The sequence below is a fragment of the Genypterus blacodes genome, unplaced genomic scaffold (genome assembly GCF_046128005.1).
Source record: "Genypterus blacodes isolate CSIRO-AG114 ecotype Tasmania unplaced genomic scaffold, CSIRO-AGI_Gbla_v1 ptg000032l_1, whole genome shotgun sequence".
NCBI classification, from domain to species: domain Eukaryota; kingdom Metazoa; phylum Chordata; class Actinopteri; order Ophidiiformes; family Ophidiidae; genus Genypterus; species Genypterus blacodes.
This window is the reverse complement of record NW_027466845.1, coordinates 5,559,432-5,666,880: the sequence shown is the minus strand read 5'-3', so window position 1 is coordinate 5,666,880 and position 107,449 is coordinate 5,559,432. Positions and strand designations below refer to the sequence as shown.

The 107,449-nt window shown below is 44.3% G+C and overlaps 7 protein-coding genes and 2 non-coding genes across 17 annotated transcripts; 2 read left to right on the top strand and 7 right to left on the bottom strand.

The window, feature by feature from the left end:
• Positions 1-1,005: 1,005 nt before the first annotated feature.
• c18h3orf33 (c18h3orf33 homolog (H. sapiens)) lies at positions 1,006-3,846 on the bottom strand. Of its 2 annotated transcripts, none has more exons than XM_076146501.1 (5): positions 3,656-3,846; positions 3,285-3,344; positions 2,931-3,090; positions 2,081-2,241; positions 1,006-1,594 (listed from the first exon to the last, which is right to left on the bottom strand). In XM_076146501.1, the coding sequence occupies exons 1-5, from the start codon at positions 3,791-3,793 to the stop codon at positions 1,340-1,342; spliced, it is 774 nt and encodes a 257-aa protein (XP_076002616.1). In that variant the 5' UTR covers positions 3,794-3,846; the 3' UTR covers positions 1,006-1,339. The 2 variants fall into 2 exon arrangements, with proteins under 2 accessions (XP_076002616.1, XP_076002615.1); XM_076146500.1 differs by having other exon boundaries at positions 1,006-1,597; positions 3,656-3,844.
• Positions 3,847-4,940: 1,094 nt separating this feature from the next.
• On the top strand, positions 4,941-20,871 carry LOC142995426 (mediator of RNA polymerase II transcription subunit 13-like). The gene is made up of 30 exons (XM_076146476.1): positions 4,941-5,772; positions 6,482-6,716; positions 7,471-7,639; positions 9,917-10,062; positions 10,154-10,351; positions 10,432-10,626; positions 10,744-10,903; positions 10,990-11,097; positions 11,191-11,898; positions 12,025-12,241; positions 12,728-12,758; positions 12,883-13,001; positions 13,096-13,186; positions 13,293-13,495; positions 13,581-13,780; positions 14,122-15,014; positions 15,122-15,289; positions 15,488-15,711; positions 15,959-16,154; positions 16,246-16,615; positions 16,865-17,081; positions 17,574-17,765; positions 17,867-18,090; positions 18,182-18,324; positions 18,514-18,672; positions 18,783-18,965; positions 19,077-19,222; positions 19,376-19,540; positions 19,748-19,848; positions 20,006-20,871. The coding sequence occupies exons 1-30, from the start codon at positions 5,707-5,709 to the stop codon at positions 20,136-20,138; spliced, it is 6,360 nt and encodes a 2,119-aa protein (XP_076002591.1). The 5' UTR covers positions 4,941-5,706; the 3' UTR covers positions 20,139-20,871.
• An 8,236-nt stretch (positions 20,872-29,107) lies between these two features.
• Positions 29,108-32,440, bottom strand: LOC142995432 (histone H4 transcription factor). The gene is made up of 9 exons (XM_076146497.1): positions 31,774-32,440; positions 31,415-31,641; positions 31,222-31,333; positions 30,965-31,117; positions 30,795-30,869; positions 30,578-30,698; positions 30,353-30,491; positions 30,127-30,251; positions 29,108-29,943 (listed from the first exon to the last, which is right to left on the bottom strand). Exons 1-9 carry the CDS (start codon positions 31,922-31,924, stop codon positions 29,517-29,519), a joined length of 1,530 nt encoding a protein of 509 aa, XP_076002612.1. The 5' UTR covers positions 31,925-32,440; the 3' UTR covers positions 29,108-29,516.
• Positions 32,441-34,184: 1,744 nt separating this feature from the next.
• Positions 34,185-40,400, bottom strand: map6b (microtubule-associated protein 6b). The gene is made up of 4 exons (XM_076146266.1): positions 39,628-40,400; positions 38,607-38,820; positions 35,923-36,120; positions 34,185-34,217 (listed from the first exon to the last, which is right to left on the bottom strand). The coding sequence occupies exons 1-4, from the start codon at positions 40,398-40,400 to the stop codon at positions 34,185-34,187; spliced, it is 1,218 nt and encodes a 405-aa protein (XP_076002381.1).
• Positions 40,401-40,414: 14 nt separating this feature from the next.
• thap12b (THAP domain containing 12b) lies at positions 40,415-46,511 on the bottom strand. Of its 3 annotated transcripts, none has more exons than XM_076146480.1 (7): positions 46,190-46,511; positions 45,529-45,649; positions 45,319-45,426; positions 44,930-44,966; positions 41,705-44,714; positions 40,935-41,437; positions 40,415-40,783 (listed from the first exon to the last, which is right to left on the bottom strand). In XM_076146480.1, the coding sequence occupies exons 1-5, from the start codon at positions 46,276-46,278 to the stop codon at positions 42,730-42,732; spliced, it is 2,340 nt and encodes a 779-aa protein (XP_076002595.1). In that variant the 5' UTR covers positions 46,279-46,511; the 3' UTR covers positions 40,415-40,783; positions 40,935-41,437; positions 41,705-42,729. The 3 variants fall into 3 exon arrangements, with proteins under 3 accessions (XP_076002595.1, XP_076002596.1, XP_076002594.1); XM_076146481.1 differs by having other exon boundaries at positions 40,415-41,116; positions 41,387-41,437; XM_076146479.1 differs by having other exon boundaries at positions 40,415-41,437.
• Positions 46,512-47,072: 561 nt separating this feature from the next.
• trnap-agg (transfer RNA proline (anticodon AGG)) lies at positions 47,073-47,144 on the top strand. Its single transcript has one exon. It is a non-coding gene; the product is annotated as a tRNA-Pro (tRNA).
• Positions 47,145-47,385: 241 nt separating this feature from the next.
• trnap-cgg (transfer RNA proline (anticodon CGG)) lies at positions 47,386-47,457 on the bottom strand. The gene has a single exon. It is a non-coding gene; the product is annotated as a tRNA-Pro (tRNA).
• A 944-nt stretch (positions 47,458-48,401) lies between these two features.
• Positions 48,402-59,205, bottom strand: dyrk1ab (dual-specificity tyrosine-(Y)-phosphorylation regulated kinase 1A, b). 5 transcript variants are annotated; one of them, XM_076146484.1, is made up of 12 exons: positions 58,836-59,205; positions 58,361-58,439; positions 54,829-55,025; positions 54,447-54,539; positions 54,139-54,327; positions 53,812-53,959; positions 53,420-53,706; positions 53,114-53,260; positions 52,714-52,854; positions 52,255-52,558; positions 51,751-51,875; positions 48,402-51,268 (listed from the first exon to the last, which is right to left on the bottom strand). In XM_076146484.1, exons 3-12 carry the CDS (start codon positions 54,946-54,948, stop codon positions 50,681-50,683), a joined length of 2,142 nt encoding a protein of 713 aa, XP_076002599.1. In that variant the 5' UTR covers positions 54,949-55,025; positions 58,361-58,439; positions 58,836-59,205; the 3' UTR covers positions 48,402-50,680. The 5 variants fall into 5 exon arrangements, with proteins under 5 accessions (XP_076002599.1, XP_076002598.1, XP_076002602.1 ...); XM_076146483.1 differs by having other exon boundaries at positions 58,361-59,205; XM_076146487.1 differs by lacking the exon at positions 58,361-58,439 and having other exon boundaries at positions 58,836-58,855.
• Positions 59,206-66,492: 7,287 nt separating this feature from the next.
• LOC142995431 (CD166 antigen homolog) lies at positions 66,493-100,503 on the bottom strand. Of its 2 annotated transcripts, XM_076146495.1 has the most exons (16): positions 100,209-100,501; positions 77,012-77,118; positions 76,587-76,797; positions 75,795-75,859; positions 75,278-75,365; positions 74,859-75,032; positions 73,325-73,452; positions 73,029-73,161; positions 72,550-72,662; positions 72,333-72,459; positions 72,100-72,221; positions 70,191-70,323; positions 69,409-69,438; positions 68,867-68,978; positions 68,104-68,240; positions 66,493-67,999 (listed from the first exon to the last, which is right to left on the bottom strand). In XM_076146495.1, the coding sequence occupies exons 1-15, from the start codon at positions 100,267-100,269 to the stop codon at positions 68,138-68,140; spliced, it is 1,707 nt and encodes a 568-aa protein (XP_076002610.1). In that variant the 5' UTR covers positions 100,270-100,501; the 3' UTR covers positions 66,493-67,999; positions 68,104-68,137. The 2 variants fall into 2 exon arrangements, with proteins under 2 accessions (XP_076002610.1, XP_076002611.1); XM_076146496.1 differs by lacking the exon at positions 69,409-69,438 and having other exon boundaries at positions 100,209-100,503.
• Positions 100,504-107,449: the final 6,946 nt, after the last annotated feature.

Below are 107,449 nucleotides of genomic sequence, written 5' to 3'. Positions count from 1 at the left end.
CCCTTACACTGTGACTCCTCCTCTCTCTTTGTGCATGGATCCAAAATCCCCTTCTACCCCGCTGACCCTCCCCTCTCTCTCTCCACTCTAATCTCCTTGTGCCCACTGGAGTGATTACCTCAGGACCCCCCTCACCCCGTCACACACATACATCACTCAGTCTGACCTCATTCCCCAGACTTCCTCCTTTGATTTGCTTGGATGAAGCACTGATAATAACCACAGCACGCGGAAGTAAAAGGTGAATTCCTAGCAATAGATTTCTATTGCAAACGGAGTTCATTTTTGCACCCTTGCATAATCTTGCATTTCATCTATTTATTGTATTTTCTCTTATTTATTGTCTTATTGTATGTTGTGTTTTTTTTGTAGTGTCGTATATCCTGCACATCTTACATATCTTTCTACAGTATTTTATTGTTTGTTGTTGGAAAAAGAGTTTTACAGGATGCACAACAATCATTAACTACCAAAACAAATAACACACAGTCATAAAAAGTTTTGTGTTTTGTTCTGTCAGTTGATTTCTTTCTCATTTTCTCATTTCAGCATTTCCATAGTGTTACAAAACTACAATCTGATCCATTTGAAAGGTTGTGTGTCCGCTCCCTTGTGTATTGCTGGTTAAGTACTCTAATGTCTTGGTCACATTATGTCTAAAAGGATCCTCTTTACGGGTCCTTAAAGACTCCTACACACACACACACACACACATACACACAGGGGCTCCCATGGGGTCTGAGGGGGGCCAATATAGAGTTTAGCCCGTGATGCGCTTTGTCTTTCACATTTGGTGTTTCTATAGCAACAGTGATCTCAGAGAGGGACAAGTGGACCCCCCTCCGTTTTGAACACCAATAACATACCCCACCCCCTTCTTATGTTTGTGGGGCGTCCCACACACACCAATCAGAGGAGGCGGTGCTTGAGACAGAGGGATTTAGGGTTTTGGTTTAATGGGGGAAGAGAAAGCCAAAGGATTAGTATCAGGATTTGAGACGGTGGTTTGTCAAACCATTTTTATCAATTCAAACTACAGGAGAAATAACAGCAATTGACATTTGACATAGATGTGACAGGGAATGTAAAGTCTTGTGTACATAGTCAGTTAATATCAGACTAATTAGTGTCTTCATAGCACATCTGTCACCAGTAACATCAAGACCCATCAATGATAGATGATCAAGTGTCCTTCTTCAAAGTAGTTGTGTTGATGCATCAGTTGACATTGGATGTGGTTGGTCTGTGTTCTTTATGGTTTAGTGTGACATCATGTTTTGATTAAATCAGAGCTCAAAGGCAACAAAATCCTGTCTGGCCTCTGCCTTGAATCCATCAGTCACGTCCTCTTAAAGAGCCTCTTCACCAGTCTGAAAAATGGGTTCTCCCTGACCGTCCTGGAGAGCCTCTCCCATAGGCTGTCCTCCTTCCAGATTCCCCGCCCCTTTCTCTCAGCCTTGACCTCCGCCCTGTGAAGCCGTTTGTGGAGACGCCAGTAAAGGCGAGAGTTGGGCAGGACTCCGGCTACAGGCGCAGTGCGAGCCAGACCCAGCTTCAGGACCTCATCATTCATACAGTAGCTCCACATTGACCCCTGCTGGAGATGGGAGAGAGAGGAAACGTTTCACTCTGACGTCTCTCCTGGCATACAATATTTAAAAATGTCTTACTTATCATATCACATGGGACATTATAAGATACAAAAGGGAAAGGTTAATTGTTTTCGGACATTGGCTTGACATTTTTCGTTGATCATAACCGGTCTAAACATTACTGATTAAGTGTTTGGGTTATCAAATGTCACAGTGTCAAATTCCCAGAGCCTAGGTGATGTGGATAAATGTCTTGTTTTGTCTTATCAACAGTTAATAAATATAAAGGGGACATTTTGAATGGCAGAGAAAAGCAGCAACACATTTCTCAATATTGTGTGGAGACAGACTCCTGCTGTGACCTTGCATGGATCAGCAGGTATACAGACTGGATGGATGAAAATGAAATTACTATCGATTCAATTTCTTTTAGTTCACTTATCGATTAATAATATATAACATAAAATCTAATCTGTCACGTTCCTCACCCTGCTGTGAGACACCAGACAGTGGAGTATGTTGTCTTCTCGGCTGATCAGTTTAAACCAGACTCTTTGTTCAGGGACCAAGTGTCTCTCCAGCCACACCCGCCCCTCTGGAGTCAACTCCACCCCTGCTAGATGCACCACCAACGGAGACACGCACACACCTGAGAAAGACAAGGAAGTACATTTTCAGGTTATAGTTGACGTATGGAGTGTTATCTTACCCTGGGCTTGTGCAAACTGTAGAATACATTGGGTTTGGCTTGAGTCTGACAAAGCAAACCTTTGACATAGAAACCTGTTGATTAGCTTTGTGTGACAGCTGCAATCACAAATGATGAATATCTAAAGTCAAACAGGGCAAAGGTAATATTTGAAATAGGTTGTGTTCCTGTGAGTTCTTACACAAGTTGCTGATGGGGCATTCTGTATAAAGCCTTAGCTGACAGCTTATATTATTAAGTGAGTACTGTGATCTCATAAGACAACTGGTTGGTTGTAACGAACAAGCTGACAAGTCAAAACCACTCTGGGCAAGGTCAGAAATGACATCTTGAGTCACACTGACATTGTGTGTATAGGTATAACCTCGGGAAACCCTAATTGGATTTCAGAAACAGGGCCTTTTGTACATTGTACATTATCATGCTGTTGAGCTGGTAATGGAAACAACATGAGGGGTTTATGTCATCAATAAAGATTATAAGTGGTGAATAGAACATCTTGCTTTTTTATTTAAGGTCAAGATAATGTAGGGAGCTTCCTATGTGACACACTTAAGTCAACAGATAACTGTATTAAGTGTTTTGAATCAGGTGCATGCCTTCATAATTCCAAAGGATCCCCTCTTTACCCTTTTGCCTTGAAAGTAATGGAGAAAGGCCCGGTACATAAATTGGGACATGCTCCAATTCCAGTCCTTTTTCGGTGACGGTACAAACTTTCCCTCTGAGGCTGACGTTCCTCTCGATAAAACGAGCCGGGATCTCAGATGCTGCATGAAATTGTGTGATCTGTAAAAAAACGGAATGAAAGTCCCGGTGTGAAATATCCGAAAATGCAGCTTGTAAATAACAACAACATTTAATTTGGGATTCAGGTGAAGAAGCAAAACCAAAGAGGGTTGACCCCAATGTTTTTAGCTTTAATGATGTGATGTAATGTGTGCAGGTGCATTCACTGACACAACAAGGCCTTTCTCTCTTACCAGTCTGATACTCCTTGACATTACAATAACGCCAGCAATTGCCAGCCCAGTGCTTATGTTCTGTGTGTGGGAGACAAGAGAGTGACAGACAGTTTAGATGTGACAGAATGACAGATGATACCAGTAACTCTGAGGACAGACTGATGCTGTAGTGGCACAGGGGCATCAGTTCAGTCACTGGATCTTGAGAAGTCCAGAAGCTATTTGGGGGCGATTACTGATTAGGGGAAGCCGGTCTAGTATGATTCAATGGTGTCTGTTTACATCACCTGTCCAAGAAGTGCAAAAAAATGACATTTGGATCTCTGCTTTTACGTGTAGCACAACCAAGTCAAATTCTGATCAGATAGGAACACAAAGCAGCTTCCTACCCGCACAAACGTTAAATTATCATCAGCGAATTGAGAGACTACAGACACGATGTTGTGAGAAGGCTGGTCCCGTCCATCGCTCTGCCCCATGTCTCTCACGCTCCTCTCACTTTCTGTTTCCTGAGCAGATTCCGGCATGTTGTTGACTTCTCGCCGGATCGGTCGCTCCGCCCATTTGGGGAGGATCTCTCGGGTAAACTTCCGCGGAAATTCCGCCCCCTGGAGGTATAATCATGCTATGATAGTCTGTTATGACGGCGGGGGAAGCGTGCCTGGATGTTTTATCTAATACCCCGAATGATAAGAAATATGCAATGCAAGGAGAAAAGAACGGTTCTTATTAGATAATGTCAGTTCCGATTGACAAAAGTATTTATTTCAAAAGTTCCAGGACACGTGCACATTGCAGTAGAGTGTTATTATGAAGCCATTAGTGTGATAAATACCATAGGGATCAGTGCTGCCCTCATCCTGCCTGCACCACTTGGCCTAGATACTTTATGCAACCACTATAATTCAATGCACAAGCGAAAGGCTCGGTTAGATAACACGATTCAACGCGTATTCATATATCACTGTGTTAATATATCATTTACAAAACTACAAGACACAAGACGCTACTTTCTGCATTGATACATGATCCATAAACAATATAAGGCCAAACACAAAGCTCATTAAATATAAACTTTCTCCTTCTACTTTCACCCATCACTTGATTTGAAAGCTTGCAATATTTTATAATTAGTATAATAATTAGATATAATAATAGTATCTGTTCCTGCTGTGTGTTTGGATGTTACTGTTTTGAATCTGAACTCTTCCTTCCTGTTACATTTTATTGATTTAATAGCTTTAAGGTGAACTTGATATGTGTTTGTGGTAACTGTGTCTAATTCGAGATTATCGTGACATTTGTGATTGTAATTTTTATAATAAAATGAAATGAAAAGAATTTTAGTTAGTTAACAACAAAGAATTTGAAGGAATGAAGCATTTGTAAGGAAGCAGCCTGCATTATTATTTAATTATAGTATTGTAAAATAAAAAATAATTAATTATATATACTTTTTTAATTTGTACTTATATTTATTATCATTCATATTTATTATTTTTTGTTATTTTTGTTATTATCATTATTACTCCTATTACTTATCCACTTTAATTGACAGGTGTATGTATATGTGAATGTGTATTCTTCTGGTAAAGTGTGAAGTCATGGGGCTCGCAGCCGACTGACGCCCCCTGAACGCAGCGCAGCCAATGGGAGCCGGGAGGCAGAGTTCTCCTCCTGGCCGCCATTAAAGAATTCAATCCATGAACTGAAATAATGGAAATCTGCAGGAGCCATGGATCAAGCAGATAAGAGGAGCCGATGACTAATCAGGCGAATCTGGCGTCTCGTCCTCTCTAAGCGCAGGTTTACTCTGTGGGAGCACCGTGATGGAGGGCGGTGCAGCTAACTGTTGTATCTAGACAAGTAGGGAGCGTTGGAGCTGTGGTATGTTAGCCTGCGTGCTAAGCAGCTAGCAGCGTCAGGGGGAGGGGAGAGTTCCTTTGCTTTGAAATTGTTTCAGATCAGCTAGCTGCTAGTAGCATTAGCACGCCAGGGACTGAGCTCCTTCAGGTGAACTTTGTAGCTCTGCGCTCTCTTATTTTCACTGCGCATAGAACTTTTCTGGTGTTCGGTTAAAGCTTAGTCTGCTTCTGTCATGTTAATCACGGCCATTTGATGTTGCGGTTATGTAGCGGCTGGCTTGCGGCTAAACCAGAGCAGACAATACATTCAGACAGGATTGATGTGTCGGGTAGCTGGATGCTCTCAGTTGTCGGTATCTAACGTTAGCCTAGCTACCGAGCTAGCGGCGGCTAGCGCCGGTGAGAAGTTGTCTATCTGCCTAGCGGCGGCTAGCTGGAGCTAGCGAGCCGCTCAGCGCTTTGACGGGAGAATTACAAGCGAGCATCGTCCTGCCAGCGAGTGAACTAAACCAGTTATCGCTCCTGCGGCCGGATTGAGACAATGGACTCTAACGTCACGGCCCCGCAGTGAAAGGATGAGTTCGTGCTTTGTACCAAACGGGGCCAGCTTGGAGGACTGCCACTCCAACCTCTTCTGCCTGGTAAGACTCTGCTAGCTCGCGTTAGCTGCCACACTCAGAGGCCAGAAAGCCATTTTGGCTAATCAGGCAACAAGCTTTGTAACGTCAGTAGCAGCCCGGTGAAGGCATCAGGCCCGCAGCTGGCAAAGCGACATTCTATATTTAATAACAGAGACGCTTTCAGCTGGACACACACACATATACACACTCATGACGGCATGTTTACACGCAGCGCTTACACAATTGTTCGGCTAACATTTGTTCCATGACCTGATGATTCAGAACCTGTTCAACACATCGCGCTGTGTTTAAAGAGACACCCCGGCGCTCACACTCTCTCACACACACACACACACATGTATCTGGACATGAGCCACTCTGGTTTCCTGTGTGTGTTGTACATTACACGCTTTTACATTAACTCCCCTGGGTGCGTCACCGGGTCTTAATAGCTGCACAGAGCTGCTGATTACTGTTGACAGTTGTGTTTCCAGGCCTGACTGTGGGATCACATGTGGACAAAGTGTTGCTAAACTTTCCATGGAAGTGCTCACATTTTTAACTTTTCACATAGTTTCTGTGTCAAAGTGTAGAGTTAGTCACTGTGTGTGTGCAGAGGCAGGATCCACACTTACTAAAGTATTCAGTGACCAGCAGATGTGCTCGATGCTCTGCATGTTCTCTCGTTCTCCCCTCACACTGTTTCTCTCTCTCTCCTTCTCTCTCTCAGGCCGATCTGACCGGAATTAAATGGCGGCGTTTTGTGTGGCAAGGACCCACATCTTCACCCATCCTGTTCCCCGTGACAGAGGAGGACCCCATCCTGTGTAGCTTCAGCCGGTGCCTGGCAGCAGATGTGCTGAGCGTGTGGAGGAGGCACCCCACCCCGGGGCGCAGAGAGCTCTGGCTCTTCTGGTGGGGGGACGACCCCAGTTTTGCGGAGCTTATTCATAATGAGCTGTCGAGTAAGTCCACCTTACATCTGCACATGGTTTCTGACGGGTTAGAGGGAGGATGTGTGAGTCCTGCAAAGTCTCTGTTGGAGACACTGATAATTGTGTGTAAGTCAGCAGTAGTCGGAGTCTGAGTTGTGTGTCAACCATAGAACCTGGGAGAACCCAACAGAAGCTTTATCCTGTCAACTACAGAAGCTTCACATATTTCATGACAATTCTCAACTGTGGCTCAAACTTCTGCTGTTTTGATGAAACAAAATCTAATAGAAATGACTTAAAATAGTTTAAATCAAACTTATTCACCACAAACACTAAAGTCTTTATTCCAGCTGTATTATGAAAGTCCGTGAACAGGAACTCTTCTCACACTGACCATCCATCATGTAGCGTCCCCGAAACGTTACTTGTTGACAACACACACTTTTCTTTTTTTTTTTGTAGAATTGCCACAAGTAACATCCGGACAAAACGATCAAAAATAATATCAAGTATGATTTAGAAGTATAGAGATTTTAGATCCAGTCTGATAACTCTTTGATCTTGACACCTGAGTGACTGTAATCTGCATGTGTGTAACTAATAAACTGAATACTTTGATGGAGTCATTGTCATAAACCTAAAGGTCGTCTAATCAGCTGCACACAGAACTGAAGCCATGCGAGTGTCAAACTTTTGTTGCCTGTCCTTTTATTGTCAGTGGGGTTTTGTGTGATAGAAGCATCCGGGTTAATGTGTCCCCCCCCCTTTCCCCCCTGTGTTGCAGGTGAGGAGGATGGCGAGTGGGAGAGCGGCCTGTCCTACGAGTGTCGGACGCTCCTGTTCAAAGCCATCCACAACCTGCTGGAGCGCTGCCTCATGAACCGCGGCTTTGTGCGCATCGGCAAGTGGTTTGTCAAACCCTACCAGAAGGAAGAGAAGCCCATCAATAAAAGGTACAACCCGATCTTTAATCCTTATAACTTAAAGCATGCAGTGTGCTGGACCTTCGTAGCTGCGAGGCTCCGACTACACAGCGATGTCACCGTGTTTCAGCTTCAGCCAGTGGAGGTCCTGCATACGTAATTGTCAAATAATCTTTAATATAGGCAATAAGAAGAGTTGCATCATGGTTTGGAGTCTTACTGAAGACTTTGAAGGCATCGCAGCTGTTCTTTAAATGAGTTGGACGTCGGTGTACAATTTGGTTTGTGACGTTGATGTTTTGATCATACGTGCACGCAGCGTTTGAGAGAGTAAGAACATGTTTATGAAGTGTTAGAGTTGGCACACGCTGCAGCGGGGACGGCCGCGCCAAGCAGATGTCCTTATTGTTCTGAGAGTCGGTGTCGTTCCTGAGCTTTAACGTTCCCACGGCCACTTCTCGTCCCGTCAGCCCGTTAGGTTCTAAGTACGCCGGTCTGGATTCAGCTGCTGGAACGAACGCCGGCTGCAGCTGCGATGTTTAAAGGCAACAGGTTTGCTTTCTGCGTCTGAAACATCTTTTACCTATTAAGATATATGGTTGAAACGGAACATGTGTCCGGCTTTCCTACAGCAGCGGCGTAACAATGACAGGAAGTGACTGTGACACTGTGCCCCCCCCCCCTGATTGGAACGAGTCGCTCTCATACCCGATAAGAACTCTGAGGTCAGACTGAACTCCACTCACAGGAGAGCGTTTACAAGTGAAGCGTCTCGGGCCCTGGTGCTTCTGGTGTCCTCCTGGAATTCTAGATTATAGTTTGGCTTCTGGATTCCTGGAATTTAATCAGATTCCTCTTGACCTGATGCAATAATACAGGATTATTACCTAATGCTTCCTCAGGCTGACATATTTTCCAGATTGGCTCGCGTCTGAAATCTGACATAATGCTCGTCCAGCGCGTCTCTCCTTTAGTTTGTTTGTCCGTGTGAACACCCTGCAGTGTTTGTCAGCTCACACAGGGCGTTCTGCCGTGTTTCCTTCCCTCCCGTGCGTCTGGGAGGTGACACACTTTTTCTTCGTCTCTCCCTCGCTGCCGTTGGAGCGACGGAACCGGGGAATCCAGGAGTTCCCTGCGAAGCTAATTTGAGTCTGGCAGTTTTTGGCAGCGGAAAGCATCCGAGCTGACACCGAGCCGCGTCGTGATGCACGGCCCTCTGGCTCCGTCGCCCCCGGCAGCTCTGTGGACGCTCCCGGAGAATGTTAGTGTCGCCGGGAGAGTTGTTGCGATGAGCCCGTAGCGCCGGCTCAGTGATGTCTACGGACAAAGATGTCTACAAGTGTGTGTTTGTGTTTCGAGGCGGCAGCGCGGCACCTCCAACACACAAGCGTCTGGCAGTCTCGCTCGTCGCCCCGGCCTCTGTGGCTGGTAAACAGGGCAGTCTTTGGAAAATGCTGAGTCTGCACTGTGGTTTTTGCAGCAACCGTGTCAACAAGTCCTATTTTAGTGCCGTTTACCCGCCAAGCCTCTCACAACCAGTTAGAAAATCAAGATGGATATTATTTTGCCAGGCTATAATAATCTGCCGTATGTATTTATGATTCATATTTGCGTGGGCTCGCTGGGTTTGTTGCGCGGTTTCGGCCCTGTGTTGTGTGTGTGTGTGTGTGTGTGTGTGTGTGTGTGTGTGTGTGTGTGTGTGTGTGTGTGTGTGTGTGTGTGTGTGTGTGTGTGTGTGTGTGTGTGTGTGTGTGTGTGTGTGTGTGTGTGTGTGTGTGTGTGTGTGTGTGTGTGTGTGTGTGTGTGTGTGTGTGTGTGTGTGTGTGTGTGTGTGTGTGTGTGTGTGTGTGTGTGTGTGGTGTGCTCCCATCTGCCTGAAGGGCTCTGTGACAGCTTCCCTTTGCCATTTGCTGCTGCTGCGTGTCTGTTTGGGCAACAGTTGTCACCTGGAAGCTCTCTTTAATGACGCGGATCAAAGTGTCCGGCCAGATATGCCTGGAATTGCACCTCTTACATCCTCCCCTCCCCCCTCCTCTTCCTCTCCCTTCCTCCCTCCCACCCCCCCAACCTCCCGCGCTGCTCATTCCTTTAGAGTGAGCGTCGTCTGTGGTTGAGAGTCTGCTCTTAACCTGCGACGCCTCCGGGGGCTGCAGGAACTCTCCGGAGCCAAACAAGAGAGCTGAAGCGCAGAGAGGAAATTATTGATTGATGAGCTGGTTTTGTCAAAAGCTGATTTGAATGTGACGGATGTTCTCCCCCCGTCGTGTTTCTACCCGCTTGACTCTCGTTTCCTTTTCGTCTCGGCAGCGAGCACCTGTCGTGCGCGTTCACCTTCTTCGTGCACGGCGACAGCAACGTGTGTACGAGCGTGGAGATTGCGCAACACCAGCCTCTCCAGCGGCTGAGCGAGGAGCACCTCAGCCTCGCGCAGCAGAGCTCCAATCCCCTGCAAGGTAGGAACTCCATCGCTTTGCACTTCTCCTTCAAGCAGTTCTATCTTTATTCGTGGCTTTATAAGTGTTGTGACTCTTCTCCGCCCTCCAGTCATCCTGAGTCCCTACGGCTTGAACGGGACCATCACAGGCCAGGCCTTTAAGATGTCCGACCACCCCACCCAGAAGCTCATCGAGGAGTGGAGGCAGTTTTACCCCATCAGCCCATTTCCCAAGGAGGTCCAGGAAGACAAGATGGAGGACACGGACTGGGAGGACGACTCCCTGGCCGCCGTCGAGGTCCTCGTCGGTAAGTCGGCAACGACGTCGGCAAAGAGTCGCCGCGATGCGTTTTGCAGAAAGTTATAATAAATGAATTGTGCTCCCCAGCGGGGGTGAGGATGGTTTACCCGTCCTGCCTGGTGCTCATCCCCCTATCGGACGTCCCCGCCGCCGCCCCGCAGGGCGCCGCCAACTCTTCAGGAAGCCTGTGCGGCGCTCAGCAGGGCCAGGTCGCTCATCGAGACCCCGCCATGTCCTCCGTCACGCTGACTCCTCCCACGTCGCCGGAGGAGGCTCAGACCGGTGAGGCGTCAAAGCAGCGCGACTGTGAAACAAACGCGGATGGTTTCCACATTAATCAGCTGTTATTTCCTGAGGATCTAACCGTGTGGCCCCGCCTGCTTTTGTTTCCCCCGGTAGATTATCAGCACGCACAGCGGTGGCTCAAACTCTCCTCCGCCTCTGACGGGTACAGTTCTCATACCGGCAGTCTCCACGGGGGCAAGATCCCTCGCAGGCTGGCCGGCCAGATGGTGGAGTCGGTGTGGCAGGAGTACAACATCAACCGTGCGGGGAGCAAGTATGTGTGCAGTTTTTCCATCCTCAGAAGTCATTAGAGCGGTGAAAGGTCAGCATCGAATGACAAAACCTTCCTGTGTTCTCCAGGAGGAAGTTCACTACCTTGACCAACGGGACCTGTGAGGACGACGCAGACAAGAACGGCCTTTGGGATTTTGTGGAGTCGACTCACAGGGAACATTGCAACTGCTCCAGGTATGGAAGTTACATTTACAAGAGACAGATTCATTTGTTTTAAGTTTAAGTTAAAGGAAGATATGAAGTGTATGTGTTGTTGTTCTCACTCAGACATAAGAATCAGAAGCAGCGATCCAACAGCACCTCAGGTCACCCGCCCTCCTCAGGCCAGCCCGCCCAGCCGCCCCCCAAGCACAAGCTGGGAGAGAAGCTGGAAAAGGGGGAGAAGCAGCAGAAACGGCCCCAAACGCCTTTCCACCACCGCAACTCTGTGAGCGAGGAGCAGTCGCTAGAGCCGCAGACCCAGAGGCTTTGTTTAAGAGCCACGGACGACGGCTCGTACCCCAGCCTGCACCACGTGGACACGGCGCCCTCCAAAGCCCCCACGTTGCACACGCACGGACCCACCGCCGACCTCGTGGGCTCCCCGCCGCCCCCGCCCCTGAGCCCCCACCCCTGCAACCACGGCGAGCGCGAGGCGGGCGGCATGAAGAACTCTTCCACGCCCAATCACCAGCCCTTCTACCCGCCGCCGGCGGAGCCCTGCCTGCTGCCCCAGAAGGCCTCGTCTGAGGAGCCGCCGCTGGACCCCATGCCGCTGCCTCTGCCCTTCCCCCCGACCTACAATGAAAATCTGGAGCCCACCGTCTTTGTGGGTTCAGCCATAAATCCCAACGAAGATTCCACCCACAACCCCTGGAAGTATTTCAAGCTGCCCAAGAAGAAGGTCTCCAATTTGACGACGCCTCAACTACCTGTGGATAAAATACGAGACGATCCTGGATTCGGAGGACTAGAAAGTGTGGTTTCTGTTACTGAGTGAGTGTTTCAGAATCGGCTCTGGGTTCTTTGCTCTCTTCATCACATTATAGAAACAGTGGCAACTGCAAAGATAAACAACGTGTCTGAGTTTCCGTCTGTGCAATTTCTCTCTCTCTCTCTCAGGTTGATGTCGGACTCCGTGCGGCCCCTGAAGGTGTCCCAGGAACTGGTGAAGACGTACGCCCAGAGGAGAAACAGTCATCTGGCCACCGCCACGGGGGACGGAGAGCACGGCGAGGAGGCCGACCCTTACGCCTTCGAGGAGGGAGACGAAGAGTTCAGCTTCACGGAGAAGAAGGACAAGCAAGGAGCCGAGAGGGAACCCGGCAAGAAACACAAGGTGACCATCGTGTGCGTGTGTGTGTGCGCGTGTGTGCACGTGTGTGTGTGCAGCAACTTTATTGTACAAGCAAAGAGGGAAGTAAGTTGTTTAAATCCTCCTCTGCTAAGGGAGTAACAAGATGTTTTAGTCTTTTTATTCTAAATGAGCCAGAAGGGAACGCCTCCTTTTTAATGACGTGTCTGCCGTGTTGTAGCTGCACCTCCCAACTGGTGTTTTACAAGTCTGCAGCTGACACGTGTTTATGGTTATTCCTGGCTCTAAGTTCCTTTACTCCAGGTCAGGACGCAGCAGCACAGTGGCAACATGCCTGTGGTTTGGTTGCTCTAATGCAGCTTTTTGTAAATGGCCATTGATGTCCTACTCACAGTGAGTTACTGAGGCAGATTCACTCATGCAGATCGTGTTGCATCAAACACTCGGCCTGTCGATAATGTTCCTAAAACATGAAGATAATTTTGTGATCTTTCCTTTTTTTAATCCCAGAATGAAGATGGCACCGGGACTTCAGCCGACGGTGAGCATGAACTTTTTTTTGCCCTCGGCGTCGCTCAGCTTTGACGTTGAATGAAACGTGCTCTGTGATTTAGTGCTTTGTGTCGTGTTCTCAAACGTCTCTCTTCTGATGCGTGCCTGTGCAGAAGGTCAGGGACCCTCGGGCAGCAAACCTGCGGCCTCCACCAGCCTCATCCACGAGTACGACCTGGCCGTCTCCTTCAGCGATCTGGATAAGATCTTCAATTCTGATGACGAGCTGGCGGTCAGTGCTTTAAAGCAAATCTCATCCCGCCACAATGTGAAAGTCTTTGTTGTTGTTAAGGCAGATGTAGTGATGTTCCCTCCTGTCTGTACAGCCCGGATCCAAAAGAGCTGGAGTCGGAACAGAGGACAAGTTTGGCTGTAAGGAAGCTAAACCGGCTTCACTGGACTCCCTGTCCAACCTCAGTAAGGAGCCGTTTGAAGTATCCGTATCTCTGACGAATGACGGTACACCAGCCTCCTGGAGGAAGAGCAATAACTCTTCTCCTTTCTCTTTGCCGCTTTCCTCCAGGCTCAGCAGATCTGCACCAGATGTTCCCCACCCCTCCCTCCCTGGAGCAGCAGGGTTACTCTCCCATGAACACCGGGAGCAAGGAGTACGGCAGCCTGGAGGCAGGCGCCGGCCTCACGCCGCTGGATGGCAGCCAGATCAACAACCACTTCAAGATGGAGGTGGAAGAGGGTTTCTGCAGCCCCAAGCCCTCTGAAATCAAGGTAGCGCACGTTCGTCCCGAGTATCTCTGCTTTACGTCGCTGTTCCCCACCGGCCTCGACGAGTAAACGCCGTCTCTGCTTTCAGGACTTCTCCTTCGTGTACAAGTCGGAGGCGTGTCAGTCGTTCATCGGCTGCTCCATGTACGCCCCTCTGAAGGCGCTGCCCAGCCAGTGCCTGCTGCCCATCAAGCTGCCGGAGGACTGTGTGTACACGCCCAGCTGGACCCTGGGCAAAATAGACCTCATACCCCCAGTGACCAACGTGAATCTGCTCACCAAAGACAGGTGAGTGCAGTCAGCAGGGCCGGCAGCTCGGAGAAGATTTACTCAGCAGACCGCAGTCTTCCTCACTGTGTGCCAGCTTGTATCAGCACATTATTGACCCCTTTAGTTCACCGAGCACAGAAGCTCCCATTCCCCAGAAGAAGCTTTTATTCAGGCACTTAAACAACAGTATTGACAGAACGGAAACATTAACTGACTCCTTCATTTCCAGTTTATCATGGAAACAGCTGTCACCATCCCTGGTTGTTTATTTGGGTGTTTAGGATGTTTGAGTGACTGTGATGGATTGTTGATGTGTGGAACTCCTGAATGTATCTGAACTCATGCTTCTCTTCTTACAGTAACGTCCCGAGCGTGGAGCCGGACTACAGCCAGACCTACACCCCTCAGACCCACACGCCCTTCATGTCCAGCAGCGCCCCGCCCAGCAACAGCGGCACCGGCATCCTGCCGTCCCCGGCCACGCCGCGGTTCTCCGTGCCGACCCCGCGCACGCCCAGGACCCCGCGGACTCCGCGAGGCCCGTCGAGCGTCCAGGGCTCGCTCAAATACGACAACTCGGACCTTTATTCGCCCGCCTCCACGCCCTCCACCTGCCGGCCCCTCAGCTCGGTGGAGCCGGCCACCGTCCCCTCCATCCCCGAGGCCCACAGCCTCTACGTCACGCTCATCCTGTCTGAGTCGGTGATGAACCTGTTCAAAGACTGCAACTTTGACAGCTGCTGCGTGTGCGTCTGCAACATGAACATCCGGGGCGCGGACGTCGGCGTGTATCTCAAAGACAACGGCGAGGCCCAGTATCCCTGCACCTGTGGCTTCAGCGCCGTCTCCAATCGGCGCTTCGGGCAACTAGCAGGGCTTTTCCTGGAGGACGAGCTGGACGTGGTGGGACGGGGATCGGACGCCAGCCGGGACACCGAGCGCTGCTTCGAAGAAGTGCGAGCTTCCTCCACACACAAGGCCGGCAGCCTGAAGGAGAACCCTCCGGACGAGCTCATCCTCCTGCTGCAGGATCAGTGCACCAACCCGTTTGCCCCCATGGCGGGCGTGGAATACCCCAAGCTGAGCTCAGGCTCCTCCAGCTCTTTCCTGCGGGTGAATGAGAGAGACTGTTATAACGACTGCTACATGGCGCTGGAGCACGGCAGGCAGTTCATGGACAACATGTCAGGAGGGAAAGTAGATGAAACACTAGTGAAGAGCACCTGCCTTCATCTATGGCCAAAACGAAAATGTAAGTATCTATTTATCATGTGACCGCCTGATTGTCTCACTCTTCTTGTACTACATGAAGTTTCAAGTCGAACCTTCTCTTTCTTTTCTCTCTTTGCGTCTCCACAGCAGCGGACATGAGCAAGCTCTTCTCTCAGGATGTCCTGCGGGTGTTGTTGTCCCTCCAGCCGGTGCTGCAGGACACCATTCAGAAGAAGAGGAGTGTGCGCTCGTGGGGCGTTCAGGGACCGCTCACCTGGCAACAGTTCCACAAGATGGCAGGGAGAGGATCCTACGGTATGTGGCAAGCAACAAACCTAATGAGTCGTGTGCCTAAGAGATTAATCAGTAGTTAAGAGGGCTTTGTTTTGATGGTTCAGTCTTTATTTTCCTCCCTCATGACCTCACACACACAGACACACACACACACACATCCATCTTCTTACTAAATTGCTATGAGAGCGACAGTTTAACCTGGATTCCCTCCCGCCTCAGGCACAGACGAGTCTCCGGAGCCTCTGCCCATCCCCACCTTTCTGGTCGGTTACGAGTACGACTTTGTGGTGCTGTCGCCCTTTGGGCTGCCCTACTGGGAGAAGCTTCTCCTGGATCCCTTTGGCTCCCAGAGGGATGTGGGATATGTCGTCATCTGCCCAGAGAACGACTCTCTGCTCCACCGTGCCAAGATCTTCTTCAAAGACCTGAGCACTATGTATGAGGTATGTCCTGGTGGTTTATTAAATATCTCCCTCTTGCTCTGACACGTCCACAAAAGCAGCTCCGTGTTCAAAGGCTGTGCTCCTCAACCACATCAAGTTAGGCCAAACTGGTTTAGCTAATCAGGTGTGTGTGTGTGTGGAAAATATGCAGCGCCGCCGGCAGGACGAGGCTGGGGCGTCTCTGTTTAAAGGAAATGCTTCTACAAATGATTTCACTTTCATATTCCCTGTTTGTGTGTGTGTGTAGGCGTGCCAGCTGGGCCAGCACAGGCCCATCTGTAAGACTCACTCAGAAGGCGTGCTGAAGGTCGGTGCCACTGAGGGCCGCAGCATGGCGGAGCAGCCTCTGAGTGACTGGTTCCTTAAGATGGCTGCCAGAGACGCCAACAATGAAGCCTTTAATAAGCTCAAACTCTTTGCCCAAGTTTGCCGCTATGATCTAGGTAACACACTTTCCTCCTGCATGTTAGAAACCTCCTTCTCACCATGTATGAAGCCACAGACTGATCTCTTTCTCTCCGTCCCCTCTTTCAGCTCCCTATCTCTCTGAGCAGTCTCTGGACGGCTCCCTGTTGTCCCAGCGCAGCCCCACTGTGGCCTCCTCCTCCTCCCAGACCCCCAGCTCTTGTAGCACCTCCTCAGGACCCCAGAGCACCAACATTACAAACTCCAGCACCAGCTCTGCCCAGCCTGCCCAGGTCAACAGCACGCCGCCATCCTCCTCCTCAGGCTCCCAGACTATTGGGGGGATGGCTTCGGCCAAGCCAAGCTCCTTCTCCCCCTTTGGGACAGCGGGGTTGCAAGGCAACACGCAAAACGGCCCCCAGTCAAACCCCCAGAGCACCGGAGCGGAAAATGGACCCTCTACCAACCAGCCTCAGGGGCCCACTGAAGCACCGGAGAGGTGAGGAAGCATTACATCACCAGCTGCTCTTCAGCTCTGAGACTTAAACACTTACAAAAATGTGCAAGTTTGTAAAATGTCCCTCAACAGAGTCGATCCCTCACAGAGCGATGGGATGCAAAGAATTGTGGGAAGAAATGAGCAGAATACTTAGATCATGTTTCAGTTCTGTGCTTGTTGTCATCATTCATATTATAAATGCACACTTGATGAACCCTCTGAAGTTGAGATCTCACTTTTTCCCGTCAGCACAATGGAGAGGGACAAAGTCGGCAAGCCCACGGACGGAGAATCCCACGCCATCTCCTTCCCCCCGGCCATCGTGGTTTACATCGTGGACCCCTTCAGCTACGAGGACGCCGACAGAGAGATCCACTCCAGCACCTTCACCCTGGGCCTGCTGCGCTGCTACATGGAGATGCTTCACTTCCTGCCTGCTCGCATCCGGAATGCCGTCTCAGTGCAGGTAGGAGGAGCCAGAAGCCGAGAGAGAGAGATGAAAAACAAATGGCGCGAGAGAGAGAGAGAGAGAGAGAGAGAGAGGGGGGACGGATCAGTTGGCGCCGGCCTCTTACAGTGCAGCTTCACAGGCGGCACAGAGGGCGAGCAGGAGCAGGGGACCCATTAGTGAGAGACTAAGAGAGGAGGAAAGTGCCACACGTGTGATTTACACTGATCACACAATTGCATCAACATTCCAAAGGGGATTCAAAGCGCCAGAAGGAGGGAAATGCTTTGAAGTAACAGGTTTCAGAGTTAAAAGATAAAACTGTCTGAGCTGTTTGTTTCACTGCAGATTGTAGTTTGTGTCATTAATGTTAATGTTGTACTTGTGTATAATCACAAGGTTTATTCTTCCCTCTTAAATGTCTTGTTTATTTATATAGCTATTACAACAATACACACAATCCCAGTCCTGAAGTTGTTGACCCTGCATGTGGCTGCTCTTCCTCTTCAGATCGTTCCCTGCCAGTACCTCCTGCAGCCGGTGCACAGTGGAGAGCGACACCTCTACACGCAGCACCTCAAGTCCCTGGCCTTCTCCGTGTTCACTCAGTGTCGCCGCCCGCTGCCCAACTCCACCAACTTCAAGGCTCTGACGGGCTTCGGCCCCGGTCTCGCCATCGACATGGCGCTGAAGAACCCCGAGGTAAATTTGCCATCCCGGGCGTGTGTCTCTTTGAGTTACAGTACGTTAAAAGGTTAAAGGAAGTTGTCTAACACTGTAACCGTGTTCTTCTCTCTGCACAGAGGCCCGAGTGTCTGCGTCTGTACACGCCCCCCTTCATCCTGGCACCGGTCAAAGACAAGCAGACGGAGCTCGGGGAGACGTTTGGAGAAGCGTCGCAGAAGTACAACGTCCTGTTTGTGGGCTACTGCCTTTCTCATGACCAGCGCTGGCTGCTGGCCTCCTGCACCGACCAGCATGGAGAGCTGCTGGAGACCTGCATCATTAGTATCGACGTGCCCAACAGGTACTTCCTCTCTCCCACGTGCAGGTTGTGGCTCCGCCCTGAGCTGAGGCCGGGTGAGTGATGGATGTGTTGTGTTGTGTTGTGTGCACAGGGCTCGCAGGAAAAAAGGCTCAGCCAGACGCTTGGGGCTGCAGAAGCTGTGGGATTGGTGTCTGGGCCTGGTGCAGGTGACATCACTGCCATGGAGGGTGGTGATTGGACGGCTCGGTAGAATGGGTCACGGCGAGCTGAGAGGTACACACACACACACACACACACACAGATTACTGTTCAGATTAGATTACTCATGATGTGAAGACGCGACAGTATTCTCTGTTTTCTATTTCCTGCTGTAATTGTGACGCGACGCTGAGTAGTGGAATGGAGTTATAGAAATAAACTGATCCTCGTTGTTCTGTTCTCCTGTCCTCTTCCCTGATCCAGACTGGAGTATTCTCCTGAGCAGGAGGAACCTGCAGTCCCTCAGTAAGCGTCTGAAGGAAACGTGTAGGATGTGTGGCATCTCTGCTGCCGACACTCCCAGCATCCTTAGCGCCTGTCTGGTTGCCATGGAGCCCCAAGGCTCCTTTCTCATCATGCCAGGTAAAAGCAGATGGAGACGAAACACTATACTCTCAGTGAGGCACGACGAGCGTTTATCATTTCGCGTTGAATGGAAGTGTAAAGGACTTTTCTCTCTGTTTGTTTCTCAGATTCTGTGTCGACGGGATCGGTGTTTGGTCGCAGCACCACGCTCAACATGCAAACCTCCCAGCTGAGTACGCCTCAGGACACATCCTGCACACACATCCTGGTGTTCCCCACCTCAGCCATGGTGCAGGTCAACACAAACACCGCAGAGCCTATCGACATAAACTTCAACCCCATTAACCCCGGTATGTTCAGATGATCCACACACTCCACACACACTCTGCTCCCCCTCACACAGCACGTACGCCTGCTCTGTTCAGACCCTCCATGAGACAAACCCTTCTTCTCCTCTGTAGATGGCTCTGATGGAATGGGCATCTTCGACCTGTTTGACAATGACATGGTGGACCCGGACCTCATAAACATCCTGCCCAACTCGCCCACCACCTCCCCCGTCCACTCCCCTGGCTCCCACTACCACCAGGGGGGAGATGGAAGCAAGGTCAGTCAGTTTATAAAGCTCCTTTCCACCAAAACACAGCTCTGATTATGACCGCCAGGCTGCTAAGACCGACTGAGACGCAGTTCCAGGTTGTTGATTCCGTCTTGGTAATGTCTGAGTCTCTTCCTAACGGTCGTCCGCGTTGTCTTGCAGGGTCAGAGTGCCGACCGCATGGAGTCCCACGAGGAGGCCCTGAACATCCTGCAGCAGCCGATGGCGCTGGGCTACTTTATCTCCACAGCCAAAGCCGGACCACTCCCCGACTGGTTCTGGTCCGCCTGCCCTCAAGCCCAGAACCAGTGCCCACTTTTCCTTAAGGTAGGCCACCCCAAACCCTGCCGTTGAGAAGCAGAACAGTCTTGCTCGGTTACAGACGAGTAATTAACTGAGAGTCCTTGTTTCTGTGCTGTATCTAATTTGAAGTGACTTTTCTGAAAAATTCTTTAAATGGAGCTAATACATCTAAAACATGAACGCATGCTGCATTTTTAAAAAGACATGTGTTTCCATCTTCCTCTCTCCCAGGCCTCTCTGCACCTGCATGTGTCTTCTGTCCAATCAGACGAGCTTCTGCACAGTAAACACTCCCACCCTCTGGACTCAAACCACACGTCTGATGTGCTCAGGTAAGCTTCTATTCAGACGTTACAGGGTTAAATGTCATAGGAAAACACTTTGTCAACGCAACAGTGAACATATTTGCATGTAACTAAAGGTGATCCTTTGTGTAGAGCCTGAACATCACCGCTAACGCTGCCGCCCTTTCCCTCCTCCCCTTGACAGATTTGTGCTGGAGCAATACAACGCCCTCTCCTGGCTGACGTGTGACCCTGCCACCCAGGACCGGCGCTCCTGTCTGCCCGTTCACTTCGTGGTGCTCAACCAAATGTACAACTTTATCATGAACATGCTCTGAACTCTTTAACGGGATCTAAATGCTGAGATTTGATTTGGCGGATCGTCACACTCCGATCAGGACAAACGCGGAGGATGAGTTCCTCCTCCTCCCCTGGTTTATCTCACTCAACACTGACTGGAAGTTTCCAATCAATCAATCAGATGCCAAGAATCCATTTTAGCATTTTGGATGTTCAAGGGACGTTTCATAAAGGCAAATAAATGGTCTTTTTAATGACTGTAGATTGCAATCTATGAAAATTTTATCCTAATGAAATGCCTGCATATATTATTTATTGTAAGTTTTTAAATGTGGAATTTTTAATGCTTAATATCTTTTATATATTACAAATCCTAGAGGGCGTGTACATCTCACTGTAAAGGAATTGGTCTAAAAGTGTAATTTTCCTCAACCACAGTACAGAGAAGCTGTTGAAGTGAATTTGCTGTAGATTGCTTTTAGAATTATTTTTTCAAAGGGTACAGAACCTTTTTATTGCCACGCTGTACAAATGAAGAAAGCTGGCCTGGGCATTTGCGTCCCACACAGTGAGTGGATGAGACTTACCTCCGTCTGCTCCGGCGCCAGAGTCTCTCGCACAGTAACTCAATGAGCTCTGAAGAGGAATTAAAGGTACATTGTCAGATTATATATTTTATATAACAGATTTAGGTAATTGTGAGTGTATATGTGTACATATAATTGTGTGCCGCTACTGATGGTGCAGCTTCTGTTTTAGGAATAAAGTGCGTCTACCTATTGTCTTTGTGTGCGCCGCCTTTTTTCAGGCTGTATCCAGAGTCCTTGTTTATGTTTTACATATTCAACCAATCCTTTGTGATGTTTCTTCAGAAGGGACATTGTTGGGTGAACTTGTTTGTCTCGGCCAGGAATCAACCTGGCCTGCAGAGGTGACTTATGGTAGTGCGTCTTGTCATCAGATGCATTCAGATGTTTTTGAGACGTAGCCTTGAAGTGGCGTTGATATAACTTGAGTGAATATGGGTGAATCAAAGCAAAAAGCAGCAAAGTCACTAGATATGCATTTCCTGAAGAATACGGCCTGTTATTGCAAATGCTGAAAGTTTTTGCCATATGCTAAAAAGTGCCTGCTTTGATCGACTTTGAAGGCCTAAAAAATATTTCAATACTTTCTGTACCTGAAGGTGTGAAGTTAAAAGAGCAACAATAAGAAAGAGAAAAAGACAGATCGTGAAACAGGATTTATGGGATTAAAAGAGGACAAAAAAGTGACATGTAACAATGACAAGAGTCAAAGAAAGATTGACCGAAGCAGAAAATGAGAAAAGGGGTATAAGAACATTTTCATTGTCTCACACTTTTCTAGTTTTCACCTTCAGATGTTATTTTGTCTTCTCTCACTTTCTTGTTCTATCGTTCTTTTTCTTCAGCTCTTCTCTTTCTCACACTGTTGTTTTTGTTCACATTTTTTCCTCATTTCACCAATATTTTCTTATTTTACCAACCGTGCCTCAGACCGGCCTGCAGGCTGCTCTTCATCCTGTTGTTATTTTTCTTTTCTTTTTTTTCCTCATATCCTCATTCTGTCGTTCCTTTTCCTTACCTCTTTTTTGTAATTTAGTGGTTCTGTCATTGTTTTTCTTCCCTTTTTTCTCATTTTCTCATTCGGACGTTTTCACTTATTGAATAGAAATATTTAATCATGTTTATATAAGGATAATTTCAAACTAAAATTGCCTGAAAATCGTATTTACTGTAAATGACATCTCGCTGCCCACCTACAGTACCTTCATGGCCCACCTGAGGGCAGCGGCTCACATTCAACATTGGCATTTCAGATAATGTAACCACATATCAAATTATAAGATAATGTAACCACAACATTTATAATTTGGATCTGTTAAATTTCAAGATCCAGCGCCATGGATGGTTCATTCATCAACATTGAGAGAGAGAGAGGGAGGAAGAGGGGGGAGAGAGGTGAGAGAGAAAAAGTTAGAGAGGGAGGGAGAGGGAGAGAGGTCTAGGTCTCTGTTAAATATTGTATTGTATTTATAATTTATTTTATCCCACCCGCGACCTCAAAACTAGGTCGCTATTTAATTTACTTCTATTTTATTCTATTTTTATTCTTTTTATTTTATTTATTTATTTATTTTACGTTATATATATATATATATATTTTTTAAAGTTTTTTTTTTTTTTTTTTTTAAATGTCTTTATTGTTTTAAACCGCTGTGACCTGAAACCTAGGTCTCTATTTTATTTTATTTTATTTTTTGTTCTTTCATTATTTTTATTTATTTTTTTTTTTTTTTCATTTACAGTGAATTCATCACAGGTCATTGTAGTCTACCGACATTATCAGCTGTTCTGCCCTGTCACTCTGGGGGTCCAAATAGCCCAGTAATGATGTACCCTCGTACTTCCCCGAATTCGACGATGGCTGGCAGCCCCCCGCCCCTCCACACCCGCAGCGGCAGCCTGTAGAGGTAGAAGAACAGTCAGTGACACATCCGTTGTTTGCACGTTGCCTCCTAGTGTGCAGCACTTCTATAGGCCTTTGTCAGGACGTATCTGCTCTGGCACACTCTGGTGAGTTACTTGGGTATTTGTTTTGTTTTGTTTTTTGGCTTTTATTTTTCTTTCCAACTTGCTGCAGCCCCTCTGGCGCCTCCACTTTGAAAACGTGTGCATTAGAATAAGCCCAAATTGCTTGATTAGCCTTGGCACGTAGTGAATGCGGGGTTATGAGGGGTAATGCTCAGGCTGGAGTCTCTCTGCACTGCCTGTTCACTCTGAAAGGATTTGGATGGTGAGCGAGATGTCATGTGACATGTCATCCCATCGCCTCATCCACTCACAGTCTTATGTTCTGCATAATGGGATCCCAGGCGAAGGGAAACCCAATTTGTCTGGGACTCTTCAGGACAGAGAGCTCACACCAGAAGACACAACTCGAACAATATGTACTGGATTTAACCAGGAAACCCAAAGTTGGTTTATCATGCATTGTTTGTCTTAGATAATATGGTTTCCTTTGTTTAGCTATTTTTTGTAAAGGAGTTCAAAGGTTTCATCCTGGTTGTCACCTAAGGATGGAGTTGAAAAACTGTCAAAATCAAGTGTAAGATGAAGTGTAAAATGCCCATCTTCTATAGAGCACGTCATATTTTTCATGTGTACATGTTTCATTACTTACACCACTTGTTGTGTTCCTGCATGGATCCCTTGGCAGAGCTTTCCCCACTGGGACCATCCTGAGGAGAACAACAGCCGACACACAGTGTGTTAACACAACATAACACAGTACAGGAATATCAATGTGGCGTTTGACTTATTTGAGTATATTTATGTTAATTTCCCATTTTAAAATCCCTCACACAATCCCATCAGAAGGTTTTAGGGGGTAATGGGATTAGAGTAAGCCATTAGGAGCGGTTAATGGTCTTTTCTTGTGCTGTAAGTAAAGGTGACTAATTGGCCGAGAGGCATCAGACAAGACGGCACTGGTGTACAGCAACAGGTGGCCTAGAGAGAGAGAGAGAGAGAGAGAGAGAGAGAGCGAGTAAGAGAGAGGGAGAGAGAGAGAGGGAGAGGGAGAGAGACAGAGGGAAAGAGAGAGAAGAGAGAGAGAGCGAGTGAGAGAGGGAGGGAGAGCGAGTGAACGAGAGACAGAGGGAGAGAGAGAGAGTGCGAGCGAGTGAGAGAGCTTCTCACTTCATACTGCGCGTCAAAGGAACTGGATGTTGTTTTTCACTGGATAACAACAAACATCAGGATCACTTCTTCTTCTTCTTCACAGGTAAGCACGTTACTTTCACAGCTTTGTGTGTAGATCAGATGTTAGATGGCGATATGTAAACAATAACTCTCATATCATATATTTGACCTACATGTCGTATTTTGCTTATAATGTGACAAAGAGCGAAAGAGGACAAATTCAAATGCTGATTAATGTTTAATGACATCAGTGCTTTAATATAATAGAAGGGCTGGTATAGTGTGTGAGTTTGTTTGAACAGACTTGATGACTGATAATTGTAAGACTGAGCCTGAACATTTTGATTAGAAGCTCCGTGCCTGTTGTGAGTTGTGACCGTGTGCACTCAGAAGACCCTGCAGCTTTCAGGCCTCATTCACCGCTCGACCTCCTAAACGGCTCTTTCAATGAGATTAAGAGATTTCTGTGCCACGCTGCCATGGACGAGTTTTTGAGAACACGGAGGCGTTTAACCTCCGGCTAATCTCGTCTGTAGGAGAAAGGAGAGATCAGAATGTGGGATTGTTTAAGAGCAGAAAAGTTACAGTGGCTCTGAAACTCTCAATCCTCTGTGCAGATGTGAGGTGTCATCTGTTAGATCAGTCATTTCTGTAACTCTTTCTATCTAATGCTCCTAACAGACATAACTGCATATCAGATCCCTCCATACTCACTAACAGCATTACTGACCATTTGTCCTTGGAAGGGACAGATCCCAAATTAATTAAATGGATTGACACACAGAAGGTCATTCAACTGGATTACTGCCTGTAATGCAACCTAACAAGATATATAATCATTTTTACACGTCACAAACTGCACAAAGGTAATACGTCAGAGTCTCTCTTATTTGAAAATTAGATTTCCCAAATCTTGCCATGATTTTTCAAATTGCACAAAACCAAACTATGGATTGCAACTTCAATCCCAAACCTGTACACCTTCACCCAGTAAGTCCTGTGTCTATACAACTTTGTCTTGGCCATGATTTATATTTTTTTGCAGGGTTTTTATCAGTGATTTGAGTTTCACATTCCTTGACTTTTCGAGGATGTCCCGTCAAATTGGCACAGAGGCAAAATCTTTCTGTTGAGACTGAAATGTGTGTTCCAAATTCAAATGGGATTGGAAAAAGTGAACAAAAACAAACACTATCTATTTATTTCAAGGGGAATTGTTAACCGAAACTGGTAACATGAAATGATTACGTGTATATTTGGGTTCGCTGATTTGATTTGCTCTGTTTCTGCCTCTGAAGGCCTCTGTGTTGGCATCTCCTTTAATCGGCCTCCCTAATGCCAGGAGCAAACCCGCCCACTTTAGTCCCTGGAGTCCCAAAAAGTATGTCACAGTTTGGTAAGTTTTGATTTAATTTGTTACTATTTTTAAGTAGATCAACCATTTCATCAGTTCAATTATCTTAAAACTTCAAACTGTGTGTCTCCAGAGAACAACATGCTGCATATTGGGAAATCGAGATCGCGGCTGCATGCGGGTCCGCACTCGTCCCCGTATGTCCACCCCCTGGTTCACCAGTGCAGCATCATGCATCGCCATGCCAACCAGCCCCCCTTCAGTCCCCATCCTCAATGCTCCTCTGCTCTCATCAGCACTCAGAACAGCAATGTAAGAAGATCAGGCGCACACACAACCAAATCTTTGACTTGACACTTTTTAGGGGTATTAATTTTCTTAACATTAAACGACCAAGAATCTCAAGTCTCTTTTATTTCACGCTACAGTTTATCCAGCCTTCATCACGGCCGGCCTCCTTCATGCCTGTCACCGCCTTCCACAGAACCTCACAAGAGACAGTTCAGTCATGGGTACGTTCATAACACATCAATCCTAAAGTGGAGCCGTTAACACAAACTTCACAAGCAATTTTGCATTTTTGCAAGTGATAAAATGTTTCTGTCTGATATTTTGTTGTGAATTGTCTGCTCGCCTCAGAAACAAGGGAGATGGGGAACAATGCATGTGAGCATCGCATGGAAGATTTATTACCATGAGCAAGTCAAGGTAATAATGATATCATGACATATTTACTTGTAAATACAACTGAAGCTGACCACAACTTAAAGAAATGTTGTGAACTTTTTGGGGGGTAATTTGCTCCAAAACTATGTTGTGCTTTACACCCTGTCTGATGCATCATTTCATAGAAAATTCAAATGAAATCTAATGAGGTGCAGCGAGAAGCGACGCCAGATCATCCATCTGCACTCCGCCTACCTGATTTGGCAAAACATGACGGAGCAGAGCATCCCTCCTTCATCAGCACACATCCAGGTGAGAAATAGAGGCAATATTACATTATTGACCAAAGTTAAAGTGGGAAAGACGCTGACCAAATGGATCCAATTACAATAACTCAACGCTGGAGGGCAGCAGAAGTTACCTAATGCTACTTCCAAATTTGAAAAGGGTTTTTGAGGATAAAAACTGTACTTATGCAAGAGTTGAGTGTGAAAGCAAAATGAATACTGACAAACTTTTTGACATTTATATGAATTTGTAAGCTTAACCGGTATTCTCCAAAGTAATGTTTTTATTTTTTTTTAAGTTTCAATAAAGGTTGTGGAGAAAAAGTATGTATTTATTGTAAATATCAATACTACCCTTAAAGGAATTGGAATTTGGACCAAAGAGTCCTGCTGCAACGGGGATGTTGTGTATGAATTTCTGGCTTTTTGTGCGTTTCCTAGGCCAAGATATGGCCAGTCCAAAACATGTCAAATGTGATAAGGGTCCCCCCTTACCTCTTTCCAAAATTTCCCCAAAATTTAAAATTTCTTCAAACTCATGCAAATGGGTCCTCGTGCCCCACAGAGGCTCTGTGTGGAATTTTAGCTCTCTAGCGTCTTCCTGGTCCAAGATATGGGCTTTTAAAATAATTGGAATTTGGTCAAAATTGTCAAAATTGCTCCAAACTTGCACCAAATAATACTAGTGCCACGGGGATGTTGTGTAGGAATTTCTGGCTTTTTGTGTATTTCCTAGGCCAAGATATGGCCCGTCCAAAAAATGTCAAATGTGATAAGGGTCCCCCCTTACCTTTTTTGAAAATATGACCAAAATTTAAACTTTCTCCAAATTCATGATAATTGGATCCTCGTGCCTCCCAGTGGCTGTGTGTGGATTTTTAGCTCTCTAGCTTCTTCCTTGTGGAAGATATGGGCTTTTAAGTATGAATTCTCCCTTAACATACTTAACTTCTTTAATTAAGTTTGTTTTTGTTTTTTTAATTTTTTGCACTCAATGTCTTCTCACTTTTTAGAGCCTCCAGTGTATGAAAACACCCCTGACAGAAGAGAAACACTTTGCCACATACACACAACCCGGAGGCCGAACCTTGACTGGGAGAACGATCAGGTGAGGGCTCGTGAACTCGACGGCAGACACAATGGCGTCCACGGGTCAGACTCACGTTGCTGGGAGCTCGAGCGTGAAAGCTTTGTCAAAGTGAGGGGGATGAGGCAGGAAAGCGAAGATGAAACCAGCATAAATGAGGACTTTCCTGTGCTCTACACTGACAAGAGCAGATATGAGCCTCCTGCCAGGCTTGTGCATCCATACTCAGCTGTTTCGTGGGAGTCAACGTTGGATACGCAAAGCTGCCTTAGATACTGCAAAGTGATGCCTGACAGAGTTTTCCACAGCCTCCCACCAGCACCACCACCTCACCCTCACTTCCCTCTTGTGCAGCGGGAGGCAGTTTATTTCAGAGGAGGAGAGTTCCTGCGCTCCTCCTCTCTCCCCTGCAGACGTCAGAGCTGCTGCTCTGTCACCCCGGGAGGCCTCCTTCATTCCGGCCTTCCAGCAGCGCCGACCTGCCCAGGGGTCTGCATGTCCCGGGTCAGTCTGGGCAGAGAGATGGGAGCTAAGGCGAGGATCCCTCATCTGTGTCCCTAACTACTGGACATGAAGAGAACTCTGTTGAACTGCTTTTACCCCAATTTTTGGAGACTTTGTACTGTTTGTTTCAGCTATAATCCAGATGTAAATCCAGCTTTACTGCAGACTTATCAGACTGTGGTTTCTAGATACTCTCTTCCTTTTTTGCATTATGTTAATGTTGTTCGGCTTCTTAGAGATGTTTGGGCTGTTAGAGAGCCTGTCACACACTTTCAGACGTTGCATGTAACAGCGGGCAAGTATTTTCAAAGTAATTTATTTATATTTATTATGATAAATAATACTTAACGCAATTGCAATTTCAAGCTGTTTCAAACTTTATTCAAAATCCAAGGACTTCTTAAACCTTGAAAACACTTGAGAACGAAAGCATTTTCAAGGATTTCCCCATTCGAACCCTGATCCTTTGTAGGAGGGATTCATATATTAAAATACATCAGCAGCTGTACATGCTTCCCCAATGTGGCCATGGTGGCTTCAGCCTTTTTTTGCAGTCAATTTTTTGTTACTAATAAATGGCAGCTTGCTTTTCGGGTGGAACTGTTATAAGGCTTTGTCTTTTGAGTATGTTTTTGAATTGTCGTGTTTTTTTTTACATTACTGAGTTTGGCGTAGAAATCAGCCTTACAATACAGCCAGTATGCCTGTGTGTCATCCACAATAAACTGCTTTAACCAGCCATTGCCATTGCAGCCTGGATGCTGTGTCTGAAATTTTAGCTCTCTCATTTCTTCCAAGTCCAAGAAATATGGGCTTTTCATGTTTTCTCTAGTTTTACAAAACGATGACCCATTTGGTCCATGGTTACTATGAAGTACCATATAGATGATAGTCAACTTTTTCAGAATTTTGTCAATATTCCCCAATTTACCCCAAATTCACACAAATTGATGCCATTGTAGCCTTGAGTCTGTGTCTGAAATTTTAGCTCTTTAGCTTCTTCCTTGTCCAAAATATGGGCTTTTCAGGTTTTCTCTAATTTTACAAAACGATGACCAAGGGGACAACTTTTCCGAATTTTGTCAATATTCCCTAATTTGCCCCAAATTTTCATAAATTGACGCCATCCAATTTTAGCTTTAACTTAGATATTGTATATCAAAAAAAAAATGATGCTGAATCCTCAAATATGGAATGTGCTGCAGAATCGTATTAAATCTTTTTTGTTTCCTTTTCATCTGTAGCTCAATGAGCAGCAACTTATTTTGACATTTTTGTATCTCCAAACCTGTAATCTAATGTAATGTAAGCTGTAATCGACTGCATGCAAACTTTCTTCTAGCAACAACCAGGTTCAAATCTGAGAATAAACTCCACAGAGTGAGACAGAAGCTTCATCTAAACCCAACAGGAGCTTTATTCTTTATTTCTGACTGTATTAAAAATGCTTCTTCTTTAAATAACGAGGAACTTCTGCACCGAATGCATGAAATTGCTTAAAATATTGCTGGGTAAATTAAGCAATATTAAAAAACATACAATAAAAAAATAAACTGCAAAAAGGCAGAACATGTAACAATAAAAACAAGAGGAGACGTTAAGAACAAATATTTCACACCAGATGATCCATTTGATGCTCTGCTCGTCCATCATCATCGGCTCAGAGTTTGTTGTTTACAAAATGGCTTTAAAAATATCAGTTAAAGTTGTGTAGAATACTTAGGTCTTCACATTAAAATCACTGGAAAATACTGTAAAAGATTCTACGCGAGACGACGACCCAGGAGACCGGCTTAGACCACGTCCATGCCCAGGCCCCGGGCCACCTCGGTCAGGGCCTGCACGGCTCCAGAGGTCCCGTCCAGGTCACAGTCCTCCTGAGGAAGTCCTCCCCCCCCGGGCTCGTCCTCAATGTGAGGAATGGTGCTCATGACGCAGTAGACCGGCGAGTCGCTGTGCTGAGAGGACGCGTCCTCCGCCCCCGAGAGCTCGGAGGAGTCGGAGAAGGTGGAGCTGGAGGACGGTGAGGACGAGCCGGTGGGGGAGCTGAGGCCGCTCTGTGAATCCGCCAACGCTCTCTTTGTCCTACTGCTGCCGCCGGGGTTCTTCTGGAGGCCCTGAGGCTTCTTGGCCATGTTCTTCATGATCTGCTTGGTCACCTCCACAGTCTCAAACCTCACCATGTTCAACTTCAGGAAGCCGTCTTTGTCCTTTCTGTACCTACGGAGACAACAAATGGACAACCAAAAGTTATCTTCCAGTCTAAGCAGAGCGGCCTTGTTCAGTTATGTCTATCAGCAGGAACATGAATCACGTGTGCTCCACAGAAAATCGCTCAATTCAATGTAACAGTGATCTGATGATGAACCCTTGACTGTGAGGTTTGGGGGGTTATAACTGTACCTGAAGCGTGAATGTCCCGATGGCCACTTCAGCTCGTGCTTCTTCCGCAGGTGCAGCGTGAGTGTGTAACACCAGGAGAAGACTTTATCACAGATGTGACATTTATACTTGGAGATCTCACCTGACTGTGGGTGAAGATCAGAAGAGAGAGAGAATCATCAAACTCACACACCTGTCTTAACAACACGCAACCTTTGAGGAGGAAGATCCACAGAGACAGACGAACCTCATGCACTCTCTTGAAATGCTGATTCATAGTGGAGAAGGTGTGACAGGAGTATTCACACCCCTCCACCGTGCAGTGATACACCGCACCCTCGTTGTGGACCTCCGTGTGTTTCTGTAGATCCCGCTGGTTCTTAAAGCTGAAAGAGTTCAAAGACGTGTGGGTACGTGATGAGGTGATAAACCAACGACTCGACTTAACCCGGGTCTCGTTTGCAGGTCTGACCTTTTGTCGCAGAAGTCGCAGGGGAACGGCCGCTCGTCACAGTGACGGAACCTGATGTGGATCTTCAGAGCCGCCAGAGTGGTGCAGGTCATGTCGCAGAAGGGACACTTCACGTGATTCACTGAGAACAGAAGGAACCGGTAGCTCACAGACGTTCTACACACACACATCACCTGATCACACCACAGACCTGCATCCATCAGGAGGGAGTCCTTACCATGCTGACGTACGTGATCCCTCAGAAGCCTCTCGTTGGCAAAACCTTTACCGCAATGTTCACATTCCAGGGACTCTGTTTGAAAGAGAAGAAGAGTTTAAAGTCTTTGGTCAGTGTATCTTTGACGAATCACAGTGGCAGAGAGGTTTAGAAAGCATTGTCCTTCTCACCAACGGGCTCTGCTTGCCTGTGGAGGTGATCGAACAGCTTGGTGTTGCTGGAGAACATGCTGCCACACGTGGGACAGGCCACCACTCTCTCCTGGGTGTGACTCCGCATGTGTTCCCTCAGGCGGTACTTTATCTTGAAGAAGGCGTCGCAGCCTGGAAGGGAAAGGAGAGGAGGAGAGCGGAGCTAAAACCGACACGGCAGGAAGGACGGGCGAAGCTCAGTGAGATCTGTTTAAAGGCGCTTGACTCGCTCGTACCTTTCCAGCGGCAGAAGAGGGCCTGCTGCTGGTGAGGGAGAGGCTCCTTCTCTGCGTTCTCCACGTGGTTGTCCACATGTCGGTAAAACCACTCAGGATTGTTGAAGGAACTCTGAGCAAAGACAGTTAGATTTAGTCACTAAGAACACAATAGGAACCACAAAAGGTCCTAATCAACAATCTAAACCCTTACATCACAGTGCTCCCATTGGCACCCGTGTCCGTCCGAGCCCTCTGGGACCAGGTTGTTGCTATGAAGACCCTGGTTGCAGCTGGGAAGGTCCGGACGCGACTTCAGCAGCTGGTTCCCGATGAACTTGAGCTTGCCGTGGTAGTTGTGGAAATACGCGTGAACCTCCAGCTCCGACGCTCGGCCCATGGCCAAGAACTCACAGCCGGTCCAGAGACAAGCGTACTCATCTAGAGGAGGGACAGGGAGAACAGTTTACTGCCATGAAGGAAGTTAGTACTGTACATCACCACACAAGATGGAGTCACGTGATCACAGACGAATCTAAAGATCACCCAGTCCTCCTCCTCCTCCTCACTCACCCAGTTCCTCCAGGGCGTCCCCGTCCCCCAGGTAGTCCTTCAGGTGCTGGGCCATGTGGTCGCTGAGCTCCTCCATGGTGTGGCCTCTGAAGCTGCACGCCGCCCACTCACAGGACACCGCGAAGTTGTCAAGTCTCTTATTCGCCATCATAGTGATCGATAGTGTTGTGATCGTGCGCACACACACACCTAAGAGCTACAGTCGACGCTAAACAGAAGACTGAGCTTGTTGTGATCGAGGGCGCCTACATGTTAGAATAGTCATCATCCTACAGTAACACTGGCTAGATAAAGTAGCTAGATATTAACTAGTAAAATGATATTGTTGCTATTTACATTAATGTTTGCTACCAGTAGTAACGTAGTAGTAAAGTACAGAGAATTGTAGCGATTATCCTTAAATTAGTCGTGTATTTAGGCTAACAGTTTTGCTAACTAACGCGACCTGTGTAGAAAAAGCTTCACTCGCTCCACTTTCTCTCACTTTTTGTCTAAATTATTAAATCTCTTAGTGACTGAAACAAACTTACGATGATTCGATCGAGGGAATTATAGACACGCGATACATTTTCTGAGCAAATAAGGGATAAAAAAAGTCCAAAGTCACTTCGTCGCCATATCAAGCTGAGGATTCCCTGCTAAGGTTTTCCCTCTCTTGTTTGTGTTTACTTCCTGCAAGCGAAAACGGAAGTGCGGTTTCTTCGTCTTTTTGAGGTTAGATTTCAATAGAAAGGAAAATATGCGCAGCGACATCTGCTGGACAAGAGCGTGAACAACCATGGTGCAGATAACAGTGAATTAAATGGCAGCGGAATTGAGAAATAATTTACTTTATGTTTATAGCAGTGGATAAAAGTTGTTGTATGTGTATTTAATACGCTCTCATAGTTGGGATGGATTTTTCTCAACACTTGAGCTACGTATTCATGTGGGTGTGCAGGAAAATGAATTAAAACAAAAATGTCAACCAACATAATCAACAAAATTACTTTTATTGTAAACTATAGATTTGTTCTAGTTTCTGAAAGTCGACGTTCTTTAAATATAATCTGCTGTGTTCAGATGTTGTCCACTAGAGGTCACAGTTCGCTGATTCTTAATGCCACACTCATCGTGTAATTTTGACAAATACATTGGCAGTCTTCATTAGGGTTCTGCTTACATATGTAGCAGACAATACAATAAGATGACGCCATGATGTGAACGAAATAAAGAACTAGCACTTCAAAAACAGTTACATGTGTCATGATATAAAACTAAATATGTTTGGCCTGTGAAATAACATCTTACTGTTTAAAATTGGACCAAAAGGGAAACACAACTTAAATATAATATTTCCCAGTGAAACACACCAGGACACTGGAGCATTTTGTCAATTGTACTTTTTCAACGCACTACAGGAAGTTGCTTGGCTAAGCCTGTAAGCACATCTCAGATCGGGGACACAGAGTGCTGCTGTGCCATGTCTGATCTCGCATTCAATATTTCATGCTGCCGCAGACATAAGGGCCCATAACAACTGAATTATTCATGCAGCTTTATGTCAGGATGACTGATTCACAGGAAAATGACCACCAGCATGCAAAAGCCACTCAGTGAATGAACTGAAAGATAATCAAATAATGTTTACATTTTCTACATGTGCTTTGCTCTTTTTTTATTATTCTCTGTCACACTTAATTGCTCATTTGTGTAAATATGTGGTCACTTTGCATCTCTGGATGAATCCACAGGCTGTCAGTAAACAGTAATTCAGTGATGATGACAGATTCTTACTGCATGGGCCAATTTGAGCAAACTGCAACTAAACCACCTCCACCAAAACATTGTGACGCATTCAAGTTGACCATAAGGTAAATACTAGTCTGACTTTAATAGAGGTGCATAGATATGTGCACCCGTACCAGATATACAGTATGTTTGTGTATTAAAACCATTATCAGCAAATTAGTGTGATTTCCCAAAACAAAAATAATATCATTCAAAGGATATTTGATATTACTGTCACTCTCTTAAATGGATTTGTTAGGGAATGAGATTTTCACATAGAGGGGACCTGATTGGCTTAATAAGTTAGTTAGAATTGTATCTTTTAGAAGTGAAACCAAGTCATTTTGAGTCTTAACTAAGCTACAAGTCAACTCAAAAGTCCAAACTAATACGTCTAAATCAAGTCTATCAAAACTCCTACACTTCGAGTAAGGTAGAGAGCAGTCAAGTCTTTCCAATTCAAAAGGCTCGAGTCCTTTTGGATTAGTTCAAATTGAGTCTTAGTTGAATCTAGTCCAACTCCAGTTCGAGTCAGGGAAGTCTCCAGCATTGATATCTTCTTCACATACATGCATTTTTGGTCATATTACCTAATGTGTTCACTTCACTGTAATTAGTTATCCAGAGGCTTTCTGATCTGTTCACTCCAGGGTTGCCAGGCGTTCGTTGGGAGTCTATACCAGAGATGCAGAGCACAAGAAGTCACAACACAGGATTCTGTAACACCATTTTAATCAGTTTCATTCATAGCAAGCGGAGAATACAAGCACGAGATCACAACATGTCTGCAGTGGTGTGACATTGTCATATTATTGACTCACTCAGGCCTTACACCCCCCCACCCTTCCCCTCCACACAGTCCAGACCAAACAGCATATAAGATGAGACATATAGCACCAGGGATTTGGAGCGCTTATCAGCACTTCTAATGGCTGCATCAGACTGGATGCTAGCAGGCAGCAGGCTGTAAGGGTCAGACACAAGACACACACACGCACACACACTCACACACAGGCAGCAGACCCACAGTGGCTTAGCACTAGACTGGGCCTTTGCAGACAGCAGTATGTTAAAGGACGGTGGGTACGATCCATAGAAAGGGAAAGTTGCGATGTCATTTTTAGTAAAAACACAACTCATGTCACATTTAGGATTAACACGTGTGATTTGAGCATTTTCCCACGAGGTGAACTTCAAGTCCTGGGTTCATTCCTTTGTCCTTCAGCACCTGCAGCGACTGAAGTGAAGGTTGGTGAGGAAAGCGTGTTAGGTTTCTGCTCTTTTAGGCCCCTATGCACGATGATTTTCTTAATTAGCACGATTACAGCGGCGCAGCTTTGAGAAGAGGAAGGGGAACACTACCACAGAATACTGAGTCATCATAAAAACTGCAGTAGGTTTATTAAATCAGAGGACAGGGGGGAGGAGAGAGTCTCCCTGTTTAGATCGCTAGAAATACTGTACGTTTGTGTGTTGAACGATGTTGCTGGTGTTTCTTTTACAGCTTTAACAGCCACTAGACTATGATTTTTACTTATGCGTCTTTCCGAAAGGCTATTAGATTGTTTTATGCCGTGATCAGTCTATCACTACACATGCATAATATCTGGAAAGGTCTTAACCCCTGTACATCTATCTTTAATGATTGGATTTACAAGCTAGAGTGTGACTGTGACTGTACAGTATAGCCGACTACATTGTCGCTACTACTCAACCAAAAATGGAGTCTTGCATGCAGGCAGTAGCAATTATATTACAGTTCATTTGGTTTCTTAGCAACCAAACTGATGAAACCAGATATCCTCCAGAACAATGAAATGAAATCCAGGACCATACAGCAGAGGCACTGTAACTAGGAGCCGTAACCATAACACACAGTTTGTATTTGAACAAAACTTCACGTTTGTTAGTCGGAGAGGAGAGGAGAGAAGAAAAAAAAAATCTTGACATTTTATACAATCATTATATGGATTTTGAACAGTCGGGAAATATCATTCAGACCAAAGTAACAATGCCCTTTAGTGAACATATGACATGTACACCCATGGCTCTCAGTATTAGAGTCAAAATGAACAGAATGTGCAAATTATGTGCTCAACAATACAGCAGTTGCATCCATAAAAACACAAAGGAACACCCGCACACACACACACATCCATACACACACACACACACACAGTTTAGAGATAAAATTATGTGGAAATTTGCAGGATTCTTCTATTAGTGCCGATCCAAATGTGACTAGAAGATGAAAATAAAGCAAAACCAAAAGCTAAATGAAGCAGAGAGATTTGCCAATTCCTCATGAAGCCTTCCATTAAACAAATAAAAGTGCGGAGATTAAACTTTTTTATCCTTTTTTTTTTTTTACTGCTTTGCCTCAGCCAGTCTGTTGCTTATCTCTTTGCTCTTCTTTGTGACGACTCCCTCTGGTTTGGGCTCAGGCGCAGTGGAAGAAGGCTTCTTCTTGGCTGACTGAGAACTGGCAATCTGCTTCTCTTTTGCTTTTTTCACCATTTTGCTTGTTGTTGTGGTCGGTGTCTTTTTTGGTTTGGTGCGAGACACTGGCTTCTCCACCTACAGGAGAAAGGAGCAAATACTGTGATTAAAGTGTTTCACAAGATTCAACCAAACTTAAACTGTTTGCTTTATTCACGGCGACACTAAATCGTGTCAAAGTCCCGTTTAAACATGCAATACATACCGTCTTTATCCTGTTATTGATAATAATGACAGGCAAATGTCACCATATAGTGTGAGTGGTATTTGCATTATATGGTTAGTGCAATGATGATAAAAGAAAAAACACAGCACAGCAGGTGTGTTTGTGGCTTTTCTTAAACACAGCAGTGGTTCGTGCACTTTTCTACTAAAAATCAGGTTTCTTAGTGCAAACTCTGTCATCTAAGTTAGTATAAAACGTCAGTGTTATATTTAAGGCTCAGTGTTTTTAGTTTTTCCTGAATTTCACACTAAAATAACCACAATTAAGTATTTTAAACCAAATTGTTCTTGTTTTGATGTCATAATGCACTCAACGTGACTCAGTTCAGGTAAATGAGGTCATCTGTTGTTGGTGGCAGTTAAACATGTGCTACATTTAATGTAAAGTGAAGGAAAACATGGAGAGACAGAACAAACCAGCTGCTAATTAAGGATGTGGAGTCCTTCAAAATAGCACAAAAATGATCATGTGTACTGTCAATGTTATCGCAATTATCAATTTTCCAAGGAGAATTTCCAATTATTTATATTTAACCTTCTTTTCATCCATTGTGATGTGTTAATGTTGAAAAATCCAATTGAAAAGAAAACTCAAAAATAATGAGCCTTTTACGTAAACAAAATGTAACCTTCAATAAAGGTGGCTGGCATGGACGTAGGTTGAAGAAGCAGGCCTGTGACCTGAAGGTTGGGGGTTTAAATTCCCATACTGACACGAAAAACGTGGGTGCAGAGACGAATGAGTAAACGGACTTCTCTTTCACAAGAATTACCGCATGTGCCCTGAAGCAAGGCACTCTGAGCTCCTGGTGCAACCAAGGAAGCTCTCAGGTGGAAATTTATACAAATGTCTTAATGTAGAATATTAATCTGTAATGCAGTGAAAGTCCCCAGTGCAGGAGATCCATCAGCTACCTGCATGTACAGTTTTGTTCTTTCGTTCTATCCACAATCCGTCTTGCGGTTTCTTAAAAAGGGCGTGTCACCTCTATTCCATGACTTGGCGTTGGGGCTGTATCATACTGCAAAAACCTCCGATATGGATTAGATATTGCAGTCTGATGAAGTGAAAAGGATGACATCATCTGCAAACAGTCGAGATTCCACCGTAAGTCATTGCAGCTGCACCTTAAAAATACAGCACTGCGTAAAGTATGACTGTAGACTTCCAGTAATTCTTGCTACTGAAAATGTGCTGCACCCTCTGATCATGACTGTTGCACCGTGTACCTCTCCTTCCCCTTTGGGTGCAATGAAGTTCGATGGGGAGCCAAACTGGCACAGACATGGCAAACCGTGTATGCCTTCCATGCACTGCCATGTAAATGAAGCCAGAAACAATCAAGACCTCAGTGAAAGCATACTAATCAAACGTTGATTAGTATATATGTGATGTAATAAATGCTTCGTTGGAGGTAAATCTAGCCGTCTTTGTTCTATCCATCCATTGCTCCATCCTCCCTCATGTATAAACCGTAAACAGTATTTGCATGGTCATTGCCAAGCTCCACAAAAGGTGGTGGGTGGTGCAGGTAAGAAGGTGGGGAAACAGTGAAGATATGGTTTAAGGTTTGACACGTTTACATTGGACGGCTACACGGGATAAATGTGACTGTGCGGCTGCTACTGGCCAAAGTGAACCTTGTGTTTGTGTGTGTGTGTGTGTGTGTGATCCGTATGTATGAGGTCATCCTCCATGCCTTCTAGTAGAAACAGACAAACACACCTGACTACAGCAGATTTAGAACAGAGCTGCTCTCAGTCTCTGAGAAGTCCTACAAGAGTGAGAGAGGGAGTGGCCAAATAAACACACTACAGGTAAACACACACACACGTTAATTATTTATTGTTGACATGCATGCAGAGAGAAGCGAGATATCAGTCTGTATTCATGGTGTGGAACAGTAAGGCGGTTGTTAGAAAAGTTGGAATTGCATTTTATCTGTAAATTTCCCAAATTCATAAATTCAACCTTTTAAATTGTAGATAATTATAACATCAACTGATATTGATTGCCATTAAATAACTTAACTTGAACTAAATATTGCTTTTTCCTCATTTAGATTAAGTCGTGGCAATCTGCGGTCGACCTCGGCGGTGTTAGAAGTTTATTAAGCATTTCTGAAATCAAAGTATCGCTGACAGAGAATATTAATCCCAAAATAGCAAACCTAAAACCTGGACGTGACCATAAAGAAGCAGCTCTGCACTTACTGTATGGAAGTCAGCGTACTTTCCAAAGTTATATGGCGACGGTGTAAAGGAATCGAACAGTAACTCAGCATGTAAAGCTGTCCTACCGTCCCGCCGGCTCCGTGTCTGTAGGTACGGACACTCACCTTGGTGGTCTCCTTGCCGGGCTCACTGTACAGGCTGCGTATCCTCCTACGCTCCAGAACCTTGTTGTCACTGGGCTGAGCCTTGACTTGCTCCCCCTTGTATGTGGCACTGTAGCTGGTTTCCAGGCTGGTCTCGTCGGTGGGGGGTTTATACTGAGACGGAGCTTTGATGGGCTTCACAGGTTTGACATCCTTGTATGCCTTAAACTCAGTCCTGTGAGCGTTGACAAAAGAAACCGTTATGGCTGTGGTTAGTTCAGTCTATGGTGGATATGAGGGGAGGAGGCCGTGGGTACTTTGTGTTGTGTTTAGTGAAGTCAATGTACAATGTAGGGAGTGACATGACTGTGGTTCTCAATCTGGGACCTGTAAACAAACCGCAGCTTCAAAGGATTTGAGTTTAAGATGTCACTCAAACTGCTTATAACTTCTTCATTAGGCTTCATTATCGTTTTAATCTCTCAGGGGGTTTTCAGCATTTTCACAAGTTTCATGGGTTTTTTTGAAAGTGCCAGTTTGTTTATGTAATCTTGTTAAACATTTTTTCAGTGTTCAATCACAGCTCAATTTCTTCTGGATATGCATGCAGGGGGGGCAAATAGATTGAGGACTGGGGACAAAAACCCTTTAACTTCAATCCAAATCAATATGGAGAAATCCCAGTATGTAAAGAAAACACGTTAGAAGACGTGATTCCATTAGGATCCTTTTACTGGCCGTGCTCACTCATGGGGCACAACACTGCATTGATTTGGTTGTACTTTCTTGGAGGGCAAAGCTGGGGGGAGGGGAAGGGAGGGGTGGTCGATAATGCAACATGTAACTATGACAATGTTAGTTTGCTTGTAATGAGAGATTGTGCTTCATCATGGCAGCTTTGGGTGCGTTTGATGTGTGTTTAGGGAGCTGTGGATGTGTATTTCATCCAAAACTATTAAGACATAGTAGGACATAGTGAGAAGAAGCAAAATCTCTGTCACGCCCACTACTACCATGCCTCCACACACACGCACACGCTTACCTGTAGCTGCTGGACGTGGACATGACCTCCTTGATCTGTCTGTTCAGCGCGTCTCTGCCTTTCCGCTGCTCCACGTTCGCGTCTGTGCGCGTCTGTCCCTCCGGCTTTCCGCCCGTCTTCCTCTCGGCGGACTTCTCCCTCTTCACCACTTCCACCTTGGTCTCTTTCTCTTGCATCTTCTCCTCGATCTCGCTCTTCTCTACGCCGCTCTCGGCCTCCACCGCTCCGTGCTCCGGCTTAGCGGCGGCATGGAGCGGCGCGTCCCGGGTGGTGGTGGTACCGGCAGCGGCGGTGGTCGTGGCGGCGGCGACGGCGACGGCAGGGGCGGCGGTGGGGCTCGGTTTGGGGATCCAGGGGTGGTCGTGCTTCTTCGGTATAGGCCAGGCCTTGTAGTCCTTCTGATACTGCGTCTCGTTGTTGAAGGGGGTCGCTGAGGGCTGGTACTCGTTCCTCGGCTTGCAGCTCGGTTCGGGCCGGACTTTCCACGCCTTGAAGTCTTGGCGCATGACGGACGCAGTAGAGCCATCTTTGGCCGCTGCGGCACCCGCGGCGGGCGGTGCCTTCTTCCCAGCCTCCTGCTCGCCGGGATGAGGCTGCGTTTCTATGGCGATGGCGCCGGGCCTCTTCTGCCTGGGCTGGGGGTGATGGGCCAGATGATGCACGTCGGCCACATCATATTTGGTGAAAACCAGCGGCACCGCGATGTCCGCTTTGTCCAGCTCGCTCCAGAAGCGATTGATGCAGCAAGCACGCGTGATGCACGGCCACGCCATGATGAAAGCGGCAGATTAAAGACGGAAATAACGCACAGAACCACCCGAACAAACTAGATGACCCACTTTAATGCGAAATAAAGGTCCTACTCACGACTTGCAGACTTGATAAGCGGCCCCTCAGCATGCGTTCACTCGGTTCCGTCCAGTCAGGGTGATTCTCTGCTGAGTGTGTGTAACCCGTCACGCCTCTCTCTCTCCTTCTCTCAGGCTCTCTGGAGTTTGGCTTGACTTTGGGCTTTGCTGTAGCGTGTGTGTGCGTGTAAGTGTGAGTGCACGCTGCTGGCCGGTTGCGCATCAAAGCGACCCCACCCACATTTGTGTGATGCTCCCAGATGTCCGGGGTCTGCGCACGTTGAACTCTCACCTGAACGCGTCACCGTCTGGCCAGCACAGAGGGAGGAGAGACGCGTTTAACCCCTGAGCTGCCACCAAGACAAATGCCTGTTTGGATGCTCAGTTGGATTCTACAGTAAAGGCGTGTGGTGGGTTTATTGTAAGGAAATACAGTTTAAGATGAAATGCAGCCCTCACCCAGTGGCGTCCACAGTTAGTAAGGCCAAAGGAGACGAGGGATAATATAGGGGTGGCGCACTTAAAAGACCAAAATGTGTCCAAAATAAGTCACTGACATTGCTTTTTTTCTAGTTCTTTGGTGAAATTTGACATTTGCTGCAGTCCTGTAGAATGGAACCCGGAAAGGTCAACGGGAAAGCCTAGAAAAGAGAAGTATAACTTAGTTGGGTCCAACGTTCCCTTCTAGTGTTTTCCTCTGAAACGTTGCATCTTCCTACAATGACTTGCCTTCTCACATCAGTTTGCAAAGCAGCGTGCCAGCATACAGATGGGAAGGATCACTTTGTCAATTAAAAAAGACAAACCCAGTGGCCTTGATTGGACGTGACTTTGCTGAAAGTCAGACCCCTTTACATCCTGCCATGTTCCCGTGTCTCTCTCTATTGTGTCATATACAAATCTGGTCTCACCCTTCAGGTCCTCTCCCAGTGGTTTCGGAGTTGGAGGGCCTTTGTTCCTGCCTGCGATCCAACAAGGAGGAATTGATTGGTCGATCATCATAACGTGACGCCAAATATTGGACTTCTTTTGCGTTTTTCATTTGAAACAATGTCTCCATACAGTTGAAACACTAAATATGTTCAATTGGGCTATTTCTAGGTTTTCTTTGGCCCAGATGTCTTGACCTTCAGACTTCACGTGAGTATGAATAGCTGTGTATCCTGTATATCCAAATGAATTTTTTTATTTTTCTATCCATCCATCCATCGAGTCTATGTTCTGCAAACACAAATCAAGGTTTAAGTTTGGGTTTATTCATTCTACACAAACATCTCCTTAAAAATCAATGACAAGTCCTGTAAAAGATATGAAGAAGAAATAGTTCAGAGCCAACATGTAAGAGGGTAAAAGCAACGCAACACACACACACATACACTAGATGATGGCATTAATAACAATAATGAAGAGTGCTGTACGGTGGTCCGGGTGCTGCATGTCAGCTTTCTGCAGCCTTCAAACAGAAGACATTTAACAACTTCAGACATTTCAGAGATAATCCCCGTTGGAAATCATCGTTTCAATCAATGAGGCAGACAAAACATTCTAATCATTTGCGAGTGTTTTTGAATTTCAAGTGGTTCCATGCTGCTGCCAAAACATGAAGCAGTGTAATCTGATTATTCTAGAATAATGCTGATACTCATTTGTGCTCATCCTGCCTTCAGTCTGGTCTGAAAGGAACCACAGCCCCTCAGCAGTGATCTGAATCAGAAGCATCGAATACGGAAATGTTAACAGAAAAAGAGATTATACAGACCAATCGACATTGTTCATTTCATGGAAAAACATCTGTACAAACTCAAAAGAAAACAACAAACAAATAGCAGGAAACAGATTTGATCATACAAATGTCGGCTGTCACCTGTTTGAGGGGATGACAGCGACGTGTACGTGTCGCTGCAGTCACTCACGGTTTGGTAACATTGTTCTCAGCCAGCGTCTCCATGAGGTAGTGAGCGTTCAACATCTTCCTCTTGTCCAATTTACTTTGATTGTTAAAAATTGTACAATCAGGGTCAAATAAATTACAAAATGCAACATTTCTTTTCCCAAAAAAAAATCATAAGAAAGATTCATCGACTTTGATTCAATTCAGAGACTGAATCCAAATGCCATCTATGATCACTTTTAATATCAAAAAAAGCAAATCCAGTTATAAATGCACTCGTCACACAATAGCGTACAATATGAATCCACAATCACCGACAGAACCTCGCTTTCCTTTTGTCCTGAGCCGAGTGTCCACGTTGCATCATTTCATGGCGACGTCTTCCTCAGCCGCTCCCTCGGAATTGGCCTCGGGCTCAGGCTCGACCTCGGGGTCCGCCTCAGCCTCACCCTCTGGCTCGGCCTCGGCCTCAGCCTCAGCCTCGGGCTCGACCTCGGGCTCCTCCTCCGAGCACACTAAGCAGTACTTGTCAACCATGACGTCCAAATCGTGCTTGACGCCCGTGTTGACGTGAAGCATGGCCAGGCTCTTGTTCCACTGCTCGGCGGGCATGCTGTCCAGGTACGCCTGCAGTCGCCCGTTCGCCGCCTCGCCGTTGTTCTCCTCCAGTTTCAGCAGCGGCAACGTGGAGAGAATCTTCAGGAAGGTGTTCACGTTGGGGAAGAACTTGACGTACGGGAGCTGTAAGGTTTCGTGGATGGTGGTGGGCAGGCTCACCTCTTTTCCCCTGTGCTTCCATTTGATCCGCCAGCAGTAAAATTCCTCGGAGAGCGTTTCGGCGTTGGGCAGGTCGTTGCGGTAAACTTCTCCATAGTTCTCCTCGGAGGTGTTGAACTTCATTTGGCCCATGACACCGGGCACCAGCGACAGGCATTTGAGTGCTTTGAGGTTGGTCTCAGAAAACATGTCCTCCACCTCCTGCATGATGCCGCGGATCACGGGGACGGTGACGTACTCCTTAAAATACATCTCCACTTGGAGTTCACCCACGTCGGCTGCGCGCTGTTTCCTCAGAAACAGCCTGGGGGCCCTCACTGAGATCTCCATGATGTTGGCCACATTCACCGCCTCCTCAAACCAAAATTCGTGGTACACGTCGATGTTATCGTTGACCTCGTTCAGGGAATGCAGGACAGCAGTTAAACTGTTGGCGGCAAAAAAGGCGTCGCCCACCCCCCCCTGGAGGTTCTTGCCAAATGCTCTGGTGAACGTGAGAACATTCTTTAAGATGATGATGGTGGCCACAATTTCAAAGTCAGCCAGAGTTTCTGAGATTGAATAAGCGTCTGCTATGACGGAATCGGTGAACCTTCCGTCGTCATTGTCACGGATGTTGTCCATGCACAGTAGGAGGGGCAGCAACATGTCTAACAGCAAATCAAAGACATTGTGCTGCTCTGTCCAGCGTGAACTACAAGCTTGCTTTAGTGCTGCTCCCTTTTCTTCATTCCCCTGGTACGTCATCGTGATGGATTCGTCCAGCTTTTCCTGGGTGAATGGGGCAACAAAGAGGGCCCCGATTCTCCTCAGGGTTTCCATGACAATCTGAACATTTGGAAAGGGCAGACTGTTGGCCAAATGGATGTTCAGTGCTGTCGAGGAGCAAGGCATGTGCAGTGCAAGAGGATACTTTTCCATCAGCATTACTGCCACAGCTTTCATCTTGGTGGTTGCCGCCCCGGTGGCTCTGTGCGCCTGCCCGCGGCAGTCCTCCATGCTAAGCCCCCAACGGTCAGTCAGCTGGGCCTCTAGCCTCTCTAACAGAGCAGACTCTTCGCCTTCGTACAACACAAAATCCAAAAACTCCTCCCTAAGGGTGTTGTTTTGATTGACAAAACGTAAGAATACAGGCAGGTGATTCTCACTGGCAAATTCAATAAGATCGCCTGTGACCAAGGAAAAGAAGCGGCTCTCTCTCACCTCCATCAGCATCTCTTCCCTCACTGTATTCTCGCAGATGTCCAGGAGTTGGCCGAGTTGCGTTGCAGAGAGGTATTCTGTGTTGACAGCTGCTGCCTCAAACCGCTTCCTCAGAGCTTTGTCTCCAGCATTCATACGGTGATCCAGAAGGGCCTGGAAGTTGCTGGTGTTGGTGTTTCCAGCTGTAGAGGCGTTGCTGGTCAGTAATGGGATGCCCTGTTTTTCTAGCACGACCACAATCTCAAACAGAGACCTCAGATATTCGCGCAACTCTTTCTCCTCTGTGGAGAGCTGAGGCCCAGTGTCAGCGCTTGCGGCATCCTCAGCTTCTTCATCTTTCTTTGCCAGCTGTTTGGTGGAAGACACCACTGCAAGGAGAAACAAGAAAGGAACAGTCGACATTTAAAGAAAAAGCTTTCCAGTGTTAAGGATGAGGTTAACACGTATATGACTTGAACTTGAAAATATAATGCCATCATATGTTGATGCATACTACATAATACATATATTCTGAACCCCACTTATTGCAGGGCTATTTAAGTGGATTGTGGATTTTGTACACTCATGTTTTGTATTAACTTACATCTCCGTTCTGCAATCTTCATTATATCTTCTTCAGTCTGAAATGGGAAAAAGACTTATTTTACTGCTTTTCACTGGAATCCTGTGTTTTTCAGTCAATGTTAAGTAAAACCTCAGTTAAATTTAGGTGCTTAATCATCTATATCATATATATCCATCATATAAAGAAATAAAGAAATAACAAAGGACTATTCAAGGACTGAACTGTGCAAAGTAAATATATGCAAAATATCAATGTAGAGGCCAACTTGCAGTGAATTTCCAGATCGAAATGTGACTAATCTACATTCGGTAAGCAAAGTTTAACACATATACATTAGCGAGTGCTGCTGCCTGGTGCAAAGATGAAAAATTCCAATTACAACACAATAACTCATGAAACTTGCTTACCAATTCTTTAATTCGCTTGCGATGTCTGGTATTAGGACTTTTCAGATGGCTTGTCAGGTCAAATATGGTTGGAATAGCTGTATCTTTCAGTACAGTCCTATACGGGCTCTGGAAACCAAAAAGAATCCAATTACATGGCTGAGAATGATACATCAGTGACATACAGGCTGCTTGTTGCTGCTGCGGCTTAGAATCATGGGAGTAACTCACTGTTTTGCAAACCATAGCTGGAACAAAGTGGTTGGCACACAGTCTGTAGTGCTTGTTGAGCTGGTCGGCCGTCTTTGCCTCTAGATCTGCCCTGCGACAGTTCTCCACCCAAAGGCGGCATCTAAAGACAAGCATTACAAAAACAACAACAATACACTGAGTCCACAAATCACTTAGTATAATGCACTTAAAATAAGTTTCAACAGGAATATTTAAACTCAAGCATCAGTGACTTACACTTTTCACCTACACAGAAGAATGTTACATTTCCTCAATGGACAAAAATATTTCAAAATGTTAAAGCAAATAAGGCTTTTAGGGATCAATAACAGCCTGAATGACTGGATGATTCTTAGTGTGCACAGTGTACAACCACTTCAAGTACTCTCAACAGCAGATTAGTAAATAGCCATCAATAGAAGTTAGTCTGTACCAGTATGGAGTAAGTAATGTTTAAATGAATCCATTCATTCTTCAATGCTTATATCAATAGGTGATAAATTGCTCTAGTTCACCATAAGTAACTCAAGTCTGGTCCACTCACAATAGGGAAGATGACGTTATTCACTCATGTAGAACACCAGCTAATGACTGTACAGTTTTTAAAGGTTGATGTGTTTGTTCGGGGTGTAAACTGTAGATGACACAGAAAGCATCTCACCGCTCAGGGTCCCGTGGAAAGCGAAAGAAAGCCAAATCGGACTGTGTGCTCTTCTTCGTGCAGTTCGGAGCCGCGCAAAAATTCGGCATGTTAGCTTAGCTAGCCGTTACCATCTGCTTAAGCGAAGTTACGTAGAAAGCTCCACTGTTATCCGCAGTTAACTTTTCCGCGGCCCCAGATGTTGACGGTGTTATCTGTGACTGTAATGTGACTGTTTGTTTGTCCGCACATTCGGTAATTTATGAGGAGAGACCGCGTAGTCCCGCCTGTGGCGCTCATACATTAAAAACAGCTTCGGTTTTGACTGGAGCGTTTTGCAGGAAACTCTCCCGCCTACGAGGAATCTAATTGGCCGGAGCGAGCCAAGGACACATGACGGCTCTTGACCAATCAGATCCTTGTTGTCAAACGTCGGGTAGGAAACCCCCGCGCTCATTCTTCTTCGTCATAATTATAATTTTTCGAGTGCATTACCGCCACCTACTGGTTACTTAGCGGAGGAGCTAAATTTGGATTTTCTCCGCATGTAGCTCGCTATTTTAGCTGATAATTAGCTTATGGGTGGTCCAGTCGAGGTGTGATGTCGATTGTTTTTTGATTTGCATGCGAGGTTTGATATAAACTGCAAGTGAATTTATACACTCTTGAAAAATAGAAAACTATCTGTCTTGTAGCTAGCTATTTAGCTATTTCCAATCCTTACAATTCAGTGTGTCGTCGTGACTAGTTCGAGGGATAGCCGTGCGCTACTTAGTCGTTATCCAGATATTGATTATATTTAATTTGAACTGGTGGTACTTGCAAAGATAAAAAGGAACATGGCTATGAATGCACCAAGTGTGTGTTTCTAGAAAAATCTATGCGCGGCATTGTATGCACGTGCGGCTCGTTGGTCTAGGGGTATGATTCTCGCTTAGGGTGCGAGAGGTCCCGGGTTCAAATCCCGGACGAGCCCTGCTTTTCCATTTAGCAACTCGAAACAATAAAAATCTGTATCACTATTTCCGCCCTACCTGAACCGAAAAATGGAGACAACAGCATGACGTTCCTGCATTGTTTTTAAGGATATTTTAGCGTCTGTATTCATACATTTATTTCCCCACCATTGTTTCGCGTTTACATAATAAATTATTTTAGTCGACGTCAAGTTAACATCAAATAACGCTCAATAAATCACCGAGGACGAAAACAAAAATGGGCTCGTCCGGGATTTGAACCCGGGACCTCTCGCACCCGAAGCGAGAATCATACCCCTAGACCAACGAGCCAGGGCATATGAATGGGTGTCCTGTCTGTTTATGAAGGTTCGCAGATCAACCACAACATGGCTTCTACAACTATTGTTACATTTTTTTAACAATGACATGGTTAATGAATGTGGCCATGTTACTTATTGCTATTGTGGTCAATAATGTACGAGTGTAACCAATGCATCTGTGGAAGCGTAAAGAAAGACACACAGAACATTTCAATTAACTTCTTTTTATATATCATACATAAGACTGTCTTAATATAATACAAAGGGCATTGTCATAAACACAGCAAAGTCTTGACTAGATCTTACAATCTGTGGATACATGGACTTATCCTTTCCCCCATGCTGTTCAGTTCTATAGTGCATGTTGCATGTACAAAAAAAGTGATAAAATGTGAAATCAAAAATGAAGGGAAAAAAGTCAAATTAAATAAGAGGACTTCAACTTCTGTTGGGTGTTTAGATATGTCAACAATTATGCATTTGTGTATAACCCACCAACTTAACAGGCTTATGGAAAATGGAACCATTTTTTTTCAACCATGTGCTTCTCATATAACCAAAAAGTAAGGTTTGTGATGTACATGCACTTACAATATACCCTGTGAAAATTATTAAGGTTTGAAGATCTAGCGTTCCCTGTTTGATTCAAACCCTACCTCATAGTGTTGTCCTGATGTAGTCAAGTACCTTTGCCAAAAGGCAAGGTTTTGCCACTAAGAAAACAGGAGTTCCTGCCCACTGAATGGTCACCAAATTGACAAACATAACATACCAGCAGGAGCAAGGTAGTGAGTTCTATACTTCCTTTATTAAAAAAATATAAATATATACATAAATTCTATTTCAACTATTAAAAAGGGGCTGCATTTCATGACAACTGCTCTAAATAAGAGGTCAATCAGCATGATCTGAAATAGGCGCACACGAGTCACTGCAGTCAATTTTTTTTCAGTCTTTATTTTGGAATGTTTAGTACCAGTATGAGGGCCAGTAAGAAAACCACTGGCAATTTCTGAATGTCTCAAATTCTGTGGGGTATGAAAAATGATTGCAAATTTGCAATTAACCTTGACATCCAGATATAACCCCAATCTCATAGGTAGCTTTACATTGTGTTTGTGGAAATACCAAGCATGATTTCCCCTTATGATGGTTTCTCCTGTAAAATGACAACAGCATGACCTGTGCCCTGCCTTTAATTTGAAAGGTGGTTGTGGGCAGGTTTTACTATCAAATTTCTGGTAAAATGAGCAACACAAAAGAGAAAGCACTTTAAGATCCCTGATATAAAACAAAATCTGGTTATTGACTGGTAATGTTCTGAGGACATGCATGTTTGCCTAAGCAAAGCATGTAATTGTGGACTGACGGGCAACCTTTCCCTTTGAATAGGACAACAATCATGGGGATCTGCCCTACCAAATCAGAACAGTAACATTCCACATAAACTGCTTTGCCACAATTATCCTTACCCTGCCAAGACAACGACAAACTCTTGTTTCATGGCAGAAACTAGCCAGGTTGACCAAATGATGTATGAAAGGCAGCAAAACCCTTTGAAATAGTATGATGGGGGCAAAAGATAAACGACAACACAGAAATAGAACGCATTAGTCTCCTTTTTTTAAACCATCAGCTTCTATCTTGCTACTCCGGAGCCTGCAGAGTAACTACCAAATTCTCTAACATACCAAAGTGTTTTAAAAGACTCCCAAAATAATCTACCAATTAATATGGAAACAGTTTTGGTAAAACGTTGCAAACAAATCTGGCCAGAATACACAATAGCCAACGGTCTCGACAACGGTCTCCAGTTTTGCTAAAGTAATATATTGCAGCTGTTTGTATTGACGTTAAAATAAGATCTTGATAAACTTTGCGTCAAAGTGGTGAACTGCTACATTATTGGTTACAGACACCTATATGCTATAAAACAACTGCTTTGGTATAAAAACATATCCAAAGGGAAAATAAATTCTTGTAAAATTCACAGCATAATTTGAGGAGAAAAAAGGCAGTCACTTAACTCGTTTTTTTTCTTCAGTTTCCATGTTTTGGATGGAGAGATTTGTGCAGGTGGTTCTGATGAGGAACTACATGCAAAAGGGTAAAAGTAACAAAACATAAAAGGGTAGACTCTGGAATAGTTCTTCCCACTGCAAAATCCTTAACCAGTGAATAAGCTTTTCAAGGAAGTAATGTTTAGGAGGTTGTTGTGTACACTTAGACCCTGTTATGTGGGGCCCTGCTGAGGAAGAAATCTTTGTAGAGAAAGGCCTCAAATTACCATTCTTATTTACCTTTTCTATGTTGTTTTAATTTCCTTAAAGAATTAAGGGCTGTCTAGAGAGAAAAATAGAGAAAAGCCATCTTAATTCAAATGATAATGTCCAGATCCATCCCATTCCAAGTCCATGAGTCATAAGGCCAAAGGGTTATCTAAGAACCAGCCACTGACTGTCTTCATCTAACTGGGCTGGATCCTTACGTCTCCCGTGCCCACTGCTGCTCTCGTCTGTGCCAGGCCCGGTTGCAGCTTGCAGGACTACGGGGCCTCTAGGCCTGAGGGGTGGTGCTTCCCTCTCCTCTGACCCGGTCGGTGTCAGTATCCACCCTCGGGTTCTTCTCTCCACACGGCCAGCACACGCTATAGGGACTCCACTGCTATGTGCTCCCCTTTTACAGAGTTACACAATACCCACCAACAACAAGAAATATCACCGCAAACACTTCCCCTCATTGTCAAGCTACAGGATTTACAAGCAGCTTTTATAGGTGAAATTTCACTTAAAAGGGCAAAATAATTAATAACCAGTGGAACAGTAATGTCAGGCAGTCCACGGTTTGAACCGAGAGAGGACGCCAAGCATTTAATCACCAACAGCTACCTGTAAAACAGCTCCAAACTTCGCTCTAAAATGCTCCTTTGAAGATTTTGCCACACAATACCATATGGTGATTACTTGGTGGTTACATGAAATTGGTGAAATGGTAAGATGGATGTCTCAATCTCACTATGGTTATTCCGCAGTATTATTTTGTGCCTAATGATTGCAAAAAAAACTGATGAAAATTACATATATACTTTTTAACAAAGGGTTTTCTCTGTAGTAGCGGTTCAGTGATATCTCCCTTCTGACGTGAGCAGCTTTTGTTCTCAACACACCTTGTAGTAAAAAACACCACCTTAAAAATGACGCACAGGGGGAACACACAGCCAAATGTCAGTGCAGTCACGAGCTGGCCATAGAACTCTGCTGCACACACACTCCAGTCATTGGAGACTCCTCCCGGTCCATGCCCTGCCTCATGCCCAGGTGGCCTTCCGCTAGGTAGTGGGCAGGCCCTGTGTTCGTGCCCATGGAGAATGCAGGGTGCGCTGCCATGCCAGTCTCCTGCCGTGGGTTTGAGAAGGCACCTAGCCCCATGCTCAGCCCACCATTCTGACCAAAGTCAAGGGCTCCGGCGGGCAAGTGGCGGAGCTGGTAGGCCTGGTTGCCATGGTTCCCAGTGGAAGAGGACGATGTAGAGGAAGAGGAGGCAGAGGAAGACAGGGAGGTCATGGACAGATGGCCATGAACCACCTCCATGGAGTCCTGTGTTGAGGAGCTGTGTGTCGGGGAGGTATAGTGGCGCGGGCGTGGCCGTGTAGCCATCATCTGCCCATGGTGGTGATGAGTGTGTGAGTGGGGATGCAGGGCCTTAGGGTGTTGAGGGGGAACATGGAAGGTGGTCTCCTGAACTGGGTGGGTCTCTCCGGCAACCGACTCTGGTCCAACCCCACCTCCCCACACCAAGGGGGGTGGGTAAGGTTGTCTTGCCTGTCAATATCAAAGAAGAGTCGTTACTTGTTGGGAGTGCAGGGCTGCACTATTTTCCAAGGTGTATAGTTACAAGTAACATTCATGTTTAACAAGAAGATTCAATATGATTTCCTGTTACTCTCTAGGCAACATTGTTACAGAGCATCCAGTTTGGTAGTCTAACAAATCTTTCTTGGCTTTACTTGGGAGAGACTGGAGACACAATCACAGTTCCATTTTAAGAGGCCATTGTTATGAGTGAGATGTTTGCCTGTAACCCATCAGACAGACCATCAACAACTGTCAGTCAGGTAAAGCTTTTTACAAGAATCAAACATAGACAGGAGGGACTGATAGAAGATACAATGTGGCATTTTCATAAATAATACATACATTTATTCTAAGACAAGAACATATTACTCAGCAATTAGATAAAATACTATGTGTCAATAACTAAACTCGGATATGGATTTGATCTCTTTCCAGGCTAATTTACTGACCTGTGGGCAGAGGCTGTCACCATCGATGGCAGGCAATGCCGTGCCAAAATGTCCTCCACTGTGCAAGTGGTGATGGGTCGGGTCTGATCTCGCTCTGCCACTGGTACTCGTCCCAGATGACCCTCCTACAGGGTAAACACAAGTGTCACAACTACGGCCTTAATGGCATTACATAAATCGTCTATGTCAGATGAACAGTTGGCCTGACCAAGTACGATTAAAACCTGTTTTTAAGTTATCTGAAGCGCCACAAAGGTTTCACTAAATGTTTTTATATTGATTCAAGCCATTTATTGAATTGACACAATTCAAAGCTCAGACATTGAGCGCCACAAAATAACTAGCAAATCATTTTCCCTTACACCAGCTAACTACAGTGATGTGACAAATTATGCATTTCTCATGTAATACCTCTGAAGTATACAAATGTACTGAATAAATTAATGGTATTAACTACTACTACTTCAAATGAAAGACAGTGGGAGAACTGGAGATTCTAGTAACCTGAACTAGAGGAGGTGCTGGAGGTGGTTCCTGAAGACTGGGACTGCTCCAATGCGGGACTTGTGGACACACTGCTGCTTGTATTGGTCCCCTCATCCGCAGTCTTTTTGAAGAAGCTGTGCTGCAGGGCATAGTAGGGCTGGATGCGGCTCTTAGGGTCATAGTCCAGCATCCGGAGGATCAGGTCCTTGAACTTCAAGTAGTCCGCAACAGCATGGCCAGACTCCCCCGCCCGCCGGCCACCTGGACCTCCTGTCTCCACACCAAGGATGGAGTGGAGCTTCCGCGAAGCTGGAGGCTTATACTGTTTGAAAGAGAGCACACGGGGATGAAGAGATTCACTCTCCAGTGAATTATCCATTCAATCGCACAATCTACTAACAATGATCAACAAAGCACAAATCTTGTCTCTACAGACAATGTGACTTCAAGGGAAAAGCAACAAGGGGCTGAGCTCACCCTTTTGCCATCTTTGGTCTTCTTAACACTCCATGTACCATCTGAAAGCTTCTCAAAGAACTTCCTGGCTTTTGGGGCTAGGTCCATTATGTGATTTGGCGGGATACCGAGAACCTCAACAATTTTGTTCATCTGGTCCACCTGGGGAGAGTTAGAAAGTTATTTACACTGATCAAAAAGCACTGATAAATCCTTTACATTACATCAGTCATTAGCAGTCCTGCTTGCCAGTCATTGTGTTTTAAGATGGCTATTTGTGGGCAAAACATCAGATGCAAGTTGTAAACTGATGTAGGGCACATTTGGATAGTCATTTCATTTGTCCTTTCAAATATTCTTGTTCCATTCCTCGCAATTCTGTTAAAAGTCTGGCCAGTATCGGTATTTCACCGCCTTATACCTCATTGGCTCCACTGAAGAGAGGTTCGCCAGTGTGCATCTCCACCAAGATGCAGCCAAGGGACCACATGTCAATTGCCAGGTCATAGGGCATTCCCAGCAGCACCTCTGGGGAACGGTAGAAGCGACTCTGGATATACTGGTATATCTACAAAAGGAAAACATGGACAGTCAGACACTACCTTTCCTCTGAGCTCTAAATTATTATTCTTGCTAGGCTCACAAGTAGTGCGGTATGTGCAACTATCACAATTTTACAGCTTTGCATGCATTCATACAATGGCTGATAGAAAGTACAAATAGGTACCCTCTGTCCAAGTTGGCATGAGCTACCAAAGTCCACTATTTTGATGGCACTCCTCTTGGGGTTACACAGGAGGATGTTCTCAGGCTTCAGGTCACAGTGGATGATGCTGAGCTCAGGCGTGGCCAGGAAGAGCAGCGCCGTGCATAGCTGCTGGGCAAACTTCCGGGTGAGGTTGAGTGAGACGCCTCGGAAGTTGGTATTTCGGAGTAGGTCATACAGGTTATATGAAAGCATCTCAAACACGAGGCAGAGGTGGTTCCGGAACATGAAGTGACGCTTTAGATGCACTGTAAAGCAACCAAAAGGCATAAATGTTAGGTAAACAAAAGCTCTTTTAATTCATTTGACAGAACTCTTAAATATATCAGATATACATTTCAGGAGTGGCTTACCAATGTAGTACTTCATCTCAGTATCATGTTTGTTCATGAGCTCTAGGAGGCGCACTTCAATCTGGGCTTGATTGAGAAAAGCTTTCTTGTTCTTTATGATCTTAATGGCAACCCATTCCTGCTCTGCACGGTCATACGCCTTCACCACCTGAATGTCAACAACAGCAAATGTTAGCTTTAGGCAAATGAAGGCATACTTCTAATTATAAACATAAACAGTTCAAATACTAGCTTTATTATAGGTTGCATTAACAATCTAACCCGCTGCTTTGTTTCTCAAGTTCTAAAGCTATTTTGTCATTTGTGCTTGAGTAAGTGTGCGAGTACCTGTCCGAATGATCCTTTTCCTATCAAGGAATCAATCTCATAGCGGTCCATCCACTTCTCCCCATTTTTGACGATGTAGTCATAATTATCATCGTCATAGCCATCATTGAAGACTTTCCTTTCTTTTTTGTGACTGGAGTCTTCACCCTGACCCTGTTGGTGCCGTCGCTTCTTTTTTGCATAATACACCTATGGAATTAAGAAAGCAATTCAAATAAACAATCTGAATGTAATACATACATATTTTATGATTTAACAATGTCATAAACATAAATCAAATAGATAAATAGAAGAAAAACAAGACTAACCTCATTTATGTGTTTATATGTTTTGATAAGGTCAATGGAGAGCTTCCTCAGGGGAGCTGAAGTTGGGTCACGAAAGCACTGGGGCATGTGCCTCTGAAGTAGCAAAAACAAAATCACAATACAATTTTAGAAACAATATGCACCGTAGTTTTGTAAATAACAGGTGCCTGGCAAAGGTTATGGGTTCATTCATTTAATTTCATACAATAACTTTTGTGCAGTATTAAATAGGCAGACTGAAAAAAAGCCACCAAGTCTGCCTGGTGACAGAAGGAGAAAAGTGAGGCAGACTTTCCTTTAGAATAAATAGTGCAATTCTTTAAACAACACACATTAAGGCTAAAAGAAATCCAACAGCTGCACATGGGCAGGTTCAGGATACCTGATTGGCAGTGAGCTGTGGTGTCTGGTCGCTGTACGGTAAGACCGTAACAGATTGGTCAGTGCTTGGCTGGTGGCGGTCACTGTACTGCTGGTGCGTATGGGGCATTGGAGCAGCCATCTGAAGACCAGCAGTGTGTAAAGAAAAAGAGGGCGCAAGCCGGACGGACGAAGGTTTGCATGCTGAAGTCTCTCCTCCTGAAGGAAATTAATATTGCCATGAGTTGCATGTTAACTCAATATCAATGTAGCATGCAAAAAGGAAAAAATTATAAGAGGCAACTGTTACAACAATCTCACTGCATTTCCTCTTTTATAAAATAACTCAATTTCCAACATAAAGCAGTTAACAATATTGGCCACTAAATGTGCAGGTTCTATTTCAAAACCCATGAATTACTATGTAATCTTAGCAGTGGACAAAGCAAAATGGCTTACTAAACCTTCAAGACTTGAGGAAATCTATGCTAAATGTAAATTATACATTTTTAATATTTAAATACAAGTTGACATTATGAAGCTCCTCTAAAATTCACTAACAGTAATGTGAAATGTTAAGAACATTGACATGGATATACACATTGTTCAAGGAAACGTCAGATTAAATACACTGTCTTTTGAAAAATGTTAAAAATGTAAATATGTTTTTAAAAATGCATCAAAATGTAACCACAAAATAAAGATACAAGTTATATATAGACCTTTGTGAGGAAAAAGGAGCAAAACAGCAGCTTTAACAGCAGAAGGGGTTGAAAATACAACATCTCCACACTGTACAGTGAATCATCCTTCATTTTAAGCCAGAAGGAATCAAAAAATTATTAAATAGCATGTTCAGCTATCAGCATCTCTCACCAGACAACACAATTCACCAGTGCTACACAGTAACCACTATTCAGAATCCCAGCAACAGCACCTAATTAGCATAGCCTATCACCACAGAGATACAGCGTGATTTGGCAAGCCCATCAATGCACAGACCAATCACAACGCAGTATGCAAATAGCCTACTTTTGTTGCCAGGGCAGAGCTGCTCCCATTTTCCAATGAGAAAACAAGAAATAAACAAGAAATAAAATTGAACTTTGGCACACTTAGACGCTGCTTTCAACACAAGAGCCTGACAGCAAAATAGCTGCACAGCCCAAAACCTGCACTCCATCTGAGAACGTTAGAAAGCTGACCCAGCTTTGGAAAAGGAAAAAATACACATCCACTGACAGAAATAAGAGGAACTGTAAGATGATAGAGCAGTGTTTCAGGGGAGGAAAAACACATCTCATATGTACAGTAGATATATATATTTATATAGGAGAAGAAAATAAATACTTTTTACTTTTAGCTTGTATAATGGGCCTTTAATTTTTTATATAAAATACAACAGTTAAAAGGCCTAAAAAATTAAAAATGTAAGCATGCCCTTTGTGTCTTTATTTCCTGCTTCCTACTTATTGGTTCTCCTTCATTATTTTGTGCTCTGTCATGAAATAAATCACAAGATAAATAGAACCAAAACCAGAGAAATCGTACGTCTCTGTATTGACAGATCTTAAGGACAAGATACCGACTTCTGCTGGTGGTTTCTTATCCTTTCTAAGACCGAATGCCACATTCAAAACAATATATCTGAGGGGGATTTAAATGTACCACTCCCTACTAAGAGGTTACGGCTTAATATACAGCATCTAACCTGGACGCATCATCTCCTGTAAAATTTCATATCATCCTGGGAGGAGAGTCCAGCGGCAAACCACAACCCACTACAAAGAATGACAACAGATCATTACTATTGTACATCTTTGGTGGGATTTAACTTCAGAGTGGTTTAATTTGACTTTAAATGGCCCTCAAGCACAGGCCAAATTTGAACAAAAAAACATTGGAGGGGATAAAACAAATGGCATGTCTGAAGTACAAAAAGGCTGTAAGCTGCTTGTGCACCAACAATCAAAAGCAGTAAATGCTCAGATACTGCAATATTAAAAATACTAAAGATTTGAACTTCCTGTTTGACATTTAGGGAGACAGACTACATATCATCTACCAAAACAAATCTGGAACCATTTCCTTGTGGATCCAATAGCACTGGACCTCCCCTCGGTATGTTACATTTTACTGGCATTGAAGACCAATAATTACTGATCCTACAGGCCCGACTGAAATTACTGTGCAAGATTATGCAAATTTACAAAGAAGTGAAAAAGTTTTCTTTGAGTCTATCTTACATCCACAATACCTGTCAGATAATTGACAACACCAGAGGGTGAATTTGATTTCTACACTAATCCTAAAAAGAAAATCTAGCAGTTTTAACCACCAAGTTATTTTCGCAGTCAACATTTACAGCTTGTAAACGTTTACATTGTTCTTGCTTTTCAGTACCGACTTATGAACAGTTCCTTCCTTGTCTCTATTCATCGCGGCACCAACGGGCCTTTTTAGGTGTAAATATGACGATAGCTAGCTAGCCGTTGGTAGCCGTCGCCTATGAGAGATGGCTGTGTAAAAAACGCCTATAACAAGATCCTGTGCCCTCTTCTCACGCCCAATTGATAACCAGATAATTCCAAAGCTGAATCAGAGTCAACCCATCCCAAAACCATTAAAAGCCTCACACTGGTCTCCAGAAGGTGCCCGTGTAGCTGTGTACTTACAGTTGATGGGGTAGATATCGTCATGGTTGATATTTAGAAAGCATATTCAGTGTTAATTCGCGTCCTCGCTCGCTACATTTCGTTCGGCTGTGCCTTCCTATTTCCAGTAACAAATGACAAACGTCTTCGGGCTCACGTTACCGCTATAGCACTCTTAACTAGCTAAGGCTGTCGTCGTTAACGTTACCCTGAAAAACTGCGGGACAAGCGAACACATCGCTCACCAATCCAGCGTTAACGTTAGCTAGTGACGCCGTGTGCAGCCAGCGGGTTGTGGGGCCCATTCAGCTGCTCGTCAACAAGCCAACGTTAACCATTAGCCAGGGCTGTCCAACTAGCTAAACAGCCGTTAGCCGGGTTAGCCGAGAAGCTTCCGTAACGTCCTATTCCAACGACACTGCAAAACTGCTGCAATTAGACAGTGCGTGTGTGTGTGTGTGTGTGTGTGTGTGTGTGTGTGTGTGTGCATGTTACCCAACACGGTAACATTTGCTTAAATCATACAATGACAGTGTTTAATATCGCAGGGTTACGTTAGCTGCAGCGTTAACGCCGTGCCAGCGTGAAGTCCAAGCCCACATAACCTCAGAGGCGAATATAGATCACAGCTAGCGGGGAGCTGCTCCCGTCCAGCGCTAACATCAGTCCGCTGACCTACTGACTGGAAGCCAACATGAACGCTGGCTTGAGCCGAGTCGGAACGGCCGCGAAATGTTAGCCAGCTGCCATACATTAAGACACCGATCTCAACTTCACTGTCGCGTCCATCATTGTTAACCATTCACGTTACATATAGCTAATATACATCAGCCAGTGTGTTAACGGTGGACGGCGGGGTACAAACGCCGATGCCAAAGATAACGTTATGAAAATGCTCACCTCTGATGGCACGATCTTCATTTAAAGTCCAATAACCTGTATGATGAGGAAACTTATCCAGCTTGAGATTCTCCCCTCCCTGCACGGTTAGCGAGTAACGTTAATTCCAATCCGCTTCCTCTGGCCGGCAAACTCTAAAATAATTTGCCAACCAGATCCATTTTGCTCTCCATAGCGCGCGAGTTAATGAGAAACATCGGTAACCAACGCAACTTTAAATAACGTTACCATCAGCTGATCACTAGCAACATGCTAACGTTAACTAGCAAGTATAAGTTACCAGCTAAGCGAACTGGCTAGCTAGTTGACAAAATGAGCGCAGCTAACGTTAGCTACCTACCGTGGCTAGCGCTAGCTTCTTCTGCTAGCCTTCAGCTAACAATTCTAGCTACCGCTAAATAAACCTTCTGCCAAATTCCGATTTTACGCGTCTCTACAAATTCAGCGACGGTCAGTTCGACACAAATAACAATACCGTTAGATCCAGGATACCTAGAACATGAAACAGAAACCGTGCCCTCTGATAATTTTGGTTAGGAATTTTGTGTCAATTTTCACAAAATGGCGCGCGGTCCAAACCTGCGCAGTGAACCGGCCCGGTGGACCAGAGACACGGACAACTGAGTTAGTGCGGCGCCGCCTAATTCTCACAACTATGTTAAATCGTCGGCCTGTTGATCTTCTTAATCCGATCCACTAGACACATTTCTTTATCCAAAAACGTAAAATATATATCCACTGACAGCATTATTCCGGCGGGAAGGGAGAACATTTGAAAAGACTGAGCTGGGAAAAAAACCCTCCTGACAAAATGGCGATGCTCTAGCTTGTTGCCATGGCAACTGTCAATCAAAAAAAAAAAAGTCCCCGGATGTACCAATGACGAATAAAATCCAACTGGCCAGAGTTACAGGGACAAACAGAACTCCAGTGTTGTCCCTGTCTGTCTGTCTCGCGTTCAGCTCGCTTTGTCTCTATATTTGTGTTTATATCTATAATCTATATCCACATCACCTAAAGATGGAGTGTTCTAAGGGAAAACAATAAACAAAGGAGAGATTTCGAAAAAAAATCTGCTTCCAGCCAGAAAAATGTCAAAATGTCAGGAGAATAAAGTTGTAATATTTTGAGAGTAAAGTTGTAATATTTAGAGAATACAGTTGCAGTATTTTTTCGAAATGTTATGAGAAGAAAGTCACAGTGTTTCAAACCAGTCAAATATTAGGACTTTTTTCATTTCGACTTTTTTCTCTAAAGATGATTTTAAATTCATGACAATTAGACTTTTTTCCCTCGAAATGTTACACATTTATTCTCAAAATCTCTTTTTTGTTTTTCCTTCCAATTGTACAACCATTTTTGTTTTATATGTGGCATTTAAAAACCGTCGTAGGGAAATCTTAATTGACTACTTTATTTGTAGAGAGTTTTTATACTGGAAAGAATTAATGTAAGTTTTGGTGTTAAGATGAGTTCAAGAGTGACTGTAGCTTCCCTGGCCAAACAAGTTTGATGAGTGGTGATCATAGTTGCAAGACTTGTCTGGTCTGTGAGTCTAAATGTTTTGACTAGGTGAAACAAGTCACACTGACAAACAGGAAAACCCCTTAGATAGTTCAGAGTGTCATAATGTTCAAATAGTTTTGTGGTGCGGCACAGTAAAATTGCACATTTGTACAATTTCTTAAATAAAGCAATGGTGAGGATGTAATTGAAGAATGAGTATGTTTTGTCTGGATGTTTATTAATTTGTTTTTGTTTTTGTTGTGCCAAAAGGCTCATTGAGCTCTTTGGTTACCACAGTGCATGTTTTAATATATTACCGATGGAAGAGTTTGAGTTTTGTGTCAGGAAAAGAGTAACTAAAAAAAGCAGGATTTCACAGCATATTTATAGACTAGATACTTTTTTGTCCTGTGTATTATGCTGAATGTATTCTTTCTGAACCATAAAAACCCTCATCTCTGTTGGCTGGAGGCCCTCCCACCTGTTATAACCCTTCACGCTTAGTGCTAGAAGCAAGGTTCAGGCTTCAGGCTCAGAAGGTTAAGAGCAAGAATAACCCCTGGTACAGTTATTCAAAGATGGTGGAACCTTAGCTAGGTCAGAGGAATGAAAAATGAAACCAGATGGCCATATAATGCACTTGAATTACTTGAAAAAATATATGAAGTCAGTGAAATACAAAACATTTTTTCTAAGAATTGGAGTATATTTGTAGTCAACACAAACATAAACTGTCACTCAACTATTAAAGAAATTCTGTCAAGCTGAAATGCCAGCATGATTCTTCTGGCTCCTCTTTCATCCTTTAAATGGCCCTCGATGCTGGGATCCATTACAAAGTCTTGGGGGCTTGTCCAGAATGTGTTGGACCAGCTAACCAACGCTGCAGGCTGCAGAATCACTCTCCTACTTGATCTGTGTTGCCATGTTGATCTGTGTCGCCATTTATCAGAATGACTAACATATGCCAGATTACATCATATCCTCATTAAGGCATTACATTATATATGTATCATATGCCAGACAATATCAGACACACTCAGTCTAACATGCACAACTATGGACATACTGAGTTTCTACTAAACCAAACCCTCCTGTCTGTGGATGATGGGCATTTTGTAAGGAACTGAGGAGGACTTACAAAACTCCATGTCATTGAAGGGGGGCCCATTTTAAAAATCTGCTTAGGGCCCCTTAAAGACAGGGTCGGCTCTGGCACAGGTGAAGCAAATTGTTTATAATATATCTGTAGTCTTCTGAATCACACGGCATAAAAGCTTCTTTGGAAAAAAGGGACAGATTTCGCTTATCAATTCTTATACAGCTTATAAACTGAATTTCTGTTAATGTCTGCACTGTTTCCTGCATAATAAATGTTTCTCATATTTAAAATAATCTGGAAAAACATTTCTACCGTCGGTATCAATCCTGAGGTGCTTGGGTTAAACAAGAAACACAAGCAAATTGTAGCAAAACTAATATTACTTTGAGTACATTTGAATGACACCTGCATACTCATAATTAAGTTGTTTGAGGTGCAGCTGCAGCAGAGTAACGTTAAACATAACTGCACAGGAATGTCATACACTGCAAGCAAACACTGACGCTATTGAAAATGAATCCATACATATCTCAGAAAATAATTTGTCACTGTGACCTTTAGAGGGCGCTGTAGAAGCCTGCTATAACTTGGGTACATTTTACGTTTAATATGTAATTTATCATCGGGGGCCGGTTGTACAGACAAAGAGCCTAAAATATGCTGCACAGTAGAAAGATAAAGTTTTTGAAATTCCGCCTATCTGCCTCAACACGTAAACAAATGTATTTTTCATGTCGTTATTAAATACATTGTGTGGACTTTGTACTTGTAGGGAGATCCTCCTCCAGCACCACTATTCTACAAAATATTGAGGAATAATTTTAGAATATTTTCTCGCTTCACACCATTATTTAGGGGATTTCTTGCATTATGTCATGTCATAGGTTTGCTATTGGGTGAAAGTAAAGACACTGACTGGATTTTATTCTATTGAAACCATCCTGTTTATGATTTATTTGTGTGTTTTTCATCATTGTCTTCTTGCATCATCTAATGTCTATTACATAAGCTTCAGGTGACGGCTTGTATTCTGGCATTCCCTTGGAAAATGTCTGGATCCAGTCTGGCACTCCAGGCCCTGAGGCAGCAAAGAAGCCTCAGTCCATGATGAGCCCAACGTGCTTCACATTCTGTTGTTACCTCTGTGTTATGCATTCCTGCCAAAAAGTTCAACTTTTGTCCTTCCTGTCCACATATCATTGTCCCGTAATTATTGTGAAACATACACGTGGTCTTTTGGACGCTAAAGGAGTACAGTAGCGTCTTTTGGAGAGTAGTGTTTTGTCCTTGCACGAATAACCTTTTTGTTCAGTGTTTTTTCCTAGTGGACACCTGAGCACAGACTTTAGCGAGTTCTACAGTTTTCTAGAGGTCTTTCGCCGTAACTCTTGGGCTCTTTTTCACTTCATTCAGTGCCACAAGTTCTGTCCTTGGTGTCATTTTTGCAGGAGGCCTACTTTTATGAAGAATAGAAACAGAACTGACTTATATCTACGTATATCTGGAAATGACTCCTGTTGTAGATGGATAAACACCCATGTCTCACCTCTGCAGGTCTTCTTCAAAAAAGTTACTATCTGAATTTCCTCTGATCAGGTCATAGGGTGGAAGCACAGACCTTTCTTCTGTAGCCCACACCTCCAATCTCTGACTCCAAATGGCTAACAGAGTCATAAAAAGAGGGCTTCACTTACTTTTCATGCCCAGACTGTGAATGTTCAAACAATGTATTCAGTATTGACAAGAGAAAGAACAATTATTTCTTTGTCATGGTCATTTGTATGTTAGATCAGCCCACGCTAAATGAATAATTAAAGCAGGAATCCAATAAATTCCAAAGGGTTCACTTACTTTTTCTGGGAACCTTATGCAACGCTCAGTCACCTCAGGATGTGTCAGGTCATTTTGGACAAAGTCTTTACATCGGTGACATCATCAGGATAGGCACATGTTCAAGAAGGCTGATTACATGTAACGCTGTCATCAACATCATGTTACAATGCTGTGTTCAACAGCATTATACCTTTATTAGTGAGCAGAGAAATGAAATTAAGAGGAAGCAAAAGAAGGGGAAGAAGACTTTATTATCTTATTTATTATTGGTGGTATGTGTTGTTAGTTATGGCATAACATTTTGTCTATGAGAATAGATGTAAACAGAAAAACTATTGTGATTTCCTCAAACCAGGTTTACTATCGACTCCATGAATGCCTTTTATAATGTTTGACCAGAAGATGGCAGCGGAAGCTCCTATTGTTTGGTATTATGCAGAATACTTGGTAGTACTACTGTACAGTATGTATTCATTCACTTTATTACAGTAGATTAGCCGCTATGGCTGATGAATGGGAGATGATCAAAAAGGGAGTGATAGATAGGTAGATAGATAGGTAGATAGGTAGATAGATAGATAGATAGATAGATAGATAGATAGATAGATAGATAGATAGATAGATAGATAGATAGATAGATAGATAGATAGATAGATAGATAGATAGATAGATTAAACCAAAGTCGAGTCACAAGTTCTCAAATTTTAATCCAAGCCGTGTCACACTGCACTCTTAATATCCACATTATCTGTATAATTTGATGCAAATATACTAACATACGGTGTGATAAAGTTGCTGCTGGCAGCGGTCGATACCATTACTGTGACGTCACTCAGCAGTCCCTGTGGCAGTTGCCACAGTGCTGTACTGTATGTGAAAAGAAAGGACGCATCACAACCTTCAATTCAATAAATAACAACAAAGGGTTGAGTGAATCTGCAATGTTCAATGCAATGTTCTTCAGCCCTGAAGCTCTCATTCAGCAATGAGGCAACGCTAACTGACCCAAGCAGGCCAAGCTGCCAGGCTTTTTCTATTTTCCCTGTTTCTTTACCTAACAGGCGCTTTAGACCCATCATTCCACACTGACTCCACGTAACATCTGGTCTAGTGTCGTGAGAGACAAGGCAGGGAAAACAAAAGTATGTGTGTTAGCTTCACTGCATCCAGCTAGCTGCCATCTAGCCGCGTAACACAAATGCTACAAAGTCCCGAAGTATGTTCTCTTCCTCTCCCCTTGTGTGTCTGACGGATGCAAAGGTCAGGCAGGTCAGGACTATGTTGTTTCATTTCTCTTCCATTGTCCTACTTTCCAAACAGCTTCTGCTCAAGCGATTTTACAGAACTTCGCTTCCATTCTTGTGCCATTATGCGCACGACACACACAATGAAGACCACAGCTACACTGGGACCTAGTTGACAAACAAGCACTCGTAGGTTAAATTCATCGTGTTTAAAATCTCAGTTTGATAGCAGTGAATTGAAAACCGTAGAAATTGATGAATCAAATTGAGAAAAAGGGTTCAAAGGGGCTCCTTACAGAGAACCGGGAAACAAGTGAACAGATAGAGCAGGAATATAACGTAATAATGTATTGAACTTATATTTAACAGACAACTAGCCTTTGAGTTGATGTTTTCTTGGTTGGAAATAAAAATCTGCATTCTAGTGATGAGGAGGCCCACAGCACATGTGCCTTCTTTTGACTGGCCGCCACTAATTACTAATATCACACACAGAACATCTTGACATTCATCCAGAATCCGAAGGATATCTGAACAGCAACTGCAGGGAAGAGGAAGAGGCCCTTCATCTGTGTCTATCACACAGATTTTCTTTCAGTGGATCAAGTTACTGCATTTGCCCGTTTGTCAAGTGTTTGGGTTCTGAGACAAAAGTGTCCAAATAAAACCTGATCAATAACACTGACAGCTTCCTGATGCATTACTACAGATACAGACATCTGTCACAGCAACAATTCAAAGGTAATAACAACTGTGTACACTTTACATCAGTGTAGAAAGTATGCAGAATGCACACACACACAAAAGCACACATACACAAATAACAGTTATTATGCTGAATGCAAATCATGTTTGACTGTGTGACTGTTTGCAAATGGAAGATAAACACATACTAACATCTTGTACCTCGAGATGGAAATGTGGAGACTTTTACCAACACAAATATGAATGTGCAACAGTTTGCAGTAACATACTTGTGTGTAATGAAGCGCTAACTCAAACAACCAGGGGAGGAACAAGTACACTATGGAACCTGTTTAGTCTGGTTTCCATGATGACAAAAAACACATCTTAGAAATTTGACCTGGTTAACCATCAAAAAACACACATCTCTTTGTTTGAAAATGTTTATTTGCTAATTCACTTTACACATTTCTGTATTACAGTTTAATAAATGGATGTAAAATTGTCATCGTGATTACGTGTTTGTGTGTTGAAATGCAAAATCCTTCATACTTCTCATTAGTCTATGACAACCACACTGGATACCATAGCAACTGCCAAACAAACCCACAGGAGTGGTCTAACAGTCCGTGTAGCTTCAGGCATAATTAGTGATCAGTCACTTCATTTGCCACCGACTGCCATCCTGTATTTCAAACCGACAACTGTGGGCAACTGGATCCATGCCACAGAGCAGATGGACGCCCTGAATCCAAGCATGAGGACGTGGAAGTCCACAGAGCAGCAGGTAGCGATGGAGGCTCCACAGATGAATGCCTCATGGGAGGAGAGGAAGTTTATGGAGAATATGAAGCATCACCATGACTGTCCAGAGTTTTCCTGGTTTAGGAATGTGATTCCCTTACAATGACTGGACTGTTTGCCACAAGGCAGCGGAGAATTAAGGAAGTTTCTTAACCTTTCTTAACCTAAGTGGGAGGAGCCAGAGAAGAAGAAAGAGTCAGAGGTGAAGGTCAAGGAGCTGGAGAGCATCTTTCATACCTCCAAAGTAACAACTATTATTCTGGTTCATAATTTCAAATAATGTTGCCAATTTGGTGTTTGGTTCTCTGTCGCAAGGTTGTAATCTGTTTGTACTTTCTTTGTCGTCCAAATAAAGAGAGAGAGCAGAGAGAACATTCCTGAGGCCTTGGCCCTCACCTATTGAGCCTCAGCTCCTGAAGGTGCTTTGAAACATCATTGTATTGAAATAAAGTTATTTTTCAGTTTTTTAGATCCTTCAAACTTCTTACATTTATTTATTAGAAACAGAAATATGTTGAGGAGAAAATGTGTGTGCTCAAATTTGGGTTGGATTTATGAGTCTCAGATTTCACCAAAATATTATACTGTTCTTGTTTCTTGTGTGGGAAATGTCTCTTGAGATTCTCCTGTTCCTGGATGTGAACTTTACCTTCATATTTGGTTTGGTTTGGATGAAGTATTTCCCAATTAAATGGCTCAAGTCCAAGCCTTGAAATCTCCAAGTCCACACCACCGCTAACTTGCATAAACAGCATAGCTCCATCTCCACTTCCAATCGCCTCCACAGGAGAATAATAATAATAATAATTAATAGGATCACTCAAAAAAGGCTCTAAAATCGGAGTTCTGCCAGTTTTGTGCTGTTATTCACACGATTTTTGCTTTATTTCAAAGATCTGTGTGCCACTGAGTGAAAGAGATGGAAAAAGGTAACAACATAATATACAGTGGACATAACGCTTCCAAATGTACACTTTATTTTAAACAAAAGTACAAAAACAAATGTCAGATATTTACAATACTTGCATGGCAATGTTCACTTTCTTTGGTCATTCTTCCAATTTGATGGTTTCACACAGAGTAGGCAACAAACAGCAGCTTGAAGAGTCAGATTATTACATGCTGAACAACCTACTTATGGGTCAGAACTAAATTACTCTGGAAGGTCTGCAAGCAATTTTTTTTTACCAATTGTTTAAATCCAAGACGAGAATTATGTGACAAGTTATCCATGTTTTACCAGCCAGGATATCTAATCTTGTACAATATAAATAGCAAAAAGAAACGCAAAATCACATACTTCACAATTACATCCTGGTCCGACACATTTTCCAATTTCATAAGTGATCGCCGATGACTGTGAGCCAAATCATGACGTGTACAGCTGCGCATATTCCATCGTATTCTACACAAATTTGACATGAAAACATGAACCCTAGTGCACATCACGAACTGAAGCAAGTACAGGTAGATTTTCAAAAAGAAGGCAAAACAGATCATAACCGCGTATATCTGTGGCTGCACACTAATTACAAAATGATGCTTGCTATAGGATGCACAAGTCGTACCTCAACACTGATGCTGCGTGACGAACTGAGAAATGAATCAACACACTTATATAAGCGAGGCCATGGGAAAGAAAAACCACCCGGACTGTTTCAGAGCGTTCCAAGGATTCCATGGTAATTGTGAGGAAACGAACAAAGGTTTGACGTAAATCGAGTAAATCTACCTGTTTGAATCGCGCTGTGGTTATGTCCAATGTAAAGTACGTGTGCCACGAGAGGCAAGACAAACAATCATCTACACTCATGCGACTTGTGTGAACCCAAAATTCCCATCGTGCGCCGACACATTCCGTAGCCCTTTTCAGGAATCTCCGCCTCGGCTATCATTTCCGCGCCAACGCTCAAAAGTGAAATGTACGCACAAGCAAGCCAGATCCAATACACACGTTTGAAGGCAGAGCGCTTGTTTGACCGTGATGATGATGATGATGATGAAAGTGACCCCCCCCCTCGGCGCCCCCCCTGCATCTTTGAGGGGCACCAGAGGGGACAAACTAATGTGAACTAATGCAGGCCTACACATCCATACAGCAAAGGCAACTGGTCTAGTCGTAACTCATCTTGCATTAACTAACAAAAAAACCAAATGTCTGCATCTCCTCCGCTTTCCCCCCCCCCAAAAAACTCCTCTCTAACAAACACGAATCCTAATAGTAGACAAGTTTTACACACACATGTATCAGTAGTGCAGACGAGTTTATGTATATCACATACAGTATCCGTTCTTTTTTTTTTTTTTTTTTTTCATCCAGGAATGGTGGGGCGGGGTTGGTGGTTGTTGGATTTTAGTAAAATTCTCCCTGAAACCAAATCCAAACGGTCTTCATCCCAATGTACACTCGTTTTTTTCCCCCCAATGTCTGAGGTGAAGAGAAATGTGCAAAAGGTTCTGGTTCCACTGCGAGAGGGGAGGAAGAGGAAGAGTGAGACGAATTAGAGGAAATGTGATTTAAAGGATAAACATACATTGCAAACATTGCTGTACGTTCTCTATTCCAGTACCTTTCACATTCCCAGAGGATGGTCCCCGCTTGTTTTACACCTCAGCTTTTTGGCTGTTCTCCTCCACCTTCTCCTCCAGCTTCTTCTCCTCTTCAGACGAGCCGCTCTCCTTCTCGCCGGTCTTCCAGCTCCCTTGCCTTGTGCAGGATAACACACTGTTACTTGACAATCCCCACCATTGACAGCCACAGAATGCTGAATAACTGCATACATAAAGTAACATACTGAGCCCTGTCCACTGGGGGGTGCTACATCCTCATCCTAAAGCCTTCACATATTCATGAACCAAATCAAAACAATGTCATATTATTAGACGGATAATGAAACCCTGCGTGTCCATTTCTGGCAGAACTTCTTCCGAAAACTTCTGGGTTCTGACATGTTCCCCCCTCGGGCTCAGTGTGGGTGGACGCTTCTCCACAAATATCCAACTAATCTGTAATCTCCTCCTCTCTCCGCTGACCCCCCAGTGCTGTTGTAGCTGTCCTCCATGTTTATTTTAACTGGTCTGCAAGGACCCGGCACTGAATGATGATGACTGTGTTATGCAACTAACTGCCCAGTGAAGTGAGATGTAGAAAACCCACACACACACACACACACACACACACACACACACACACACACACGAATTCCACTCTGACCGTTCTCAGTGTGGCTGGCATAGCCACAGGTCTGTTCACAATCACGTCACTGAAGCAAATTCGTCGAATGGGATTCTGATTTCAAACATTCTGCTGGAGAATCAATGTCGCCTTCTTACTTGGATTTTTTCATGTACACCCAGTAAGCCAGGCCTATGATGATGGAGGCAACGAGGAGGCCGCACACGATGCCAACCACCATCCTGGTTTGACCGCCGTCATCCGAGTCACCTGCAATGAAGAGGAAACGGAATGAGACGAGCGGTAACAGAGGGACATCTGGGTGTAAAGCTCGGGGCCGAATGCACATGAACATGGGAAACAAAGAAAACTCATTATGTACAATCAAAGCAGCGATGAATGACACAGCCACACTTCATGAGATTATGACTCACTGAAGGTTTACAAACACATCCTCTATTACTTAAGATTATGACTCATTTCAGGATGCTGGTAGCTCCATTCCTCTAACTCCTCTAAAACTGTGTTAGTCTTAACAACACGTTGCTCAAGCATTGATTTCACATTAGTAAAAGCCAAAGCGGTGCTGAATATGAGTTAAAAGAGCCATTAAACAGCATTTATCTATTTATATCCCCATTGTCTTTCATCAAACACCCCCCACCTTTGCCCTAAAAGCAGGAAGATCACTACAACTTACCTCGTTTATCCATTCTCACCTCCTCAAATACTGAAATCAGATATAAAGTTATATTAACATCCAAAAATTAAAGAAATAAAATAAAGATAAATAAACAAGCTCAATGTCCAGACAATAGAATTACAAGACAGAAAATACTTTCTACGCTACTTCTATGCTACGGGCATACAAGTACTTCGGAGAGAGAATGGATTGAATCCAGCATCCCAACGCACACACACGAGGTGGAACGCTGCCCCAGACGCACAGGGATGAGTAAGCGAAGGATGATGGGGGACAGAGCCATTAAGTGCATGCGTCGATTACGTGTAGTATAAATGACAGCGATGAAGTGAGACATCAAAAAGGTGAATCCTCACTCAGCGGTGACTCAGAGGAGAACCACCACCGGTATAACAACAAATCAATCACACTTTGAAAAGAGCATTAATTACTCTGCTTGTCCCTGTCGGAAGTCACTGCGCCAAACTTTACCCAAAATGTAAAAGACGTGTGTTTGCTCTTCGGTACGAACCAGTATTCCAGCTTAACACCGTGTTTTTAAAGTATTAAATCTCAACGTTTCATCAAGTCAACATGCAGACAGAATGTTAGTGAGCAGGTTAAAGCAACAGATCTACAAGGACAGATTCATGAGTTAATATGCGTTAGAAACAGGTACAAAGGGGGAGAGAGAGAGAGAGAGAGAGAGAGAGAGAGAGAGAGAGAGAGAGAGAGAGAGAGAGAGAGAGAGAGAGAGAGAGAGAGAGAGAGAGGGGAGTTTACTTCCGCTGCGTACTTACAGGACGACACGTTTATGACCTTGGTGTCCTCGCCAAACATATTGAACACCGTACAGGAGACGGTCAGATTGGCGGTGGGCGCCACGGTGATCTTGTGTGTGACTTTTCCATTGACGAAGGGACTCTCGTCAAGCTGACAGAGGGAGAGAGAGAGAGAGAGAGAGGGACAGTGTGACACATCAGATGTGACGCCTTGATGCAAAACACCTGCCATGGCGTGGAACTCAATATCAGCCAAAATAAGGAGCGTTGGTTGGCTGCCACTAGGGGGCAGTGCTGCATTTATATATGACTGAACGACACAAAGCCATATACAGTGCCAGCCCCGGGGACATATAGACACATGAATCTCAGAGGAAACTCCCCCCCACACACACACACGCACACAAAGAAGAACTGCCAACACCCTTTCCACATCCATGGAGACGGTGCAAGTGTGTGTGTGTGTGTGTGTGTGTGTGTGTGTGTGTGTGTGTGTGTGCGCACTCATCACCAAGCAGGATTCTCTTTTAACAGGCTTTAAAAAAGGGAAAGAAAAGATACATTTGAATGACGTGCCATTGCTCTTAAAAGCGCCGTCCTTCGGTAAAGAGTTCCTCGCACCTTTGGAGTAAATTAATTAATCACTTTGATGTTCCCTGTGTATTCAGAGGCAAAAAAAATAAGACTTCTTTGGGGCCTGCCCACACAGACACACACACACAAACGCAGACACACGCCGTGCCATTGTGCAGCTCTGCTATCAGTGAGCCCACAGGTGCACACAAAATACCATTTCTTGTGTCTTTGCGACAGTCTAGCGCAAAATGCAAAATACTAAATACACACTTTAGAGATATTGAGCGTAACCGGTGAGAAGCGCCGAGACCAGATAAGTGTGAAAATACGACGGCTGGGGAGGAAAAGGGCAGCGGTGTCAAACGTGACGGGGAACCTTTCACTCACTCTGCCGTGCAAAAAAGCAAAGCGCCAAGTGCCTCACTTGCGAAGACATCGTCGACAAATTCTTGGCGGTTTCCTCACAGAGGTCGATAACAGGAGCCTTTACAACAACAGCACCATCCTGCTTCGTCACACCTTCTCATCTCCGCTCACACTAACCTGATGTTATTCATGGGTTTTGTCGAGGAGAAAGGCGACGCTTGTATTGCTGTTGATTGTAAAGAAACACTCGATGCCGCTTCCACACGGGGAAAGCCGACGTGACGGAGCAAAAGACTGAGCCACGAGGAAAAGTAAATACAAACAATGATTTCTTCTAGAGCCACCTAACCTCCTACATGCCAACAGATACCACTGAGGATGAATCTTGTCCCACACATTCAACTCTACAACACGCCGAATAAAACAGCTCATTGTGAAATAGTTAACGGCCTTGTGGAAACAGCTTAGATTATTAGTATTCAGTATCGTTACTTGGACACCTTTGGGAACCCTTTCCCCTGCATTAAATGACCTGCCAGCGTTCGCAGCTCTCAGTGCTCTCGCTTTTTGATTTTTGGAGGCAATATGAAACATTTGTTTGCAGTTGGACCACAGATCCAAAACACCACTTTCCTGTATTCATCCATCCATCGGGCGGCGGAAGCTTGTGGTCGCACATAATCTATCAGGTGTGGACGATAAAACAACATCACCCAGGAAAAGAAGTGGAATTATGGCTTTAAGCAAGTTTGACTTTGTAAAGAGGCAGTTATTCATGAGACATATTCTATCCATCATGCGTTTACAGAGATTACAGTGACGTGAAACCTCAACAGTCAAGCCAAGTTTCCAGCGTCTCAATCTGCTAACAAAACCATTCCATTGTGCCTTTTTGGTGAGTTTTCCCATTTCTACCTGCAATAAGAGTTAATACTCCTGGAAAAACAGTATAAAGCCGGCTTAGACTCTGTGTGTGTGTGCATACCAAGGTGCCATTGATGCTCCAGGAGACCTTGGGCTTAGGGGAACCTTCAGCCTCGCAGACCAAGACTTTGTTTTGCCCATCTTTGCCGAGGTGTTTGGACAGCTGCCTGATGACCGGCGCACCTTGAACAGGACGCAGACACGTCACACACTGATCCGTCACAGTTCACCTGCATTTCATTCAAAGGACTCATTAAAGGTGATGACCGATTGAACTCTTTTATGGATCCATACCTTCGACGATGAGCTCAAAAGAGGCTTTTTGGCTGAGAGGGCCCATTGCCACCACACACTCATACAGGCCAGAGTCAGAGTAGGTCAGCTTGTTGAACGTCGGCTCTTTGTCCAGTTTCACATTATTCTAATTAAACGAAAAGCACATCAGCGGTATAAATAACAGGCGCACATCTTATTAATTGAATTGTCTCTGTTTTACGGTGATTGCTCTCACCCTTGTCCAGGTGACCTTTGCATCTCCAGAGGCATCAATCTTCAAACTGGGAGCCAAGGCCTCCTCGGCATTCTTTGAGATATTCCCAGAGGGGCTCAAATTGATATCCAGGTCTGTGAGAGGAGAATAGAGGAGAAAAATGGTTGGGAGACGTGACAGGGGTCAAGACACTCCTGTTGTTAACCGCACAACCCCGTATTTCACCCACGGCACCCCTGCAGATGCACCTTCTTAAGGGCGCTGCTGCTGACACAAGACTTCCATCAAAAAGCAGGAAAAGACAGCGGAGAGGCTGCGACTTTCCTCTCCGTGAAAAAGGCTCTCACACCAACAAATACAAACAAATATGATGAAAAAATGACAAAGCGATGATAATGAAACTGTGTAGCATCCTACATCAAATTCACTTTTATAATTTACTGATATCCTGCGAAATATCGTCACGGTAAAAAGGCGACTGAGATGATTGGTTCTCTTACAGTTGACGGTGAGGTTCTTGGAAGATTCCATCGGGCCATCCTCCATAAGTGAGCACTTGTATTCACCGGAGGAGTTGCGTGTGACATCTGTGATGGTGTAGGTATCGGCGTCCTTCACTTTGACCACATCTCCCTTCAAAGACACACAGCAGAGTGACAATTTCACCGTCAAAGTCAGGCAGAGACTTGGTTTAGAACGCATTATCCAAGAGAAATGTTCAAGTCTGATGCAAGGATGCATCAAGAATGGAAGAATGGATGAGTGGATGGTGTTTTGTGTGTATGTGTGTGTGTACCTTAGGCATGTGGAAGAAGAAGCTGGTAGGAGCTGGGTTTCCATCGGCCACGCATCGCAGAGTCACATTGTCGCCTTCTACCAGAGGGCCCTGGTCGATGACCTGCAGCACGATGTTCTCTGTGGGGTCTGTGGAGTCACAAAAACAGAAGACGGGCGGAGCGTGAATCATCAGGAGGCCCAGCAGATGAGTGAAAGGACAGCAGAGGCCCACTGAGTGTGAACGCTGCGGCGGTCCACAGAGACCACAGAGAGCGAACTTTGTGTTACTCACTGCCTACTTCAAATGAAGAGGAGGAGACGACCCGGACTCTTAGAGTCCTGAGGCACTCGACCAGACAACCTTCTCGGACACTGATGTTGCTGATCCATTTGAGAAAAATAGTCCTCATTTCTTTTTAAAGAAAAGTATCCCAGTGACAGAAAGTTCTGCTTTAAAGGCAACGACGAGCATTATACATGAATATTTTATGCGGCGTTGGCAGTAAATCCCACCACAGGGCCATCCACTATTCATTCTTCAATTGTCACATTTCGAACGGGGCAATATTTTTGACCGTCTTGGCTGGAAGGACACAAATTAAGAGAAAGCGTGAATAAATCTATTCATTGATGAGAAGAGGTGAAAGGAGTTTGAGTAAATGGTTTTTTGGGAGGAACAAGAATTTCACATTTGAAAGATTTTTACCTCAGCGAGGCCACAGTCATCTCACAATACATGTACAAGCTGAATACAGCATGTAGTGACGCTGATCAGCAGCGTGGCAGTACCTTGTACTAACAACGCCATAGGATCCGGGCTCGTATTTTTGAGACGATCATTATTTGAAGGCGTGTCTGTTGTCGTAACTGACTTGCTGTTATGTTGTGTTACTGTTCACTCTTTCAGGCTTTTTGAATTTAGTCTGAGAGGTGGTTTGTGCAATAAAAATGGCTTGCAGTTACACACACAACACATGTACTTCATTTGTGTATCAGACCCACATATGAACATAACGAACACTGCAGTTACCACCATGCATTTCTGCTCATGAATCCCTTTCGGCGGCGAAATGTATCTAGTAATGTAGCTAAGAAATAAGTCGTCAGCTGGTGTATTCCTCTCTAATCAATACGTAATTTAGTTAATAAATATTCTATTCTACACTAGTGCAGCGAAAGTACTGCAACTTTAACACTAAAGCTTGGAATATATAACACCATAGCTGTTCCATAACAGTTTAAAAGGCATCAAACATCAAAAAGTTTGAAATCCCTTTGGCTGCTGTGTTCTTCCCCATTTTGTCTTATTGCAATCGTTAATAAAACAACATAAATCTATTTCAAATGTGAGACTGGATATTATCTTTTATCTGTATATAAATATGCACAAAAAAGGCTTTCATCCGTCAGCCGTTTCATCCTTCATCTCCTCCTGAGGTTAGCAATGTTTGGATTCAGTATTCAGGAAGCATGCAGGCAGGATTTACTGCTGGAGGAACGCCACGGTGCGGCTCATGTATTTGGCAGGATCTGCTGAGTGTGCGTCTACTCACAGGTGATGGTAAAGGTCATGGGCACGGTCTCCAGCTCGGCGCCCGCGGTGTGCTGAGCGCTGCAGGTGAACTGGGCATCTGTGTCTTCCTTCCCGGCCGCGTACTCCAGCGTGGAGGAAGTGGTTGAAAGGCCAGTGACGGGGTCGACTTGTACGGAGGCAAGGATGGTAATCCCTGGATAGGAAACAAACAACTCTTGACTACCAAACAACGGTGTAATGGCCAAAACATTGGATTCGAGCTGTCCGCGAGAGCAGAATAAATAACGGCTGCGGCGGAAAAAAACACAAGCAGCCGAGTCATAGAGAAAACAGGAAACCCCTTTGGGCGCATCTGACAATCAGAAAATTAGCATAAAAGGTAATTTCTTTGTTGTTTGGCACTTGGTAAATTATGCCACAGCATTAAGAAATACAAACCTTCCCCATCAGCCGCCAGAGGTTGATCGTTCTTTAACCACGTGATGGTTGCGGCCGGGTTGGCGTCTTGCGCAACGCATTTCCCCAGCTGCGGAACAAATAAGGAAATGTCAGAAAGACTGCAAGACAAAATATTGAAAACATGAAAATATCCATCATATTAATTCAGACTAAACCAGGGATCTTATTAAGGGACCAAATATCCAAATAAATAAATACAAAATGTGTCCTTTTAAGTGCCTCGGCAGCATGTAAGGACTGAGAAGCCTCCAAGCATTAGACCATGAAATGCCCAAAGCATTTCTAAAGCCTCTCAGATCCTCTGGGTCTTTTAATTGCAGCAGGGAGGGATTCTGCTGTTTACTAATTCATGAGAATCACTTCAAAGAACTCATTACTCCGGCAGCACTAGCAATGCCTCCAGATATTTCAGCTGAAGTGATGGATTTCCCCCTGATGGTTTTACGGCTTAAAATAATGTAGGTACAAGCAATGCTTATGGTAAAAAACATCCCACCTTGGTTCGCTTGCCAATCTCCAGTTCCACCGCTTTGTCGGATATCTGCAACGCTGCCGGCACCTCTGCAACACACAGGGGGAAGGAGACCTCATGAAACGCTGTGTAAATGTGCGACTTTAATGCCACTACGTGTTGCTCAAGTCAGTCACTGTAAACAAAGTGAGTGAGTGAGTGATCAAAAAGGTTTACTCTCGACTTTAACTCTATTTACCCTGAGACTGGTGTTGTGTGTGCGAGCGGCGTTTCTCGCTGTCAAACTTTATGTCAACCTGGAGAGTTACGTACTGCAGTGAATCCGTCGTGATCGCCTGAAGCACAAATCATCTTTGATCTGTACACTTAAAGCTTTCCCATTTCACTCAACGGCGTGAACAAGAATGGAGAACATTGAAACTTCCGCCATCGCTCACACTCGTAACGTTTGTTTAGACACATGCTGAACCTTTAATTAAACTCCATCTAAGGCAATAAAGTTTTTTTTTTTCTCCAAACATTGCATGATTAGATAGATAGAAATCTGACGTAAGATTAGTCCAAGTGACGTACCAAGATGATGTGATTGCAGATTGATTTATTCAGTTGTGTAAATGTTAGAATCCCCCCACCTATTCCTCAAAGGGCCAATATGAAACGTGTTTTTAACCTAAAAGTTGATTACTGCCTACATTACCGCACCCACAATTTCCATGGATACTGCATCCTACACACGTGTCGTTAATCGCAAAGGACGTGGACAGATGAATGCTTGAAACAGTTGTATGGTTGGTGTGGGTTCAGGTTTGCACTCACTGTGGATCAGCACGTTCACTGGGTACTCTTGTATGTCTACGCCGGACACGACCATGCAGGTGAAGGTCCTCTCGTCTTTTAATGCGGCCTCAGACAGCATCAGACTGGAGTTGTCGGCCAGGCTCACGCGGCTCTTGTATTCGTCGCTGATGATGTTTAACGCCTCTCTTTGTTTGACCAGCAGGTCTCCTGCAACTCCATCTCCTTTGTCCTGCAGAACAAAGCAGAGTGCACTTGTTGTTACACGTCTGTCACATGCAGCCCCGTCTCCCAGTTCACATGAAAGCATGCAGAGTCATATGGGGGGACAGATGCACGCTCTACTGCACAGCATACGCACTCAGACTGGGCGTGGCTCAGACATGATAAGTGGGTGTCAGACAGACTTCACCATTTTGAATCTATTGACCTCCACTTTGACTTACATATTTCCATTTAGTCATGAACACATCTTCTGGTTTGAACGCTCCTTTGTTGCAGGGTATCTCCAGTGTTTCTCCATAGCGGCCGATAATCGTCTCCACACCACTGGCTGAGAGAGAGAAAGCAAAAATATGTTCCAAAAGTTATTTTTAGCACAAATAATCTGGTCCGGTCGAACACAGCAGGAGGGCTTTGCCTGAAAAATCCATTATTATTATTATACAGTCTGCCTGAAAGTTTATTTTTCCTGCCCATATTGGACTGGCACTTATCAATACCACTTAGACTCCGATAGAATCGCACAGAAGCAGCTGTGTTCAGAGACTGTGCCTGGTTTTACAGCACCCCTGCATAAACCACAGTCCTGCCCTAAATTTCATTCAAAACATCGCCATGGAGACAAAGTGCTGGGGGGGGGGGGGGGGGGGTCGGTGGGGGGTCGGGTTGGAGGAGGGCGCTGGCCGAAGTGTCTCAATGGGTTGTGATGAACAGCTAGAGCTAGAGGACTGCAGGGAAGAAGAGGTTGCCATGGTCCGACTGAAAATGAGGTGTTGCTCAGGTCTTTCTAAGGCCAGAATCCACATCTCAGACCTCTCGGGGCTCGGCTGAGGCATAAAGGCTGAATGTGAATGACACAGCTGAAGCCAAAAAATCTCCAGTGGGAGTGGGTGGGAAACAGTGACCAATCTTTATTCTACACTTAAGTGGAAAATAGCGTTCATGTATTTATAAAGCAAACCAGTGAAGATTGATGCTTTGTAATCGAAGCTGAATGAAATAACTTCTCTGTGCTGATTTCTTCCACCAAATCCAAGAAAATAAAATGTTTAGGACTCAGTTCCAGATAAAAATGTCTCCATAAAATTAAGATTTTTGTAGTCTACATAAACAGCTATAAACTATAACGGCTCTGCTGCCTTGGAAGACAAACAGTTTGAGTTCTTTTGGAAAGTGCAGATGAAGTTCTCCTCAGAGACGAGCAGTTTATTTGCTTTGCTATCTGCGTGCAACTAATTTGAATCCTGTTTGAATGAAAGTAAATACTTTCACTATGGTTACCATCGTCTGCAGCAGCTCGGAGTAACAAAAAGCACCCTGCGGGCGAATTTGTACAATAGAATTTCAGAGGTGCTGGGATCCACAAATATCAAGATACACTTTCAGTCTCAGTCTGTTCCCACTGCTTAAAACACCAACTGTCCATTTCGCATGAGGACAGTCAATTTAAAGTTGCACTACAAGATGAAACACGTTGCCTGAAATCAACAAATTCAACAGTCAGTGACGCTCTCGTTAATCTCAGGTGAACGAGTTCACACCACATCACTCGTCACTGGAGTTGCTGTGCTGTCAGGTGGTGAAGCATCACCAATTCTGAGGCGAGGCTGACATGCAGGCGACAAATGCAGACAAACCACATGGAAACTAGCAGGTCTCATTACGGCGCCTGCACAACAACACCTTTTCTTACCATTTACCTTTCCTTTAAAAAAGAATATCTCCTTTACAACTGGTATTACAACTTGATGAACTAAACTTGTTAGCGTGGGTGTAAGTGTGTTCGTGCACAAATTCAAATCATAATGCAAATCAAACGATACTTCCGACCTGCATTATGGTACGATCCTGTTGGGCACGTGTATTTGTGTTTGCTGGCAGGTGGCAGCCTCCAACGCTGAGCTGTAAGTGAGCTTTTATTCTAGATTTTAATTCAATTTTTCTACAGACAACCAGGCATTATGAACAATAGATCTGCCTGGCATTGTGACGATGACACTCGTCTAGCATCAAAATTAGATATTTTGCGATAACAACAACTGCCACTGGTTTCCCAGGATAATGAGGTAGATTTTGAAGACATAAAACTAAAATCTTCAGTTTTGTCTGCTTCTAGGGTTCCAGCTCGACTCGTTGGGATTATTGACCGTTAGCAGACATTTCCAAGACTTTTTCAAAGTGTCACAATGCCCCCAAACATTTCCAGGCCTGGGGAGAAGATATTTCCAAAGACTACAACTAGATTTTCCCAGTCATAGAGACCTTGAATGCCACATTTTCTGATGTAGAAGAAAAAAATCATTAGAAAAATGTCCTGGGTCGACTCTAATCACATTTTAATAGGCTCCTCCCTGGGCCATGCCTCGGCCCTCAATTGAGTTTTGTTGAAATCACTTCAATCAATCAAACAGGAAACGTTGTTGTTGGATGTAAATATGATTTGGTCCACTTCATGATTAGCTGTTCTGTTTCTTTCTTTTGAAGTACTTTGCTTCCATGGCTCCTAATGTTTTTACTTCCTGCCTTTGTGGCCTGTAGCCTCACTTTAATAGCCACAATCCAACTCAGCAGTGGACCTGAGTGCACACCACATTACTTCCTGAACACCACCAGAAAGCCACTTTCAGGCATTTACACAGTATAGCAGGCAGACAGACAGACAGACAGACAATGACGGTGTACATTAATGTTCATTCAGCCAAGATGAGATGGCATCTGTTCCAACAAAGCAGATTAAACTGGGTTTATTTCTGATTCAGCAGCACGTCTCAATCATAATAAGCGAGACAGGTGTGTTTCTAAACCACAGACAGGAAACTAAATCTATACAAGAAAACAAAAAGTAAACTGCGCTGATGACTGTAATCAGCCGTTGGTCTTCAGTCTGAGAAGCAAAAGCAGTCCGGGGAAAAGCAAAAGGCGACACCGATTCCAGACCGCAGTGACGCGACGGCACCTCGCCTACGGAGGAACACAACCCCTGCATTCAAATCAGACTGGGCGACATTTGACGGTGACAGCATGGGACAAAACAAACTTCTCTGCATTTCAGCGGCAGACAGTTTCCACAAGGATTCCAACCCAGAAACAGAGGCTGAGCTGTCTGCCGCTTGTCAGCCGCCGCACAACTTAACTGCTTCCCTGCACGTCTTCCTCCACTCTTGCCATTTGACGCATCTGGAAATCTTTCCCTCTTATGTTACAAAGTGGACAAATGGCGAGAGGAAGCAAAGAGACGTGTCGATGTGCCTCATTTTGATTTCTCTCAGTAGAAAGAAAAAAACATCACTCCCTTCAGTCTCAACTTCAGGCATCTGTGCCTTCACTCTTATGTGCTCTGCATGACTATTGCAGTTTTCCCCCCTGAAGCATAACAATTTTAAGCAAATGTTCCAATTATCAATGACTGCTCCGTGAAGCGTCATATTTGATTGGCAAGTGACTCAAACACAGTGGATGATATTCACTTTATTTACTGTATTTCGAATAAAATGCAGCAAAGCTTTCTGCTGGACTATGAATGTGTGTGTGTGTGTGTGTGTGTGTGTGTGTGTGTGTGTGTGCCTGTCCGTCTTGATTTAGCCAATTTTCAGATCTACCTGAAATGGTAATACAGACTGCTGGTGTGAGCCGAGCGTGCTGATGTAGCCGACCGGCAGCCCTGTTTTGTCTTTCTGATGTGGACCTAATGAAACCGACTCGCGCGCTTCAACGTGGCTCCGGTCTGATGCGCAGGTTTCTCGGTCCTGCCAGAGAAGATTGCCTGGCTGGAAAGGAAAATGAAGATGTGCGAAATCTATTAAGTGGAGGGAATTAATGAGCTCGCTGTGTGGCAAAACGTGGGCCTTTCTGCAAACCTCAGAAATAGGCGACACTGCCAATCACATCTGGCTCCTGAGCCTCACTCCGGGTGGACCTGTCAGTGCCCATATACTCCAAACATGTTTTCCTGGTGTTGGGACTCAAACTCCTGCATATTCTGCTTGGTTCAATCAAAGAGAGTGCCGGCACCAATGCCTAGCTATACTCCAGCTTCACTGCAGGCGCGGCGGCGTAGGAAAGGTTATCGCTTCTCCTGTATAATCGACCCTTTACATTTCATATTCAAACGGGCATTTTGGAATATTTAAGTAAAGCTGCATTCCGCCACTCGGAGAACTTTGAAAGATTGTGTATTGAGGGACTTATCTCTCCAGATTACACAGTTACACAATGACAACTAATCGCGCGCAAGACAAAGCTCCCGCTGCTAATGGAGATAAGGTAATCCTCTGCAAACAAAAGCAGGTGAGCGGCGTGTTGCTCGCCCACGTATAGGGGCTTTGTTTAGTGGTCCTCCTGTGCAGCAGATGTTGCATGAGCGACGTAGTGCGACTCCTCTGGCAAACCTCCACCAATACAGTGGAAACAAGCGCGGGCAAAAGCGAGGCCATTTGCTAAATACCGTGGCGACGCCCCAAAGCTGCAAAGCCGGCGCCAGAAATCAACGCGAATGAAAGTAGACGATGCATTCAAAGGAAAACCGTCACGATTTGTGTCTCTACAACGCACAGGAGCTGCAGTATCGATATTGGGGCTGGTCTATGATCCAGTCAACAAAGGGCCACTCAAAGCCGTCCGCAGGTCATGGTTGATTCTGAACTGGCCTGCAGAAGTTGCGCAAGTTGCAAACGCTCTCACACAGTAGAGAAAGAAATGAACTAATGCTAATAATAGAATAAATGAGAGACAAGAGAGTGACAGCGAGAGGAGGCAGCACCACAGGAAACACTTTCAAGTTCCTGATTAAGGTGCCTCCATCCCCGAGCAGAGAGAGTTGACAGCCACTCCGATATAAGCTCACCAGGGAAATCATCTACCTCCCTCCACCACTCTATGCAACCCAGCTTTGCTACCTGACGCCCCCCTTCTTTTTGTGTGTGTCTGGGTGTGGGTGTGTGCGTAGTCGTGCATCTTCCCGATACAAAAAACACCAAGAGAGGTATTATTTCAGGGCCGTGAGCTGAATGGAGATCCCACAGCACACTACCACAAAGGCTCAATCGCTACGGCTTGCGTCAGAATTCCTCGGCAGGTGGGTAGACGGATGGAACTGCTTCGACTGGATCAATAGTGCTTGGAGGAAAAAAGAAGAGAACTCAGGAGCGAGAAATCAAAGAAGCCCGAACCCTCCGCCGTGTCGTTACGCATTTGCGTCCTTGTCGATTCTTGAATAATTTAGCAAGGACGGGATTTTGATTAGCCTCATCAAGTATCTGGAATCAGAAGACATAAGTGATTTCATGAGCGCAACAGAAAAACAAGAGGACTCGGCTGCTTCCTGCTGCTGTGATATACTGCAGGACAGCAGGAGGTAGAATTACAGGAAATTGAACATTTTTCTCTTAGTGTTGCTCAGTCTGGATCCCCCTTAAAGCATCCCTGGAGCTTTTTTGCAACATAGGCACTATATGAACCCCGAGCCCCTATGTTATTCAGTATGATAGGGACATTTCAATGTTGGTACACTATCAGTTTACTGTTAGTAGTTCTTCGGGTTTTTTCCGCACACGGTGCAAAAACGGGAATTGACTCTGTATGATGTCTCAAGATTGAACATATAAAGATGATTGAATGCTTACTTTTATAATTCAAAGGAAAACATTCTCCTCGTATTTAAAGTGTCATCTTCAAATGTTGTCACAAGTTATTGCGTCTATTTTTCAGATGTGAAAACAAATTCTTTTTCAGCCCGAAAAACGTCTTAGTGCAGTCTGTAATTTTCTCATCAGAAAGAGGGAGAATAAACCAGAACGCAGCTTTGGAACAAAGAAAGCGAGACGTGATTGACCATCCGCCAGCGTGCCCGAGTTAAACACAACAGTGACGCAAATTAGGAGGCAAACTGGTGTCAAGCTCCGTTCATTTAAACTAACTAGTTCTTTTACTTTCAGTGGGAGATTGCGTTGCGTAGCGTCGCGACAAGCCTTACGTTAGCATTAAGGGGTATTGCGTTAGCGCTTTGCCAGGTTTCGGAATTAACCGCACTTGTTTCCCGTAGGGATACGTTTTGCGGTGGAGCCACATCATGACAGTGTCAGCCTGTGCCTCTTCAGGGAAAAGGGCTATAATCAGCTCACTGATGGAGAAGTGACACGCACTTGCACAACACCCCTCTCACACAAGGCTCTATAACCCCCCCCCACCCCCTGCGCAGCCTCTACCATGGAAACACTGTTCTGAACGTCAACACTGTGTACTGTAATCATTTTATAAGCTTTTCACCCGCAAATGTAATTGCCTTTCGGTTTCTTTAAAGCAGAAAAATAAGGACATCGGCTTTTATTTTCGGCTGAACTGACAAGCGGTCAAGACAGCAGCACAACGCTGTGTTTTAGACGTCTAATGGAGAGAGGTGAAACGCGACACGCTCGGAGCAAAAATGCTCATCAGGCTGTCTGCCATGAAAGGAGCCACTAAATATCCTTCTATTTTGTTCCTGTGCCACAATCGAAGGCTCATCTTCTCCCCTGTCGTACCAGGCCAGCAACACTTTGGAACCCAAGTCCAATTTAAACAACATATGTCTGTAACTTTCTATGAAATGACCATTTGTAGATTGTCTTGTAAACTAAGGGGTTATTAGATAACCTAAGGGTTCCGCAAATCTCTCTGACAAATATTTTGAGTTTTCTGTAGAAACTCGAACGCACAATGACCACAGTGAGCAGTTCAGATGGGGTTGAAACGACTAATACGACGAATGATTCGATGAGATGCTTTGCGTAATAATTATATTAACCCACCGTCTCATGGAAAACTAATCCTGCACGAATACGTCTTAAATCTTATAGTAGTGAAACCGAAACCGTGCGACTTTCGTGAGCCATTCTCGGCCATTTCCCTCCACTGATGATGTAACACGAGATTCTACACAATGGGATAATAACAGGCTATGGACTAAACACAGACCACTACCAACCACCCTGTGACACAAGTAAAAACCATCTTTTTCTCTGTAGGTTGGTGCCCAATTTCAGGGCATCCATAAGACCCCATACCACCGCCAAGGCAGAAGAAGCCTGAAGAGGAAATAACTATATTAAACCTTTCTTTTTATGGCTCTTTTTGTGTTTGCACTGTTTGCATTATCTAATATGTTTCTGCCCCATCTGTTCCTGTCTGAGCGTATATTGCATCTGCATCCTCTGACCAAATTGCAGGAATTGATAATCAATAATCTTGGGTGGAATATTGTTTGTTTGCATGTACTTCTAAGTAGACAGAGCGGGTTGTGTGAAACTGACAGCACAGGCTCTTATACGTGTACAATCACACATGGTTCCAAGCCTAATTGTATATTGTAGACAAGACATTTAAGGACTTTGCTGAATGTCCTAATTGTGCTCTTCATCTGGCTTCCTCAAGGCAGACAAGTGTATTTGGGAAGATGTTGATGTGAAAAGAATATCTAGTACCATTGCTGGACGGAATGCTGAGGGATTTGTACTTTTCTCGACAGTTTCTGCGCACTCAATCAATATTGTTTTGTTTCTAATAAGTAAACTGTCTCTGTGGATTCTTATCTACAAGTTACAGCTTAATCACAAGTCTGGCACATTTATTAGGTTTACAAAGGAAGACAAGGCTGCTGTGTTGTCTGACATTAATAAAACTGAATTGATCCATAACCAGGCAATGAAAAAATATTGGAAGGGAAAATTCATTTCAGGAAACGGCCAATAGATTTTCATACTTCTATGTACAATAGAGACATACTTGTTTGGTAAAATAACTTTCACAGTGATCTTTCAACATTCAAATTACTAAAATCCCATTGTTTATCGTTACGCAGATGACAAGAATGTGAAATAAAATGTTATCAATATTAATATACTCAAGCTTCATGTTTAAATGTCATATCACCAAAAAACAAATATCTGAGTCGCGCAAAACTTTGGACGGAAACTTAATCTGGACGTGTCGTTTATTCATGTTCAACCTGTGCAGATGGCAGAGGCCTCAAAGTGTGTGCGTCATCAAGGTTTAATTATTGACTTTATCTGTTCTGGCAGAGACCAGACAACCTTTACAGACTATAATATAAATAAATAAAACACATCGCCCGTACTGAGCGGAGTCAAACCTGTCAGCTCAGGGCAAAGCCAGCTTGTAGTCTCTTTCAAAGAAGAATAAACCTGGGATAGAGCTTCACGTAGAGATGGCACAGTATTATTAGTCTGAGACTATTAGGCATAATGGTTCCCTACTTCACCCCAACAGCATGGACTCACACTAGCCTGCTAGGCTGCAAAGACTAACAATACGTAGATTGGCATTCATGATTAGCCGACAAAGGATCCGGGAATAGAGCTTGTGTTAGCGTGACCTTCTGTGTTTTATTCAGGAAATTGAAGGTGAAATATATATACACATATGAATATATGTAAGTAAGAGGTTTTCTAATGTCTACAAGTACAAAGGCACGGTGGCTCAGAGGATTATCTGACCCATTTTACACTTCATCTCAGGGTAAAATAAATACTTTGGATGTAGGAATAGTTATCTCCGTCTCCCTCAGGCAGACTAAACAGTGCTCATTTTCTGCATGATGTGTGGTCAACATACAACTACAGGCGACAGCAGGCGGGAACGCAGCTAATACATCGCCTGCAGTCTCGCCTGTCGGGTTTCCATTGTTGTCTCATGACTGAAATCCTGGTTCCATTTTCTCCGGTTTCAGATTTAGCCTGGGGAGGCCTCTGTACCTGTGTGGACCTGCTGCTCGGGGATCAGGTTACAGCTAATCTCGACACAGATTTGAGCCTCTTGGAAAAACAAACAGGAGGTCTCTAGAGGCAAGAAAGGAGGAAAGAAGACCTGCAATGTTCAAATGGATTCCTGGTGTTCATTTCTTTGTAGGTTGGTTTTTTTGGGTGCTGTTGATTTCCCTGTATCTCGTTTGCATCGGCTCCCTACCGTTCCTACGTTTCCCAGAATGCCCCATTGACAATCACATGCAAACATGTTGCGTGTGGGTCATTTGTGTAGGTGGAGAGCAAATATAATGGCAGAAAGCAAAACGTGACGCACAAAGCAGGCCTCCTGACTGCATTGTATTCTGGTCTGCTGGTCGTACGATTACCAAGCACCTTTTATTGTTTTTTAAACCAAAAACATCTACTAAATTGTGCAGTAAATTTTTATTAACCTAGTTATAGGTCTATTTGAGTAGGAATAGTTCAATTTCAATTTTAGCACATAAAACTCAAAAAGATGTACTGCATATTGAGCTTAGAGAATAAGATAATTTCCACCCCAGGTCCCTTGATAGGCTTTGGAAAGAAGCAGAGCGTAAACAACAAAGAAGAAGAACAGCGAGTACAGAGAGCCACAAGGAAATACGGTCACAGTGATCAGACGTCTGCCGGAATAAGAAAAAGAACACGGCACCACACTGTAACATGTACCCAAAAAAATCCAATGTACACGGCCAATAGCCATTTCTACATCAGTAATGAAGCACTTAAGCAGAGGCGCACTTCCATTTCCTCTGGAACAAAATCAATCACTTTGTCAGGACGGAGCAGCTTGACCCGTTTGTCCCCAGGTGCTTTGTGTCATTAGGGTACTCTCCCGCGTTTCAAATCGGAAAAGTATGATCTGAAGTTCTGCCTCATTATTAATTGAATAACGTTCAAGTTTTGAGGCGGGACAACAAACGGAGTACATAAAGATGTAAAACTGAGCAAAAAAAAAAACTGCTGCATTTTTCACTTTGATCAACAAGTGAATCTCACATGCAAGATCAGGGTATTTCTTCAGTCATAGGATCTCAATAAATTATGTCCGGGTTCATTTAGGTCACGGTAAAAATGCTGACAGAGCAATCAAAGGAGGTACCTTGGCCTCAACTTCACAGAATTTCTGTTGAAAGACTGAGAACTGCATGTATTCAACTAATGCCTCTTCTAATGTTCATCCATTCATCTATTCTCTGAAGCCGCTTATCCTTTCAGTGTTGTGGGGGTGCAGGAGCATATCCCAGTGGTCATTGGGCAAGAGGCAAGAAACAGTGGATAGCTTGCCAGTCTATCACAGGACAAACACACACAGACAAACATGTCAGTCACACTCCCATTCACACCTGAGGGCAATTTGGAGTGTCCGATTCACCTAAGCTGCATGTCTTTGGGGGTGGGGAGGAAACTGGAACATCCGGAGCAAACACAGGGACAACATGCAAAGTCCACACAGGAAGGGCCTGGCCAGGAATCGAACCCAGGACCCACTTACTGTGAGGAAAAGTCCCGCCGCAGAAGCAAAGCACATTATCTCTCGCTTGCCATAAGGTTTCCAAGAAATTGATTTTGCAGCACCGTCATTTGTCATTTTAACGTTCTACAGCTATACACTAGACCACACCAACATCCGTGTAACCCTCTTAAAATTGTCATAAATTGTGTCTGCAGATGAGCCACAAGGGCGGAGGCGCTGCTCTTAAGACAGCAGTGTGCTGGAGTGATGGGGAGGTAAGTGCACTCAGAAATCATGTCCATTATGTTGTGAATTATGTATTTGAGGGGTGCGGACCAATGGGGCATTAGGGGAGAAGCAGCTATGGGATGCCTGCGGGTGTATAGTTGGAGCATATCAGTAAAAAGCCCACAGTACTAACCCTATACATCCACTCCCATTAACGAGTCGCCATCAAAGCCTATGAGGCCATTAACAAAGCCCAGACATATTGCTACCTACTTATCCATTAACCCTTCCTAATGCAGTTCAATACACCATGTTTTGGAAATGACTTCATTCTCCTGCTTCCGGAGGAGCGGAGATTACCTCATCCTATGTGTTATGTATGAACGAGATAGTACAGGGGTTTCTTGAAATTCCTTTGAAAAACAAATTGCCCGCCGGCGTTATCGGCGACAGGGATCAACACATCTTGACGGTGTCATGACCGCATTTTCCCGGGTAGGATTAAAAGAACACCATCAGAGTGGAGATATTAAAGCATCCCTCGCCCATCCACATCCAAAGATCCTTACAAATAAACGAGGCTCACAAGCAAATCACTGGTTTACAGCACAGATGGGATAATCAAATAACTCCTATTTAAATGGAAAGAAGTGAGCATTCTTAGCCTCAATCCGCCACTGCATACATAAACCTGATTTGTAATTAGGGTTGTGACATGTTGGGATGATTACACAACACCTGTCTAAATTTAATTGCTCTAAAAACAAAGAAGGAAAACTACTGGGTTTTAGGGGTCAATCATAGTTTATAAACTACTGGAACTTAGGAGCAACTATATTGGAATAAATTCGTAAAAAATATTTTAACATCTAATAGGAAAAAAACCCAGCCGTGCTCTCCTTCATAGAGGTGACCGCCCTTCAGTACACTGAATCGTTTCACTCTCCTACTTCCTTCATTATCTATTAAACATTGCTTCTGATTTTATTTCAAACTTTCCTTGTCGAGGCGAGCAAGGCTAAGGTCTATTAACTCTCAATTCAATCCATTCAAAATGGTCATTAGAAACCACTCATTCATTCTTAATTATTTCACAGCAATTAAACCATGATAACTTCCTCATACGCCAAGAAGCCTTCAGACTATATTAGAACAGAGTTTGTGCTATTGAATTTCTCCCCTCTAATATGTCTAATTTTCATCTTGCATCTGAATGCAGCAACTGTGCTTGAATCCACAGAGGCTTTAGGCTTGGATTAATACATTGTGCAAATACAGAAACAATTCACAGACCCGCTGTTGGGGCTAAACTGGGTGAAACCTCAATCTTCACGATAACTTTTTTCTAATCATCTGAAACAGCTCTAAGGTCATTATTTAAACATTACGTTTTCGCAAGAGAAACAGGTTCCAGATTTGCAGAAGCACATGAAAGGCAACTCCACTTGATAACATTATGCAGCTCTGATTCATGGAGGGCACTGTGTAATCTTGAGGTCACATGTGGGGGGGGGAGCCTGCCAGCTAGACACTGGAAAACATTTTGATTGCATGTACCTGAGTTAAGCGCAGCATTGATAACACGTATTACATTGTATTTTTCTTTTGGTTTCCTGGTATTTTTCTGGCTATGAGATTATGAGGCGCAGATAAATGGGATCGGCGTCTGTCAGACTAGAGCTCGCCATTACAGGATTGTCCCTGTTTAGCATGCAATTTAAAACATAGACCCCCTTTCTGCCAGGATGCACAAAAAAGCATTAAGTCAAAGCAAAGAAATGTAGTCAATTTAAAAGGTTCACAGCCTAATGATATAGTCACATATGTTATATTGTGTTTGAAGTGGTGCAGCAGATGGTTTGATAGTTAGGTGGGAATGCTACTCACTAATGAAAATAGTGCCCTTAAATTACCGCACAGCTTGAATTGATGTCCAGACGTCAACAGGCGAGGGCCCACTTTTTGATACCTTTCTCTTTTTTTTCCACCAATTCCACTATCAGACACATTAATGAAAAGCTTTAAATTATTCCTGACACAATACAACCTCCCTAACATCAAAGTGTCCCTCACTTCTGCCGGTCTCCTCCAGAGATATGGCATCAGACAGGAGGTATTAATTTCGGCGTATAGGGTGTAAACTTGTCAGCTTCTCTTGCCCGAGGCAGACGAGCTAAACGGCACAGTGGAAACTTATGGGCTAAGTGCTTCCTATTTGGATTGTGGACAGACCATCATTTGTATTGAATTTTATCACTAGCTTAGAGGATCCTCAATGCTGTCTCCATAATGGGGTGCTACAAAGCCAGCCAGGACGCAAACGCGTAAAGACTCAAGGCAGAGAAATCAGAAACGCCATTAAACGAAAATCACATGGAGTATTATTTGCGCAGTATTAGCCGAGCTCAAGGCCACCGGTGCCACTTATTTGTTCAAGTACCTGCTTGTGTGTGTCTACAACAAGCCATCCTGTAAAAGTGGCTCCTCCTCATCCCTTCCCCCATCTAAAGCGCCATCAACAAAAGAGGCTTTGAACATTTGCATCCCACAAGTCCCGGGGGTGAACTTGTATCTACCATTATACGTTCTGTACGGCCATGTTATGGTTGCAGGTGGTGCCTAGGGAGACCAATCAAAGTTGCTGCCACAACACACCCCTGTTGAAAGTAAATGGCGCTTTGTCCACACAGTGGGGATGGCAAGCAGCCCACAGTCCTGACCAGAGGTATGGACAGAGAGACGATTCAGCCCGAGGCCCATCACTTGTCTACACGGGTAAACATAACAGCATCCGCATATCGATCTTAAAGTGCTTCATTAGACACCGCACGAAGCAAAGACTAATATTTCCCCAACGCAGAATGAAGGACTAATCGGAAAATGTACCACGGTTTTACTAGCATCCGATTATAATGCACAACACCTACTTAGGCGTATCAATAATGTATGCGTTGTTGTGATGTGAACAACGGAAAATATTAACAGGTAGATGTTCTCATTTACTCTGCAGCAGAAGGCGGGTGGCGCTTTCATCTCCGGTAATTGATACTTGCACATTAGCCGAGTGGAGAGACTGGTGTGCCGTTGTGCACCCATAATGACGGAGCTGACCTTCTAACCCGTCACTGTGAAACAGCACAGAGCCCTCTCCCCATTCCAATAAGCCACAGAGCCCAGTTGGTATTAAGGGGGCATGTCGGTTTCTAAATTGTGTCCTGCTCCCGCTCGGGGGCTCGGCCAGGGCTGGTGAAACAAAGCAGGGAGCAGTGGGAGGAAATGGAATGCAGATAATACATACAAAGGATTATGTACCTGGGTGCACATCAAGTCTGCGTGGTTTTGACACTTAATGCCTGCCGACTAATGCCTCCTTTGATGGAGCGCTGTGAAAGGTTGAAGATTAACGCAGGCCCATCACACTACTGAGTCATCCCTGCCACTTTTTAAGATTTATGCCGCACTAATATAATTTGGTGGAATGGTTCATGCTCGTCTGAACTTGTGATGTATTCGCGTATAACTAAAAACAGGAGAGCGGTGGCTTATGTGGAGATAAATCTTCAGCTATCCAAAAAGACAACATTAAACTTGTTTATCTTACGGGTTGGGAATAGTTTTATCACTGTTTCAAAGACATAAATTAGAGATAAACCCTCGTCATAGAGCAAAGACCACCCTTTGGCTTGTTTCCTTTGTTTCTGTGGGTCCAGATAACCACTCCCACAGTAATTTAGCAGATGTCAGCTTTGTCCTGGGCGCAAGGGTCCTTTCGGGCATAATAATTTCATTAGGTACAAATGATTCAATGGCCATTACATTTCCCCATACCATTGTGGCATGAAGAGTTGCCATATATCAAGGTGAGTGCCTTTAAGTGTCTACCTCCGGTGCTGCACATTTTTAACCCTCCCCTCCCTACACGCTTCTCCGCCTCGTATACATTTGTGGCTCTTTTTAAAGCTTTTGCCCTGTGCGTTTATCTGATGGGACATTGCACCGCAGGCAACGTAGAAAAAGCAGCCTTCACACAACCAAGTCAATAAGAAAAGCTCAGAGATGTTCAAAAAAAAATAACTATGCGGCTTACGGAGTTTCAGAGTGAAATCTCCTTGGGCACGTTCATTGTAGACTCTGCCCTTCCAGAAAGACCGAGTCAACAAACGGCCCCAGAAAGTCCTCTAAAGCACGGAGCTTACTACACTGCAGGGTCAGACAAAAACCAGCGCTGCAGGGCAGAAAAGGGCTCACAAGTTCAAATACTGCCCGAGAAGTTATGACTGAACAAAACAGCGCCCCAGACAATTTGGAATTTTAATGATAACATTTGAATAGAGCTGAGCCCTTTTGTTTGAGTATTCAACAAAGCGGCGAACAAAGCTGCTTGACCTACAATGGACCTCGAAGTATGAAGCACTAATACTATGTAACACATTGTCTGTTCATACATACATTTCCATTATACTTGGTGCAAAATATGTGCTGTACTACAAATTTGAGTCATCAACACAACTACATAAGTTCTGGGCTGGGAGCTGAGGTTGGCTGAGGCCACATTATGCAATGGAGTAATGTCAACACCAGCTAATTGGCTGTGACTCATCCACTTCAACATTTTGCCCTCCAGCTAACGGAATGTTTGTTGACCAAATATTCAAATACAGATTTTTAAAAAAATGAAAATTCTTTAGGTCTTTACGTGAGGCCAGCCATAATTCGAAAAGAAACATGTATTGTGGCAATCAGAGACATATTCTTTCCCTTTTACAATTAGTGCCAAAAATAACAAACGTTTCACGAAATGAGGGCACAAAAGGCCATCTGGGAAAGCTCATTTCCCACGTTTCTCCACTTTTGTCAATAATAAATAACGCGACTTTGCTGATGAACGATCTAGGATAGGAAAACACATTGAACACACAACACCGCCGTGATAAATAACAAACATATTCAGGCAAGATTGATATTTGAAGAGAAAGCTGCCTTAAGCTGAAAGGTAACAATGTTGTCCAATTATTGAAAACCCACAGGGAGAGATTACTTCCTGAATAAATATTCACATTAGGACAAAGTGTGGCTGTGATGCAGCTGTGTTTATGGATGAGCAGGCCGGTGAGCCCCACAGAATAAGACAGGTAATCCTGAAATATCCTTTGAAAAGAGAAGGGAAAGCCGCAGCCGCTTTATCCTAAATGTCCCTAACTTGCATTTACTAAAAGACTAAAACTGTCAAATGTCGTGCTGTGCGACCCTGAGCACTCCAATGAAATCACCAGTGTTATATCACAGAACGACGTGTCATTTCCTCTTTCTCTACTTGCGGTACAGTAACACTGCAGGCTAAATGAAATGAATGGTAGTGTAATGGGTTATGGCATCTTCATTACTCAAGATGAAACACTGCAAAGTTCATTTAACAACGTCCCCACTACACAGAATGGGCAGCAAGGCAGCAGAGGAACTTTTATTTGACGAGGAGCGGGAGAGACAAGCTGTTTGTGCCTTTATCAAAAAACATTACAGTTGATCAGACTACTTTGAATCAGGACAACAATCAAGAGTACATGTCTCCATTCTTATTTATATTACTTTTTGTGTTACACAGCAGCGAGGACCCTTCACAGAAGTATGTCGGCTATCTGGAGCCCCAGCATGAGTTTTGCAGCACAATTGCTTCTAGCGTGAGACTAGCAGGGACACAAGTTGACTGGACAGAGGCTGACATCTGAGTGTTGCACATATCTGTAAGATCACAGAGCCGCCAACAGCCTTTGGGAGCTGAAGCAGGCAGAGAAAGTGCTAAGAAGTATGATGCAATTTGTTTTTATAAATTGTACTGAATTTCCTTTCATCTCCAGTCTTGCCTAACTAGTAATGAATGGTTACAGTCTTCCTAGAGAATTCATCCGTAATTCTTTACAGCCATTTTGTGAATGAGCTTTATTGAGTTGGAAACCTCTTTGATAGTTCTTGCTTGAAATAACACAAATGATCACACTATGAAATGACAACAATAACTGAGTTCCTTCCACTTAGGAGAACCTGTAAAGAAAGACAGAAAGCGATTTTGTATGACCGTGAATCTGTTTACCATGAAGCGTCTTGTATTTTCCATGGATCGCTATCCCATGGTAACATCCTGGTGCCGTCTCATGTCAGATATACAAAGACCGCCCAAGGAAAATTGATTTTTCAAGGCAGTACAGCCATTACAACACAACACATCTCTATCCGGAACATAGAGTTGCATTTTACTCTGACGAGAAATGTTGAAAGGTCCAAAGGGTCCAATTCAAAAGCCTGCAGCATGGTAAGCAAGGGCCAAATATCTCTAAAATTCTCCAATTTACAAGGTCACTGACCTTGTTTGGACAGAATTTCTGCTGATAACCGTTAAATTTAGTCATATTGTCAATGCATCATTTAAGAGTCAGTATGTAAACTGCAGTAATTGGAGGTGTGATGCTTCCAAATTCTGCCCAGGATCCCGAGGCTACTTGACCTGTCAAGATGTCCCATTAGAAAATTACGCACAGCATCCAATTACAAGAGAAGTGTCTCTTCACATGTAGACTTAATGAACACTCAGCAGCAAAGCAGCATTGTATGTCCTAACACAGAAAAGTCATTTGTCTGCAAACCTAACAGCATAATTGCCGTGCAAAAACCCACCACTTGACTTCTTTGGGAACCGCCGAGAAAACATAGACGCTGCCGTTGATGCACTTTTCTTACAAGAAGCCAGTTTTAATAACACACAGAAAATAATTATGAGAATTGCATCTGATCCCCATTAATCATAGTGTTGGGAGAGGTTTTACATAATGTCCCGAGGCCACAGAGCTCAGAAATTCTCATGACTTTCCAAAGGAATGGAGGGGGGAGGAGATGTTCAGTTCAAAGCGCCAAGGATATTTTGAGACGAGGTCAAGTTCTGTGACAGAGAGCTTATCACTACCAGAAAGTGGTTACATCCTCTGGAAATAGTGTCAATCGATACCATCACTGTAATAACACAAACACTACCACGATGTGTAACTTCAAAGGGCACCCAGGTATGAAAGCAGACTGGCTTTCATCAAGCAACTTGTTCTGCAGCTAAAAAGCTTCAGGGTTGTTTTTCAGTCTATTGATGGCCAGCAGAGAGCCAAAAAATGTTTTATCTTGTTCCATACTCAAGCGGTAAGAAAATGGCAGGCTTTTAATTCAAATCTGAGATACACAGCTTCTACCCCTTGTGAAAGTGAGGCTCTCTGAATGAGAACGCCTGTCTCCTACAAGTTGAGCCGTAGCAGCATGTAATCAAAGATAGCTTCAGGCGCGGCGGACTGCTGCTGCAGTCTATGGAGGAAGGATGGGGGACATCAGCGCAGCACAAAGAAACAGCTTTTAAAATGGCCAGAATGTGAATGCCGGGGTCAAATGAAGACACAAAAACGTTCTATATTGAATCCCAGAGGCAAGACGTAACGGGGCGCAGCAGCACGACATTTCATGAATGAAAAATTGCAAAATAGAGTCCGGATGAATAGAACAACTTCTTAGCTGTGTGAACGTGCTCGGGACCCAACAGAGGCCGATTCAGGACTGAGCAGAAAGACAAAACTCCATGTCATTTTAATAGTTGGCCTGGGGCTCAAATTGAATGTTTCACCTAATGCACAAAAGCTGCGTCAACCCAACTCGGCTTCCCTGAGCTTCAGACAGAGTTTGAATAAAGGCCTGATACAATTGCAGCCTCCTGTCCTGCAATTTGACTCTCATAAACGAACAGGCATAATGACTTTACGGGAGCGCAGGCATAAATATCGGAGGTTTCACCATTGACCCCTTTGTGGGTCAGTGTGTTGCCGTTGCTCCCATGCGGTGACACTGAGCCCGGCGTTGCTCTGCACTGAACGGTCTCGCTGCTTTCTTTGTTCTACGTTAGAGATTAATTTTAATGAGAAAGAAAGTTCATTAAATGTATTTTACAAAAACAAAGCAGCGACCCCCTGCCCTTCCACCTACGGGTGCCCCCTCCGTGTTAGCCCTTATGGCGCTCTTAGGGGTCGCATGATTACCATCACAGTTAATGGAGGCCATTCAGGGAATTCATTAAGACAGAGCAATGACTCTAATGGTAAAATTCCACAAAGATCCACGCCTTGTAAAAGAAGGGTGTGGCCACTGGCTTTTCATATGGAGGAGAGATGCTGCCCACCCCCCTCAGTCAGGTTGCACATGGGAAGAGCAGGGACGGGTAGCAGCTCCTCTCTGCCCCCTCTGAGGGGTGTGTGCTGCTCCATATTAATGACAAAGAGACGAGCGGGAGAAAGAAGTCGCTATCATACACTCATTTGTTTAAAAAGAGCAGGCTTCACAATACAGTCGGCGGGAGTCCGCAGGAGTCCAGTGAAAGGGGCTGGGGGGGCTGCGTCAATAACAAAAAGACAAGAAACAAGCTCACTTTTTTTGTCCCTGACCAATTTCAGAGTGCAGTTGGTCTTTCACCCAAACCAAGGACACCTCCATGCATTTCAATGGGGGTATTCCTGCATAAAAGAGAGGAGCGCCACTGCATAGCACAGTCATCTCTCTTCTGTTGTTAAGCCTTTCTTTCTTACCTGAGACAATAGAAGCCCGGCCCCTCCCACTGGATAACAAATAAAGCTTTATGCTTTGCATGGCGGTGCTGGCAGAGCCACCATGCCAAAACGGCAAGGACAAAAAATTGAGATTCTGCTGGGCTGTATGTTCATACTCCATCTCCCTTTAAAATGATCTTGCCACCGGCTAAACGTGTAATCTAGATGTAAAACAGGGCACGTCGGATGCCAACGAGGTGTTAATTTCATCCGGGGCCATCTTGACCCTGTCTAGCAAAATAAAGCAAAAAGTGCACGAATAAAGAGGCTTTTTTTCTCCCTCTGAGGAAATTATTTAAAAAGTCTCTCATTCTTCACTAAAGGAAGGACAGAGCAATCAACAAAGTGTAATTAAGATTCACTTGCTGCTGTTTTACTGTGTGTAAAACTGTCAGAGGCGAACAAAGGGGCTTTTTTTCATGGAGTCATTGCTGGAGAGTGATTACTTTTGCCACACAAAATCCTTTCATTCTCTCAAGGCAAAACCACTTATACATCATCTTGCTGCGAGGGTCCAGAGAGTCTGATTTACTCTCGCCGACACATGAGAAACGCGTTCCTGCGGCGACTCGCATTTCCTCACCGCAGCCCCCACCACAACCCCCCGCCCGCATGCCAGTTTTAGAGTTTTAAATAATAAGGGCAAAGCTTTGAACTAAAGTAAAAAAATCTTTCCATCAGAAAATTACCAAATCTTAATGAGACATTGTGTGAGAAATGGGAACACACAGCTTTCCTTTCCAAAAAACTGCACTCATGCCCGGAATCATAAAGAGGCACTCAGCCCACCATCATGGCCCTTAAACCAACCCTGCTACACCTGTTCAGTGTCCTGCCGGGGCCTGCCTGCGTGCGTGCGTGTGTGTGGGTGTGTGCGTGCGTGCGTGCGAGTGTGTGCGTGCGGCAAACAGCACCCTTGAGGACAATGTGCATCACAGTGTTGGAGGTGCGGAGCTCCCCCAGCACGGAAGCATCCGCAGCGCTCAGGAAGATGAATCTGTGTTGCATCAGAAACAGGTTTATATCATTAGTGCTTTATGGAACCGCCGCTCTTTAAGGTTGATCCTCCCAACATGGGTTCTTAGATGTGTGGGCTCTATTCACTGATCAGGCATTGGCTCAATTTAGGTCGTAACAATAACAGGTCCAAGGTTCTTTCATCTACTCTCAGCCAGAAAGATTCAACACAGTGATTTGTAACCATTATGACATCATGCTGATGGGGGGGCAGACTGATTCATGGGCCTAATATTGGAGAAACTTCAATTTCCCAAACTTTTCTCATATAAATATAGAGGATTGTCTGATACCCCATTGATTTTTGGAGAATAAAACCTGCTCTCTGCTCCTTCCTGTGCTTTATCGCAGACTATGTGAGAAACAAATCTCCAATGGCACCAAATATCCATGTCAGTTTGACAGGATTTCCATTTCTGCAAATTGGTGTTGAAATTCCTTTGAACTTTTTCTTGATGTTTTGATTCAAAATGCCTTAAAGTGACCAGCCAAAGGCCAACTAATCACTATTGCTTCTGCGTTTGTCGTTTTATGTTTCTTACGTCTCTTTATCCTATTACAGCTGCATTACATGTCTGCTTTCCTTTACTGTGTCTGTTAACAGATTGTTTGTTTCCGGCTTCGCATCCACATTATTTCATCATCAAGTCATGTTGTCATGGTTTCTACACGTCCTAATGAGAACTGACACTGCACATCCTAATGCCACTTTACTTATTACTTACTGCAATATGACCTCACTGGCCTTGTCCATAGGGACAAATGAAGTCCCCCCCTCCCTCCCAATTACAAAATCAAACATCAAATCAAACTAACCAAGGTCTGAGGAGCGCACAAACACCCACCCACACGCACCCACACGCACATACACGCTCAGCTAATGTTATATCCTTCTTTGAGAGGCTATTCAACTCTAAATGTTGGTTTGTCTAACACGAGCATCATCACATCAGTCCTGCAAAGCATTTTGAAAGACATCATTCGCCAACAATTTGGGCTCAGCATACAGGTGGATAATGGGATGTGGATCAGTACTTCAACTCTAACGAGGGGGAAAAACACTGAGTTTAAGGTTTATTGCCTCGGCTAGACCGAAGCTTTGTGTTTCAGGCTTTTACAGCATATCTGTGAGATCATGTGTGAACAGAGACGAAAAGACAAAAAGCATTTTTCAGTTAATCAAATTGTGTAATTTGCTTGGGCGATTACTTCCCTTCAAAGGAAGAGCTCCTTCTCCAGCGAGCCCTCTTCTATTCCAAGCCTGGTGCCACACAATATAGGACTGCAGTTGAATTTTGTATGAAGGGACACAATACTTGGCAAATCACAAAGAAATCTCACTTCAAAAGAGAAACAACTTCAACTGGGACTCCGCCTATAAACAAGACGTGAGCAGCAGCTCAAAATCAAACATGCAAACCCAGCACACAAATAAGACCTTCTTGTTCTCCAGCCCAGGCGGGATGAATAAAAGAGAGGAGAGCGAATCTGTCTCAGGTGAAATTGGGTGGACCCCCCGACACACACACACACACACACACCACCCCACCCCACCCACCACAAATAAGAGATTAGTCCATTAGTGCAGGGAGAGCCCCACTTGCTTGACAAGTAATACCAGCTGTGACAGCGAGTGGTGCCTGTTCAGAGAGGGGGGGTGAGGGTGAGGGTGAGGGTGGGGGAAGGGCAGAAGCAGAAGCAAGGGAGCGAACAAAAACCAGATGCAGCTGTGCCGGCCTGGTGTTTGTTCAGGGGTAATTCAGGGGCCCGTCCCTCACTGCCCTCCAAGCTCCGACCACGAGGGTCAACCTCCAGTGTTTGAGATGGAGGAGTAGTTGCTGTTTAATCTCCTCATTCCCAGCAAATATAATAAAGCGCAGGCCGCCATTTTCTTATTTCAAGTATTGATGTAGGTGATATTACAAATCCCTCACTCAACTCAATAAACCAACCTAATAAAAGAGGTTTTCCCGCAAGTTGTCGGAAAATAACGAATGTTTCTCTCTGCCGGTAACTCAAGGAGGACTGGCCGGCTGGTGCCTTTCATCAACGACTGTACAGCTTTTACACCAACACGAAGAAAACAACACCGACCATCTGCTGTGTAAGCAAACACACACATGGTCAGACCACCACTCTCAGGCACTTGGTCCCCTCCTCACGCAATGGTGGACCATAAAGGACCATAAAGTCTTTGCTCAAGACCCAAAAGCTGCACTCTGCTCGAGTCTCAAGCACATGGCGCCGCAGCAGCACAGGCGCCTTAAAAGGAACATTCGTTTCCTGGCAAATAAGCCACCTGAGCCTGACGGATGGCTGATACACGTGAGGCGGGAACTCAGCGAGATTGACCTCTCTGGAGGGAACTAAAAGGCCTGGCTGGGGGTGCGAGCACATGGTTCTACTACCTGTTGGCGTGTTAGAGTGAAAAACATGGGACACGATCCAGCCTGACATCAATGCCAATGGGCTTTTAAAGAGGCATCATCATTTTATCCACCATCAATAACCACACAGCAAAATGAAAAGGGACAGGCACATTAAAAGCAGCATTATGAGCATCTGGCCTTGTTTCAACTCTTTAACTGCAAACCACTGGGAGGGACAATAATGCAAAAATCACTAGTCAGGCAGGTTGCTGCTGCGTTCTCTCATATTGGAACAACTACAGGAACCCATTTCACTGCCCCATATTGGCAACATCTAGAAGCCATTAGGGTTTTCCAAATCCAAAATTAGTCTTATCCAACTTGTAATTACCGCTGAGAGACTGACAGGCACACTTATTTACAGCACACCAGCCAAGCTTTGAACGCACCATAATTAACATTCAGCAGCATAGATACTTCAAAAAATCAGAGGCATCACGGTGACATCATAGGTTCATGCGAAGATGGATGGTGATTACATGCCCGCCTCTCCCATCATGTGGCGAGAAGGAGCGGCACACACAAGTCAGCCTGAACATATAAGTCATCTCATGGAGGCTAAATAAAAGAGTAAATAAAAGTATAAACTGGACGTATTCACAAGCAAAACATCCCAGAGCCGCGCGAGAGATTTTTATCATCAGTTACTTTGGGGGAGAATTCAAAGATAACTGCGACAGAATTCCACTTAAGAACTCGTTTGTTCTCCGGGTCACTCCGTCTCGACGCGGCACTTCCCCGCAGGAATCCAAAATCGATACGCGGGGGGAAGTTTCGGTAACGCACCGATGCTCGAGCTGAGACTTTCCCCTTCACTTCCTCCCCAACACCTTCAGTACATAGACGCACCCCGCCCGGTGAATACACAGATGCCCCGCGTGAGTTACCTCGGTGCAGTATAGCGGCGATGAGGAGGGAACACACGCAGCTGGCGGACAACAAGTGCATCCTGGCGGCTCTGGCTGGATCCTGGACTCGGAGGCTGGAAGTAAACCACTTGCTTGAGTGAAGTTTGGCTCTTTTTCTTCTTCTTCTTACTCTTCCTGTTCTTCTCGGAGCTGTGCGAGTCAGTTTTCAGTCCTCTGCCGGCGGAACATGTGCTTGAAACACTCGCATCAATCCTGGTAGGAACAGGTAATAGTGAGGGGCACGGAGCGGCGGGGGGGCGGAGGATCCTGTGTTCAGCTCCGCCCCTGGTCCCCCCCCCTCCCTCTCTCTCTTTCTCTCTCTCTCTCTGCCTGCTTGCCTCTCTCTCTCTTTCCCTCCCTCCCTCGTTCTCTCTGTCTCTCACTCTCTCTCTCTCTCTCCCCCCCCACCCCCCCCAGCAAGTGCGCCCCCACCCCGCCCCTCATGGACTACCCCACCCCCACCCAACGAGCGCACCCCTTTTCTTCCTCAGCCCCCCAAACCCTTATGTGCCCCACATCTCTCACCCCCCCCCCCCCCCCCCCGTTTCCCCCTGCCCCCACCCCCGCACACACGCTCCTTCTCTCTCTCTCTCTCTCTCTCTCTCTCTCTCTCACACACACACAGTGAGAGAAACTTTCTACCCAGCATCCTCCTGTTTCTCTCGGCTGTTGCTGTTAAACGCTGTTATAGCAGAAGGACAAAGGGTAAAACCAGGCTTCACCGCAGGTTCATTATACTGTAAGAGAAATGTCCACATACATAATTCAGTCAACATTAATTATTCAAATCCTTGCTCAAATCTCCTCACTTTTCAATTATTTCACCGTGCGTATTCAATTCAATACAGCAATAATTAATAACCCCTTAAGAGAGTATTAATGATGGTAATTAATGAGAGCTCCTCGGTGCTTTGGAGCAGGTTTTAAATGGCACTGATAGATGCGTTCAGTACTGTTTAATGTCAGTAGTCATCTGTATGTATTTGGTTGCTGTGTCATGGTAGAGGTGTCAGATGTGATGACAAATTAATATTGGCTGTAGGTGAGTTTGTTTCGTGCAAATAGCCTAATCTTTAACTGGCAACGCACTTCCGGAGACACACTTCCTGAGACACACTTCCTGAGACACACTTGCTGCAACTGCAATTATAAGCCATATGTATATATCTATATATGTGTGTGTGTGTGTGTGTGTGTGTGTGTGTGTGTGTGTGTGTGTGTGTGTGTGTGTATGTGTGTGTGTGTGTGTGTGTACGTGCACAGACACAGAAATAAGAATTGGTTCGCTGGTGTTGAATTCATGTCGGCCTGTGATGGTTTTTGCAAATGGACTGAGAGCACAGACTGTGAAAACCTAATGCAATATGATTAAGAGTTAACCGCAAAGCAATATTTTCCCTGCCTCACTGCTCAATGGGAGAGCGAGAGAGGGAGATAGAGGCAGATGGGGGGAGAGAGAGTGACACAGAGAGTGCGAGAGAGAGGGAGAGAGGGAGAGAGAGAGAGAGAGAGAACTACAGTACTTTCTGTCTCTTATTTAAGTGATTGAGACTGACAAATGATCAGCGCAGATTGTAAAGTGGCGGTTAATTTTGGAACTGAAAGTGAAAATTTTGCCCAATTTCCAAACATTTAGACGGATAGTCAACATTTACAAATTAAATGTTAATATAAATGATTACCTTTTAAATCTTGAATCTGTATTTATATGTAAGTAATTATTTTACATAAGAAGCTAAATATAAGAAAAAAATGCTTAATAATTCAAATATATCTAAATGTTATATATCTTAAATGTTTTGAAATATAAGCTAATTGACCACGCCCCTATCTGATGAAAGGTCAGAGGTTACAATGACTGATGCAGAGTTCCATTTACCTGGCATATCAGACATCTGGGAATGACATCACCCCCGAGCTGACCGCATTCCAGTGACACGTTGGAAAAATCAAGACGGACACCTCCAGGAAAACCTTTGCTATTGTTTGTAATATAACAACACATTACAGCGTATTTACATGTCCACAGGTAGAAGTCGACGGCCCATTCAAAGCACTTTGCCTGTGGATGTACTCAGCATTTACTTAGCTGTTCTTTGCTGTTCTGGGCGATAAACACCAGTGTATTGTATGCGTGGATAATTAAGGTGTAAAGAGAACATCGTTTCAACTCTTGGAATCCCAAGAACAGTTACTAGCAAATGAGAAGACTTTGCAGAGTTTGGGTAAGAAATGACTTGACATGATAAATATAGTGGTATATTTATAGTATATATGATACTGGGTACGTGTTCAATTAGTGACTGAAACCATACTGGTCCAAACTCAGATCTGAGGTGACGTCCGGTTAAGCTGCAACATCTTTAACAACCAGACCACCTGCAATAGACAAGCCCGAATTCCAGAAAATATATCTGTAAACAGGCTGTGCTGCAGCTCTGTGTCAGGTGTCTTGTTTGCAGCAGAATCAATGTTAGTGAAGCTCAGGTGAATTTTGTATTCACCGCTGTGCTTTTTTAGTCAGTCCCCATGACTGGAGAAGGAGATTACGCAAGGAATAATGAATTACAATATATCATGTCACATTGGAGGAAGAGTACGGGCGCCTGCTGTCTTTTTTTGATGAAAGAAAGAGCGCTCTTATTTTGACATCTTGCGAGACACCCTGTGACACTGCTCCCGCTATGAGGATGGAAACAACCGTGTGTTGCTGTGGACTCCGGCAATGAGAGTTCCCAATTTTGACATTCAGGGACGCTGCTGACAGGAAATCTTTTCCCCGGGCACACGCCGCCGTTCATTATTTCAGGTGTGTTTCCAAATGTAATAATGCATGATGTCACATTTGTCAAAAGTAATTCACCAATTCACTGTTTCTCTAATCAATATTAATTCCAAATTCCAGAAAGCAGAGCTGGGGCTGTGCAGCATGAATACATAGTGGAGGGAACAGTCATACTCATTTGCAGCAACGTAATAGTCTGCAGTGTTTTCCATTCCTTCACCTCTTCAAGTATGGCACAGGTTAATTTAGCTCCTCTCCAGGTGTTGTGAAAATCAAATTTCTCCTCTACCCCGTAGAGGTGTCGGCCCTTCAGATCTGCTCTGCTGGGAGGCAGAGGAGTGATTAGGCTTCCACAGATCTGGCTTCAATAAACTGTGTCAAGCAGTGAACACAGTGACCCTGACATTTTCAGCACGACCAAGGGAAGGAAAGATCCACTTAATGGCCAGTCTTGTTCTAGCCAGCAGCACCGCTTTCAATCAATAATTGCTTCATTAGTTAATCTGATTGAGTGTGTGAGCGGCCAGTAGTCGATGCTGAGTTACCTCTCTTTCTGTGAAGACTGTGTTATATCGATTACATTGTTCTCTGTAGAGCCTAACTTTCCCCTCAACTAATCCTCACATTCACTCTAAGAAAGGGAGAATGGATCTCTCTGTTGACCAACTCATACTAACCATACCTCACTTATATAAGTGCAGATCAATAGAAACTGGGGCTATGTGACACCATTAAGGCAAACGAGGAGACATGGACGTTTCATAATGCTCGGCAGAAACATTCTTTGTGCTTTATAGAGGCACTTTACCGGAAACCCTTTAGTAAACACGTAGATCACATAATAGAGAGCTAATAACAGATAATGAGTAAAACTGATTATACATTTCTGTCATTCAGAGGCACCTGAATGCTAAATACACCCCAGTGAAATAACAGCAATTATTAATCTGATTTTGTCATTACTGCATATTCTGCCATTAGCCTCAGCAGCTCCACGCCTCAGGTTTGAATGGTTATTTGAGGTCTCTGTTTCATTTCATTCTTGTCGTGCCGCCAAATGTGACGTTTGTTTTTATCCTGCAGCTAATTGAGTTCATCCTACATTACAGCTCATCAGCAAGTTACAGAGATAAATTAAACGTTAAATTCTGATTTAATTCTGATACTGACATTAATTATGCTATGGCTCTGATTGTCAGTTTGATTATGATTTTACTCTTTTCTTGATTAAATCCTAGCATTGATTACGTGTCTGGTCTGACTATGTTCTGGTTTTGATTGTATTTCTTCCCTTGATTATGACACAAAATTCAATTGTTCCTTGGTTGATTCTGTATATGATTCTGATTTAATGCTATGATTGATTCTGATCCTCCTTCAGACTGTAACTCATGATTCAAACTCTCATTCTGACACTTCTTATGTCTCTGGCTCTCACTCTGATTCAATATCTCCTCTTGATGTTGTCACTGATTTGCCTTCTGAGACGGATTCTGATTTTGTTTCTAAATCTGGTTCTACTCCTGACTGGGAAGCGAAACAGAGTGAAGTGATACAATTTCAGTGAGCTCCTTGTTGTTTGATGGCAGAGCAGTGAACAGGGGCTGTTTGATGAATTCAAAGAATAGAGTAGACAGAATCCAACCCAGATGATTGTGGAGAAAATCTGTTCGGGGGAATCAATTAAACTGAGCAGTAGGAAAGAAAAGAGTTCAGATGTATTACAGGTGGAATCCTCACAGCCTGTGTCAGCCTACATCCTGCACAGATGCAGCTGCTGCTATGTGATATACCCAACCTAGTCTATCTGGATGCTTGCGCTCTTTGTTTTCCTAAATTACCTGGATGCGAATGCACAAACATAATTCATTGGCAACATGAGAAGCACAGAAATTATTCATGATGGTGTACAGCAGTCTGTTACAACTCAAGCATCTGTCAGCTGTCAGTATTGTTTATTCCTCATCTAAGCCTGAAACAATTTGTTAGTTTGTCAGATAATGGCAGCTCTGTGCCTGTGGAATCGGCAAGTACTTAAATGCTGCCTGCTGCAGGCTAATGCTATCAACAATAACCCAGAATAAACAGCAACGACAGATTCGTATTGTCCTTTTTTAATGCAGCCATGAATACTGCTCAACTTCTTCCTCATGAGGATGATATGAGACACCCAAATGTTCACTGAATATAACTCAACAAAAAAAGAATCAACGCCATTTAAAACTAATATTTGGGGAGGAATCAGCTCACTTTCTATGGCTGAATATGGATTTCACTCAACAATGCAGCAGTGAAGGCAGGTTGACATCCCCTTCGTCAGTTTATCTTTGAAGCAGAAAGGAGATAACAGCTGAAATAAGATGCAATCTCTGGATTAAATGGAGTGCAAAGGGCACATCAGGAATGTCAAACAGATGTATGGAGGTAATCAAATATAAAAGAACGTTTTCATCCAAAACATTGCAATCAAGTCGGTGCTATTTTTAGTTTATGTGACACCATGAATTCATCATATTGTATTTGCACAATCTCCTATTTTCATGTTTTCTGCTTTATATTGTTTACATTACACATATTGTTCTCAGACTTGATTCAGTTTTGATCCTTTGGGGGAGAATTATCTACATTAATTATAACTTTTATAACTATCACTATTTGAATATCAGCAAGCTGAGGTAATATGACATTAAACTGTTGTCTTTGGGCATCAGCAGTTATGATAATGTCAATGTTTATGACCCGTGAAAGTATTATTCCTTGGTCGATCTGCTACAGTGGAAGGACAAAAGGGAGAGGAGAAGTTTGAGCTCTAAGGATGACAAAGATGTTAGCTTCAAAAAGCCTTTAGGAGACTTTAGTCTAAGAACACCTGACAGTTGATGAGTTGACAGATGCTTTGTCTTCTCTGTGCAATGATTATTTATTTAATTTCTATTTAACATCAATCAAACTTGAGCACTGTCCAAAAATGACAGGTAGCCTACATGCTACTGGAATAATTTTGCAGTAAAGAAGAACATTTTTGATCGACTTCCCTCTGAATTTCAGCTCTACTGCAGCAGAGAAAAGGACTCGTCTCTTATTCTGAGGGCTTGTCAGATTTCTCAATGCTCTACTGCTCACACTGCTCCTGAAGGTTCCACTCGGTGACAGTCATTTACAAATAGATACATTCTTCATAAATTGACGATATAGTGAGCATTTCGATGAATATTCATGAATGTTACATTGAATCAAGTTTCTTATTCACAGTTGAATTTTCTGCTGCTCTACGACTAAATGTACAAGATTTCTCTGATTGCGAAAACGTATTTGCTAAACCCTGGAGGCTATTGTCTGCTCAGGCATCTCTGTCTGCTAGAGGTTTGGTCGCTGTCCAAAAGGAAATCCTTGCAATTATGAATGAACCATTTATGACATTTGCAGTCAAACCAATCAAACAATTACATGTGGGAACATAAAACAAACATCCCAGACAAAACCACACCACTGGCACTCGCTTGCATTTTGTAAGGATTCTGACATTTTATCCATGTCAGAGCGGACTCAGGTTTATGTCACATTTGTTGTCTTTGTGCTTTTTCCTTGTTCCTCACATGATGTTGAAATGCAGAAAACACAAATTCATTTATCAAAGAGAACAAAGCGTGACCCAATTTTTGACAGTGTTATCGTGATTCAAAGCACTTGCATAGCCACTACGTTCTGTGCTTCCCATGTTGAGAATAAGATCTCAACAGGCAAGCAGCATAATCAATCATGTTGCAGGCAGAGCAGTTTGCATTGTTAATGATCCTGAACTGCACGACTGGCAACGAATTAAATTGGGTAAGAATATAATATAGAACCCAATTATTTCAAATTGAAATCAGCAGTTAATCTATTTCCTGGAGAAAACAGGTGGTTAGTTGTTGATAGGGTGTTTGCTTGTGTAAAGTAAGCGCCTTGCAGGTGTGGACCTCACACCGCTGCCACAAAGCTTGTCATTGTCTGAGGCAACAATGCGGATCCAGCCCAGCCCTCTGTCAACGGTCCAACAGATAGATCTGATTAGGTCTGTTCAAACAGGCAGTGGTTCTGTGAGGCTGAACACCGCATAAAGCCACAGCAGACAGAAGACGAAGCCCTCTGACTCTGGAATTTGGAGAGACTGGAGTATCTTTGCCCCCAAGGTTTGCACAGGGGAAATACCAGTGAGGAGCAGAGGCATCAGTCTGCGTGATGGAAACTTGCCCGAACCGAGCTCACGTTATCTATTCTATGGCCCTGGGCTCTGAATACAACAACACGCCGGCCATGGCATTTACGCTCACCTATGACCTACGAGAACGTAATTATCCCCACCCACCTTTACACCACACCTCCAAACAAAGTGACATTACCATAACAATCGGCCCTGTTTTGCCCTTCCCTCATGCCAGGCTTTGACAAAGCA

Bases quoted from the DNA above. Each gene is read 5' to 3' on its own strand.
- c18h3orf33 (XM_076146500.1), bottom strand. From the start codon at position 3,793: ATGCCGGAATCTGCTCAGGAAACAGAAAGTGAGAGGAGCGTGAGAGAC. The intron at 3,091-3,284 runs GTAAGAGAGAAA...GTTTTTTTACAG, and splicing joins TGTCAAGGAGTATCAGACTG to ATCACACAATTTCATGCAGC. The intron at 2,242-2,930 runs GTAAAGAGGGGA...TGTCTTTCTCAG, and splicing joins ATTACTTTCAAGGCAAAAGG to GTGTGTGCGTGTCTCCGTTG.
- LOC142995426 (XM_076146476.1), top strand. From the start codon at position 5,707: ATGAGTTCGTGCTTTGTACCAAACGGGGCCAGCTTGGAGGACTGCCAC. The intron at 7,640-9,916 runs GTACAACCCGAT...TCGTCTCGGCAG, and splicing joins GAGAAGCCCATCAATAAAAG to CGAGCACCTGTCGTGCGCGT. The intron at 11,899-12,024 runs GTGAGTGTTTCA...TCTCTCTCTCAG, and splicing joins AGTGTGGTTTCTGTTACTGA to GTTGATGTCGGACTCCGTGC.
- LOC142995432 (XM_076146497.1), bottom strand. From the start codon at position 31,924: ATGATGGCGAATAAGAGACTTGACAACTTCGCGGTGTCCTGTGAGTGG. The intron at 31,642-31,773 runs GTGAGTGAGGAG...TCCCTCCTCTAG, and splicing joins GGACGCCCTGGAGGAACTGG to ATGAGTACGCTTGTCTCTGG. The intron at 31,118-31,221 runs GTACGAGCGAGT...TTTCCCTTCCAG, and splicing joins CCTCTTCTGCCGCTGGAAAG to GCTGCGACGCCTTCTTCAAG.
- map6b (XM_076146266.1), bottom strand. From the start codon at position 40,400: ATGGCGTGGCCGTGCATCACGCGTGCTTGCTGCATCAATCGCTTCTGG. The intron at 38,821-39,627 runs GTAAGCGTGTGC...CAACGCTCACAG, and splicing joins TCCACGTCCAGCAGCTACAG to GACTGAGTTTAAGGCATACA. The intron at 34,218-35,922 runs GCAAAGCAGTAA...TCTCTGGTATAG, and splicing joins TAAGCAACAGACTGGCTGAG to ACTCCCAACGAACGCCTGGC.
- thap12b (XM_076146479.1), bottom strand. From the start codon at position 46,278: ATGCCGAATTTTTGCGCGGCTCCGAACTGCACGAAGAAGAGCACACAG. The intron at 45,650-46,189 runs GTGAGATGCTTT...GCTTGTCTTTAG, and splicing joins TTTCCACGGGACCCTGAGCG to ATGCCGCCTTTGGGTGGAGA. The intron at 44,967-45,318 runs GTAAGCAAGTTT...TTCCCATTTCAG, and splicing joins GCAAGCGAATTAAAGAATTG to ACTGAAGAAGATATAATGAA.
- dyrk1ab (XM_076146483.1), bottom strand. From the start codon at position 54,948: ATGGCTGCTCCAATGCCCCATACGCACCAGCAGTACAGTGACCGCCAC. The intron at 53,707-53,811 runs GTAAGCCACTCC...GTTGCTTTACAG, and splicing joins TGAGATGAAGTACTACATTG to TGCATCTAAAGCGTCACTTC. The intron at 52,855-53,113 runs GTATAAGGCGGT...AACTCTCCCCAG, and splicing joins TCTTCAGTGGAGCCAATGAG to GTGGACCAGATGAACAAAAT.
- LOC142995431 (XM_076146495.1), bottom strand. From the start codon at position 100,269: ATGCACTTGTTGTCCGCCAGCTGCGTGTGTTCCCTCCTCATCGCCGCT. The intron at 75,366-75,794 runs GTGGGATGTTTT...TTTGTTCCGCAG, and splicing joins AGATTGGCAAGCGAACCAAG to CTGGGGAAATGCGTTGCGCA. The intron at 72,663-73,028 runs GTAAGAGAACCA...CTCCTCTCACAG, and splicing joins CAAGAACCTCACCGTCAACT to ACCTGGATATCAATTTGAGC.